This window comes from Arachis hypogaea, chromosome 5 (genome assembly GCF_003086295.3).
Source record: "Arachis hypogaea cultivar Tifrunner chromosome 5, arahy.Tifrunner.gnm2.J5K5, whole genome shotgun sequence".
NCBI classification, from domain to species: Eukaryota; Viridiplantae; Streptophyta; class Magnoliopsida; order Fabales; family Fabaceae; genus Arachis; species Arachis hypogaea.
In genome coordinates, this window is record NC_092040.1 from 95428196 (window position 1) to 95563221 (window position 135026).

At 33.9% G+C, this 135026-nt stretch overlaps 3 protein-coding genes, 2 long non-coding RNA genes, 1 other non-coding gene and 1 pseudogene across 6 annotated transcripts; 3 read left to right on the forward strand and 4 right to left on the reverse strand.

The window, feature by feature from the left end:
- Nucleotides 1-13266: 13266 nt before the first annotated feature.
- Nucleotides 13267-15042, reverse strand: LOC112802071 (protein DETOXIFICATION 51-like). Its single transcript, XM_025845079.3, has one exon. The coding sequence runs from the start codon at nucleotides 14860-14862 to the stop codon at nucleotides 13405-13407; it is 1458 nt and encodes a 485-aa protein (XP_025700864.1). The 5' UTR covers nucleotides 14863-15042; the 3' UTR covers nucleotides 13267-13404.
- A 21748-nt stretch (nucleotides 15043-36790) lies between these two features.
- LOC112799778 (uncharacterized) lies at nucleotides 36791-38000 on the forward strand. The gene is made up of 3 exons (XR_003201212.3): nucleotides 36791-37088; nucleotides 37196-37284; nucleotides 37878-38000. It is a non-coding gene; the product is annotated as an uncharacterized lncRNA (long non-coding RNA).
- A 1364-nt stretch (nucleotides 38001-39364) lies between these two features.
- Nucleotides 39365-61817, reverse strand: LOC112802072 (uncharacterized). Its single transcript, XR_011882276.1, has 10 exons — nucleotides 61336-61817; nucleotides 59977-60481; nucleotides 59402-59608; nucleotides 58728-58799; nucleotides 53997-54856; nucleotides 53361-53890; nucleotides 52863-52955; nucleotides 52658-52765; nucleotides 52184-52573; nucleotides 39365-39552 (listed from the first exon to the last, which is right to left on the reverse strand). It is a non-coding gene; the product is annotated as an uncharacterized lncRNA (long non-coding RNA).
- Nucleotides 61818-72438: 10621 nt separating this feature from the next.
- Nucleotides 72439-72546, reverse strand: LOC112804174 (small nucleolar RNA R71). Its single transcript, XR_003202794.1, has one exon. It is a non-coding gene; the product is annotated as a small nucleolar RNA R71 (small nucleolar RNA).
- A 22774-nt stretch (nucleotides 72547-95320) lies between these two features.
- Nucleotides 95321-95897, forward strand: LOC112803795 (uncharacterized mitochondrial protein AtMg00810-like). Its single transcript, XM_025847256.1, has 2 exons — nucleotides 95321-95581; nucleotides 95733-95897. Exons 1-2 carry the CDS (start codon nucleotides 95321-95323, stop codon nucleotides 95895-95897), a joined length of 426 nt encoding a protein of 141 aa, XP_025703041.1.
- An 11323-nt stretch (nucleotides 95898-107220) lies between these two features.
- LOC112804658 (small nucleolar RNA U3) lies at nucleotides 107221-107430 on the forward strand (annotated as a pseudogene).
- A 4935-nt stretch (nucleotides 107431-112365) lies between these two features.
- LOC140173247 (secreted RxLR effector protein 161-like) lies at nucleotides 112366-112920 on the reverse strand. Its single transcript, XM_072196042.1, has one exon. The coding sequence runs from the start codon at nucleotides 112918-112920 to the stop codon at nucleotides 112366-112368; it is 555 nt and encodes a 184-aa protein (XP_072052143.1).
- Nucleotides 112921-135026: the final 22106 nt, after the last annotated feature.

Genomic DNA, 135026 nt, shown 5'->3' on the forward strand with positions numbered 1-135026 from the left:
ATTACCAATATACAACCGTTTCAAATCACACTTTGTTTAGTTTAGGTTTAAATAAGAAGCGGCGTGGTTCAGTGATTCATGGCAAACTATTCACCGCCTAAGATATATATTTAAAAAAGTTTTGAGATATGTCAGTTATATAGCAATTATTTTCAACCAACATTATAGTAAACTATTAAATGAATCCAATAATATTAAATTTGTTAAAGACGAGTTTTTATTGAATTTGAATTTTGCATATTTTTTTAATTGAGTGTTAAATATTTATTTTCTTATATTGAATATTAGTTACAATATTAGATATGTAGTGTTAGTTTCAAAAACTTTTTTATATATATAAATTTTTTCTTAAACACAATAAAGTACGTGGAGTATTAGTATGTGTGCATTATGAGAAAATTTTATTCTCTATTCAATAAAATTATTGTTTTAAAATTATAATGTTCAAAATATATCAATTAAATAAAATTTTAATTTTTAATAGACTTAAAAAATATCAGGCTCAAACAAAAAAGAATAAAAAGAAGAAGAATTGAACGATGAGAGTGTAAAGGGAGAGAAAAGAAAGAATTGATTCTGAGATCTGTTTTGTGTGAAATGGGAGTTAGTTACAGAAACAGTTAATCTCAAATTATTTATAGCAAGAGTGAGTCAACTGTCACATTATGAACCACACATACTAAACTAATTAAGTAACTCATGCGAAGTGTAAGCTAACTAATAAAAAGGTAAACTAACTAACAGCAACACCTTGAGCACTAACTAGCTCTATTTAGCATGACCCGCGTGCTAATTAACCTTTCTTCTAATGCTTCAATTTTGTTGACTTTATTTGTGAACACTCTATCGTGACTCCTTGCTATTCCATTCTACTGCTGCTATCATATTTATTTGAAACTTTGTTATTAGTGTTCTATCATAACCATTGTTACTGCTATTCTTCCTTTCAACTTCTTTACATTACTTTATGATCACTTTTCCTTTTGACTCTTTTTCGATGAGCTTGATAAGAATGTTGGTAGTTTTGTACCTCTTCAAGTCTTCTACCATTAATTTTATCCTAAACTCTATAAAAGCAGCATTTAACAATAGTTTTGTCAACACATCAACCAATTGCACAGTTCTAAAGACATGGCTAACTTGAACAACCTTCTTAGTGACATAATCTCGAACAAAATGTAGATCAATTTTAACGTGCTTTGACTTTGAATGTATAATTGGATTTGTTGCCAATAACACTTCACTTAGATTGTCACAATATACTGATTAAGGTGTTAAGTATTTGGCTCTTAGTTCAACCAAGAGATTTTTTATCCAAATCAGTTCAGCAACTAAGTCAACCATAGCTCTATATTCACCTTCAATGTTGGACTTTACAACAACACCTTGCTTCTTTGAACTCCATGACACAAGATTGCTTCCAAAAAAAACATAGAATCTCTCCCCTATCAGAATCACTATAGGTTGCAATACTTTATACACTTGTTCTGTGTAAGTGCAAACCAAAGTTTGATGTGCCGCTGACATACCTCAACAACCCTTTTGACCAGCTTCCAATGTTCATATAAAAGTGTATGCATAAACTGTGATAACTTGCCTACACAATATGCTAGTTCTGGACTAGTGGTAATGAGATGCTGCAAGCTTCCTACAACAGATCTGTAAAGCTTTATATTTTTGAAAATTGAACCACCAAAAACAGAGAATTTTACCGAAGATGGTAGGGGGTGTGTGGCAAGGTTTTCAGTTCTCCATTTTTGCCTTCTTAGGTAGATACTTCTCTTGGGATAGTACTAGACCACCAGCATCAGTTTTAGTGACTTGAATCCTAAGAAAGTAGTGAAGTTCACCCATATCTTTAGTGCAAACATGTCATTAAGCTGCTGAATCACTTGAGAGATTGCTTCCTCAGAATCTCCTGTGATGATTATATCATCCACATATACTAACACAAAAAGTGTGGAATCATGTTTAAATTTGACAAAGATAGAAACATCAGACTTTGTAGCATTGAAACCAAGATGCTACAGGGCTATGGAGAGCTTGTGATACTAGACCCTTAGTGCCTACTTTAAACCATAGAGTGCCTTTATAAGTTTGCATACTAAACTATAATTTTCTAGTTCATAGCCTCTTGGCTGCCCCCCCACACAGATTAACTAACAGATTAACTATTTTGTAACTAACTCTCATTTCACACGAAATAGATCTCAAAATTAATTCTTTTTCTACTCTCTTTATACTCTCATCTTTCAATTTTTTTCTTCCTATTCTTTTTTATTTGAGCCTGATACCTGATATGGTATCAAAGCTTTATGTCTGAAAGGTTTAGAGTTCGATCCTTGGTAAACCCTAAAAGTAAAAAAAACTAGCATAAGGCAAATAAAAGCGAAAAGAAGGCCTATGCAAGAAAAAATTGAAACAAACCCAAAAAAGCTTTTGTTTGAGAGGAGTGTTAAAGATATAACTATTAATGTTGCCTTCTCCTATCAGTTAAAGCTTTTGGGATGAGTAGTTTCATGACAAGACTAACGTTTAGCTTTATAAAACTATCAAATCAAATTTGACATTCTCAAATCAAATCAAATATTTGATTATAAACATAGTTATTAAATTAAAAGCACTTAAAAAGTACATCTCATTCTTATGACTTTTATCGTAATTATTCATTTTTTTAATTTTGTTAGAGTAATTGCAAATGCAGCATAAATGAAAACAGGAAAAAGTAAAGAATTAAATTGTCAATTGTATTTTCAGAATGCTCATTAGTTTAACTCTAGCTATAGTAGACCCTATTTTATATACAACAGATGATAGTCATAGGGAAAAATAGAAAAGAAAGCTCAGTCGCGTGGCAAAGAAGAAACAGAGCTTAAAAACACAAATAATAGTAAAGTAGCTATAGTTTTATTACGTTAGTTTCTTTCCTATCATTATCACTAATACCCCCTCAAACTTAGAGTCCTATGGGCAAATACTCTGATTTTGGCTCTGAATTTGACAAAAAGAGATGTAGACAGAAGCTTTGGTTAGAAAATTTGCTATTTGTGGGTTGGAGGGGATATGAACTACAAAATTATTTCTTGTTAACCCGTTCTCTCACAAAGTATAAGTCCACTTCAAAATGCTTGGAGCGACTATGAGAACGAGATTTGCTGCAAGGAGGACAACACTTAGGTTGTCACAATAAATGGTTGGAGAAATTATTAGAGGAACTCTCAATTCAAGGAGTAAATTGTGCATCCAAACTGTATCTGCAATGGCTTCAGCTAAGCATCTGAATTCAACCTCTGTGGATGAACGACTTACAGTGCTTTGTTACTTACTGGACCATAGAATTGAATTGAAACTAAGATAAAGGCAATATCCACTTGTGGATTGACGATCCTCCAGTCACTTGTCCAATTTGAATATGCAAAAACTAGAATTCTACAATCAGTGTTCTTGGAAAAATGTATACCTTGATCAAGGCATCCTGATAGATATCTTAGAATTCTTTTAAGAGCAATCCAATAAGATTGAAGAAGATTTTGAAAAAATTGACTCATTCAGTTTACAGAATATGCATTTTCAGGATGAGTGAGCACAACATATTGTAATTCTTCAACTAAGGATCTGTAAAAGCTAGGATTTTCAAACACATCTGTCCCTTGAGAGGTGAGTTTAATATTGCTTACCATAGGAGTATAGGCAGTGTTGCATTCCAGCTTTAGCTAAAAGGTCTCGAATGTACTTAGTTTGAGTAATATAGAGACCATGAGGTGAAGTTCTAGTAAATTCTAATCCAAGAAAATAATTAACACTGCCAAGATCTTTTAGCAAAAAAAGAGAATTAAAGTGAGTAATGAGATTATCAATGGCAATTGTATTATTTCCAGTAATTAAAATATCATCAACATAAGCTAAGACAAAAATAGTTGAAATTGTATCAAAACATGTAAAAAAGAGGGATTGGATTTTGTACTTACAAACCCAAAAGTAAAAAGAGTGCTAGCAAGCTTATTATACCATGCTCTAGGGGCTTATTTTAGGCCATAGATAGCTCGATTCAGCTTGCAAACTAATGAAGTATTCTCTAAAGAGAAACTAGAAAGCTGTTGCATGTACGCAATTTCATCCAAGTCTCCATTCAAAAAAGCATTATTGAAATCAAACTGTTCTATTGGCCAGCCCTTGGACAAAGCTATAAATAAAATAGTTCTAATAGTTGCAGGCTTTATCACAGGGCTAAAAATTTGGGCATAATCAACACCTTGTTGTTGATGACAACCTTTGGCTTCTAAACGAGCTTTATATTTGAAAATGGTGTTATCTGGAGCTCTTTTTATTGCAAATACCTACTTGCTACCAATAATAGTGGCATTTGGTAAGAGTTTGACTAGATTCCAAGTATTTCGTTTGTTCAAAGCATCAAATTTCTCTTTTATTGCCTAAAACCAACAAGAAAAATCGATAACTTGCTTAAGAGTTATGGGAGTATTTTGAAAAAGGTCAATTTATTTATTTTACTATTAAAAACACATGACTTTAAGTGACCAGTTTTGGATCTAGAAGCAATGGGATGTGTATTAATTGTGGTAGAATCAGAACTAGAAAAGGTGAGTGAAATTTTTACACCAAAAATGGGAAAAGAAGATGTAGGTATACCAGAAAAATAATTTCTGGTGGTTGGTTGAGTAATTGAAGGAGTTGTGGTGGGAGGATGATAAGTGGATATTTTATACCCTTTTTGGTACTATTTTCTTAGTATTTTTAGTTATATTTTGTTAAGTTTTATTATGTGTTAGTAGGTTTTAGTGTAAAATTCACAGTTTGGATGCTACTTTGAGTTTTTTTCCCTTATGATTTTAGGTGATTTTTTGATGAATTTGGCAAGTTTTCGCAAAGTCTGATTCAGAGGCAAAGAAAGGATAGCAGATGTTGTCAAATCATGACCTTCATGTATTCAAACGAGCATTTCTGGAGCTACAGAGGTCTAATAGATGCACTCTTAACGGAGTTAGAAAGCTATTTCCAGGACTTTTCGGAAATATATAATGGTTTATACTTTTCTTTGGAGACGATTGCCCAAAACGGGCGTTGAACACCTAACTTACCCCCTTTCTAGCATTCAACGCCTAAGAAGGATCAAGGCCAGCGTTGAACGCCCAAAACTGGTGTTCAATGCCACCAAGAGAGCACAAGGCAGCGCATTTACCCCCTAACGCCCACTCACCCAAGTTGGATGCCAAGCTCAACCCAAACACTCACTAAGTAGGCCCAGAAGTAGATTTTTACACCTTTAGCTTAGTTTATTTCATTTTTGTAATTTCTAATTATTATTAATATCTTTTTAGGTCTAGTTATTAGTATATATAGGAGAAGATCACCTGAGAGAGATCATCATCTTGGAACATATCACACATTTTTTTGTTTTCTCTGTAAAGTATGAGCAACTAAACCTCCTAGGTTATAGATAGGAGCTCTGCTCATTCCCATGGATTAATATTATTACTTTTCTACTTTAATACATATTTGATTCCATTCTATGATGTATTGTCGTTATTCATCTTTATGAATCTGGGGTAGAACGAGAGTATGACCCTTTATTCTACATAAGCTCTTGCGAAGCCTTAACCGGATAGTATTGAGCTACTGCTTGAGAATACATCACGGGTTCCAACAAGTTATCTAGGCTAATTGGGATACGTGACATATAATCTTGTTAGTCATGGGTAATTGAGGTCTCTGTGGCGTTAAGGCTAGAATCATAAAGCTTCATTCTCCGATCCGGAAGATCCAACCTTGTCTGTGGTGTTTTGAGTAGGATCATCAGAGATTGAATTGCGTAAGCTTCACCCTCGTCCAGATTGACTGACCAGTTTTGGTGTTTGATTTGGATCATAAGAGATTAGTGACCTCTACCCCTGGCTTAATCACTTACAGCCTTGCCATTGGATGAATCACTCATCAATAAAATAGTCAATAAGAAGTATTACTCCAAAAGAACTAGCATCTCCGAGGCCTTAACTGCTTTCTCACTATTGTGTCTACGTCATTTCTTAACTGCTTTCATTATTGTTTTGTTTATGCGCCTACAACAACAACAATCGATTTTCTATTCACCTGACTAAGATCTGCAAGATAATCACAACTTGCTCAATCGGGCAATCCTCGTGGGATCGACCCTCACTCACCTGAGGTATTACTTGGACGATCTGGTGCACTTGCCAGTTCAGTTGTACGAGTTTTAATTTTGCGCACCAGAGGAGGGACATGAGTTGTTTGTGACTCATTTGATATAGAAGCAGACCGTGAAACAGAAGAAGAAAGATTAGGATTCAAAGGTATTAAGGGAATAGAATTGGAATAAGAAGAATTAATGACAATATTTGGAGTTTTAGAAGAAGAATTTGAAAACATAGATGAGCAAGAAAAACAGGTTCATTAAACACTACATTTCTTGCAACATACACTTTACCATTTTAATTTAGACACTTGAATCTTTTGGATTGAGGGGCATAGTCTAAAAACAAGCATGTTTTATATCTATAATCTAGTTTATGAGCATTATAGCGTCTAATATGTGGAAAGCAAGCACAACCAAAGACTTTCAACATTGAGTAATCTGGTTTGAGCTTAAAAAGAGTTTCATAAAGGGATTTCATGCTCAAAACTTGTGTTGGAAGCCTAGTAATAAGGAAGGTTGCCATAAGAAAAGCATCTTCCTAAAAAATTTAAGGCACATCAGCACTAGCTAAGAGAGCTAAGGTTTTTTCAACAACATCTCTATGTTTTCTTTCAATTACACCTTGTTGTTGATATGTATAAGGACAAACAAGTCTATGAACAATGTCATGTTCATGAAGAAAATTCTTAACATCAGTTGAGATAAATTCCTTTGTATTATCCATTTGAATGACTTTTAATTTGACACCAGTTTGATTTTCCATTAAATTTTTGTATTGAACAAGAATTTGGGAAACTTGAACTTTAGAAGTTAACAAATAGAGACAAGTATATCTAGAGAAGGCATCAACAAAGCTAATGTAATACCTGTATCCAAATTTAGAATGCAAGGGAGCTGGTCTCCAAATGTCAATAAAAACCAATTACAAAAATTGTGTATAAGTAGATGTAGAAGAAGAAAAAGGAAGAGAGTGCATTTTTGCTAAACAACAAGATTCACACATATTAGAATCTGAGATTTTATTAGAATAGTCACAAGGAATATTACATATTTTCATTACATTATTAACAACAGATAAGGAAGAATGTTCTAAATGTAGATGCCAAATTTTACTATTTGCAATGAAACCAGAAAAATATGTATGATGAGAATTCACTAAAGAGGATGTTACAACCGGTACAAGGTGATCAAAAACATATAATCTATGTCTAAGGTGTAAAATTCGGTTAATTAATAAACAATTAACTAATAAATTAATTATGAGCTAAAGTAATTAGGAAATAAAACTTTTTAATTTAAAAAAGTAAAAATATTTAAGATACGAATTTGAACACTAATATTAAAGGTTTTAACCCAAAATTAGGTCAACGGACCGAATCGGGTCCATATTGGGCCCAAAGGCCAACCCATATAAGCTTAGCATCAGCCTTTCAACCCCCTTTCCATGTCCTTTCACGCTGAGAAGAGATGGGAATGGAAGAACCCTAACTTCCATTTTCCAATTCAATCTTCTTTTACCCATAACATTCAATCCGGAGCTCCGATTACCGCACCATTTGTGACTATGCATTCACCTTGCCAAGCTCTTCAATTCTATCTGAACAAAGTACTAAAGATATCTAAATTTCTTTCCCAATTCCTTCTTCTATTCTGATTTCGCATTTTGGTTATGGGTATTGAGAGATTTTCATGATTTTAACGGTTTAGGTGTAATCTAACATTGAGTAATTGTTGGGTTGTGCCCCAAACATCCATGGATAAGGTAATAAATTGCTAACCCTTGTGAATTGATTAATTAGTAGAACCCTAGTGTGATTTAGTATATTGTGTGAAATTTAGATTGAATTTATGTGGATAGAAGTTGAATTGGTATTTTGAGTGCTTGAATTGGAGCTTTAGTGGCTAGGACTAGCTGAATTGGTGAATTGGAAATTTGGAGGCTTGTGTGAAAAAGAGGTTTTCGATGGTGTTTGAGCTTGGGAGAAAATCGGCCAACGTATAATTTCGGTTTCTTGTAGTTAATATATAATGTTATGTGAACCTTAGGCTAGTTGCCTTAAGATAGGTTTGAATGATATAAATTGAATGATTTGATTAATTAGATATGGTATATGCATGTAATGTGAATTGTTGATGTTTAATGATGATAAATGTTGAAATTGGTGGAAATTATAAGTGGAATTTGCTGAATAGATTGAAGAATTTAGATGTTGATATGCTTGTAGAGTGATCAAGAAGAATGTCACAATGGTTAGGAGTAATTAGAATTAATTTGGTTGTGAATGGTTTGGTTTTGAATTGGGAGTTTTGGAAAATTAGATGTTTGTAATTTTTAGTAAAAACTTATTTTTAATTAATTTTGGTGGGCCATAACTTGGCTCCCGGACCCCCAAATCTTGTGAAACTTATCATGAATAAAAATTGGGTCCGTGAAGTTTATAACATTCAAAAAATGGACTGAAAATAATTTTTAATGGAAAAATTATGCGCGTTTGAAGTTTGGTGTAAAATATTGAATTCTGTCCACGTACGCGGCACCGTCTTTTTCAAAATCTCGTGTACGTGGATAGGGTCTCACGTATGTGGCACTGTTCTTTTTAAAAGTTCGCGCACGTGGTAGGTGCTCGCGTACAGATGACCCCTGTTTTGCTAAAATTGTAATTTTGAGCTTTCAACTTTTTCTCTAGCTTTCTAAACCTCCATAAACACTGTTTAAGATTTTCTAGCTAGTGCTTAGGCTTTGGGTCGAGCGAGAGAGTATTGAGTAAAATAAAAGGGATATTTTTTGTTGTGAATTTAGAGCCGATGACTTAGGATAGTAGAGTATTGTAGGTGGATTAGCTAGAATATTTTATGGAGTGTATTGAGTGGATTAAAGAAGACATATCAGAGTGTAATGGAGATAAGTTTGAAGAAGCATATTTTGATTATGAAACTATATTTTTATTATAAAACTGAATTGGGTATGATTGTTTCATCTTGATCACTCTTTCTCGAAAGTGTGACCCCAGTAAGATGGTATAAGTTAAGGATTCCCTATTTTGTTCCTCCTGGTATTGTAAAATCGCCTCCAGTGAGATAGTGGGAGGATAGGATCTCCTCCTTTATTCCTCCTGGATATATGAGAACGTACCTCCTGGGTAGACGTAAGGGTTGTAGTTTCGCCCCACTTGATCCAGGTTGGTTGTTGAGGCAAGGGTATGGTTCACCCCACTTGCTCTGAGTTAAGATGATTTGAGCTTCTTGGGTAAATGTAAGCGTTGTGGTTTTGTCCCACTTGCTCCAAATTGGTAATTGATATTTTTCTCAGTCATGAGTCTCCCTAGGTAAACCCAGTGGCTCGCCCTCAGTTATTTCAGGTTGAGATTTGAGATTTTGTTAACCTTCCATCGTAAGATGTGGTTGGACACTTATACCTTTCCGGATGAATCCCCCAATGAGATGATAAATGAATCATTATATATGCATAGACTCTTGGGGATGCGCGTACGCAGGGACTATTGAGGGTTGTCTACTGGACATGTCGGGTTTGGCTGTATAACCGACAGATGAGACTCATCGACCATAGGGAAGACATGCATCATGTGCATTTGTATGATTTATTTGAGTATGCATATTGTGTTTTGTCTTGCCTAATTGTTTATCTATATTTATATGCTGCGTGACTTAAATTTTGTATCTGTTTTTTTAATTGTGTATTACTTGTATGTCTTGTATATGTTTGCTTTGGGAGATCTCTCATGCTGGTGAAGGTGATGCTGAGGGTTGTTTCAAACTAGCGATTGGAAGGTTTGTAGAGAACTGGAATTGAAGAGATAAATTAGAATTCCTAGGTAGAATTACCATATTTCTGGTTAGGGAGAACTCTAGGCTTTGATCTGGGGTGTAGAAGTTTAGGATTGCCTTTGGCTTTCCGGAGTTTTATATCTTATTTATTGGGCACTGCTACCATACTGAAAACCCCCGATTTTCATCCCATACGTATTTGTTGTTTTTCAGATGGAGGACGTGAGGTACCTCGTTAAGCGTACTGGAGACTTGAGTCGGAGAATCAGGATTTGTAGTTCATCTTTTTTTTTTTGGTTGTATGGAACTCTCTCTCTCTCTCTCTCTCTCTCTCTCTCTCTCTCCTACTTTCTGTCATCTACCCGTTTTATTCTCAACCATGTGAGTGTGATGCGATTTTCTGTTTCTATTTTGTTTAACATTTTCATATCTATGATATATATCTACATACGTATTTTTGTTTTTAGAGATTGTGGCACCTCATCACTTTTGATTTACGACTTAGGCGTAAAGTTCTCTGTGATAAGGTGTTACATAAGGAGCCCTTGTAGAAGAATCTTCTAATTCTCCCGAGATTTTACAAAACAATGAAAATGGTAAACTTCAAAATACACATTGTTATCGAAACAGAACTTAAAAATCCTGATAAGATTCTTAGTAATGTGAGAAATTTGTAGTAAATTTTTAGAATAAAATATTTATTTGTAATAGAATCGATAAGAACTGAGTTACCAGCTTTAGAGATAGGAATACCTGAACCATTTGCAACATACAATTGCTCAAAACCTGTGTAATTAGAAGTAGAAAGAAGATTTGAAGAATCATGTGTCAAATGATGAGAGACACCAGAATTTGGGTACCAAGATTGATCAGGAATCATGGAAGGTGTTGCTAAGTATGTTTGCGGGGTTGATTGGTGAAAAGAAGAGGGATGAGGTAGTGGATTTGGCATCGGAACAGATGAATAATGTTGAGAGGTAGGAGCTGAGGATGCAAAGTTTTGATCAAACATGTAAAAACATTAAATTACCGTATGTCTAGGTCGATTGCAAAGTTGACACTGAGGTCTGTTTTGCAATTGCCTAGCACTTCTTCCTCCTCTACCAAAGCGACCACCTCTACCTCTGCTGCCAACAAAGCCTCAAGTGGAAGAAAAAGAATTGAAAAATGCTGATTGAGCATAATTTGATTGTGCAAGACCAAGAGTTGTTTGTTTGAATTTCTCAAGAAGATCCTCATGAGAGATTAGCACAGCTTCAACTTTTCCTATTGTGTTAATTTCTGGTTTAGCACGCACGCATAGTAGTGATGACTGAAGAATACTCTTCAAGCAGACCTTCACAAATTGCGTCAATGTGATCTTCTGAACTCAGAGTGTGACATATGACTGCGAGGAAATCTATAAGTTTCTTGACTTTGATTAAGTAATCTTTAGTAGAAAGATTAACCTTCTTCACATTCTTGAGCTGATTCTTGAAATGCCTCAATTTTGTTTTGTTCGAAGAGATGAAATATTGCTGTATTTGATCCCAAATCTGATAAGCAAAAGCACATTTTACCATTTGATTCTTGAATTCTTCATCCATTGATGACAAAAGGCAGGAGCTTATAATCTTGAAGTAGCCATTCTTGATGTTTGATGGATATTTTGTCAGCAAACTTATCTGGATCAGACTCAATTTAGATGGTTGTTTGTTGATTTGAAGGTGATCCTACAGATTCTGACTTTGAATTGTAAAAAGAGCAAATTGCTTCTAAGAAAAAAAATTATTTTCATGAAGCTTATCAGGGATGGGATAGAGAAGAGATTTTGTGTGGAGGCAATAAGATTTGAAATTGTGATGGCCATGATGAATGAAAGAAGGATCGAATAATCAAGATAAAACTCTATTGATACCATGCTAGAGTAATTACAAATGCAGCAGAAACAAAAACAGAAAACAGTGAAGAATTGAATTGTCAATTATATTTTAGAATGCTCATCAGTCTAACCATAGCTATAGCAAACCCTTTTATATATACAACAGATGTGAGTCAGAAAAAAAAATAATAAAGAAAGCTCAGTCACGTAGGAGAGAAGAAACTGAGCTAAAAAGTACAAATAACAGTTAAATTTGTTATGTTAGTTTCTTTCCAATCATTATCACTAATAAGTTTTAATTAAAAACATTGTCATAAATTATAAAAATTTATTCTCTCCTAAAAAAAATAACAATAATAATTATTATTTTGTTAGACATACACGTTTATCTCTAAAAGGTAATATTATACATAATTATTTTGATCTCCAAAGAATGATGATAGACTGTGGTTAACGGTGACAAAGTAGCGAATCAACGGTAATAGAGTGACAAATGGAGGTGATTGTTGCAGAGACAGTTGTTGCAGAGACCAGAGTGTGGTTGGTGCACTCTATATGCAAAAGGGTTGACGAGGAGGAACCACCTCCATGCTACCATGCCTATGATGGCACTGTTGGTTCTGCAATCTCCTTAACATACATATATAAAACATCTTCAAATTCTAAGATTATTGAAATTTGGTTTATGTCAATTTTTTTACATTTTATATGGGATCAAAATTAACTTTAATTTTTTTTAATTTAGCAACGTTCAAAAATATAATTTAAAAATTTTAATGGATCATATCTAGTAAGATTTGATTTTTTTTTAAACACCATAGAGTACATGGAATATATATAGTACTAATATTTATGCATTATCAGAGAATCTCATTCTCTACTCAATGAAGTTTTATGATAATATTCTAAATATATTTTTGGTGTTAGTAAATAATATAATAATACTTTATTTAAATTAATATAATTATTTATTTAATCAAATTAATATAATTAATATTCGATGAAAATTTAATTCACTCTTCTACTTAGATTATTTTATTTATTCTTAATTTTATTACTTCAATATTTTTTTATTGGTTTATAATCTATTTTTTTCATAATTACCATGTACTCTCACCTATTCTCATTCTCTGTTAGATTTATTTTATCTTATCAATAATTATTTTTCTTTTTTTTTCAAAATATTCTTTATCGAGTATAATTTATAAAAATATTGCTAACAAAAAAATTAAACCTATATTTTTTTATTTTAGCATAATATACTTGTCATCTTAATTAATTTTAAATTTTATTATTATTATTATTATTCACAATTAACTGTTAGCATAATAGTACGTATATGTAAAAAAAGATAAAATGATCATTTTATCCATCTCTAATTTGTATTCTTTCATATTTCTCTCAATAATAATAATAATAATAATAATAATAATAATAATAAAGAAGAGAGTAAACAAACTAATTATTATTCACATTTCTTTCTATTATAGAAAATAATAATAATAATAATAAAACAAAATTAAAATATTAGACAAAATTACACTATGATAAATATTAGATAGAAGAGTAACTGTCTTATTGATACGCTTTAGACCGTTGGATTCATTGCCATATTTTCAGCTGATGTCAACAACTGGGCCCGCTGGACTTGGTTCTTCCAATTGGTGGTCAAAATAACATACAACATTAGCCCTGCACAACAAACTTGAGCTGAAAGTAAGCCCAACCAAAGCCCACAAAACCCAATATCAAGCCAAAACCCAAGCCCAATCGCCACGGGCATTCCGATCAAATAAAACGCACCAAGATTCACATTCGCCGCCACGTTGGGCCGAGCCGTTCCTCTAACCACACCACATCCCACCGTCTGTGGACAATTTCCGAGCTCACAAAGCCCAATGATTGGTAGTGCAGCCGCCGTCAAACACAAAATTTTCTCATCATTTGTGAACATTTTTCCCCACGAATGCCGCATCATAGTGGCAAAGATAACCGCCATAAAACCTAAAATTTCCGCAAAAAAAATTGAAATAGCAGCCGAGAGTCGGGCCCTTGCAGGTCGGTTTGCCCCGAGCTCGTTTCCAACACGCGTTGAGACTGCAAAGCCCAACGAGGACGGAAACACGTAGATTAATGCTGTGGTCTGAATAAGCACACCCATGGATGCCACGGTGGCAGTGGGATCCACAAGGAGTCCACAAAGCACAATCATGATCTCATACCACCACCACTCTAGACAAACTGACACACAACTCGGCGCAGCAAGCCGAATGAGTGGCTTAAAGCCGGAGAAAGAGTCCCGGCTCAGCTTCATCCACGTGCCTGCGTGGACCCCACTTATCCAGACATGAACAACCAGAAACAGAAGGATGGAGAAATTGGAGACCGCGGAGGCTGCAGCAACGCCGGCGAGGCCAAAACGCAGGCGTTTAACGAAGAAGAAATTGAAGGGCAAGTGAGCGAGCATTCCGAAGAGAGATGCTAGCGTGACAGGGCGGGTGACACCCTGTGCACGAAGGTAGATTCTGATTGGGTGAAGGAATGAGTTGGTTACGAGGTCAGGGAGGAGGAACATCAAATAGGTTTGCGCCATTTGGGTGATTTCGGGTAGCTGGTGGAGGAAGATGAAAATAGTGTTGATGTTGAGCCAGAGGATTGAGATTGGAATGGAAGACACTAAGAGAAAGATGATGCAGCGGTGGAGGGTTAGAGAGAGGAGGTTGGTGTTTTTGGCGCCGAAGGCTTGGGAGCAGAGTGGTTCCATGCCGAGGGAGAGGCCAGAGAGGACAGAGTAGCCGGTGATGTTGGCGAAGGCTATGGCAAGTGAGCCGGCAGCGAGTTGGAGTTCTCCCAGGTGGCCCAAGAAGAGCATGGAGACTATGGAGCGGAGGTAGAAAATGAGCGATGTTAGTGCTATGGGAAGGGCTAACTCCATTAGAGACTTGGATTCTTTCATCACCTCCGAGATTCCGCCACATGTCCACCCTTCTGGTTCTTGCTTCTCCGTATCTGCCAACAACAGATCATGCTCTGTTTTTGTTTCCATTAGGTTAACTAGGGTGCTAAGCTTATTCTTCTCTTTCTGAGTGTGACTTATGCCTTATGATTTGTGAATGAAGAAGATGTGAGAAGAAAGATTGAGGTGTGTGTATAAATAGAGACCAGCTACAGAGGGATGCTCTTATTTCTTTTCAGTAAAATATGTATGTTTTTGCTCGAGTTAAACGATCAAAATATTATTATGAGAGGTTGACAAATAATTGCAAATTCTTTTTTATTCTTCTTCATCCACTTCTCTTTATTTCAATTTTTTTTTGGGAAAATGAAAAAGAGATAACAGGTATGCTTGCGTGGTGAAAATCGAAGGACCACGCCCAACATGCAATAAAATTATTATTTTAATTAACAAAGTTTGAATGAAAGGTTATTATTGTTTTGAATTTCTGCTTTCATTGCATGTGTGTGTTGTTTACCGTAGTGAACTAGATAGCAAGCAATACGTCAGAATGTGAGTGTATCAATAAAAGAAACAATTCCCAATGGAACGAAAATCTTGAGTACTGCCATGTACTCCTATTTCATCAGCTACCATGCTCGATTCTCAAGCCATTTCAAACCTAACTTGTGTATGGGAATGAATTATTTTTATTTTTTAAATTAATATCATAAAATATATATTTTTAATATATTCCTTCTTTACGTGTTTGGTAACTCACATTAATTTAAACTGATACAATGGTAAAGAAACTGAAATTGATTACTTTCAAGATCAAGAGTACTAAAACGCACCTTCTTACTAACTCTCGGTGGTTTCCATCCTTGATTACACTTCCACTGGCCCATATTCCAGCAATTTGCAGAACGATAGATTTTAAGAATGAAAATTAAATTAAATATGACTTTAGACCTTAGTTTTCTAAAAAATTACAAAAGTGGATATATAAGATTAATATAAGCAAAGAGTAAATTATTAAAATTATTTTAAATTTTTGAAAATACTGACAAAAATATCATTTATTTTATTAATGATAAAACTTTTTTAGACATAATAAAAATAACTAAGGTTAAATATATATTTTAAAAATATATTTTAAATATTAAATTTCGATACCATTTTTTGTAAGTATGATAAAAAGTAAAAAATTGTCTTTAAAATATTTTTTTGTATTTTTTTGTTAATAACTAAGAATATTTTTAGAAAATAAAAAATTCTAAAGATCAAATTTTTTAAATATTCTTACAAAAATTTAGACCAAATTCTTAAGTAATTTTTTAAATATAAAAATTATTTATTATTTATAAAAAAACATATTTTTTTGGTTATTTTTATCATATTTTATAACATTTGAGAATATTTTGTTGTTATTAAGAGTAAAATGTATTATTATCAAAGTTCCAAAGATTTAGAAATAGAATTTGATAAGTTATCCATAATATAATTAATTTTTGGATATAAAGATTAATTAAAGACAAAAGAATTATTGATTAAATAGCATTTGAATAATGCTAGGTTGACAATAGAACTCAACCAATAACTGATCAAGAATTAATCAAATTTCTAATATAACAATTAACTATTAAAAGCATGAAACTATTTCTCAATCACAACAATAAATACGTATATACATATATTCTATTTTAATTTCAAAATATTTCACCTACTAAATAAATTACCATAGTTTTCGAAATAAAAAAATCTCACAAGATCATCGAACACATTCTCAAATAATCACAAAAAAAACTACATTTTCAAATAATCTCTCCCTCACTTTATCAATTATTTTTACGAAAATTACATCTCAAAATATTCTCTTTTATCCAAATAAAATTATATTTATCCAATCCTAATTAAAAAAAAAATCAAATTTACCCAAAGGCATCCATTTTTAAGAGCTTTTAACAAACATTCATGGATTAATTACACGTATCTCATTATAGAATGTTATATCAGGATAAGTTTGAATTTAATACAAACAAGATTTTAAAGGTTGTGTAAAATATATTATAATACAATTGATTACTGAAAATGCATATATATATATATATATAGGTATTAATTAAGAGATGTGATAAGTTAAATAGGCATTGTTTGATGCAATGATAGGTTAAATTTGGATAGTATTAAAGCTGATGCAAATGTTTGAATACATAACGGGAAGCATTTGAAGAAGAAAATAAACAAACTCATAGTGAGAAATCATAAGATGCAAGTAAAATGTAAGAAAGTGGAGTTTTAAAATTTGCAAATAAACTACATCTATATGCGTATTCTTGAATTTTTAGAAACAAAAATGATAAAATAAAAATTGATTAGGTAATTGGATATGTGTAATAAATTAAAAATATTTAATCAATTATAATTAATTACATCAAATGAAATAGTATTGCTATCCTATGTTGTTAGAGCACAGCTTAAGAAACACTTAATTCCATCTGGTAATTTTGAATACTTGTATCATTTAATACTTAATTGGTCTATTTAATTAATGTCATTCTCTCTTATGTTTCTATGACTAAATTAATTTTAAAGTTTTAATTACACTATTAAAAATTTCTCTTCAAAATTGTCCTCTAAAATTTTTAGCCCTAAATCAGACACCTTTCATATTTTTCTTATGCAATGGAGTGCATAATTTCTATCATTTTCTATTTTCATTTTAATTTTTCAATCTATCTAACTCATTTTTTTGTTATCCGTTTTTTTTTCATTTTTTTAACTTTTTTTCCCACCACTATAACATAATATCTATATATACGAGGAGTATAATTTAAGTTTTGACTCAACTATATATATTGAAAAAATTTGAATTAATATTTTATTTTTTCAAATAAGTGGCTATGTTGTGTCCTAGAAAAGAAAAAGTAAAAAACAAAAAAACAAAAAATACATATATTTGAGTTAAAAATTAAATTATACTCATAATATATAAATATTGGGTCTCATTGAATGAGTTTTTAAGAAAATATTTTTTTTCAAATTATTTTTGAAGAAGATTTCGTAAAAAAAGTAAAAGTAATTTTATGTTTGGATAACTTATGCAAAAAAGTCTTTTTTTTTTTATCAATTATGTTTGGATATAATCATATAAAAGTACTTTTCTATTTGTTTATTATGTGAAAAATATTTTTTCTTTAAAAAAAATTAAAAAAAAAGAGGTAAATTGTAGTTTTCTAAAAAAAATTTATTTTTTAAATACTTTTATTTTTACTATTAAAAATTTATCAAACATACTAAAAATAAAAAAAATCTTTTTTTAAATATTTTTTTTATTAACTTAATGATACCCAAACAAATACATTATCTTAGAAGCAAAAAAAAAGTAAAAATATGAAAAAGAGTAGATAACATAAAAAAATGAGTTAGATAAATTGAGGAATTAAAATGAAAATAAAAAATAATAAAAATTATGTACTTTACTGTATAAGAAAATATAAAAAATTTCCGGGCACTAAGAATTTTAGAGGATAGTTTTAGAAAATTTTTTTAATAATGTAACTAAAATTTTAAAGATTAATTTAGTCATAAAAATATGTGAAAAAATGACACTAATTAAATAAATCAACTAAATTTTAATTGATACAAATATTTATAATTACCAGATATAATTAATACTTCTTAAGCTGTGCTCTAAGCACATAGAATAACAATACCCTAAATGAAATTCTCTGATATAAACAAGGATGGATCATTATATATTAAAAGCTAAAATTATCCTTGAATAAAGCTATTTAATAGAATATTGACAGAATTGACTTGTGAGTGATAATGACCAATTAACTATTGGAATCACTTAATATAAAAGAGCTAACATATTCTGTTATTAGTTATTACTATTGCTATATCATATAATCATTGCTGAATTCATATTGCATAATAATCATTTATATCACTTCATCTATCTTACTCAAACTCTGTCTCTAAAATCTCTTCTTTCTCTCTCATCAGTTTACCCTTGGCATCTCATACCTTTCATGACTAGTAAAACTATTGTTCATAAAATTTTTGGGAAATGATAATGACATTTATATATTGATAAAGTCATTATTTTTTTTATAAATTCATACAAAATATAATATAAAAATATCATGTGAGGAATAACGTCATAAAAAATAAGAGTGATATATATTATCATTTTTCAAAATTGTCCATACCATATTATTAATAATCCATCAAACCGTACCCAAGAAGGTTTTTTATTCCACCAATTAACATGTTTAATATATAGGTTAAAAAATCGTTTCATGTTGCAATATGTTGTGATTAATCAAAAGAAAAAAATATTAAAATAAATATTAAATAAAATACATTTAGACGGTTTAAACTTTTTATACTGATAAAAAAAGGGTAATGCTAGAGAAAATTTTTTTCTACAAGAGTGCAAGTCATTCTATAATTAATTTACAGGTGTTTGCGACAAGCTTTAGATCGATTTTGAGTAAAAAATTTATCCAGTTTAAACACTCATTTTTTTCAGTGCGGTTTGGATTGAATAATTTTTTTTTAAAAAAATTCAATTCGATTTGATCCAATTTCAAGTAATATGGATTGAATTGGATTTACAATTTTATAAATTAAAAAAATTAAATATACATAACAAATTTTAATATCAAATTTTAAATAATCAACCATAATACATAACAAATCTTAATAATATTTTAAAAAATAAAAAAATAATATAATAATAAAAATAAAATTATAAATTTATTAAAATAAATAAATAAATCTCATTTTGATCATAAAATTTTATTAAATAATAATACATAAATAATATAAAAATTATAATAAATTAGATCTATTATAAATAAAATTATAAATATAATAATACATTGTGTGATTTAGATTAAATTTGATCGTTTTTAAAAAATAATTTAAAATTTGATCTGATTCATATAATTTATAGAAAATAGAATTTAATTAAATTCAAATTAATATAATTTTAATCTGTTTTCAATCTGAATTAAATTAGATGGAAAATTTTATTTGGATGAATTTGGATTTAAATACCTCTGATTAATATATTATGTTGTGTTTATCGGGTGAGCATGCAATGCATTCTTTCGGCAGAAGAAAGACCCATTAATGCAATATATTTTTCTTAGAAGTACAACACACACAAACGGTTGAATATACATATTCCTCAATTTCTGTCAACATCATCGAAGCTTTTGTTGCTTCCTTATTTATACATCAAATTTCGCTTGACTTTGGAACTAGAGAAGTTCACAAAATTTTTGGTTTCCAATGCATGTATCTTCTACTAGCTAGATTCAGACATATCTTCAATCTAATACATAATTAGAAGTAAAGAGTCTTTTGGATTGTAATTCTTTTTATTTTTTTTTTGTTCTATAAAATTTTAAAATAGAAGTCGGTACAGATATAAAAATAAATAAAAATTAAAATTTTTTTTCAAAGATTAACTTTTTTCACTCGATTCAATTGATAAGAAAAATGATAGAAAAAAAAAAATATAAAAATATATAAATGATCCATCAACAATTTTTATAACTCATAGTATCTTGTGAAAAATTATTTTATATATATCTAATATTTTAAATAACAAAAAAAACTCAATCAATTACTTCTTTCATTCATTATTTTTTATTAAAATTATTATCTAATTCTCAAAATGTTTTTTTATTGTGGTCATCATCTACTAGAGTCCATCAACTAAGCACACTAAACATGTTATAAAAATAAATGTTATACATTTTTAATATATTTTTAACATTATTTTTTTTAATGTTGTAATATAATACATGTAAATTTGGTGTATACAAATATCTTTTAATTATATTCTACTTTAATAAGAACATGATAAACTACTAATTAAGTCCAACTTGGTATGTATTGTAAGATTCTGAGAAATTTTAATTCCTATATTCTTCTTTTAGTTAAGACGCTAAAATATCCATCCTAAAGTAGATGAAAATGGATTAAGCACTAATTAGTGGTAGTGATTTTATTTTATAAAGAATCTTTCTACTTTTCAATACACAATATCAAGGAATGAGATACCAGTGAAAGGTCAAAAGGAAGAAAAAAAAAAAAAAGAAAATGTATCCATATATAAAACTTAACACCTCTCTCCTATACCTCATCAGCCATATTGAAAAACAATAGGAGAAAAAAATTTTTAATTAAATATATAATTATTTATATGTTTTAGTTATATACATAATTTTATAATATATAATCAAAATTTTTATAATCAAGAATTTGATTATTATTACTTCTAAAAGTAGAATTTTAATACAATGTAAACAAAAACAAAAAAAATGCAAAAGATATCATTTTTTAAAATTCTAAAATAAAACTTTTATGTGAATAATATGTTAATAAATATATAATTATTTATATTTATTTATAAGCTTAAACTTTAAAATAAATAATTTCATAGCAGTTTTGAAAAGTAACATAATTAAAACTGAATATGTAGGGCAGTTCCATGTCATTTATCAAGGTTCTTTCTTTTGTTTAACTCACAAACACGCCAATATTATTATTGTTTCTTTGGTTTTGTCTTAATTAAATTTTCCAAACTATAATTACATGTCACTATACATCACCACCCCCCCAAAAATCGACCAAACAAATGCCCCATCGCCACAAATAATCTCGTGCCCCCATTTTCCAAAGTATCAGACGATTATAATAGTAATGATTATCTATTTCTGTATTTCATCGAAAGCCACATTATTCTAGAATAAAATTTCAGAAAAAAAAACCATAGTTATCTAATAAGAGTAAAATTTTTCTTATCAATTACTTCATTCACACTCTTCTTGATTATTAAAGCCTATCTAACAAAATGCCACCAATATATATCATCAAACCTTTAAATAATTCAAAACATGAAACAAATTGTAGGCTTTTGTTACTATATTAACTAATTCGGTATTAAAAATTAATATGACAAGAATTAATTAAAATAGTACACAAAGATATAGTATTCAAAATATATTTCTCTTATTTATTAATTTATAAAAAATATTTAATATAAAAAAAATTAACCAAAAACAATTTAAATTTATTTTATTTAATATTAATTAATTTTAATAATAATTAATAATATTAAATAAAATAATTAATTTTTTTGTCTTTTTAATATTACCGTTTATTACTATTGAGGTCAAAATTAAACACAATGGGGCTAAGATTAACGTACATTTTTTCCCCTTAGGGTAACACAGTGGTCATTGCCTGGCAAAGGGGAACAAGAAAAGTTGGATATATATAACATATCAATGTCATGCAATCATGGATATGAACATAACATCACGAGGCGGCAATATGAGTTGTGTAGTGTGTCTTCTTATTGGATAGGGTTTAAATTTCGTGAGTAAAAGTCGGTACAAATGTTTTTCAATTAATTTTTTTTTTATGTTCTCAGAGTAAATGATTATTTTTGTACTGTGTTATTTCTGTTGTCAGTCTGAGATAAATTTTTATTTTATTAATATTTTTAAAATTTAAATTTAAAATAATAATAATAATAAACTTATGATATTGTTATGATAAGGACAATTAATTCATCAGAATAAAAATATTAATTTATTTTTAAAATACCGATAATTTCGCCTCTTTCAAGTTTCAAGGCTTGAACTCATAAGGCTGTTTTTTTCCCCTCTTTTCTCGTTATCCCTTTAATTTTTGTGTATAAAAATAATAATGTGGAGAATTTAATTACAAGTAGTCTTCTAAAAACGGTGGTCTCACCCTCACATGGGATGCGTGAGCAATTAACGGAGGCTCCACACAGCTTCGAGTTTCATGACAAGTTGATGGTTGGAAGGAAACATGCATGCATAGTTGCATAGATACATACATTATAGGGTAAATTGCTTAAATAAATCAAGTAGAAACTAAAATTACTCGTTTATAATATGTTCAAAATCCTTATATTTTGATCCTAAAATTATTCTATATAAATTATTACAGGAGGTAGAGATTTCAAACTTTGTAAATAAAATCCTATACAATACAGAAATTTTTAAAAATTTGAGTAATAACGTAAAATTTTATATCCAGAATGTAGGAATTTATGGACAAACGGGTAAATATAAAAAATTTATATTCTTAATATATAAAAATTTATCTTTTATATTATAAAAAATATACATAGAAAAAATTTGAAAAAAAAAAAAAGAAGAATCCTAGAGAGCGTAATAAAATTTATTCGTTTTTATAAGTAATTAGTTAACAATTTTTATAAGTGTAAGTTAAGGTAGTGTTTGTTTTGAGGTAATGAGACATAGATTGATATTTAATATTATATTTGTTCGTCCAAGAATGATACTAAAATTTTAGTCTTTATTATCAAAATTTCAGTATTTTAGTACCTTAAAAAAATAGAGACACAGAATACTAAAATTTTTGGAGATAGAAACTGAAATCTTAATAACATTTTATACCTAAAGTACTTCTATTTCAATTAATTAATTCCAAACTTTACTCTTTGTGCAAATTAAATTAGAATTTCATTCTTATTTCAGTCTCCTTGTCTTTCACTTTATACTAAACACAATATTGAGACTTATTTTAATTTCCATCTCTCCATTCTGTCTCTCAATTTTATTCTCTTTCTTTCAAATGCTACCAAAAAATATGTTATTAGATTATTAACAGACTAAAGAAATTGAGTTAATAACTAAAAATAATAGTAAAAACAATAAATTTTGTTGATCCTTAAATTTTTTTCTAAAAAAAAGTTCAAATAATTTCTTTTATAATACTTTTTATTTTAAATAAACTTTGTGAGTTCCAATATTGAAAATAAAGTAAAAGTTTAAAAGAGAAAAATAGATTAGTAACATATTTTTTATTTTCAACAATTTAAAGCATCATAAGATTTTTTATAAAGTTAATAAGAATATGGCGGAAATTATTATACATATTTTAAAATATATATTCTGCAATTTCTTACATAATTTTATATCTTAAAACATACCTTTATATTCATTGTTATTTAACTATAACAAAAGAAAATTTTCTTTTTAAATATAATATTGGAAAGAAGAGAATTACACCTTTTGGAATTAAGATGAATTTTACTATTCATCTCCGACTATATGTCTCTGATGTCTTTGTGGAGTATGTGTGGTTAACTATTATTGTCGCTTACACGGCTCTCCGAATGTTCTCCACTCCACAAACATTATTTTTCATTATTTCTGTATGAAAAGCAAGAGTGGGAAATAATAGAGATAAGAGAATAATGATAAATAAAGAATAATTGTCAAAAAATACTTTTTACATACTTATCTAAATACGACGTTAATCATAAGTTTATAAAGAACCACCATCACCATCATCATCATCATACCTTTCATGAAAATCTTACATGCATGTCGTCATTATTTTTACTATTTCGTTAATCTTTTTTTTTTTTTCTCTAGGGCAACTATTTCAATCTAGATATTACACATGAAATAGAATTAACTGACTGAATTTAATGGAGGAGTATTATTTTAAGAGTTTAATTAGGGAGTTAATTATATTTTTGGTAAATATCAATTATTTTTTAAATTACTTTTTAATCTAAATTTTACTTTATATTTTGAATCTTTAAAAAAATAGAGTTAAAAATAATTTTACAATAAAAAGTTATTTTTTTTTATCAAAGATAAGAAAATTCGAATTCACAACCTCTTTGATGAGTATAAGAAAATTATGCTATTTGAGTTATAATTCATTAGCAATAAAAAATGATTAATATTAACTAATTGAATATTAATTTTATACATTTTTTTATTTTAAATGAAACAATATCCTTTTTTGTAAAATTAAGTAAATACATATATCTTTCAATACCCATTAATTAAACCCTAATTTAGATGATAAATAATTAAAAGTTTAATTACTTTATTGATCCTTATAGTTTCACCTAATTTTTAATTAAGTCTTTATATTTTTTTCTTTTATTTAAAATCTCTATACTCTTTTAATTTTAAAATTTAGTCATTTTTAGTATAAAAATATTAGAATTAACTGAATATTTTTAATAAAAATATTTATAATTAAAAATTTAATTAAATTTCTAACTGCATGTATTTTGATAAAAATATTATATTAATTTTAATATTTTTAATATAAAAAAATATAATTACAAAATTAAAAATAATTTAAAAATTTAATTAAAAAATATAAAAGTTTAATTAAAAATTTAATAAAATTATAAAAATCAACCGAATAATTAAATTTTAATTAAATATAGTTTTGGTTCAGAAAATCTTCTAGTACATTTACATGATATATACTAGAAAAAAAAATTAAAGAAAAAAAGAAAGGTGATAGAATCAAAAACTGTATGGAATGGCCCATCAATCCCCAAAGGGACAGGGTTGATATGACATCATGATATACACATTGGGAGGCAGCATACATTTATTTTCTCTCCATTTTGTTTTCTACCGAAATGAGGAGCTGAACCCTCTTCAGTGTACACACATAATGCAGTGTTGTTCTCTTCTTCAGTAGCCTCATCTATCTATCATCTATTTAATTATTTATTTATTTATTTATTACGTTTGCTTCACTGTCCCACTTCCCAAAAACCCTCCTCAATTCTCCGCCCTTAGAAGAAGCAAAGCCACGTCAATTCAACCCTCTCCGCTGGGTTTTGTATTTGCATGCCGATAAGTTTGTAGCTAGGCTTGGCTACATCATATTCATGCCCATCCCACAACAAAAGATTAGCCAAATTGGTGGATATACCAAATTCCCAATATTGCACGTCAAATCATACCACATGCAATTTTCTTATGATCATTTTTTATTTTGATTTTAATATTTGTTTTTAACAAAATAAATTTTTAAATATTAATTTTATTTGCCCAAAACGGTTTAATCATTAATCTATTACTCTGGACATTTTCGATTTCAACGTGACCGCCTCATTATGATAGATATATCAAATATGTTCTATCAAATAGTTTTCCACTTTATTTGGTGTGCCGCTCGTGGTTGTTATCTCAAAAATAGATGCATTGTTTTCTGTCAACGAAGAATTATTTTTTATTTTTGCTCCACCAACAATATCTAGAACAGAGTACAACTTTTTAATTTGGGGAATTAGGATTTTATTTAGAGTCAACAAAAATATTTTGATGTCCACCTAATTTACTGTGCAATTTTTATAAGGACTTAACATGCCACGTAAATAATTTTATTAATGTCTAGATAATTTACTGTTTTAACTATATGTAATTTGTTGTAAATTCTAGCACAATTTATATTTTGTTTTATTTTATGCGTAAATCATGCTAAAATCTCAGTTTATTTATATATTTTAAATTTGTTGGAGATTCTAAAAATTACATAGAACTAAACAGGAACGAAATGTAAACTTTTTAGAAGAATAATAAATGGATCGGATAAATTTTTGGAATAAGTGATTTTGTAATATGATATAAAAAAAACTTATACAAAAATTAAGTTTTTAGTACGAATGATTTACACTTGTTTAATCTATGGCCAAAATGCATAAACTTTCTTTTTAAAATAATGAATTAACCATTAAACCATTTTGTCAATGAAAATAATATTTAAAAAATTATTTTATAAAAAATAAATATTAAAATTTATTTCATCGAAATCAGAATCTTTGAAAATATCAAATAACTATTTACTTTCAAAACTATTAAACATGAATATCAATGAGAGATGTCATGGGCAAGAGTCCAGCTTAATTAGCTTGATTAGCAAAAAGGTTACTACAAATTAATACGATCTTTATGAGCTGCAAGCATGCAAAAGGCTTATTTTTTTGGCATAAATATAATTATAATTATTAGTATCTAAAATAAATAATTATGCAAGTGTATATTAAAATTAATTATTAAAATAAAATATATATTAAAATATAAAATATACAATAAAAATAAGTTAAATTATATATGTATTTATATATAAATACGTAGTGACTAATTTTAGTATGTAAATAATATTTTTGTAAATAATTAGACTCTAGCTAATAATAACCAATATGATTATGAGTAAGTCAGTTCATTATAGAATTTAAAAGCATTTACATTAACTTTAATTTTCATTATTCATTAAAGTTTCTTATTTGCATTTTAATTAGAAGTGAACAAAGCTAATAACGCAAAGCTAGTCTATGTATATATGAAATAATAATGATAGTTGAATCCTAAAAAATTTGGGTCACACGAGAAAGAAAGAAAAAAAAGAAAGTTGAAAAATAAAATGGATTAACAATGCTATATACACAAGAAACATTTCTTATGTATTAAATAATGCATGAAGATTCTGAACCTATCAAATTAGTGAAGGGATAGTAACATTGAGGGTTTGTGTTTGGGGAACAGGTTGATTCCAATAGAGCAGTGGGTGGGTGGGACCTTGCCCTAGAAGTCATATATGGCGGGCCATGTTCAATTTCTTGGAGGATGAGCAATTTATTATTTAGGGTATGGCAATGCCTAGCCACTGGGTCATCGGAGCACATGTATGTTATCACTTCCAAAAATCTCACGGTATGGGGAGGTCCAATATTCTATCATAGATATTATTATTTGTATCTTAATTAATCTCATTTTAAAATTACAGTTTTCTATTATGCATGACGAAGATAATATGTACTAATTTTTTTTTATAAAAATTAGACATCAATATATATTTATTTATATTTTAAAATTTGTTGTATTATTATCATAAAGCAAGATTGATGAGACTAGACAACTATTGGATTTTACCCTAATCTAGCTTTGGGTACACTTAAACCTATACAATGGGCTATGGCGGCATCTTTGCTTGCCAGTTTATATATTATACACCCAGAAAAATAAAATGAAGCCTGATATAAATTACTAGAATGATATAGTAGTATGTAGTTCATTCATTGATTTCATGTCACTCAATGTTATATAATAGTCCATGATATACAATTTTTGTCAATAATTCTGAATAATATATATATCGAAAAAAAAAAGAAAATTAAATTTGAAATAGCTGTTATGCACGCCCTTATTATAAAATTGTTGCTAGCATATATGTGGCCCTTATAAAATTGTGCTAGCATACATAACATACATACATATATATATATATATATATATATATATATATATATATATATATATATATATATATATATATATATATATATATATATAAGAGAAAATTAAATATGAAATATATAGCTGTTATGCATGCCCTTATAAAATTGTTGCTAGCATACATAACTTTCATGAAATGAGGCTATTCTTGAAGAATTTCGGTCATTAACTGAATAGTCAAACCATCATAACCATAATTTCCATTTTTTGTAGTACTTGGTATATATGCATTTCCTTTTGCAGCAGCAAATGAAAAACACTAAAATCCTGAAAATGGCAAATTATTCTATTAAATAATTATAAAATCAAAATAATTAGTTAATAATATGTCCATATTGTGAGAGAATATAATTATTTATTATCTATTTCTATTCATTTAAATTTTTGGGTGAAATAATATCATCACATAATATCAGATTTTTATGACCAAATGGTCTAAAATTAAATATTTGTTGAATCTCAAAAAGAAAAAAAATTAACATAAGACAAATAAAAAGTAAGATTTATCCAAAGTTTACACAAATCTAAAAGATTTTTGTATAAAGTAACGTATTAGAGAATATAATTATTTATGTATCTCTTTCGATGAGATTAAATTTTTAGAAAAAATGATATCGTGCTACATATAATGGTTAGATTATAAATTAAATAACATTAGTTTCCATTGAAAGGATATATTAAAAGATATAATTATTTGTGTATATTTTTCTATCATAATTTTTTTGATAAATTATTTCATAATATGATATCAGAATTTAATTCTGTGGGTAGGGCTGGAAGTGAGTCGAGCTAGACCAAGCTCAAGCTCAAGCTCGACTCACAAAAATTGACTCACGACTTGACTCATTAATAATCGAGCTTATTTCTTAGGCTCAAGCTCAACTCACCGAAAATTCACGAGTTGGCTCAAATAACAGGAACATAATCTCTAGTTCTATATCAATAAATTATAACTTATATATACTAAAAAATATTAAAAAGATCAATTTTATATATTAAAAACCTAAATGAGTAAAAGCATCAATTAATTATATTTTCTATTGACTAGAAAATAGGAATTAGGATTGAAACTTGACAAGGATTCACGTTAAAAATGTACAATTTTTTTCTATTGACTAATGCACCAATCAAAATATATATGTAAAATTATATATTACTATTTTATATGTGTATATATAATATTAAAAATATAGATTAAATATATATAAGATATGTGTATTAATAATTTAATATATATATATATATATATATATATATATATATATATATATATATATATATATATATATATATATATAAAATCGAGCTAGCTCACGAGCTAATGAGCTGAGTTTATCAAAGCTTTTCTAATTTAATTTATGATCTCAATTTTAAGTTTAAGCTCAGCTCACGAACTCATGAGCTCAGCTTATTGAGCTATTAACGAGTCAAGCTCGAATTGACTTATGAGTTGGCTTGACTCACCCCCAGCCCTATCTGTGGGCCAAAAATTGAGAGTTTAATTCTTTGTATTTTGAGTGAAACCTCACCCGGCCCCTGACAATTTCACGAAACCCCTTTTCCGGTCCTTAAGAAAAGTATAATCTCATTACGACCCATATCCATCACTTCCGTTAGACATCAAAGCCCTTCCGTCAAAGTCTCCGTTCCTAGGAGGTAGAGACAAACCTACATGGACAACAACATTTCTACGTGTAAGAGACCGTACCTACGTGTCATTGGATACACTGTGTGGGACAAATTGACCCCTAAGCAAAACACTAACATTTTAAAGAGGCCAAAAATGTTGTGTTTGACATCAGAAGCATTATATAGCCAAACTCTTTCATTCATCTCCCTTCTTCATGCTACAAATTACAGAAAACCCTAAGGCATCACCCTCTTTCATGCTAAAAATTATCCAGTGAGAGACACCGTGACGAAGGACGAACGACGATGTGATAGTGCAGTGATGGTGAAGAGCTGATGTTATCGTGACACTATGGTGACGTGCTGTTTGAGGAACACGAGGTAGGCTCTTTGATCTATTTTCTAGCATATTCTATGTTTAATTATGGTCCTGTGAGTGTGGTCCTGCTAGGTGCTCCTCCCTTTGTAACTTCATTGCATGCAATTTGGAGTTAGTGACTTGCTTGTTCTTAGGGTGACAAATATGTTCCATTTAATGGTTTAGGGTAGAAATCAAGTAATGAAATAAATTAGCAATTTCTGATTAATATTGAGTCAGGTATCATGCGTTAGTTAAAAATTGATTTTGTTAAGAGTTTAGTTTAATTTAATGTTACTTTGCTGCAGATGGCTTATGAAATTGTGCTTGTATTTCACCATGGAGGATGGTTTGAAAGAGATGAGCATGGTATGCTCAACTACATGGATGGTAAATTTCACAAGTTTCCTAAGTTAGATATAGACTTGGTGAATTTTAGAGACTTTGTGGAAATGCTTAAGGGCTTGGGTTACCAAACTTACTAGGAGATCTACTGGTTAGACCCCATTGTAAAGGATATTGAGTTTGAGATTCACATTTTGAAAAGAGACAAAGAGATTAATGAGATGTGTGACAACAAAATGGCTAACATAGAAACTGATGAACTGTACATCTATTGTGATCATACTGTAAATAATCCAAAGTTGTTAGAGGCTGCTGCTGATGTGGGAATAGATACTGACTCATCTAGTGATGATGGTTATGAGAGTGCAGAGGATGAAGCTTACAAGCTTCCTCCACCTGAGTTCGAAGCAAGCCTATGTTGACTAAGTGTGAAGATCTAAGGTGTTATCTTATGAGAAAGATGGCCTTCCATAAGAAAAAGTTAATGAGCTATACTGAAAAGTTGGCTCCAATTCAATAGCAGAGGCTAGATGAGATTATTAAACCAGAAAGTAAAAAATGGAATGTTAAATGGACAGGTGATAATGATAGAGTTATATTTGAGGTTCAAAGGAGGAATCATAAAATTGGTGTTAATCTTAGGGAGAAAACATGCACCTGTAATGCATGGCAGTTAATAAGTATGCAATTAAGATTTTGTAACTAAGATTCATTATGCATGGATTGAAACTGTAATTTAAACTGTTGATGTTTTTTAATGCACACACTATGATTTCTTAGGTTTGCCATGCAAGCATGCTGTAGCTGCTATTTCTAGACTCTGCAAGCTAAATCTTAAACCGAAAGATTTTGTTCATGAGTGGCTTACCATGGATGCAATTAGAAAGACTTATGAGATCACCATCAAGCCTGTGAATAGTGAGAAATACTGGCAAGAGACATCACTAGCTGACTATAAGCCACAAGCACCATTGATCAAGAGACCTCCTAGACGTCTAGTATTAAAAGAAAAGTGGATAAAGTCTCTGAGAGTTAGTTGGCTGAGAACAATGGCACAAAGATAAAAAGGTCATTTTCCAAGTTACATGCAATAAGTGTGGAGAAAAATGTCACTATTACAAAATATGCAAAGGAGCTCCAAGAGATCCCAACTGGCAACAAAAGAGAAGAAAGCAAAAAACTCCTGAGACTACTACCAATCTAATAGGACAACACTAACCAGTCCAACAGGTACCATGTAGACCTAAGTTTATAGTGTTTGTGGTTTTAATTGTCCTTCTTATAAAATTCACAGGGGTTTAAGAGTCCCATATTAAAATTTTAAAGGGTTTAGTCGTCTGAAAAATGTAGATTAGGGCTTAATTGTCTTTGTTTTATTTGTTTGCAACATCAGGATGTGCTTCTAGCTAGCAATGTTCTAGGTCCAAGTGTAGTTAATCCAGATGTGACAAATGGTGCACCACTAGCGAGTTAAGCAATTGACCCTATTGTAAGCGCTTCTTGTATATAATTTTGATTTTGGAACTTCGCAAACATATTGAGCCTAAAGTTAAAATTAGTTGTGCATATAGGCTAAAGCTAAGAAGCAAAAGAAGAAACAATAAAAAAAGGAAATTTATAAAGCCACTACAACAAAGAGAATATGAGATTTCACTCTCTCAATCTGCACCACCAATTGAGATATTGGAATATAATATATTAATCTTATAGTGTTTGTGAATTTAATAATTGAAATTTGTCATTGATTTAAATTATTTGCCAGGTTCAAGAGGCCACTGTTAATCCTCAACCCAATTCCACAACTTACAATGACATACCACTAGGGATCACACAAATAGCAATACTATGGAGAGCAAAACATCCTATTGTGAGGCCATGCTTGCCCAATTTGAGTCACACCAGCATCTAAACTAGCACCTTCTAAACCAAGTAACAACAATAGAATTTCTTCAGAGACATTGACAGCCACAAGCTCTGGCATAGCAGCAAGGCTTTTCCACTTTATCACAACTTCAGGCCTCAATGAGCCCTCAGGCTTAAAGGCACCAATTAACTCTAGTACACCAGTTGCTTTCAATCCTCTAAGAAATAAGTGAAGCCTAGAACTTGCTTAATATAAGTTTTTATTTTACTATTACAAAGATGATGTAGTTGTTTGTATTTATTTTGGACTGTTAGTTATGACTTTTATTGCCATGTTCACTTATGATCATGCTTATTAGGCATGACATAACACTATAAATGGTTATTTTGGTATGTTTTAGGGTTTGTGACAATGCACTAAAATTGCCAAAAACTAATGGCTAATAATGTATTGTGCTTTTGGATTATATAACAATGTTAACAGTTTGAAATATTAGTCTATTGAGCAAGTTGAAGTAAAATTCAATGACTTTATACATAATTCAACTAAAATTACATAACATTTCTGTTGCTTCAAAAAGTCTCCATTAAAGCTACAAAATCTTAAATTAATTGCTTAAACAATAACAGTAAATGCTATGGATCAAAATAGTTCCACATAACTCATACAATTAACACAACATAAACTTCACAGTAGTAGTATAGAAGATTATAAATTCTAACACACTCCAAAATTATAACAATGAAACTCTTGTTTTGGTCTGCACTCCATTTTGTAGTAGCAGCTCTAATTTCATCAGTCTCTCTTCTATCTCTGACAATTTGCTTTGCACCTCAGTTTCTTGCTCTCCCGTGTTAACACCCTCCAATTTGAAATCAATATTTTTTGCAATCATCTCATCAAGCCATTTGAAGTATTTACAGTGCTGTTGTGGAGTCTACAAATAACAAAAAAATCATCTTCTAATATAATACAAGTACCAAAATTAGATTCAAATGAATGATTATTTACCTTAAAGTAGCAGCAGCCCAAAAACAACCTACTAGGATTTAATCTAGTTCCAGATTCGAACAGAATTGCATAACACCCATAATTGCAATGTGGGTGTTCAAACTTCTTCTTCCTCTCCATTTCGATGGTGTCCATTTTAAATTCTCCATAACGCATCAACCTCTTGACTGTCCTCCATAAATGCCGATTCGAAGGTGATGATTACTCCGTGAAGCTCATCTTCCTTGTTAGGGTTTCCAATCTTTTCATTAACAAAGAGAATGAAGAGAGTAGGTGACTTTAGTCCATTTTCATCACAATAAAATGCCAACACTTTGCTGAGTGTATAGGAGGCAAGCTGTCCCATAGAAACTGCAATTGACACATAGAAACATTATGTGACACGTACGAACGTCGTCGCTTTTTGTTGCCGGAGAGTTTCGCAAAAGAGGCAGCTTGTTCGACGGAAGTGATGGATAGTAGTCACGGTGGCATTATACTTATTCTTAAGGGACGGATAGGGGTTTAGCGCATTTGTCAAGGGTTAAGGTGAAGTTTTACTCTTGTTTTTTTAAGGCAAAAAAAAAAACTTTTTACAATCAAACATTAAGTTTCAAAAAGAAGTTCAAAAACCGAGTTCAGATTTTATTATTTCGGCATCACTAATAAGCTTATATATATCAACTTTATCTGAAATTATTATATGCAGGGGCGGAGCTTAGTTGAGATAAGGGGAGACCATGGCCCCCCAAACTTTTGTTAAAAAAATTAGTAATACTTCTTCAAAAAATAAAAATAGACTGAACTGAGTGTATTCGCATTTCGCAGCTTTCTATTCAATAAGCAACACTCCCTCTACCTTTGAGTTCAAATATAAAAAATTAGGTATTTTTTTATTTATGTAATTTAATATTATTTTATATTTTACTATTTGTTTAATTAATTTTTTACATGATAAAAAATATTAGAATATTCAACAAGTATTGATATTATTGTATTTGTATAAATTGATTAGAAAAATTCAATAAATACTATAAATTTTAATATTTGTCCTTCTAACTTCTTTTTTCATATTTTACAGGATATATATTCAAATTTTTATATAAAATAATCATGAAAAATCAAAGAATTGATGCATTTTTTAAGAGGAAGGCTAATATTCAAGAAGGAGAACATATAACTTTTACAATATCAACACCTGTAGATAATTCTTCTACTTTAATGAATCACAAAGAAAGTGAGATACAACATTCTAAAGTTCAAAGAGTTGCATCTGATGAGTATGACCTTAATTCTTTGAAACAAGACCCTAGAAAACGGCTTCAAATTTGGCAATATCACTCAAATCAGAGAGATGAGGTTAGACGAGCTTATCTTAAATGGGTCCATATCAAAAGCATCTTGACAATTATCTTCTATCTGCCTCCCCCCCCCCCCAAAAATTTTGTTTCAAGCTCCGTCACTGGTTATATGTATGGATATAAGTAGATATATACAACATTTACAGTTTATATTCTTGTTATACATATTCTTTGATAAGCGTAAAGTAGTTATAACAGAATTAGTTGAGGAAGAAAATAGTTAATGAGGTTAGTTTATTAGTTAGAGCATCATTAGTCTCTAGTATATAACCTTCTCTTCCCTTCTTTCTACAGAGATTAGAATTATACATTCGTTATATTGGTTTACTTCTTTTCTAAGAAACTTAGAATTCTCTCTAATTCCTTTTTTATTTCCAAATTTTGTCTCTACACATTTATACTCTCAATTCTGCAATCTTGACATGGTATCAAGAGTTTAATTCGATCTATTACAGAAATAATTTCCATCCCCACTACGATTTCATCCAACAAAAGTTTTCATTCCATATCAATTTTTGATAAGTTGGACATAAATTCTTATTGCACATACATGGCAATACTTGGCACTTCACATATATTATTGGTGCAAACTCTCTAGAAAATCACCTAATTCAAGAAAATGTCCCTCCAAAATTTAGTATTAAAGTTGAAAGATAATCAAATACAGAATCATCAATATATAAAGGGTAGAAAATCAAGAATCATTTTTTGATGACATAGCTGTTGTCATCAATGGAAACCTCAATTAAGAACCAGATGCTAAATTGCAAATTCACATATCAAATATGGCAAAAAGTTCAAAAAGTTTTTGCTCAAACTTCCAAGATTCACATCAAGCAACTCAAATCTAAGTTGAAATCCATCAAGAAAGCAGGCCAATCAACTACAGATTATCTCAAACAAATCTAGAATGTGGTGGATTCTTTATCTCAAGGATTATTAACTGAAGAATCACTATAAGAAAAATACCCATTCAACTACACTTTTTTTAGGCTACATTTGAAAAGCGTAGCCTATTCCTAGAATAGGCTACGCTTTTTTCCGTGTTTCCTTTTTGTAGGAGAATAAGAAACACATTTGTGGCATCACTTGAAAAGTGTCTTCTTAGATATTATAAATATCACTTATAAAGCGTAACCTTATCTTAGGAGCTATGGGTTCACTTTTTACTCCTAAGGGTGCGCTTTTAAAGTGTAACCTATTTATCAGGTTTCAAGTGCGCTTTAAAAGTGTTACCTAATGTATCTCAGGTCAAATGTCCAACACTTAGTAAATTTTTTTTCACTTAGCCAAATCAAATGAAACGTAACACTCACCCTTGTTATCTCTTCTCTTTTTCTTCGTGCCACTCATAACCCCAAATCAGAGAAAGGGTCCACCATCACTACTCACCACTCACGGCGTCACCACTCACTCATCTTTACCTCCAGGAAGACTCTGCACTCACTCATCTTCACCACTCACCACGCCGTCACTCATTTTCACCGTACCGTCACTTCTCTTTGTTGTACGCTCACATAAGGAAGACGCTGCGCTCAACTGAAAGCCTCTCTTCATTCGCTCACCATTGTCGAGAAGGTATGCATCCACCTTCATTTGGTTTTTGAAATTTGAGAGGTTAGGGTTCCGATTTTAGGGTTTCAATATGGGAGTTTGATACAATAATCTGTGAACTCATGAATTAATGAACATGCATGCTATTGTTCCGGGTAGGAGAACTCATTCTTCTAGGTTCGTTCACCACAAACCCTAGGTCCGTTCTTCTATTGTCTTAGCTTGCGATTATTCCAGCTACTTTTTTATTTTTTTTGTTTTTATTTTTTTCATTTTTTTTGTGGCAAAACGATTTTCTAGTTGCAGTATATAAATTAATTGACCTGTTCATGTATCTGCTCTTGTTCTGGGGACAATTTTTTAGGCTCACCCAGCAAACATTTTTAATTTTGAATTAATTCCAATAAGATTTTTATTTTATCATTTTAATTTTCTTGCAATGCGCATTGCATTATTCCTTTGATGGAATATATGATTGAGGAAGCTACGCGCTGCAACTATAGATTTTTATTTATCATTTTAATTTTCTTGCCCCCTTTATATGATTAAAGTTGGGAATCTGACTGGTTGGTGTGTCGGTGTGCAAATTTGAATGTCTGATTTCGATAAATGATACCGTTTATATATAGGTTTTGTGGGTTGTGTATACTGTGGATCTGAGACTTTGATTCTGTGTGTAAAGATTTATTTCTGGTTGCTTAAAAGTTAAAAATCCTTTTGATGATTATTATAAATTTGGACGAATCAGACAATTAATTAGTAGATGGAACCAAAGTTTGTTTTTTAGGTTGATAGGTGTTGTGAAATTTATGAATTTGATTTGTCAAAATACACTTGTACAGTTATCTAATCTTATTATTAAGCCATATATGGGACATTGTTTGTTGCTCTTTGATTTAGTTCAATTGGTCCAGTCCCTTTCTATGCACCTTCTGATCTTTCATATTTGTTGATCTTTTCAATGACTTTTATTAATACTATTTACTGACGTCTTATACCGCCTCCTGCCTTTTAGATTCCTGTTTGCAGGGCAACCCTTGGATGTATTATCAATGTCATTGGAGAGCATATTGATGAGAAGGGTGATCTAAGTAAGAACATAATAAAGCCTTTTCACACCTTAGTGGTAGAGAAAATCTTTTATCCATTGTTTCCTTGGGATGTTTACAACTGATGGTTCTTTTGTGAACAATTGTAGAAACTGAGCATTACTTGCCCATTCACAATGAAGCTCCTACTCTTGTTGAGCAAGCCACCGAGCAACAGATTCTTGTCACAGGAATCAAGGTATTCTTTTCATGAATTTCTTTCTTACCTTAGAGGAAGGACGACATCATTGCATTTTTCTCTTTATTTGTGATTATGTGTAGTATCATTTCCATCACATCCTAGTATTCTCTACCAGCTACTAATTTTGCATGAAAGATTATATTAGATTACAAAATCCCCAAACTCTGGTTCACGCATGTTTCATGATGCGAAGCTAAGCGCCCATTTTATCTTGTGTTGGTCATCACAGTTCATGAGAATTCTATTTTACTATAACAAAAGAAACTTGCTACTCACAAAATTCACCCATCTAGTCTCTCTCTTTCAGTTACTGAAATTCAGCAAATAACATTTATTTTATGCTTATCTCATGTGCTTTGAACCCTTTGTCTTAGGCACAATACTGTATATGAATAACAAAATGTTGATAATATCCATTTAATTATAGTCACAAAAATATCTATCTAATTAATTATAATTTATTTATTCTATGTAGGATTTTTTACTTTTTTTCTTACATTTTAATTATATTAGTTTAGAATTTATGAAAATAAATCAAGACTAAATATGATTATAGTCTAATTTCTTAGAATTTTACTTGGTGACAACAGATTGAAGTTTTTGGTTAAAGCTCCCAAGTGGATTTTGTCAAAATGCTGATTGTGTCATGGCAAGGTACGATGCATACTTTTTCTTTTCACTTTATTATTATGCTATTAATTCATGTGTAGCTCCACCTTGGTTGTTTTATTAGTTTTAAGGTTGTAATTTAACTTATTATTTATGTACTATAAATTCTTTGTTTTGCTTCAGCGAGTTTCTAGTAAAATGTTTAGAGAATTACTTTTAAGACTAGGAACTATTTCCCAACCTAACTACAAGGCTATGAAAGTCCATTTCATAGCCCATGCCCCTCATATTTCATAGCACCCTTCCTCCTCTACTCTTGTTATCTTCACTTTGCGACCCCTTATAAATTTTCCTCCTAAAAAATTTAATAATTATCGATTAGGTTTTATGATATGTCGAAGGATTGGATGGATCTACCAAGGTATCGCAAAGAGTATATTGATGGTGTTATTAGTTTCTTAGAGTTTGCATACTATGAGGGAGAACTGGACCGAAACAAATTCAATGTACTTGTAAGGTGTTATAACATGGAGTGGTATAGAAGACATGTGGTATTTGACTATTTAGTAGCCGACAAATTTGTTAAGGGATATAAAACATGGATTAATTACGGGGAATGGACAATCCCGATAGTGGTTGATGATGACAGGGATGATGAAGAAGGTGCACCGATGACATCGAAGGACTGCTTAATGATGCATTTGGAGATGTACCTCACGCTGAAGGTGTTACTGTAGGTCAAAATGAAGAGGCTAAAAAGTTTTACAATTTAATAGATGGGGCAAGTCAAGAGTTATACCCGCATTACAAGAAAAACACTCATTCAGGTACACTTGAAAAGTGTAGCCAAAAGTGAAAAAAATGATGCCTTAGGCTATGGCTACGCCTTTTTGGGTGATTCCTATTCGGCCGTTGCCTATTCTCAAAGGCTACGCTTTTCTGCATCAAGGGCTACGCTTTTGGCGTTTGGGAATAGGGTGCGCTTTTCAAGTGATGCTGTCCAGGACCAAAGGCTACGCTTTTCAACTTCCATTTTTGCCAGAATAGGCTACGCTTTTCAATGCTACTGCATCACCTATAAAGCGTAGCCACATTATATACCATGGCCACTTTTTATAAGTGTAGCCTTAGGTCCCTCGTTTTTTTTGTATACTATAGCTACTGTATATAAGTGTAGCCTTAGGTCTATTTTTTTTCTGTATATTATATATATAATTTTCTAATAATTATTAATACAACATAATAATTAATAATATGATTACATGTATAATAATTCTACATTTTTATTTAAATGAGTTGAAAATTATAAAATAAAAATAAATACATAATTATACTAAATAATTTTTTTAAATAATAAAAATTATCTCTAACCAAAATATATTTATAATAATAATCCAAAAGTACTAGAATGAAGTTAATTGTAAAAATCCATACATCTCACACTAAAGTAAGCATAGCCATATCAAAATAACCATAATATCACTTAGAATTTATTACTAATACTCTACAAAAAAACATATCCTACATACATAAGTATCTTCTAATAAAAGTCATTAGTCAACCATACATGTAAAGATTCTAAACAGTACTTTATCTTAGCCAATAAACCACAATAATAATCAGCTTAATCTTTATTGCTTAATCTTCATTGTTACCCTGCATAATTATATAGAAAAGCAGTTAGAAAAATATTCATAATGACATTCGTAATTATAAAAATTAAATAGAATTTTCGTTATATCAAGATTTTAGTATACAAAAATTATAGAAGTTTTTTTGGATTTTACAGGTATAAGCCTATTGCACATTTCATCAAACAGCTCAAGTGCAAAATCACTCGAAGGAGCACACAATCAATAAGCTCATAAATCAAACCAGCAACATTATTGTAACACCCTACCATACAGAGTCTTATGCTTAAGTCATAATTCAGAGATGGCAAGGTATTACGACCTCTAAAATAAAAATTTAGTACGTATAGTAGTATGAATGATTGATTATAACTAGGAGCCTTTGTAAAAAAAAAAAGGGTAAACAAAAATCGCAACTCGAAGGCGCAACACTCCGATCGATAACGTAACGAACAAGGATAACCAACGCGTGATTATATATATACAAAGGAGTGTCAAAAACAGGAATATCAAGACTCAAAATCCGGCTGCGAAGATAACCGGTCCGAGCATAGCAATATATACATATGATAAAAATAAGGAAAACCCCAAAGGAAACCCAAAGGGACACAAATACATAAAACCTATTCTCCAAAATCTCCCATAAGAGGAGTCATCACAGTTGTATTATTTAATGGAGATAAAAGTATATAAGTAAAACATATAAACCAAAACATAGTCTCCAAGAACAAGGAATCTTCGCAAATCTAGAAGTCTCCAGCATGCCTCAGCGGGAAACCGTACGTCCTGCATCTGAAAACCACAAAATCCGCATGGGTGAGAACCAGAGGTCCCCAGCATGGTAACAGCTTCCACGTATATAATACATAATAATAGAGGAAAGCCGAAGGCAATCCTAGAACTTCTTCCAGATAATATCAAAGCTTATAAACAAGCTAAACCATGTAAGGGCATCTAACTAAAGATTCTTCAGTTTAGCTAATACTTCCCTTTCCAGTTCCTTCAAACCTCCCAACCACCAGCAGGAGTATAATGTAGCAAACACAATTATATCAAACAAGGAATATACAAATAGGAGCAGTTAAGGCATTTAGACAATTAGCAAGTAATATGCAGTCAAATAGGCAATCTCAAACAATTCACATAGTATGCATATGATGAATGCCTGTCCCTAATGGCTGATGATATCATCTTGTCGGTTATAGAGCCAACCCGACAAGTCCTGGTCGCTAACCATTGGACTGTCCCTCTGTAACGCATCCCCAACTCGAGTTATACTCGTTATAAACTTGATCATAATCATGATCTATATCCATCACCCTCACTGGTGAATATTTACGGGGGCGAGCTCATCCGGGTCTTTCACAGTGCCCGACCACACTTACGACATAGGGTCAACAGAGTATCAAGTCTCAACCTGGAGCACGTGGTGGCTAGCCACTGCTACTACCCAGGGAAACTCGTATCTCAGATAGTGGAAGTGCAAATCACAATTATCAATAATTTAGCATAAACATGCATGAATTCTCATCCATGGATCAACATCCATATCAGCCATCCGGCTCACGGTTCAGTCCAGAACCAGCCAATATTCGTATCATACACAGCCATTCCGGCTCACGGTTAAATCCATAACCAGCCACCCGGCTCACGGTTAAATCCATAACCAGCCGCTTCATTAACAATTACAGCCTTTCGGCCCATGGCATAGCAAGCACTTCCACCACCATCCTCCGCATCTCACATAATCATCTTTGATCCTCATTGATCATTCATTTTTCCCTTGCTTCACTCGCAAGTTATCACATTCACTAGCCCTTTTCTAATAGCTAAGCATATCATAATGATTTAAGACATAAATGGTGAGATTGGAGGCTTAGAAGTATGATATTTGGCTTTTAAAACTCAAAAATCAACTTTGGGATGAAAACAGGGCCACGCGTACGCGCACTCCACGCGCACGCGTGGATGGCCTCAAAAACTCATCGACGCGCAAGCGTCATGCACGCTAACGCGTGGATTAAAAATTTGCCAATCGACGCGCACGCGTCAACCACGCGTACGCGTGGGTGTTCCCGTGCCCCAAGCACAACACTGGCACAGTTCTGGCACAACTCTCTGGAAAATGGCTGGGCATTGGGTGCAGCACAATCGGCGCGCCCGCGCACATCACGCGCATGCGTGGATGGCGCTTTCTGGAAGAACGACGCGTACGCGCCAAGTGCGCCCACGCGCAAGGGGTCATTCTGCTAAAAATTTTCTAAGTTAAAAGCTGCAGAATTCATCAATTTAAACCCCAATCTTTCAACGGACATAACTTCCTCATTTTAAATCATTTTTCACCCGTTCTTCGAACGGCATGGACTTCCCAGATCCAATTTCATTTCTAAACAGATTTGGCACAAAACGGAGATCCGTAGTCCAAGTTATGTCCCACCAAAGTATGTCCAAAAACCATATTTTCATACAAAACCACAATATGCCATTTTCAAAACAAGCCATTTTCAACTCTTTTCAAAATCAATCAAAACATGCCAATTTCATCCATTTTCTTTGAAATCAATCAAAATATATCAAATTCAACATCAAGCCTCCTCAACTCACACATTGACACATTACCATAATTTACAACATCACTATCTCATCATTTTAACCTACTTCACCCAAGTGGCTCAAACTCCAACATATTGACATATCATATACCCTTCCTCATGCCAATTCTCAACAACACCAATTCCAATAAATCATCATCGTACACAATCAATATCATACTCACCATCAACAGGATTCAACCCACAATTCAACCATAACCAATCATCAAGCATATATCACAACATGCATATTTCTCATACATCATACCACTAAGGCATCAATAATCATCATCACATATATGACCACATCATATATCTCAATCATTCAACATCAACAACCATTCAATGCCTATCTTAGGGCCTCTAGCCTAAGTATTTCCTACCACATTACATATTAGATACGGGAAACCGAGACCATACCTTAGCCGATTTCCCAAGCTCAATCGGAGCACTTCCAAACCACTTATCCACAAGCTCTCAAGGCCTCAAAACCTCCAAGAACAGATTTTTCACCACCAAATCCCTTTTTCAAGCTTTTCAAAATCACCAATCAAGCTCCAATATTCACATATACACAACCTAAGCCACAATCATCATACCCATACACAACATCTCAATACCCAAACATCATAGAACAACAAAATCATACTAGGGTTGAGAATCTTACCACACCCAAGGTTCAAGAAGACAAGATTAACCTTCTCCTTCAAGAGAGTTGGGTCCTATAACATCAAAGAGCCCAAAATCTCAACATTTCACCCATGAAACTCGAAAATAAGGGCTGGAATTTCGAACAGCAACACGTGGCTTACCTCAAGATTAATTGTATGGGTTTTGTAGAGCTCTCCGCGGTGAACGCGTGGCCGCAAACGGAGCGGCAATCGGAGCTCTAGATCAAAAGTTATGGTGGTTTGAAGATCAAGTGAGAGAAAGAACTTGAGAGAGAATTCTCCCCTCCATGGCCTCCATTTTCAGCATGTGAGTGTGTTTAGTGAGGAGAAAGAATGCTGAAAACTAGGGTTTTGTTCTAGTTATGTTGGGCCAAGGGCCCATTTTGGGTCCGGTTGGCCCGGTTTGGCCCGTTTGGTCCAATCTTGGTCCGAATTCTATAAAATTGGTACCGAAATTCTCGTCTCAATCTCCTCTATCATATTTAGCCACAAAAATCACATTTTGGGCTTTCTATAATAAATTCTCATTTATAGGCAAATTAGCCGTTAATTAACCGGGTTTTACATTCTACCCACCTAATTGGGAATTTTGCCCACAAAATTCAAATGCAAATACCTGAGAATAAATGCGGATAATCCGTTCGCATCTCCGACTCAGGTTCCCAAGTGTGTTCCTCAACACCGCCTCGACTCCAAGCCACTTTGACTAATGAAACCTCTTTTCCACGCAACCGTTTGATACTAGTATCATCAATTCTGACTTGAGCCACTGGAAGCGTCAAATCTTCCCTTAACTGAACCGACTCAGGTTCTAACACATGGCTAGCATCAGGAGTGTACTTCCGAAGCTGCGACACGTGAAACATGTCATGCAGATTCGAAACATGAGGTGGTAGAGCCATCTGATACGCCACCGGTCCAATCCTCTCCAAGATCTGAAATGGACCAACGTATCGAGGATTCAACTTCTTTGCCTTAATCGCCCTACCTACTCCTGTAGTCGGAGTAACCTTAAGGAAAACATGATCTCCTTCCTCAAATTCTAAGGGCTTTCGCCTCTGATCGGCGTAACTCTTTTGACGACTCTGTGCCGTAAGCATCCTATCACGGATTTTCTTGACTTTTTCAGTAGTCTCAGCTATCATTTCCGGCCCTAACAAGCTTTTCTCTCCAGCTTCATACCAACATAGCGAAGATTGACATTTCCTCCCATACAAGGCCTCATACGGAGCCATTCCGATGCTCGCATGATAACTATTATTGTATGCAAATTCCATTAATGGCATATACCGATCCCAACTCACCGGTTGGTCCAAAACACAAGCTCTCAACATATCCTCTAGTGTTTGGATCGTCCTCTCGGATTGACCATCTGTTTGAGGATGGTAAGCCATGCTCAAGCTTAATCGGGTTCCAAAAGCTTTCTGAAATGCACCCCAAAACCTTGAAGTGAAACGAGAGTCTCTATCAGAGATTATAGTAGCAGGTACACCATGAAGTCTCACAATCTCCTTTATGTATAACCGTGCTAGCTCCTCAAGGGTGTAAGTCGTACGAATGGGTAAAAAGTGAGCTGACTTCGTCAGTCGGTCCACAATCACCCAAATAGCATCAAAACCAGCCCTAGTCCTTGGCAATCCCGACACAAAGTCCATTGCAATACTTTCCCACTTCCATTGTGGAATCTCTAAAGGTTGCAACGTCCCGGAAGGTCTTTGATGTTCAATCTTTACCTTTTGACAAGTTAAGCACTTTGAAACATATTCCGCCACATCATTCTTCATACCCGGCCACCAGAACATTGCCTTTAAATCATGGTACATCTTAGTACTTCCCGGGTGAATGGAGAATCCACTTTTGTGTGCCTCCTTTAAAATATCTTGCCTCAAAGTGCCAACATCCGGCACAATGATCCTACCCTTGAAACTCCATAACCCATCTTTTTCTTCCGACACTCTCCATTGTTTTCCTTGCTCAATAGCCGGTAACACCTTCCATAACGCTTCGTCATTTTGATGAGCCTTTAGGAGTTCGGACTTAAAATCACTTGAGATCTCTAATCGGCTCAAACACAAAGTTCAGGATACTTCTCGAGCACCAATTTTAGACTCTCGAATCCCTTGAGCAACGTCTCCTCTTGAAGCATCATCCAAGCCGCATATAATGACTTTCGACTTAACGCATCCGCCACTACGTTCGCCTTTCCCGGATGGTAATGCAACTCAAAGTTGTAGTCCTTCAACAATTCCATCCACCTTCTCTGCCTCATATTAAGCTCTTTCTGATCAAAGAGGTACTTCAAGCTCTTATGATTAGAGAAAACTTGGAACTTAACCCCATAGAGGTAATGCCTCCACACCTTCAAGGCAAACACAACCGCAGCGAGTTCCAAATCGTGTGTAGGATAATTCACTTCATGCGGTCTCAACTGTCGTGAGGCATACGCCACCACATTATGATGCTGCATCAGCACGCACCCTAGACCCTTTAATGAGGCATCACAATACACCTCAAATGGCTCATTCGGCTTGGGTAACACTAACACAGGTGCAACGGTCAACTTTTTCTTCAATGTCTGAAAGCTCTCCTCACACTCAGGAGTCCAAACAAACGGAGTGTCTTTGCGGGTTAACTTTGTCATTGGCAAAGCTATCTGTGAAAAGCCCTTGATAAACCTTCGGTAATAGCCAGCTAAACCCAGAAAACTCCTTATCTCTGTTACGGTGGTTGGTTGTTTCCAATCCATCACTGCCTCCACCTTAGTTGGATCTACGGCTATTCCCTTCTTACTCACCACATGGCCCAAAAACTTCACCTCACTCTTCCAAAACTCGCACTTAGACAGTTTTGCATAAAGTTTCTTCTCCTTTAGAATCTGCAACACGGTCCTCAAGTGTTCCGCATGCTCTCCTTCAGTCTTGGAATAAATCAGTATGTCATCAATGAAGACAACAACAAATTTATCCAAAAACGGACGGAAAACTCTATTCATGTAGTCCATGAACACTGCAGGAGCGTTCGTCAACCCGAAAGACATTACAGTGTACTCGTAATGACCATAACGAGTCTTGAAAGCGGTCTTAGGGATATCCTCACCCCTCACCCTTATCTGGTGATAACCGGATCGCAAATCGATCTTGGAGAAAACTCCAGCTCCTTGTAACTGATCCATGAGATCATCAATTCTTGGCAATGGGTACTTATTCTTTATTGTAACCTTGTTCAGCTGCCTGTAATCTACACAGAGCCGCATACTCCCATCCTTCTTCTTCACCAGTAACACTGGAGCACCCCACGGAGAGACACTTGGTCGTATAAAATTCTTTCCCAATAAATCTTCTAACTAAGACTTTAGCTCGTTCATCTCTAACGGTGATATCCTATAAGGAGCACTTGAGATTGGTCCCGCCCCGAGCACCAATTCAATAGCAAACTCAACCTCTCGTTTAGGTGGAAACTCATCAATATCCTCGGGAAACACTTCCGGAAACTCACACACAACCGGAATCTGTTCCAACCTTTGATCATCACCCGAAACGCCCGCGGTTAACAACATGATACCCTGACACTCGATTCCAGAACAGTTCACCATCATCGAGTTCAAGTAATAATTATTCACCACGACCGGCCCTTCAGTATCTTCCGGCATAAAGTACACCGACTTTGTAGAACAATCTAGCAGAACATGGTTCTTAGATAACCAGTCCAATCCCAAGATAAGATCAAGACCAATCATCGGTAAGCAGACTAAATTATGAATAAAATCACGCTGCTTGAACCTAAAGGAAACTTCCGGGCATCCTAGCCTAGTTACCATGGCTTCATGGGTAGCATTGTACACTCTTAGATCATAACCTAAAGTTACAATCTTCAGTCCTAACTCATGGGCTTTCTCAAATGCAATGAATGAATGCAATGCTCCCGAATCAAATAAAGCATTTAAAGTTTGACCTGCCATTTCACAGTTACCTCGAATAAGTGTCTCAGATCCCTCAGCTCCTACAGCTGAAGTGGTGAACACCCGACCAGTCTGTTGTACTTTCCCAGCACCTTGTTTCTGCTTCTCAGGATAATTTGCGGCTTTATGCCCCGCCTTTCCACAATTGTAGCACAAACCCCATCCGGCCTTGCATGGTGCTCCCGGATGGTGACTTCCACACCTAGTACAAGCTTGATCATTCTGAGGCTGCTTCCCATACCTTTTTCCTTGGGAGTTGTTGTTGTTGGGCCTCTTGAAAGAGCTTCCCCTCTTGAAAGACGGACCTCTAGGTGCAAAGCTCTTCCCTCGGTTCTGTAGGAATGATCCTTTGTGACTCCCTTTCTCAGCAGTTGCCCTTTTCACACACTCTTCAGCAACCCTACACTTGTTCACTAATTCGGAGAAAGTCCTAATCTCCATTGGTCCCACTGAACTGAAAATATCACTCCGGAGTCCTCCTTCATACTTAACACACTTCCATTCCTCATATTCCACCGGAGTCCCTTGGCACATACGAGAGAACCTGAACAGCTCCTCAAACTTGTCAGTATACTCTGATATGGACATAGTACCCTGCTTCAGCTGCAGTAACTCAAGTTCCTTGGCCGTCCTAGCAGAAGTCAGAAAGTACTTCTTATAGAACTCTTCTTGAAAAACATTCCAGGTGATATAGTCATCACCCTGCTGTAGAAGACGTCGGATACCTTGCCACCAATGTGACGCTTCACCTGTGAGCATATAGGTAGCAAACTCGACACGCTGTCCTTCAGGTACCACTTGTGCTTGCAGTGCTCGTTCTATAGCCTGAAACCATGTATCAGCCTCAGTCGGACTAGTAGTTCCCTTGAACTTAGGTGGATTAACCTTCAAAAAGTTTGCTAATGTCATCGGGCCCTGAACTCCACCTCCATCATTACCATGGTTGTTCATCTGTTGACCAAGAGCCTCAGCAGTGGCTTGCATAGCAGCAGCCATGTTCTCCAACGCAGTCATAAAGTTCACCGGGTCATTAGGGTTATTCTCCGGTGCACGAGTGTTTGTACGACCTCTCGCACTACCTCTACCGCGTCCACGAGGCGCCATCTGGTTCCTATACACACCAAACAATCGATACTAAGTTGATCAGTCTCAATATCGAAAGTCTAGTGCTTCAAAGTCCCAAATGCATGCTCATGAACGTTTATGCCAATTATATCAAGTAGATATACTAATAGCACATAACACACACACACAGAGAATGCACAGAAGCATAGTCAGTCCATCCCTCAGGCTCTACAGGAATGAACTGCTCTGATACCATAATGTAATACCCTACCATACAGAGTCTTATGCTTAAGTCATAATTTAGAGATGGCAAGGTATTACGACCTCTAAAATAAAAATTTAGTACGTATAGTAGTATGAATGATTGATTATAACTAGGAGCCTTTGTAAAAAAAAAGGGGTAAACAAAAATCGCAACTCGAAGGCGCAACACTCCGATCGATAACGTAACGAACAAGGATAACCAACGCGTGATTATATATATACAAAGGAGTGTCAAAAACAGGAATATGAAGACTCAAAATCCGGCTGCGAAGATAACCGGTCCGAGCATAGCAATATATACATATGATAAAAATAAGGAAAACCCTAAAGGAAACCCAAAGGGACACAAATACATAAAACCTATTCTCCAAAATCTCCCATAAGAGGAGTCATCACAGTTGTATTATTTAATGGAGATAAAAGTATCTAAGTAAAACATATAAACCAAAACATAGTCCCCAAGAACAAGGAATCTTCGCAAATCTAGAAGTCTCCAGCATGCCTCAGCGGGAAACCGTACGTCCTGCATCTGAAAACCACAAAATCCGCATGGGTGAGAACCAGAGGTCCCCAGCATGGTAACATCTTCCACATATATAATACATAATAATAGAGGAAAGCCAAAGGCAATCCTAGAACTTCTTCCAGATAATATCAAAGCTTATAAACAAGCTAAACCATGTAAGGACATCTAACTAAAGATTCTTCAGTCTAGCTAATACTTCCCTTTCCAGTTCCTTCAAACCTTCCAACCACCAGCAGGAGTATAATGTAGCAAACACAGTTATATCAAACAAGGAATATACAAATAGGAGCAGTTAAGGCATTTAGACAATTAGCAAGTAATATGCAGTCAAATAGGCAATCTCAAACAATTCACATAGTATGGATATGATGAATGCCTGTCCCTAGTGGCTGATGATATCATCTTGTCGGTTATAGAGCCAACCCGACAAGTCCTGGTCGCTAACCATTGGACTGTCCCTCTGTCACGCATCCCCAACTCGAGTTATACTCGTTATAAACTTGATCATAATCATGATCTATATCCATCACCCTCACTGGTGAATATTTACGGGGGCGAGCTCATCCGGGTCTTTCACAGTGCCCGGCCACACTTACGACATAGGGTCAACAGAGTATCAAGTCTCAACCTGGAGCACGTGGTGGCTAGCCACTGCTACTACCCAGGGAAACTCGTATCTCAGATAGTGGAAGTGTAAATCACAATTATCAATAATTCAGCATAAACATGCATGAATTCTCATCCATGGATCAACATCCATATCAGCCATCCGGCTCACGGTTCAGTCCAGAACCAGCCAATATTCATATCATACACAGCCATTCCGGCTCACGGTTAAATCCATAACCAGCCACCCGGCTCACGGTTAAATCCATAACCAGCCGCTTCATTAACAATTACAGCCTTTCGGCCCATGGCATAGCAAGCACCTCCACCACCATCCTCCGCATCTCACATAATCATCTTTGATCCTCATTGATCATTCATTTTTCCCTTGCTTCACTCGCAAGTTATCACATTCACTAGCCCTTTTCTAATAGCTAGGCATATCATAATGATTTAAGACATAAATGGTGAGATCGGAGGCTTAGAAGTATGAGATTTGGCTTTTAAAACTCAAAAATCAACTTTGGGATGAAAACAGGGCCACGCGCCCGCGCACATCACGCACATGCGTGGATGGCGCTTTCTGGAAGAACGACGCGTACGCGCCAAGTGCGCCCACGCGCAAGGGGTCATTCTGCTAAAAATTTTCTAAGTTAAAAGCTGCAGAATTCATCAATTTAAACCCCAATCTTTCAACGGACATAACTTCCTCATTTTAAATCATTTTTCACCCGTTCTTCGAACGGCATGGACTTCCCGGATCCAATTTCATTTCTAAATAGATTTGGCACAAAACGGAGATCCGTAGTCCAAGTTATGTCCCACCAAAGTATGCCCAAAAACCATATTTTCATACAAAACCACAATATGCCATTTTCAAAACAAGCCATTTTCAACTCTTTTTAAAATCAATCAAAACATGCCAATTTCATCCCTTTTCTTTGAAATCAATCAAAATATATCAAATTCAACATCAAGCCTCCTCAACTCACACATTGACACATTACCACAATTTACAACATCACTATCTCATCATTTTAACCCACTTCACCCAAGTGGCTCAAACTTCAACATATTGACATATCATATACCCTTCCTCATGCCAATTATCAACAACACCAATTCCAATAAATCATCATCGTACACAATCAATATCATACTCACCATCAACAGGGTTCAACCCACAATTCAACCATAACCAATCATCAAGCATATATCACAACATGCATATTTCTCATACATCATACCACTAAGGCATCAATAATCATCATCACATATATGACCACATCATATATCTCAATTATTCAACATCAACAACCATTCAATGCCTATCTTAGGGCCTCTAGCCTAAGTATTTCCTACCACATTACATATTAGATACAGGAAACCGAGACCATACCTTAGCCGATTTCCCAAGCTCAACCGGAGCACTTCCAAACCACTTATCCACAAGCTCTCAAGGCCTCAAAACCTCCAAGAACAGATTTTTCACCACCAAATCCCTTTTTCAAGCTTTTCAAAATCACCAATCAAGCTCTAATATTCACATATACACAACCTAAGCCACAATCATCATACCCATACACAACATCTCAATACCCAAACATCATAGAACAACAAAATCACACTAGGGTTGAGAATCTTACCACACCCAAGGTCTAAGAAGACAATATTAACCTTCTCCTTCAAGAGAGTTGGGTCCTATAACATCAAAGAGCCCAAAATCTCAACATTTCACCCATGAAACTCGAAAATAAGGGCTGGAATTTCGAACAGCAACACGTGGCTTACCTCAGGATTAATTGTATGGGTTTTGTAGAGCTCTCCACGGTGAACGCGTGGCCGCAAACGGAGCGGCAATCGGAGCTCTAGATCAAAAGTTATGGTGGTTTGAAGATCAAGTGAGAGAAAGAACTTGAGAGAGAATTCTCCCCTCCATGGCCTCCATTTTCAGCATGTGAGTGTGTTTAGTGAGGAGAGAGAATGCTGAAAACTAGGGTTTTGTTCTAGTTATGTTGGGCCAAGGGCCCACTTTGGGTCCGGTTGGCCCGGTTTGGCCCGTTTGGTCCAATCTTGGTCCGAATTCTATAAAATTGGTACCGAAATTCTCATCTCAATCTCCTCTATCATATTTAGCCACAAAAATCACATTTTGGGCTTTCTATAATAAATTCTTATTTATAGGCTAATTAGCCATTAATTAACCGGGTTTTACAATTATTAACAAAATACGCAGGCTTCCTATTGCTATCTCAGCATGCATATTTCTTACTATAACAAAACATATCATCCAACATTCAAAAACAAAAACAAGCATCCAGTAGTGGAAATTCCAAAAGCAAATTCACACAATAAAATAAAACAAATAAAAAAGCTACTAGAAAGCAAGCTGACTCTGACACTGACATTGTATCAAACACCTTAAAGGTGAGCAAAACTTGAAACGCCCCAAATCCTCAATTACTAAGTTCTTTATATATATACATCTACTACTAAAAATTAGATTCTACATCTACTACTTAAAATTAGATATAGTATACAAAATTATATTCTACATCTACTACTAAACCACAACCAGCAGAGTAGTCATGGAATTTTTGTTACCTCTGCAACCAACTACAACAGCACCTAAAACAGTTCTCAAACTTTGAAACCTCTCTCTCGTTCTCTTTCAAATACCCTTTAATATAGGGACAAATTCATATGTACCAAGTGCACAAAATCAAAAATACAATAACCAGAATTGCACAAACAAATTTTAGCCATAGGCCCATAGCAATATAAATTTCTCTCCTATTTTATATCTCTCTACCCTTATTATTTTATTTATAACTTATAATTTATTATTAATTTAACAACTAAAATATGTTATATAAAACTCTTTATTACAATTAAATATTTTTTTACTCTATTTTTTCCAAATCTATGTGTCATTGCTACTTATAGTATGGAACAAGGAACAGATAAGGATATACCACATCTAAGTTCAGAAAATGAGTTGATCCATAGCTGCTATTCACATCAATCGGAGACTGTTGGGCGTCTTGTAATAAAACTTCTAGTTCTTCTGGCCTCATTCCAGGTTCCAATCGCTGCAGTATTAACTTGACCATATTTCATAACCCATGAATCTCTTCCTCTTGTTTTTGCTGTTTAGCCTCCATGTGTCCAAGTTTATCCTTCAAACTGAACACTTCCTCTTTGTGCTGATTCTTGATTACATTAATTTCAGCATGTTTTTTTAAATCAGTTTTTGTCATAGATCTTCCATACCACCTTACCCGACCTGGTTGTTCTTTCCCGAATAAGGCCTCACATGCTTCCTCTTATGTTTAACCAGCAGCTTGGCGGTGTTGGAAGTCTTCCTGGATAGAAGAAACATTTAAAATTGAATTAGTTACTATATCCTAAATTTGAAATGTAATATGAATGATTCAATGAACTCTTACAATAGTAGTATGTGTTTCCTCATCAACTTCTTTCCTTTCCCAACTTGTTTGGGTAGCAATGAACATCTCAAACCTTTTTGGTTTCTCATTTGTTTCCTTTGTTGCTCGCTGCAAAACAAGATCTTACTTCGATTTCTTCCTTCAAATTATTCAAATATAAGTCCTTATAAATATAAATTTGCTCTTCCATATTAAATAATTTTACCAGAGCCACTTGCACTCTTCCGAAATTGATTGGCCCCATGCGATGTGAAAACTTCTGTTTTTTCTTATGTTGCTTGTTTCTTTGACTTATTGACTGGAAGTGAATAAAAAGTTAGCATGCAATTACTAACACGTGCAGCATAATGAGTTAGGCAAATCTTCTAGCATGGCTGCATTATTAAGCTAAAGCACTGAAAAATATGTCACATTTACTCGTTAAATAATCATGGATTTTGGTCCAAATGCAGGTTCAAATCAAGTATCACAAATGCAAGTTCATTGCACCTGAAGTCAAGCCCAAATGAAGACTGCTGTATGCAACTAAAGAGATTTTTATTTTCCAACAACCCCTAAATTATTATTAAGCAATTATTATCACTAGGTCTATTCAATATAATTATTTTGTTGTTGCACTAAAGCACTATTTAAATTTCATTTCTACGATCACATCTTAGAAATAAAGCGTACACATGAAAATTCAACATATATAGTCTTTTACCTGGATTAGAGGATGACTCCAATAATAGATCAATTTTATGAATTGACTTTCTGGTACTTGTGGGGGTCGATTCTTCACCATATCTTCAATAGTATCATAGAGAATTAAGTGCTTCTGCTTAATCTTTCCTTTGAACCGCTTCCAAGCATCTCGAGTCGCTTGCATTACCCACTTTTCTCTACTGTCTAGGAGGATAAACTTGGTCTGCATGATTATAAGTAATTGTTGTATGCTCTTGTGCTGAATAAAAAAATTGAAGTCAATAATTACCGAGTGTCTTATGTTAACATAGTCCCACATGAACTTCTTAGCTTTAGGAGAAACAGTATGCTAACTAGTGTACAAAAGACTAACAAATCTTTTATTTCTACCAATAGTGCCAACAAAACCAGTTAAGTTAGAAACACTTTGGTTGGTTGGTCCTACGGGCTGTCCATTATCAAAAGTGACTTCTTCCTGCTGTTCCATAGTCCTTGCATAAATTTCCTTGCAAGTTGTTTTTCCACGGGTTTTCTTCTTCTTTGACTCTCCTAGTTTCATTCATTAGGAAAAATATTAAGGACTAATTAGTGATGCCAATAGAAAAAAGAAGCATTACAATTTACAAGAGAAGAAAGAAAAATAGCAAAATAGTACCTTCTTTATCATCAATGTCCTCCATCACATGTTGATAATAGTCTTCATCAAGTGCCATGCTTTCTTCCCTGTCCTCACTTAGTTCAGTGCTTGGTTCTTCAATTTCCACGTCTATCCCATTTTCTTTTAAGAATTTGTAAATTGTTGTAGCCTTTACTCCTGGCATTCTCTTACCCTTTGTTGATATTCCTTGCTCCAACATTGCACTTTCATTTTGTGGGGTAGTTTTAGGAGTAGGCAAAGTTGTGTCATCTTGCCCTGTTTGAGTCTTTTCATCTGTGAGTTGAATATTCTGCTGCTGCCCTTGGTTGATTGTGAGTTGAGTAGAACTTAGACAACTCCGCTATTGGCTTACACTTGTTGGCACGTTGCTATTCCTTTATTTTACGAATTGCTTCGAGCTTCCTTGTAAGTTCATCTGTCTCCATGTTTGTAGACTTAGACTTCTTCAAGTCTTGTGTTGATTTTCCACCCTACACTCCATTCTTGACTTTTTCAGTAGTAGGCACTGTTAATAGCTCCTTTCTTTTTTATTTTCTGGCTGTTGCGAAGGAATGTTTGGCTGTACTTCTAAGGTGGTAGGCATGGAATTAGTCATTTTGCTAATAGAATCAAATGTGCTTTGCAAATGACTAAAATCCAGCTTCTTTGACATGGATTTCTTTTTCCCTTTGGTTGCACTTTTCTTCATTTGACTTTCTGATTCATCCACCCTTCGCTCAGACTTTTCCTTATCATTAGCAGCTGCAGCTTCCATTTCATATTTCTTGCGTTCAATTACAATCCTTTGTCTCTTAGCCTTAAATTGTGTAAGCAAATTCTTACTTGATGTAGCTTTAAGATTAATAAATTCCTTATTCCTACACAAATAAATTAGTTAGGAAGAGTCAATATACCCATCAAAATAAATATAAGAAAAATGTAAGAGATTGACAAATTAACAAAAAAAATAAGTATTACTTACAAATAAAAAGGTGAAGAAGAAAACTTAAGTATACATATGTACATATTAAGCAATAAATTGCTTAGGATGACCCATCAGAATTAGAATCTCCAATGAAGTCTGCCTCATATTCTTGGGCAGAAGTCACTTGGGGAACCGTTTCAATAACAGTGGGTCGTAAATCAGTCCTCTCCAGAATAAGTTCACCATCATCAGCTGGTATGTCAGGGCTCGTTATACGCTCGTGTTATTCACTATAGTGTGTTTGACAGGCCTCAGGCTCAGATTCATCGCTTGTTTTGAATAAGTCTCTTGGGACAGTTTCTATAACATAATGTTTGTTATGTTCATATGAATCTTGCACATAAAAACGCTAATGTGCTTGAGATGCTTGTATGAAAGGTTCATTCTGGAAGCATTTCTTATGAAAGTGAACAAATGTAAGACCATACTTATCTTTCCCAGCATCATACCACTCACACCGAAATAAGACAACCTTAAAACGTCCAAAATAGTCTAACTCTACTATCTTAAACAACCTGCCATAATAAGCTACAGTGTCTTGGATTAGACTTTTATCTTTAGCACTTGCAAAGCTTGAAGTTAAAGCAGTTAATGTGACACCACTATTTTGTGTTTTTCTCCTTGTCTCATGCTCCAAAGTGTGAAACCTGTATCCATTAATTACATATCCAGAAAATCTTCTTACAACAGAGCTTGGACCTCGAGATAATTCTTTTAGCCAAGAAGCCACATTTGGATCCCTCGCACGAGTTTCAAACCACTGCTCGAACATTTTGTTGTGAACTTTTACTTTTCTCCATTTTGTTCCCTGCTGATTGTTAACCTCTTCCTCATGCTCTCTATAATTAATAATATTTAAGTTTGATCTAAAAAATATGAGTGAACTTGATTAGAATAAAAATATGTTTGATTAAGTTACCTAACATAATCTGCGACTTCTTTACAATTGTGTAATACATACACATGGACTTGAGCACTTGATATGTCATCTAGATTAATTGGTTCTCAATTTCCCACGCCTAACGAACGACCTTTGTTAGAAAACAACTTTGATGGCACAACTTCATCTTCGTTAGGATCATCATCATTTCGAGGCCGCTTATTAAGTCTTGTTTGCACACCTCCATGCAAGTATCTTGAGCAGAAAGTTAAGTACTCTTTAGCCAGATATGCCTCTGCAATAGAACCTTTGGGGTGACTTTTGTTGCGAACATATGACTTTAATGTACACATGTACCTTTCTGGAGGATACAACCAACGAAACTACACCGGACCACCCAATCTTACCTCATTTGCTAAATGAATGGGAAGATGAACCATTATGTCAAAAAAACAAGGGGGAAAGATCCTCTCAAGGTGGCATAATGTTTCCACAATGTCTAACTCTAGTAGATCTATCTCTTCCAGTGTGATGAACTTTTTGCATAAGCAATGAAAAAAGGAACTTAGTCGAATCAACATAATGGCCACATGATCAGGAAGGATGCTTTTAATTGGTATTGGTAGTAAATAGTGAAGCATAAAGTGAGCATCGTAGGTCTTATACCCAGAAACTTTTTTTCTCCTAGATGTACACAGCGTGATATATTTGAAGCACTACCATCAGGTAACTTTGTTGTCTTCAAAACACCACAAAAATTGACTTCTCTGTAGCAGTCATAGAAAAGCATGCCTTTGCCAACTTTGTTCTCTTGCCATTATTCACCTCCTTTGGTTGAAGATTTTTCCAGATACCCAAATCTTTTAAGTCATATCGAGCATTCAAATGGTCCTTTGTCTTGCCTGGGATATCCAAGAGAGTTCCAATTACACTGTCAAGTATGTTCTTCTCTATGTGCATGACATCTAAGTTGTGACGCAGTGGGTTCTTGTGCCAATAACGCAATACATAGAAGATTGATCTTTTTTTTCCAATTCCATGGGAAACTATTTAATGTACTTTGCTTCTTCCCAAAAACATTCTCAACATTTTGTAGCATCTCAAAAATTTCAGTTCCTTCTATAACAGGTGGAGGGGGTCTTAATTCCTACTTCTCATTAAAAGACCTTATATTGGTTCTCCATGGATGATCCATGGGGAAAAAGACACGATGGTCCATATAAAGTGTCTTCCGACTATGTTTTAGTTGTAAGCTACAGGTATTTTTATTGCAAGAAGGGTAAGCCAATTTTCCCTTTGTACTCCACCCAGACAACATAGCATAAGCAGGGAAATCATTGATTGTCCACAAAAGAGCTGCCCGCATTTGGAAGGTCTAATTCTTTGACACGTCATAAGTTTTGACCCCTATTTCCCACAACAACTTCAAGTCTTCTATCAATGGTTGTAGATACACATCAATGTCTTTACCAGGTGATTGTGGCCTAGGAATAAACAAAGAAAGCATATAATATTCGGGTTTCATGCACATCCACGGAGGCAAGTTGTATACCATGAACATCACGGCCACGTGCTCCATGAAATATTCATGCTACGAAATGAGTTGAACCCATCACTTGACAAGTCTAGTATAATATTGCGTGATTCTTTTGCAAATTCTTCATCCATTTCATCAAGGTTCTTCCATGCCAAGCCATCAGCAGGATGCTTTAACGTCCCATCTTTTACACGCTTCTCATCATGCCACCTCAGACTAGCTGTCGTCTTTGAGCACATAAATAATCTCTGAAGTCTTGGAATTATAGGAAAGTATCTCAGAGTCTTTACAGAAATAGGATGACCTTTCTTGTCAGGTTGGTTCTCGCTATTATCACTAGAATTTTTAGTATATCGAAAGTTCCACACATACGTCATTATTTTTCATCCTTTAGTTCTTTTCTATATAGGAGGCAATCATTAGGACAAGCATCAATTTTTTTATAACCCAGACCTAAATCTCTTATCATAGCCTTCGTCTTATGGAAAGATGAAGGTATGTTAATGTCAGGCATTGCCTCTTTCAATAGCTCAAGAAGTGAAGTGAATGAGGCATTGCTCCAACCGTGCAAACACTTTAACAAGTACAGACGGATGGTAAAAGATAATGTAGAAAATTTCTTACAACCCGGATATAACTATTGACTTTCCCCATCTATTAAATTGTAAAACTTTTTAGCCTCTTCATTTTGACCTACAGTAACACCCTCAGCACGAGGTACATCTCCAAATGCATCATTAAGCGGTCCTTCGATGTCATCGCGTGCACCTTCTTCATCATTCGTGTCATCGTCAACCACCATCGGGATTGTCCATTCCCCATGATTAATCCATGTTCTATATCCCTTAACAAATCTTTCGGCTACTAAATGGTCAAATACCACATCTATTCTATACCAGTTAATGTTACAACACGTCTTACAAGGACATTGAATTTATCGTCCCTCTAGTTCTCCCTTGGAGTATGCAAAGTATAAAAAACTAATAACACCATTGATATACTCTTCGCTATACCTCGGTAGATCTATCTAATCCTTTGGCATATCACAAAACCTAATTGATAATTATTAAAATTTTTAGGAAAAAAATTTATAAGTGGTCGCAAAGTGAAGATAACAAGAATAGAGGAGGAAGGGTGTTATTCACTATAAAGGGAATGGGCAATGAAAAGGACTTTCAAAGCCCTGTAATTAGGTTGGAAAATAGTTCTTAGCCTTGGAAGTAATTCTCTAGAAACCCATTAAGGTAAAACAAATAAAGAGAAACATAGAATTTATAGTACAAATTTAATAAGTTAAATTGCAACTTCAAAACCAACAAAACAAAAGAATTAAAGTATGCATTGTACCTTGCCATAACACGATCAACATTTTGACAAAATCTGTTTGGAAGACCTTAACCAAAAACTTCTGCCTTCAATCTTGGTCAATGCAAACAATAAACAAAGTCAACTTTCTAATAATATTTTTGCAACCATTCATAAGAAACTCAAACGCAAATTATAATAACATTTTTGCAATCTTGCAGTTGCTATATAAAATTTTAGGAGGGAGTTTTCTAAAATAAAAAAGATAAATATCTAATCAACAAATTTTATTATCATATTTAAGTAAAAGCTTTTTGCAGATGAATATATAGTAAGTTAAAAATTAAAATTATTTCTAGAAATGTGAAAGTAAAAGCATTTTAGGTTTGTTTATAGGTTTGTTTATCGAGATTCCATAATTAATCCATGTAATAAATGATTCTTAACTGTTAGCACAACACTGCTACCAGCTCAAACAACTAAACAAAAATAACTGTAAAAATTACAGACAAAAAAATTGTAATTGCCATATACAACCATTCAACCACAAATTCTGCACAATCTTCATTTAGCAAGAATTAAATTGATATAATCAAACAGATTTGGGACCCAGCAGCAGTAGTAGCAATTAAATCATCCAAGAGATAACGACAAAACAAAAAAATAAGGAAGGAAAAAAAAGACAACTTAGAAGAAGGTGAAAATTAGGGCAGAACCGGATAGCACAGGGCAGAAGAGCAGCAGGCAGAATCAAAGAAGGTAAAAGGCGAGTCATGGTCCTCATTGTGTAAGTTAAGGGTGTTCAACGGCCAGGTGAAGATGGAACCAGTGATGGAGTTTGCGGCTCAGAGGCTGCAAAACAGAGGAGCGGCGGCAAAGACAGCAGACGCTGGTGGTGCTGGGTGAGCCACCAAATTTTGCTCCTGAAAAGGAAAAACAATTATGTCCACTGGCAAGTCTCCATAGGAACAGCTTGCTAAGTTTTCAAAAATCATAGGGACGCATCAAAGAACTTATTATTGCTTCATCAAAGGACATATGCTCAGGATCTTAGATTTAACATTTTTTTCTATCTTATATTTACTTAATTTGAATTAATAACTTCAAACTTAACTACTTAAAGCATGCATTGCTCAATCATTTTTTCCGTGAAATGGAATTTTGTAACTCATCAATATGTTCATATATTTCTCTGTAAATAAGCCCTCATATTAGGCATTCACTTTGGCTTCATTCAAAATTTTAGTTGAACCTTAGATAGAAAAGAGAAATAAAGCTGGCAAAAACATACCAAGATAAAGTCTTATTGGATGTTGAAAAGATAGTTCATGAGCATACCCAAATTTCTCTTGAGGATGCCACGAACTACACTTGAAGTCTGAAAGGGGAGGGGGAAAATGAAAAAATCATCCTCGACAAAACATTAAGGTGTATTGACAGGTATTAGTCATCTTAAATTTTTCCCTTAAACCATACTCACAACTAGCAAAGCATACAAAATTAAAGATGGTTTTTCAAATGCAGAGGTTTCATAGTTGTTTCATGCAAGCTACCTTTATCACCACATCTTTTATAGAAAGACTCATGAAAGTTTACAGCATCATCTGAGAAAAATTACTTAAAGAAGTCTTCAACCTTTATCTACAGTTTATAAATTTAAAATTTTAAAATTTCTACAAGACGAATATTACTAAAGTCAACAAGGGAAAACTTGAAAATGAAAAAAATGGTATTTTTTCTAACAAGAAATATCGAAAAATCAGCTTCTTCTGCAACACATGTGTATTCTTCTGGGACTGCACATTAGAAAATAAGCTTAGATCAGCAGAGTTTTTGAAAAAATATGATGGATTAATAAAACATATTATAAGTTAAATACAATAGATATTTTTTTATCTTTTTTATAAAAGAATAATTTCATTAAGATTTAAGGAGAAGGATAATATGATAAAAAAGCAAAACAAAGGATTCATCTATAAAGTATAGCTTTTCAAACCCTAAACATAATGGGCTTGAAAAATTGATCAATTTTGCTCAGGCAAAGTTTCCTAGGGTTATATATTTAATATTTTTTAACTTCTCAGACCATAAATAAACAGAGGGGCTGGAGAATTTCAAAGACGGGATCAATCAAGTCAATTTACCAACTTCTATTTGTAAGAAATAGTAGTTAAGCAAAGATGCCGTTAACTATTTAAGTGTAACAGAGCTGCAATACAATATAGCATACAAACTCCAAACTCATCTGTACATCAAAACTTCCCGATTGTTACAAACTTCAGGCAGGTTATTTTGTGACAATGCATGATAAAGTATACACCTGAATCAATATAAAAGTAAAAATTTCATTTTATTTATATTTCAACAAATTTCTCGACATGCCATTTGGATTCAATCTCACAAACTACACTTGAACTACAGTTGAATTCTGAAAGGGGAAAGGGGAAAAATGAAAAAATCATCCTCGACATGCCATTTAGATTCAATCTCAAACAAAAATACCACGCATCTTCATCAACAACAGCATGCATGTTATCAAATCACAGTTCACAAACCCATATTTCACAGATTAAAACCCCCAAATTAAAACCCCTAAAATCGGAACCCTAAACCTCTGAAATTTCAGGACCAAATAGAAATCAATACATACCTATTCAATGATGTGCGCACAGAGAAGACGATGATGAGAAGCACGGAGATGATGATGGCGAGAGCGGCACAACGACGATTAGTGCAAAACGGCAAAGAAGAGCTATGGTCAGTGCAGTGGTGACAATGAGTGTCGATGGCAAACGGTGAGCGGTAACTAGCGGTCAGTGGTGAGTGGTGACTGGTCAGCTGGTGAGTGGTGAGCTGGTCTGCGTAGCGATGTGGTGAGTGTTGACTGGGTGGCGACGGTCAATGGCGACGGTGAGAAGGAGAAGGTGATGATGGGTGTCGTAGGTGATGAGTGTTGCAGGTGAGAATGGCGAAGGTAAGGGTTATTGAGCACGAAAGGGTTGGCGAAGGTGAGGTTGTGCGCATATTCAAGGTGAGAGGGTTACGATGTGCGTGTGTGCTTTTGGAGGGAATTGAAAGGAGAATAAAAATTTCACTAAATGTTAGGATTTGGCTCTACATACATTAGGCATCACTTTTGAAGCGCACCCAAAACATAATAAATAAGTTACTCTTTAAAAGCATTCCCTTTGATACGAAAAGTGAACCCATAGATATCAACCTATGGCTACGCTTTATAAGTGATTTCTATAATACCTAAGGCTACACTTTTTAAATGATGCCACAATTGTGTATTCTTTTTTCTCTTATAAAAAGGCAACACAGAGAAAAGCGTAGCCTATTTATACCTATTCTATGAATAGGCTATGCTTTTCAAATGTAGCTTAAAAAAAGTGTGGCTGAATGGGTATTTTTCTTGTAATGCCGGGTTGCAAGAAATTTTCTATGTTATCTTTTACCATCCGTCTGTACTTGTTAAAGTGTTTACACAGTTGGAGCAATGCCTCCTTCACTTCCCTTCTTGAGCTATTGAAAGAGGCAATGCCTAACATTAACATACCTTCATCTTTCCATAAGACAAAGTCTATGATAAGAGATTTAAGTCTGGATTATAAAAAAAAATCGATGCTTGTCTTAATGATTGCCTCCTATATAGGAAAGAACTAAAGGATGAAACACAATGTCGTGTGTGTAGAACATCTCGATATACTAAAAATTCTAGTGATAATAGCGAGAACCAACCTCACAAGAAAGGTCGTCCTATTCCTGCAAAGACTCTGAGATACTTTCCTATAATTCCAATACTTTAGAGATTATTTATGTGCTAAAAAACGGCAGCTAGTCTGAGGAGGCATGATGAGGAGCGCATTAAAGATGAGACGTTAAAGCATCCTGCTGATGGCCTGGCATGGAAGAACTTTGATGAAATGGATGAAGATTTTGTAAAAGAATCACGCAATATTAGACTAGGCTTGTCAAGTGATGGGATCAACCCATTTCGTAGCATGAATATTTCATGGAGCACGTGGCCCGTGATGTTGATGGTATACAACTTGCCTCTGTGGATGAGCATGAAACCTAAATATTGTATACTTTCTTTGCTTTTTCCTGGGCCACAATTACCTGGAAAAGATATTGATGTGTATCTACAATTGTTGATAGAAGACTTGAAGTTGTCGTGGGAAATAGGGATGGAATCTTATGATGCATCAAAGAATGAGACATTTCAAATGTGGGCAGCTCTTTTGTGGACAATCAACGATTTTCCTGCGTATGCCATGTTGTCTGGGTGGAGTACAAAGGAAAAATTGGCTCGCCCTTGTTGCAACAAGAATACCTCTTCTCTACAACTAAAACATAGTCGGAAGACAGTTTATATAGACCATCATGTCTTTTTACCCATGGATCATTCATGGAGAACCAATACAAGGTCTTTTAATGGGAAGCATGAATTAAGACCCCCTCCACCTATTTTAGAAGGAATGGAAATTTTTGAGATGTTACAAAATGTTGAGAATATTTTTGGGAAGAAGCAAAGTACATCAAATAGTTTTCCACAGAATTGGAAAAAAAGATCAATTTTCTTTAAATTGCCTTACTGGCATAAGAATCCACTGCATCACAACTTAGATGTCATGCACATAGAGAAGAACATACTTGACAGTGTAATTGACACTCTTTCGGATATCCTAGGAAAGACAAAAGACCATTTGAATGCTCGATATCACTTAAAAGATTTGGGGATCTGGAAAAATCTTCAACCAAAGGAGGTGAATAATGGCAAGAGAACAAAGTTGGCAAAGGCATGCTTTTCTATGACTGCTGCAGAGAAGTAAATTTTTTGTGGTGTTTTAAAGACAACGAAGCTACCTGATGGTAGTGCTTTGAATATATCACGCTGTGTACATCTATGAGAAAGAAAAGTTTCTGGGTATAAGACCCACGTGGGACTCACTTTATGCTTCACTATTTACTACCAATACCAATTAAAAGCATCCTTCCTGATCATGTGGCGATTTTGTTGATTCGACTAAGTTCTTTTTTTTGTCGCTTATGCCAAAAGTTCATCACACAAGAAGAGATAGATCTACTGGAGTTAAAGATTGTAGAAATATTATGCCACCTTGAGAGGATCTTTTCCCCTATTTTTTTGACATAATGGTTCATCTTCCCATTCATTTAGCAAATGAGGTGAGATTGGGTGGTCCGGTACAATTTTATTTGATGTATCCACCAGAAAGGTACATGTATAAATTAAAGTCATATGTTCGCAACAAAATTCGCCCTGAAGGTTCTATTGTAGAGGCATATCTGGTTGAAGAGTGCTTAACTTTCTGCTCTAGATAGTTGCATGGAAGTGTGCGAACAAGACTTAATAAGCGACCTTGGAATGATGATGATCCTAACGAAGATGAAGTTGTACCGTCAAAGTTGTTTTCTGACAAAGGTCATTCATTAGGCGTGGGAAATGAAGAACCAATTAATCTCGATGACATATCAAATGCTCAAGCCCATGTGTATGTATTACACAATTGTGAAGAAGTTGCAGATTATGTTAGGTAACTTAATAAAACTTATGTTTATTCACTAAATCAAGTGCATTTTATATTTTTTCCGATCAAACATAACTATTATTAACTACAAAGAGCCTGAACTAAAGTGGGGAACGAAATGGAGAAAAGCAAAAGTTCACAGTAAAACCTTCTCGCAGTGGTTTGAAACTCAGACAAGGGATCTAGATGTGCCTATTTGGCTAAAAGAATTATCTCGAGGTCCAAGCTCTATTGCAAGAAGATTTTCTAGATATATAATTAATGAAAATAGGTTTCACACTATGGAGCGTGAGGCAAGGAGAAAAACACAAAATAGTGGTGTCACATTAACTGCTTTAACTTCAAGCTTCACAAGTACTAAAGATAAAAGTCCAATTCAAGACACTGTAGCTTATTATGGCAGGTTGTTTGAGATAGTAGAGTTAGACTATTTTGGGCGTTTTAAGGTTGTATTATTTCGATGTGAGTGGTATGATTTTGGGAGAGAAGAGTATGGTCTTACATTTGTTTACTTCAATAAGAAATGCTACCAGAATGAACCTTTCATACTAGCATCTCAAGCACATCAATGTTTTTATGTGCAAGATCCATATGAACATAACAAACATTATGTTATGGAAACTATCCCAAGAGACTTATTCAAAACAAGTGATGAATCTGAGTCTGAGGCCTGTCAAACCTTCTATAGTGAACAACACGAGCATATAACGAGCCCTGCCATACTAGCTGATGATGGTGAACTTATTCTGGAGAGGAATGATCTACGACCTACAGTTATTGAAACGGTTCCCCAAGTGACTTCTGCCGAAGAATATGAGGCATATTTCTTTGAAGATTCTGATTCTGATGGGTCAGCCTAAGCAATTTATTGCTTAATATGTAGATATATATACCTAAGTTTTCTTCACCTTTTTATTTGTAAGTCATATTTTTGTTTTAATTTCTCATTTTGTTAGTGTTTCTTATAGGATATGTCACTTTATTGCTTATATTAACTCGAGTTAACTAATTTATTTCTGTAGGAATAAAGAATTTATTGATCTTAAAGCAACATCAAGTAAGAATTTGCTTCGACAATTTGAAGCCAAGAGACAAAAAATTGTAAATGAACGCAAGCAATATGAGATGCAAGGCGCATCACCTAATGACAAAGAGGAAACTATGCCAAGGTTGGATGTAATCGACAGTTAAAAAGAGTTGAGTGCAACCAAAGGAGTAAAGAAATCTATGTCAAAGAAGTTGGATTTTACTCATTTACAAAGCACAGTCAACACAATCAACAAAAGAAGGAATTTCACACCTAAACCCTTGGAACAACAGCCGAGCATTCCTGTGCAATAGCCAAAAAAAAAAGAAAGAATCACTTGACTGAAACTATGGCTGAGAAAAAGAAGCATAAAGTGCAACGTGAACCGTCAACACAAGGCTTGAACAATTCTAAGCTTACAAAGTTCGGTGCAGAGGAACTTAAAAGGAAGCTCGATGCAATTCGTAATATGAATAATAGCGTGCCAACAAGTGTAAGCCAATAGCGAAGTTGTGCAAATTCTACTCAGTCCACAATCAACGAAGGGCAGCAGCAAATCATTCAAGTCACACATGGTAGGATTAAAAAAAGGCAACATGACACTACTTTTCCAAGTTCAAACACTACCTCAGAAGCTGAAGATTTAATGTCGGAGCAAGACGGATCAAGAAAGGAAAAGAGTAAGCCAAGGGTAAGGGCTACAACTTTTGATGAATTCTTAAAAGAAAATGGGATAGATATAGAAATTGACGGACTAAGCTCTGAACTAAGTGATGATGTGGGAGATAGCTTGCCAGTAGATGAAAATTATTATTCACATGTGATGGAGGACATTGATGATGACGAAGGTAATATGTTTCTATCATTTTTTATATTCTTTTGTAAATCATAATGCTTAATTTTTGTACTTGGCATCACTAATTACTCCTTAATTTTTTCCTAATGCATGAAACTAGGAGAGCCAAAGAAGAAGAAAACTTGGGAAAAAACAACTTGCAAAGAGATTTATGCAAGAACTATGGAACAATGGGAAGAAGTTATTTTTTATATTGGACAGCCAGTAGGACCCACCGATCAAAGTGTGTACTCTAATTTAACTAGTTTTGTAGGCACAATTGGTAGAAATAAATGATTTGTTAATCTTTTATACACTAGTTGGCATGCTGTAACTCCTAAAACTAAGAAATTCACGTGGAACTATGTTAATGTAAGACTCTTCTGTTATTATTGAATGTCGATTTTTTTAAATATAGTAAGGTGCATATAACATTGTTGATATCATGCAGACCAAGTTTATCTTCCCAGATAGTTGAGAAAAGTGGGTGATCTAGGAAATTCGGGATGCTTAGAAGCGGTTCAAGGGAAAGATTAAGCAGAAGCACTTTGTTCCCTTTGATATTATCAAAGATATGGTGAAAAATCGACCGACATAAATACTAGAAAGTCAATTCATAAAATTGATCTACAATTGGAGTCATCCTATAATCCAGGTAAAATAGTTAGTACTTTAATTGTAAATATATTTGTATTTGTTAAGACATAAGAAAAATATTGAAAATTGAATTGATAATGTGGGAAACTGTCCTCTCTCATGCTGTACAAACACATATTCTGTCTTGATATTCAATATATATGCTGAAGATTTAAACATAAATTTAAAGAAAAAGGGATCAGAGGTAGGTTCTTGAGCTGAATTGAATTTTCTTTGGATATATTGCTGCTTTTTCTTATAGTGTATTCCAAATTTCCAATAATTGGCATTATTCTAACCCGGCAAGCCGTTTGAAATTGATGATAGTTTTTGGACTCCATTCGAGTTTCATTCTGTGACAATAATTTGGAGAGTTTTAAACTAATATGGCAGGAGTAGGTGGAATGAAAGTGCCAGTTCCATTCTGAACTTCTGAATTTCTGTTTGTACAATTCTATTTATGGCTACTTTGTTTGCTGTAATTTTGATTTGCTGCAATTCTATTTTCTGTAGTTCTATTTTGTGTAATTTTATTTTTTGTAATTTTATTTTGTGTAATTATATCTACTGCTATTTTGTTTGCTGTAATTCTACTTGCTAAAGCAAAATTTAATTATATTGTTCTCTGTAAATATGTGCTAACTTTTTATTCAATTATAGTCAATAAGTGAAAAGAACAAGAAACATAAAGAACAGCAAAAGTTTCTACATCGCATGGGGCCAATCAATTTCGAAAGAGTACGAGCGGCTCTGGTATACTTATTTAATATTCATGCTGCAATTTATTTAGTTAATTTTACTTATGTGGTTATAGTCTTACTTATTTAACACTTTATTTTGTAGCGCGCGACAGAGGAAACAAATGAGGAACCAAAAAGGTTTGAAATGTTCATTGCTACTCGAACAAGTCGGAAAAGGAAGGAAGTTGATCAGGAAACACAAGATGCAATTGTATGAGAGTTCATTGAATTATTAATTATTATAAATCAAATTTAGGATATGGTAACTAATTCCATTTTAAATGTTTCTTCTAATTAGGAAGACTTCCAAAACCGGCAAGCTGCTGGTGAAACAGATTAGGAAGCTTTTGAGTCTTTATTTGGAAAAGAATAACCAGGCCAGGTTAGGTGCTATGGAAGATCTGTTACATGAAGTGACTTAAAAAAGCATGCAGAAATTTCTGAACTCAAGCAACAACACCAAGAGGAAGTCACATCTTTGAAGGCTGAAATTGGAAACCTGAAGGGCAAACAGCAGCACCAAGAGGCCAGACAGCAGCACCAAGAGGCTGAGCTTATAGATTGCGAAACATGATTAAGTTACTAGTTCCGCAATCTGAACCTGGAATGAGGCCGGAAGAAATTGAAGCTTTGTTACAAAATTCCCAACATTCTCCAATTGATGCGAATAGCGCTCATGGATCAACTCATATTCCAAACATAAATATGGTATGACCAGTTTTTTCTTATTCCATAATATTTGTTTATATATTGTTAATTAGGATTCTGAATATCTACTGTTGAGTTTAAAATTTTTATTGTTAGAACTTAGAAGGCAGCCAAATCTTTTTAATTTGAACTGAAATTGAAGGAGATGGAAGCTGTGATTTGTGTTATTGAATGTACTACTTGAATACTCTGTTTTGGTGCCTCCTTACCCATACTGGGCAAAGTTTGAGCTTTTTATAATGTTAAAGGAAAAAGGAAGGAAAATGTTATTGCTTGTCACTTGCATAATGCACTTGAGTTTTTTATTTTACTTCTCATTTAGTGTGAAGTTGTGTTGGTTTTTTAATTATGTAATTTATGATGACTTATAGTATCCCCTTGAATGTGATTGTCTTTTGAAGGCAAAAGGGTATACAGTACTTTGGTTTATTTTTTATTCAAGCATAGTATTGTTTTGTTTTTTATTTTATGTTTTTGGTGATATGTAAAGAAGAGTAGCTTGAATTATCCTATGCTGCTCTGATATTGTATGTGTTATTAATATGTTAATTATACTTTTCTTGTTGTACGTTTTCAAATTATAATTATTTTTCTATATTATTATGCAGGATAATTCTTGATGAGCGGATAATTTATACGCTTTTTTTGCATTGTTTTTAGTATGTTTTTAGTATGTTTTAGTTAGTTTTTATTATATTTTTATTAGTTTTTAGTTAAAATTCACTTTTCTAGACTTTACTATGAGTTTGTGTGTTTTTCTGTGATTTTAGGTATTTTCTGGCTGAAATTGAGGGACCTGAGCAAAAATCTGATTCAGAGGCTGAAAAGGACTGCAGATGTTGTTGGATTCTGACCTCCCTTCACTTGAAGTAAATTTTCTGGAGCTACAGAAGCCCAATTGGTGCACTCTTAACTGTGTTGGAAAGTAGACATCCTGGGCTTTCCAGCAATGTATAATAGTCCATACTTTGCCCGAGATTTGATGGCCCAAACAGGCGTTCCAAGTCAGCTCAAGAATTCTGGCGTAAAACGCCGGAACTGGCACAAGAATGGGAGTTAAACGCCCAAACTGGCACAAAAGCTGGCGTTTAACTCCAAGAAGAGTCTCTACACGAAAATGCTTCAATGATCAGCCCAAGCACACACCAAGTGGGCCCGGAAGTGGATTTTTATGTCATTTACTCATCTTTGTAAATCCTAAGCTACTAGTTCTCTACAAATAGGACCTTTTGCTATTGTATTAGACATCTTGGTAGCTATCTTTGAGTAGTCTTATGCTATCTTAGATCATGGGGGCTGGCCTCTCGGCCATGCCTAGACCTTGTTCTTATGTATTTTCAACGGTGGAGTTTCTACACACCATAGATTAAGGTGTGGAGCTCTGCTGTACCTCGAGTATTAATGCAATTACTATTGTTCTTCTATTCAATTCAGCTTATTCTTGTTCTAGATATCACTTGTTCCTCAACTTGATGAATGTGATGATCTGTGACACTCATCATCATTCTCACCTATGAACGTGTGCCTGACAACCACCTCCGTTCTACCTTAGATTAAGTGGATATATCTTGGGTTCCTTAATCAGAATCTTCGTGGTATAAGCTAGAATTAATGGCGGCATTCAAGAGAATCCAGAAGGTCTAAACCTTGTCTGTGGTATTCTGAGTAGGATTCAAGGATTGAATGACTGTGACGAGCTTCAAACTCGCGATTGTGGGGCGTTAGTGACAGACGCAAAAGAATCACTGGATTCTATTTCGACATGATCGAGAACCGACAGCTGAATAGTCGTGCTGTGACAGAGCGCGTTGAAAATTTTCACTGAGAGGACGGGACTGTAGCCATTGATAACGATGATGCCCAACATACAGCTTGCCGTGGAAAGGAGTAAGAAGGATTGGATGAAGACAGTAGGAAAGCAGAGAGGCGGAAGGGACAAAGCATCTCCATACGCTTATCTGAAATTCTCACCAATGAATTGCATAAGTATCTCTATCTTTATTTTATGCTTTATTCATAAATCATTCATAACCATTTGAATCTGCCTGACTGAGATTTACAAGATGACCATAGCTTGCTTCATACCAACAATCTCCGTGGGATAGACCCTTACTCGCGTAAGGTTTATTACTTGGACGACCCAGTGCACTTGCTGGTTAGTTGTGCGAAGTTGTGATAAAGAGTTGAGATTGCAATTGAGCGTACCATGTTGATGGCGCCATTGATGATCACAATTTCATGCACCAAGTTTTTGGCGCCGTTGCCGGGGATTGTTTGAGTTTGGACAACTGACGGTTCATCTTGTTGCTTAAATTAGGTATTTTTCAGAATTTTTAAGAATGAATTCTAGTGTTTCAAGGTGATGATCTTATCATCACCAAAGCTGATTGATCTTCATCAATTTAGCTCTTGAATGTAATGTCCTGTTGAAGCTTGGCTAGCCATGTCTAATTCCTTTAGACTAAAGCTTTAGACTAACATTGCATGATTCCTGGAATTCTTATTAAAAATTTTGAATCTCTTTATTTTCTTCTCCATATAATTTTCGAAAAAAAAACCAAAAAAATTACAAAATCATAAAAACCAAAAATATTTCTTGTTTGAGTCTAGTGTCTCATTTTAAGTTTGGTGTCAATTGCATGTTTCTGTTCTTCTTGCATTTATCATGTGTCTTCATTGATCTTCAAGTTGTTCTTGATGATTTACTTGCTCTGATCTTTAAATTCTCTTGTCCTGAGTGTTTTGTTGTTTCTCATATGCATTTTCAATTTGTTAGTGTCAATAGTATACAAACTTCTAAGTTTGGTGTCTTGCATGCATTGCTTATTTGATTTTAGTTGCATTTTGATTATTCCTCATCATTAAAAATCCAAAAAATTCTTAATTTGTGTCTTTTCAAGTCAATAATACAGAGAATTGAAGATTCAGAACATACAGTAGAGGAATTACACAGAAAAAGCTGGGCATTCAAAACGCCCAGTGAGGAAGGAAAACTGGCGTTTAAATGCCAGCCAGGGTACCTGGCTGGGCGTTTAACGCCCAAAAGGGTAGCATAATTTTTTCAATTCAAATTTTTTTCAAGTTTTCATAATTTTTTAAAATCAAATCTTTTTCAAATCATATCTTTTCAATCATATATTTTCAAAATCAATTTCTTTCCAATTTCAAAAATACTTGCTAACAATTAATGATTTGATTCAACATTTCAAGTATGTTGCCTTTTCTGTTGAGAAAGGTTTAATGTTTGAATCATATCTTTTCTTGTTAGCCAAGTCATTGATTTTAAAAATCAAATCTTTTTAAATTGTTTTTCCAAATCATATCTTCTCAATCATATCTTTTTAAAACTATATCTTTTCAATCATATCTTTTTAATCACATCTTTTTCAAAATAAGTTTTCAATCATTTCTTTTTTATTTCTAATTTCAAAATCTTTTTCAAAAATCACTTTACTTCTTTCTCAATCTTAGTTTTCGAAAATCATCAATCAATTTTCAAAATATTTTTAAAATCTTTTTAATTTATTTTCGAAAATTTCTTCCCCTCTTCTCATATCCTTCTATTTATGGACTAACATGTACAATTCGAACTCTATCTTTCTAAGTACGAATTTTTCTACCTCTTCCTTCTATTTTTCTTTTCCTTTGACACCTCAAGGAATCTCTATACTGTGACATAGAGGATTCCATATTTTCTTGTTCTCTCCTCTTTCATATGAGCAGGAGCAAAGAAAAAAGCATTCTTGTTGAGGCTGACACTGAACCTGAAATGACCTTGAAGCGAAAACTAAGAGAAGTTAAAGCACAACTCTTTGTAGAGGACCTAACAGAAATCTTCAAAGAAGAAGACATGGCAGAAGAAAACAACAACAATGCCAACAATGCAAGGAAGGTGCTGGGTGACTTTACTACACCTACTCCCAACTTTTATGGGAGAAGCATCTCTATCCCTGCCATTGGAGCAAACAACTTTGAGCTTAAGCCTCAATTAGTTTCTCTAATGCAACAGAATTGCAAGTTCCATGGACTTTCATTGGAAGATCCTCATCAGTTTTTAGCTGAATTCTTGCAAATCTATGACACTGTCAAGACCAATGGGGTTGACCCTGAGGTCTACAGACTTATGCTATTCCCTTTTGCTGTAAGAGACAGAGCTAGGATATGGTTGGACTCACAACCTAAAGAAAGCATGAACTCTTGGGAAAAGCTAGTCAATGCCTTCTTGGCAAAGTTCTTTCCACCTCAAAAATTGAGTAAGCTTAGAGTGGAAGTCCAAACCTTCAGACAGAAGGAAGGTGAATCCCTCTATGAAGCTTGGGAAAGATACAAACAATTGATCAGAAAGTGTCCTTCTGACATGCTTTCCGAATGGAGCATCATAGGTATCTTCTATGATGGTCTGTCTGAACTGTCCAAGATGTCATTGGACAGCTCTGCTGGAGGATCTCTTCATCTGAAGAAGACGCCTACAGAAGCTCAAGAACTCATTGAAATGGTTGCAAATAACCAATTCATGTACACTTCTGAAAGGAATCCTGTGAACAATGGAACGAATCAGAAGAAAGGAGTTCTTGAGATTGATACTCTGAATGCCATATTGGCTCAGAACAAAATATTGACTCAGCAAGTCATTATGATTTCTCAAAGTCTGTCTGGAATGCAAGCTGCACCAGGCAGTACTAAGGACGCTTCATCTGAAGAAGAAGCTTATGACCCTGGAAACCAATCAATGGAAGAGGTGAATTACATGGGAGAACCCTATGGAAACACCTATAATCCTTCATGGAGAAATCATCCAAATCTCTCATGGAAGGATCAACAGAGACCTCAACAAGGTTTCAACAATAATAATGGTGGAAGAAACAGGTTTAGCAATGGCAAGCCTTTTCCATCATCTTCTCAGCAACAGACAGAGAATTCTAAGCAGAGCCACTCTGACTTAGCAACCATGGTCTCTGATCTAATCAAAACCACTCAAAGTTTCATGACTGAAACAAGGTCCTCCATTAGAAACTTGGAGGCACAAGTGGGTCAGCTGAGTAAGAAAGTTACTGAACTCCCTCCTAGTACTCTTCCAAGCAATACAGAAGAGAATCCAAAAGGAGAGTGTAAGACCATCAACATGGCCGAATTTGGAGAGGAGGAAGGGGCAGTGATCGCCACTGAGGAAGACCTCAATGGACGTCCACTGGCCTCCAATGAGTTCCCTAATGAGGAACCATGGGAATCTGAGGCTCACACTGAGACCATCGAGATTCCATTGGATTTACTTCTGCCATTCATGAGCTCTGATGAGTATTCTTCCTCTGAAGAGGACGAAGATGTCACTAAAGAGCAAGTTGCTAAGTACCTTGGAGCAATCATGAAGCTAAATGACAAGTTATTTGGTAATGAGACTTAGGAGGACGAACTCCCTTTGCTCACCAAAGAACTGGATGACTTGACTAGGCAGAAATTACCTCAAAAGAGACAGGACCCTGGGAAGTTCTCAATACCTTGTACATTAGGCACCATAACCTTCGAGAAGGCTCTGTGTGACCTAGGGTCAAGCATAAACCTCATGCCTCTCTCTGTAATGGAGAAGCTTGGGATCTTTGAGGTACAAGCTGCAAGAATCTCACTAGAGATGGTAGACAATTCAAGAAAACAAGCTTATGGACTTGTAGAGGATGTTCTGGTAAAAGTTGAAGACCATTACATCCCTGCTGATTTCATAGTCCTAGAGACTGGGAAGTGCATGGATGAATCCATCATCCTTGGCAGACCCTTTCTAGCCACAGCAAAGGCTGTGATTGATGTTGACAGAGGAGAATTGATCATTCAAGTGAATGAAGAATCCCTTGTGTTTAAGGCTCAAGGATATCCCTCTGTAACCATGGAGAGGAAGCATGAAGAGCTTCTCTCAAAACAGAGTCAAACAAAGCCCCCACAGTCAAACTCTAAGTTTGGTGTTGGGAGGCCACAACCAACTTATAAATTTGGTGTTGAACCCCCACATTCAAACTCTAAGTTTGGTGTTGGGAGGTTCCAACATTGCTCTGAGTATCTGTGAGGCTCCATGAGAGCCCACTGTCAAGCTACTGACATTAAAGAAGCGCTTGTTGGGAGGCAACCCAATGTTATATTTATCTATTTTCCTTTGTTATTTTACTTTTTTATAGGTTGATGATCATGGAAAGTCACAAAATCAATTGAAAAAAGTAAAAACAGAGTGAAAAACAGAAAGAAAAATAGCACACCCTGGAAGAAAACTTGCTGGCGTTTAAACGCCAGTAAGGGCAGCAAATGGGCGTTTAATGCCCAGTCTGGCACCATTCTGGGCGTTTAACGCCAGAAAGGGGCACCAGATTGGCGTTAAACGCCAGGAAGAGGCAAGAAGCTGGCGTTAAACACCAGAAATGGGCACCAGGCCGGCGTTTAACACTAGAATTGGCAGAAGGAGCATTTTTGCTCGCCACTTGGTGCAGGGATGAATTTTCTTTGACACCTCAGGATCTGTGGACCCCACAGGATCCCCACCTACCCCACCACACTATCTCTTCTTCACCCATTCACCAATCACCTCAACACCTCTTCCCCCAAAACCCCTCACCTATCATATCCCATTATTCTCTTCACCACTCACATCCACCCTTCATAAAACCCCACCTACCTCAGCATTCAAATTCAAACCACTTTTCCTCCCAAACCCACCCATCCATGACCGAACCTTACCCCTCTTCCCACCCCTATATAAACCCTTCTTCACTCCTTCATTTTCACACAACCTAAACACTACTTCTCCCCCTTGGCCGAACCACAAAGCCACCTCCATCTCCTCTATTTCTTCTTCTTCTACTATCTTCTTTCTTCTTTTGCTCGAGGACGAGCAAAACTTCTAAGTTTGGTGTGGTAAAAGCATTGCTTTTTGTTTTTCCATAACCATTTATGGCATCTAAGGCCGGAGAAACCTCTAGAAAGAGGAAAGGGAAGGCAAAAGCTTCCACCTCCGAGTCATGGGAGATGGAGAGATTCATCTCAAGGGTGCATCAAGACCACTTCTATGAAGTTGTGGCCATGAAGAAAGTGATCCCCGAGGTCCCTTTTAAACTCAAAAAGAGTGAATATCCGGAGATCCGACATGAGATCCGAAGAAGAGGTTGGGAAGTTCTTACCAACCCCATTCAACAAGTTGGAATCTTAATGGTTCAAGAGTTCTATGCCAATGCATGGATCACCAAGAACCATGATCAAAGTGTGAACCCAGACCCAAAGAATTGGCTTACAATAGTTCGGGGAAAATGCTTAGATTTCAGTCCAGAAAATGTAAGGTTGGCATTCAACTTGCCCATGATGCAAGGAGATGAACACCCTTACACTAGAAGGGTCAACTTTGATCAAAGGTTGGACTAAGTCCTCATAGACATTTGTGAAGAGGGCGCTCAATGGAAGAGAGATTCAAGAGGGAAGCCGGTTCAACTGAGAAGGCATGACCTCAAGCCCGTGGCTAGGGGATGGTTGGAGTTTATCCAACGCTCAATCATTCCCACTAGCAACCGGTCCGAAGTTACTATAAACCGGGCTATCATGATTCATAGCATCATGATTGGAGAGGAAGTAGAAGTTCATAAGGTTATATCCCAAGAACTTTATAAGGTGGCAGACAAGTCCTCTACCTTGGCAAGGTTAGCCTTCCCTCATCTCATTTGTCACCTCTGTTATTCAGTCGGAATTGACATAGAGGGAGACATTCTCATTGATGAGAACAAGCCCATCACTAAGAAAAGGATGGAGCAAACAAGAGATCCCACTCATCATGAAATCCCTGAGATGCCTCAAGGGATGCACTTTCCTCCACAAAACTATTGGGAGCAAATCAACACCTCCCTAGGAGAATTGAGTTCCAACATGGGACAACTAAGGGTGGAGCACCAAGAACATTCCATTCTCCTCCATGAAATTAGAGAAGATCAAGGAGTCATGAGAGAGGAGCAACAAAGGCAAGGAAGAGACATTGAGGAGCTCAAGCACTCCATAAGATCTTCAAGAGGAAGAACAAGCCTCCATCACTAAGGTGGACCCGTTCTTTAATCTCCTTGTTCTTTATTTTCCTGTTTTTCAAATTTTTATGCTTATGTTCATCATCTATGTTTGTGTCTTATGATCATTAGTGTCTTAGTGTCTATGCCTTAAAGTTATGAATGTCCAATGAATCCATCACCTTTCTTAAATGAAAAATGTTCTTAATTGGAAAAGAGAAGAATTGCATGAATTTTGAATTTTATAACAGATTAATTATTTTGATGTGGTGGCAATACTTTAACTTCTGAATGTATGCTTGAACAGTGCATATGTCTTTTGAATTTGTTGTTCATGAATGTGGGCTCTTGAAAGAATGATGAAAAAGGAGACATGTTACTGAGGATATGAAAAATCATAAAAATGATTCTTGAAGCAAGAAAAAGCAATGGATACAAAAAAAAACGAAAAAAGGGGAAAAGAAAAAGAAAAAAAATAAAGTTGTGATCCAAGGAAAAAAGAGTGTGCTTAAGAACCCTGGACACCTCTAATTGAGGACTCTAGCAAAGCTGGGTCACAATCTGAAAAGGTTCACCCAGTTATGTGTCTGTGGCATGTATGTATCCGGTGGTAATACTGGAAGACAGAGTGCTTTGGGCCACAGCCAAGACTCATAAAGTAGCTATGTTCAAGAATCCTCATACTTAACTAGGAGAATCAATAACACTATCTGGATTCTGAGTTCCTATAGAAGCCCATCATTCTGAATTTCAAAGGATAAAGTGAGATACCAAAACTGTTCAGAGGCAAAAAGCTAAAAGCCCCGTTCATCTAATTAATACTGATCTTCATAGATGTTTTTGGAATTCATTGCATATTCTCTTCTTTTTATCTTATTTGATCTTCAGTTGCTTGGGGACAAGCAACAATTTAGGTTTGGTGTTGTGATGAGCGGATAATTTATACGCTTTTTGGCATTGTTTTTAGTATGTTTTTAGTATGTTTTAGTTAGTTTTTATTATATTTTTATTAGTTTTTAGTTAAAATTCACTTTTCTGGACTTTACTATGAGTTTGTGTGTTTTTCTATGATTTCAGGTATTTTCTGGCTGAAATTGAGGGACCTAAGCAAAAATCTGATTCAGAGGCTGAAAAGGACTGCAGATGCTGTTGGATTCTGACCTCCCTGCACTCGAAGTAGATTTTTTGGAGCTACAGAAGCCCAATTGGCGCGCTCTCAACTGCGTTGGAAAGTAGACATCTGAGCTTTCCAGCAATGTATAATAGTTCATACTTTGCCTGAGATTTGATGGCCCAAACAGGCGTTCCAAGTCAGCTCAAGAATTCTAGCGTAAAACGCCGGAACTGGCACAAGAATGGGAGTTAAATGCCCAAACTGGCACAAAAGCTGGCATTTAACTCCAAGAAGAGTCTCTACATGAAAATGCTTCAATGCTCAGCCCAAGCACATACCAAGTGGGCCCGGAAGTGGATTTTTATGTCATTTACTCATCTTTGTAAACCCTAAGCTACTAGTTCTCTACAAATATGACCTTTTGCTATTGTATTAGACATCTTGGTAGCTATCTTTGAGTAGTCTTATGCTATCTTAGATCATGGGGGCTGGCCTCTCGGCCATGCCTAGACCTTGTTCTTATGTATTTTCAACGGTGGAGTTTCTACACACCATAGATTAAGGTGTGGAGCTCTGCTGTACCTCGAGTATTAATGCAATTACTATTGTTTTTCTATTCAATTCAGCTTATTCTTGTTCTAAGATATCACTTGTTCCTCAACTTGATGAATGTGATGATCTGTGACACTCATCATCATTCTCACCTATGAATGTGTGCCTGACAACCACCTCCGTTCTACCTTAGATTGAGTGGATATCTCTTGGGTTCCTTAATCAGAATCTTCGTGGTATAAGCTAGAATTGATGGCGGCATTCAAGAGAATCCGGAAGGTCTAAACCTTGTCTGTGGTATTCTGAGTAGGATTCAAGGATTGAATGACTGTGACGAGCTTCAAACTCGCGATTGTGGGGCGTTAGTGACAGACGCAAAAGAATCACTGGATTCTATTCCGACATGATCGAGAACCGACAGCTGAATAGCCGTGCTGTGACAGAGCACGTTGAACATTTTCACTGAGAGGACGGGACTGTAGCCATTGACAACGGTGATTCCCAACATACAGCTTGCCATGGAAAGGAGTAAGAAGGATTGGATGAAGACAGTAGGAAAGCAGAGAGACGGAAGGGACAAAGCATCTCCATACGCTTATCTGAAATTCTCACCAATGAATTGCATAAGTATCTCTATCTTTATTTTATGCTTTATTCATAAATCATTCATAACCATTTGAATCTTCCTGACTGAGATTTACAAGATGACCATAGCTTGCTTCATACCAACAATCTCCGTGGGATCGACCCATACTCGCGTAAGGTTTATTACTTGGATGACCCAGTGCACTTGCTGGTTAGTTGTGCGAAGTTGTGATAAAGAGTTGAGATTGCAATTGAGCGTACCATGTTGATGGCGCCATTGTGATCCAAAGCAAAAAAAGTGTGCTTAAGAACCCTGGACACCTCTAATTGGGGACTCTAGCAAAGCTGAGTCACAATCTGAAAAGGTTCACCCAGTTATGTGTCTGTGGCATGGACGTATCCGGTGGTAATAGTAGAAAACAGAGTGCTTTGGGCCACGGCCAAGACTCATGAAGTAGCTGTGTTCAAGAATCATCATACTTAACTAGGAGAATCAATAACACTATCCGGATTCTGAGTTCCTATAGAAGCCAATCATTCTGAACTTCAAAGGATAAAGTGAGATGCCAAAACTGTTCAAAGGCAAAAAGCTAAAAGCCCCGCTAAAAGCCAATTATTCTTGTTCTAAGATATCACTTGTTCCTCAACTTGATGAATGTGATGATCTGTGACATTCATCATCATTCTCACCTATGAACGTGTGCCTGACAACCACCTCCGTTCTACCTTTGATTGAGTGGATATCTCTTGGATTCCTTAATCAGAATCTTCGTGGTATAAGCTAGAATCCATTGGCGGCCATTCTTGAGAATCCGGAAGGTCTAAACTTTGTCTGTGGTATTCTAAGTAGGATTCAGGGATTGAATGACTGTGACGAGCTTCAAACTCGCGATTGTGGGGCGTTAGTGACAGATGCAAAAGAATCACTGGATTCTATTTCGACATGATCGAGAACCGACAGATGAATAGCCATGCTGGGACAGAGCGTGTTGAACATTTTCACTGAGAGGACGGGACTGTAGCCACTGACAACGGTGATGCCCAACATACAGCTTGCCATGGAAAGGAGTAAGAAGGTTTGGATGAAGACAGTAGGAAAGCAGAGAGACAGAAGGGACAAAGCATCTCCATACGCTTATCTGAAATTCTCACCAATGAATTACATAAGTATCTCTATCTTTTTTATGTTTTATTCATCTTTTAATTATCAATCCTCCATAACCATTTGAATCCGCCTGACTGAGATTTACAAGATGACCATAGCTTGCTTCATACCAACAATCTCCGTGGGATCGACCCTTACTCGCGTAAGGTTTATTACTTGGACGACCCAGTGCACTTGCTGGTTAGTTGTGCGAAGTTGTGATAAAGAGTTGAGATTGCAATTGAGCGTACCATGTTGATGGCGCCATTGATGATCACAATTTCGTGCACCACCTTCGTCTTCTGGTATCTTGGTGCCGTCACAATCTTCTTTATCAAGTTCTCAAGCAGGTACTCTTCTCTAATCCAGATTCCAATTAATTTCATCTATTTTGTTAGGGCTTTTTCACCTATTATGATCAATTTCATCTATTCTAAACAAATTGAACAATTGGAGGTGTAATAGCGGTAATATTATTCTACTCTCTTGCTCCTTGCGGCCGTCACTTCTTTGCTCTGCTCTCTCTTGTTTGTGATTTTGCTTTCTCAGTCGTCATTGTGTCTCTTCTCTCTCTTTCTCTCTCCCCCTGCCATCACTGTTCTAGGTAGGTACATTCTAAAAATCTTCTTAAATTTTATATTTGTTAAAGGTTAATTGTTAGTGAAAATAAATGATACTTTAATATATCTATTAAAACTATTCAGAAAATTTGTCATTGAAGGTGCATGCATTTTACCCCAACCAAATAACCTTATTATGTGCATATCAATATAGGCATTTAGAATTATTTTTATAGTTAGAGCTAACAAAATGTCCTTGGTTCTTTTTATTTTGAATCAAAAAAAAGATGTGTAATTTTGGTTGCATCAGTTAATCAGTTAGTTATTCTTCGATTATGCATTTCCATGCATCTTGGAGTTGTAACTTCTTTCCTTATGTTGGGGGATGAGCTGGTGTTATTCAAATCTTGACTCAGAGAGCATGCACTTTTACTAAACATGGTAATGAGATTGATGAACCCTTCAAGGTTGAAGAAGCTGAAACGGTAAACATACCTCCGCTCCTAATAGACAAGGTATTCATTTTGTTCTACTACTGGAATTTATTTTTACTCTATTTTACTTAATTTTTTGTGTATACGTGTAACCTAATATGTACTCAATGCAATTCAAGTTACTTGTGTTGGGAGGCAATGGATTTGTTGGCTCGCATATTTGTAGAGAAGCCTTGGATAGCGGTTTGTCCGTTGCCAGTCTTAACAGGTTCCAAATCCCACTTTTATTCCCATTATTATTGTTTGTTTGGTGTAATTTCATGCCACTCACTTTGTGTTTTACTTGTTGCAGGTCTGGCAAGTCATCCTTGCAAGGACGGCAGCGAGTTGCATCCAGAGATTACATAATTAGGCGTGAAAAAGACAAAAATTCAGCTACCTTGCTACTTTTGTTATCTTCTTCAAGTATTCATACTTTGTTGTATTTTTGAGCACTCCAATCACCCTGTTCATTTAGAAAACTTAGGTTTATTGATGGTATACTTAAGTGCTCCCACAATTTATCAGAGAGAAAGATATTTTCATATAATATATGATTTAAGCACAGACTGGGAAAATGGAAATGGGTACTTTAAAATGCATAATATTTATTATTCAGAAATTCCACTAAACTATCTTCATGACTGATGGGTAGAATTATCATTGGTAAATAATTTCACAAAAATATTCACGTTGGTAGTATAGTTCCAAACCAACTATAAATACTTATTTAAAGCTACTGGTTACAAAATTGGTCACTATTTTTATTTGGTGACCGATTTTGTAACCAATAGAATAAAGAGGGTGGAAAAATGTGGTCCCTAATTCAGTCACTAAGTCGTGGTCACTATATTGGTTGAAAATTTAATCCTTATTGACCGAATTAAAGACTAGTAAAAAATAATGATAAAACTAATATGTCGCTAATTTAAATTAAATAAAATAATTACTAAATTATTCTGCCCTCATTGGCCCTAATTCACCCACAACACTCTCATCCTCTCACACAGTTACTGATGTAACCACCACTGGAAGCACCTCTCCTCGCAGGGTCTTCGTCGTTGACTAAGTTCGCTGCGCCGCTGCCTTCATCTTTGAGATCTCGGTGCCGTTATTGTTGTTGTCTTCTGCGCCATCATCGCCGTTGTCGTCTTTAGCTCGCGGCGCCATCGCCTTCGTCTTCTGGTATCTTGGTGCCGTCACAATCTTCTTTATCAAGTTCTCAAGCAGGTACTCTTCCCTAATCCAGATTCCGATTAGTTTCATCTATTTTGTTAGGGCTTTTTCACCTATTATGATCAATTTCATCTATTCTAAACAAATTGAACAATTAGAGGTGTAATAGCGGTAATATTATTCTACTCTCTTGCTCCTTGCGCCCGTCACTTCTTTGCTCTGCTCTCTCTTGTTTGTGGTTTTGCTTTCTCAGTCGTCATTGTGTCTCTTCTCTCTCTCTCTCTCTCTCCCTGCCATCACTGTTCTAGGTAGGTACATTCTAAAAATCTTCTTAAATTTTATATTTGTTAAAGGTTAATTGTTAGTGAAAATAAATGATACTTTAATATATCTATTAAAACTATTCAGAAAATTTGTCATTGAAGGTGCATGCATTTTACCCCAACCAAATAACCTTATTATGTGCATATCAACATAGGCATTTAGAATTATTTTTATAGTTAGAGCTAGCAAAATGTCCTTGGTTCTTTTTATTTTGAATAAAAAAAAAGATGTGTAATTTTGGTTGCATCAGTTAATCAGTTAGTTATTCTTCGATTATGCATTTCCATGCATCTTGGAGTTGTAACTTCTTTCCTTATGTTGGGGGATGAGCTGGTGTTATTCAAATCTTGACTCAGAGAGCATGCACTTTTACTAAACATGGTAATGAGATTGATGAACCCTTCAAGGTTGAAGAAGCTGAAATGGTAAACATACCTCCGCTCCTAATAGACAAGGTATTCATTTTGTTCTACTACTGGAATTTATTTTTACTCTATTTTACTTAATTTTTTGTGTATAAGTGTAACCTAATATGTACTCAATGCAATTCAAGTTACTTGTGTTGGGAGGCAATGGATTTGTTGGCTCGCATATTTGTAGAGAAGCCTTGGATAGCGGTTTGTCCGTTGCCAGTCTTAACAGGTTCCAAATCCCACTTTCATTCCCATTATTATTATTTGTTTGGTGTAATTTCATGCCACTCACTTTGTGTTTTACTTGTTGCAGGTCTGGCAAGCCATCCTTGCAAGGATGGCAGCGAGTTGCATCCAGAGATTACATAATTAGGCGTGAAAAAGACAAAAATTCAGCTACCTTGCTACTTTTGTTATCTTCTTCAAGTATTCATACTTTGTTGTATTTCTGAGCACTCCAATCACCCTGTTCATTTAGAAAACTTAGGTTTATTGATGGTATACTTAAGGGCTCCCACAATTTATCAGAGAGAAAGACTTTTTCATATAATATATGATTTAAGCACAGACTGGAAAAATGGAAATGGGTACTTTAAAATGCATAATATTTATTATTCAGAAATTCCACTAAACTATCTTCATGACTGATGGGTAGAATTATCGTTGGTAAATAATTTCACAAAAATATTCACGTTGGTAGTATAGTTCCAAACCAACTAATAACGCTCAATCAAATTTTAATAAATGGTTGTCACAAAGTTCAACCTCAACAAAAGTAAACCGAAGTATTCAAACTTCGGGTCATCTCACAAGGAATAGGCAAACATGTGCATCAACATTGGTTAGAATTCCGGGGTTGGGAGTCATGATAAAAAATTTAAACTACTAGACTTAACATGTAAGGAATCTTAAAGTGCAAGAAACTAAATCAAGTAACTAAAGTAAGGTATGAGCAATTTCAATCTAACAAGAGAACATATAATCTATTTCTACTCTAAAACTAAGCAATTTACTATAACAAGAATCAAGCAATTGATATTTTTGGTTTTCAAATATGAATAATAAAAGAAACTCTTGGCTAGGCATAGGAATTGGGGTCACCATCCTTGTCTAATAACCATATCTTGACAATTGTGAGGAACCAAGCTCATTAAGTTTACTTCTATACTTGAAGTATATCAAATGGCTTGATCAACATCAATCAATAAGTCCCAACCTAGCTACTAATTGACTTAGTTGTAGGTTAGTGTCAATGGTTATCAAATTGACCACTAAGGGTTCTCAAATCACCAAATCAATTAGACCCAATGACTCAAGTTTACCCAATTCCCTTAACCTAGGCCAAGAGTAAAGAAGACTACTCCATAATCAAAGGAAACATTTCATCAAACACATGATATTCATAAACAAAAGACATATTTAAATTGCAAATAAATTGAAAATCACAAATACCCACTAACAATTATCAATGGAAAACAACTCAAACAACACTATTAATCATAGAAAACATCAATGCACTAATAGAAATTCAAGATCTACAAAGTTCATAAAATGAGAAGAAAATGGAAAATAACAAGGAAACATAAATTCAAACACAAGATATAAACAAAATTATACTAGAGAATTCAAATTAAGTAATTAAAACTAGAAATTAACAAAATTCAATTCAGAATTTCAACAAGGGAAGATCAAATCAAACTAGATCTAGAGAGGAATAAAGCTTTCTCTCTCTAGAAGAACAAGAACAAAAAACTAGCTACAAAAAATTGTATGTAAAGTGTAATGAATGATCCCCCCTTTCTCCCTATAATTCCTGGTGGTCTTTTCCATGCAGAATCAAGTTGGATTTGTGCCTGGAGCTCCTCAAAAATTGCCAGCCACGAGTTCATTAATGAGGTCATGTGCGGAGCGTCACGCGTGCGCGTCAGTGGAATTTTTGCCAATGTACGCGAATGCGTCAATTCATTTTTGCCAAGCCTATCTATGCGCTTCGGTGCTAGCTCCTCCAAAGCTCCATTTTCATGTTCCTTCCACTTGTGCATGCTTTCCTTCCATCTTCTAGGCCATTCTTGCCTTGTGAACTCTGAAATCACTTAACAAACACATCACGGCATCGAATGGTAATAGAAGAGTATTAAAATATAGCATTTTTAAGGTCAAACAGGCATGTTTTCAACCATGAGGCAAAATTAGGAAGGAAACACAAAATCATGCAATTTATATGAATAAGTGTGAAAAATATTGATAAAACCACCCAAATTCTACACAAGATAAACCACGAAATTAGAGTTTATCAATGACATCATATTATGTCTATATATATGTGCTCATGACATCCTTGATGGAACATTACTCCCTTCTTTTTTGAGTATATATAGTGATGATTATTTATGTCTACGTATGTCTATTTTTTGAGTAGCAAGTGTTAAAAATTGTGCTCGCATTTTGATTATCCATTCCATTTACAAGCTTGCAAATTTTTTATTTAAGACAGAAAGATTATTATCTATATACATACGGTAATTAACATCTGAAGATATTATAATCATGGCTTATGTACTTAATAAAGTTAAAAAGGACAGAAACCAATTAGCTTCTATCTCATTTTTTTCATGTATTTTCCATTTGAAATTATTATAGCTCCTGTGGAGAAATTGGCTTGTAATGGTATCACGAACATAAAAAATTTTATTTCAAGCTTCAGTGCATTTACCGAATACAAAACCTTGGCGGCGATCTTTGCGGCATGTTGTAGTGGCTTCTCTATCTTCATTCTTATATAGCTACCATATTGGGTATGCTCTTCTATATTTAAGCTTGAATAAGCTTTTTTTCTCTGATGTCTGTGAAATTATTTAATTACCTTGTTGCTATACTGGTTATGCAGAGTAGTCAATGAAACCTTAGAGAGCATTTCTGAAGATCTTGACTTTATTGGGAATACAATAGCTGAAGGTACTTCCTTGTATTTGTCTGATTAAGATTAATGCTAACTCTCATGTTCTGAAACTAAATATTTCTCTATTTTCTTTGCTTTTTATATTGATGAAGGTCTTGTAATAAGTACCTATTTAGGAGGTGCTTTTGTTAGGTCTCTGTTTAGTGGTTGGATCGCAGATGGGTTTAGGCGTAAAAGAAGTTTTTAATTGTATGCATTGCCTATGATAATTGGAGCAGGAATAAGGTATCTACAACATAAGTGCAAATTAGTTTTATCTTTCACTATTTCCATCACTTTATAATCTTATGCAATTAAGATTTAAATTTTTTATAGCAATGTGGCTCAGGTATCCAATACGAAACACTCTAGTTTCTAAACAAAGAAATTTGTGCAGTTCTTTTTTTATATTCAAGTGTTTATTTGAGTCCTGGAGAAACAGTCGGGTCGTCTATGTGTGACGTTAAGATCACGGGTTCAAGTCCTGAAAATTAGTCACACTGATGTAATTATTAGTGAAGATACCTGTATTACAATTATGAAAACAAAAAATGAGAGTTTCAGATGAGGGAGTGTTAATTTCCCATGTATCTAGGATCTCATTGGAGTCTCCATTCCTTCTCCTTAAGGTACTCCAGCAGAATATGTGGCTCATTTCTCAGTTGTTCTATCACAACACCACCACAACTATAAGGGATTGGTCTTTGAAAATTGTTGAAAAGATTGATAGTACCATGTTCTGCTGCACCAAAAGTATGCAATGGTGGGAAACCTGCTGCTGGCTCCATGTATGTATAATGGAAAGCAATAGGATTAGCCCATTGATCATGATGGAAACTATTTTCATGGTTTGTTATTTCTATTTCAGTCTTAATTATAATCTATCTTCAATATGTGATTTGCTCTTATTCATTGTTTGCTTTTATTATTTCAGAGGGTTTATGGTGAGGAACAGAAGAAGTGCAGCAATAAAACAGACCTGACATTGAAGCTGTTACGTTATGATGATGAAAAAGAAGAATAGAGAAGGAGGAAGTTGAAGAGGTCATTATCATTGATCAAAGATGGCAATATCACATACATGTAGTATACATAAATATAAATTTGTTGCATTTGTATTTATTTGTTTCTGCCTTCATTTTTTTCAATACATATATATAGTATACATAAATATAAATTTATTTGTATTAGAATCCATCTTCCATTTCATCTTTATACAATTTCGCTTTTGCCTTCATTTTGATTTTCAATAATTGTTGGCATTTGATCCTAATAAATAGTTTTCTATCTTTGATTATTTATATATTTTGTGGGATTAGAATTATATTTAAAAATTAAGTTTTAATAGTGATATATGCGAAATTTAGTTAAAATTTATAATTAGGAAGTAGCAGTAGTGACTGATTTAGCGACCGATTTTGAAATTTTGAAGCTAGCTAATGAGTGGATATTTTATACGCTTTTTGGCATCATTTTCATATTGTTTTAGTTATGTTTTTTAAGTTTTATTATGTTTTCATAGGTTTTAGTGCAAAATTCATATTTTTGGATTCTACTTTGGGTTGTTGTGTTTTATGGTGATTTCAGGTAATTTCTGGCTGAAATTGAGGAGCTTTGGCGAAATCTGATTCAGAGGCAAGGAAAGCGTAGCAGATGCTGTTAGATTCTGATCTCCGTGCACTCAAACGAGCATTTCCGGAGCTACAAAGGTCCAAATGATGCATTCTCAATGGTGTTGGAAAGATAACTTTCAGAGCTTTCCAAAAATATATAATGGTTTACACTTTTTTTCGAAGGAGTCTGCCTATATTGGGCGTTGAACGCCAAGAAGCTATCCCCTGGCTGGCGTTGAACGCCCCAAGGAGACAAGCTAGCATGGAACGCCCAATAACCACCCCCTTTGGGGCGTTCAATGCCCACTAAGAAGCAAGGCAGCACCAATCACCTCCTAATGGGCGTTCAACACCTATTCCTCAAAGTTGGACCTAAGCTCAACCCAAGTACTAAACCAAAGTGGGCCCAAAGATGGATTTTTGCACCTCTAGTCTAGTCTGTCATTCTTTTTGTACTTCTTAGTTATCAGATTAGTATATAAAGGAAAAGATTATCCATGTTTAGGATCTTTTGCCTCATTTTTACCTTTACATGTTTCACATTACTCTCTGAAAAGCATGAGCAACTAAACCTCCTAAGTTAGGGTTAGGGGCTCTGCGGATTCTCATGGATTAATAATATCACTGTTCTATTTTAATACACGTCTGATTCCATTCTCTTGTGCATTTCGTTCTTCATCTAATGAATTGGGAATGACCAGTGACAATCATCCTTGTTCTACATGGGTTCCATGTGAGTCCTGATAGCATTGAACCACTGCTAGAGAATGCACTGCGGATTCTAAGAGCGTGCCTGGGTGACTTTGGATAAGTGACATATAATCCTGTTGACCGTGGGTTACTAAGGTTTTTGTGGCATTAAGGCTAGAGTATGAGAAGCAACGTTCCCTGATCCAGAAGATCCGACCTTATCTGTGGTGTTTTGAGTAGGATCGCGAAGGAGAGTGGATTGCTTAGGTCTTTACCTTCGGCTATGGTGGGAAGCCATGAGTTAACTTGATGAGGATGATACATGAGTTGCTCGGATATGATGGACTGTTATAGCTTAGAAGAGACTAACTTGATGAGGATGCTACATGAGTTAGTAAGTTGTAACAGCTCAGACCACCCGCTAGCACGATATTGTCTGCTTTGGCACACAAGGCCTCACAGTTTTGCCTTTGACGATAGGGATGCTAGCCAAAGGCCCCCACACTCACTCGTCAAAACGCATCATACTAGGGAGAGGTATCCACACCCTTATAAGGCATGCTTCGTTCCCCTCCCCAACCGATGTGGGACCTTACAATCCACCCCCTCAAGGGAGCCCAGCGCCCTCGCTGGCACATCGATCCGGGTTCTGGCTCTGATATCATCTGTAACAACTCAGACCACCTACTAGAATGATATTGTCCGCTTTGGCACACAACGCCTTACGATTTTACCTTTGACGATAGGGATGATGGCCAAAGCCCCCCACACTCACTCGTCAAAACGCGTCATGCTAGGGAGAGGTATCTACACCCTTATAAGGCATGCTTCGTTCCCCTCCCCAACCGATGTGGGCCTTACATCAGTTATGGCTACCATTGAATGAATCATTCATTATTGAAGTAGACAGTAAAAAAAGTTAATCCGGAAAGAATACGCAACTTCGAAGCCTTAACTAAATATTCATCATTGCTTTTACACTAATATGGTATTTCGTTCTTTACTATTTCGTTTATGCTTTCAACCAAATAACCATCTTTTCTAATTGCCTGACTAAGATTTACAAGATAGCCATTGTTTTCTCAATCCGACAATCTCCGTGGGATTCAACACTCGCTCACCTGAGGTATTACTTGGATGACCTGATGCACTTGCCTATTTAGTTGTGCGGATTTCAATTTCGTGCACCAAGTTTCTGGCGCCATTGCCGGGGATTGTTCGAATTTGACAAACTACCGGACTACCTTGTTGCTTAGATTAGGTATTCTTTAAGGTTTAGTTACTCTTTTAATTGTGTCTTTTGTTTTCTTTTGCAAAAATTTTTCAAAACCTTTTTCTTTTCTTTAGTGATCTTTGTCTTTTGTTTGACTCTTGCGTCAGTTTTTAAGTTTGGTGTCCCCCTTGTTTTCATACAAATTTCGAAAATTGTTCTTGGTTGTTCTTCATTGTGTTCGAATTGTTCTTGGTCATTTTCTTGTTTGATTTCAAAAATTTTAAGTTTGGTGTCTTTTGGTGTTTTTCTTTCAAATTTTCGAAACTTGGTGTCCTTGGATCTTAATTTTTTAAGTTTGTTGTCTCTTAGTTATTTTTCTTTTTCCTTAAAATTCGAAAAAAAATTTCTTTTATCTTTCCTTAATTTTTTGAAAATCTTGACTAACTTTTCCTATCTTGATTTAAAAATTTTAAGTTTGGTGTTTTCTTGTTAGTGAAGTTTAAATTTTGAATTTCAAATCTTATCATTTCAAATCTTTTTATCTTTCTTTAAATTTCAAAAATCCTATCTTATCTTACTTTAATTTCAAATTTCAAAATCAAATCTTTTTCAAAAAATCAAATTTCAAATCTTATCTTTGCAAATCTTTTTCAAATCTTTATCATATCTTCTTGCTTTAAGGCCTTCCTATCTTATCTTCTTTTTAATTTTAAAACTTTTAAATTTAAACTTTTAAATTTCAAGTCTTTAATTTCTTTTAAAATTAAATTTCAAAATCAAATCTTTTAATTTGTTTTCAAATCTTGTTAGTTGGTTAGTTACTTGTTTTATCTTATTTTAATTTTGAAAGTTTGGTATCTCTCTAATTCTTCTTTTTTCTCTCTTCTATTTTCGAAAACTTTCTACTTCTTTCTCTCTCTCCTTTTTCAAAAATTCTTACATCTTTCTCTCTCTTCTATTTTCAAAAATCTTCTTTTTTTCTTTTTCTATTTATTTTTTGAAAACTCTTTTAATTTAAAAGATATCTTCCTTTCTTTTCTTCTCTTCTAACTCTCTCAAAGGACCTCTATACTCTGACATAGAGAATCATTTTCTTCTTTTCTTCTTGCATTCTTTCTTCTTATTTATGAGCAGGAACAGAGATAAAGAACCTCTCTTTGATCCTGATCCTGAACTTGAGAGGACTCTAAGGAGGCGTTTACAACGCTAGAGAACAACACTCCGGAGGAAACCTCACAGAGCTTTTCGAACAAGAAGCTAAAAATACAAACATGGCAGCCAATCCTAATGGTGGAGGAGACGCAAGGAAGGTCTTAGGTGACCTTACTACATCCACTTCTGACTTCTATGAAAGAAGCATCTCTATACCTGACATTGTTGCAAATAACTTTGAGCTGAAGCTTCAACTGGTCACTTTAGTTCAACAGAACTGCCAGTTTCATGGACTTCCATAGGAAGATCCCAATAGATTTATCTCTGATTTCTTGCATATATGTGATACTGTCAAGACTAATAGAGTGGATCCAAAAATTTACAAGCTTATGCTTTTCCCTTTTGCTGTAAAGGACAAAGCTAGGTCATGGCTAGATTTTCAGTCTAAGAAAAGCCTAGACTCTTGGAAAAGGTGGTCAATGTATTCTTGACCAAGTTCTTTCAACCTCAGAAGCTGAGCAAGCTCAGGGTGGAAGTTCATACCTTCAGGCAGAAAGAGGGAGAATCCTTCTATGAAGCCTGAGAGAACTACAAGCAACTGATCAGAAGGTACCCTCCAAATATGATATCGGACTGGACCATGCTAGATATCTTCTATGATGGTCTTTCTGAGATGTCCAAGATGGCATTGGACCACTCTGCTGGTGGTTCACTCCACTTGAAAAAAAACACCTGAAGAGGCATAGGAACTTATTGACATGCTTGCTAACAACCAATTCATGTACACTTCTGAGAGGAACCCTGTAAGCAATGGGGTAGCTTAGAAAAGAAAAGTCCTGGAAGTTGACACCCTGAATGCCATATTCGCTCAGAACAAAATCCTGATCCAACAGGTTAACATGATCTCTCAGCATCTAACTGGCTTGCAAGCTGCAGCTGACAGCACTCAAGAAGCCTCCTATGAAGGAGATGCAAATGATTCAGATCAACCAATGATAGATGAGGTTAACTATTTGGGAAATCCCAATAAGAAACCTTATGAAAATGCCTACAACTCATCAAGGAGGAATTATCCCAACTTTTGATGGAGGGATCAACAGAAGCATCAACAAGGCTTCAATAACAACCAAGGTGGAAGAACCAAAAATAGGTTTAATAACAGACCACTCCCACCTTCTCAGCAACAGATGGAAACTTCTAAGTAGATCCTCTCTAACTTAGCCACTATAGTTTCCAATCTCTCTCAGACCACTCATAGTTTCATTACTGAAACAAGATCTTCCATCAGGAATCTGGAGGTAAAGATTGGTCAGCTGAGTAAGAGAATCTCTGAGACTCCTCCTAACACTCTTTCTAGTAACACTGAAGTAAAGCCAAGAGAAGAGTGCAATGCCATCACTGCAGAAGTTGAGGCCAAAACTGAAGAGGAGAAGTTGTTGTTGAATGCCAGCAAGGGAGTAGCTGGGCATTCAACGCCCAAGGAGGAGCAGTTTTTGGCGTTGAACGCTAGCAATAGGGTAGAGGCTGGGCGTTCAATGTCCAAAGAGGGACAACACCTAGTGTTGAATGCCACAATAGGAGTAGCTGGGTGTTTAACGCCCACTAAGGATCCCCTTGTTGAAGAACTAAAAGAAACCAGAGCTCACGAGGAGACCATAGAGGTTCCCTTGAATGCCTGGTTGCAGATTATAGACTTTGAAGAATACTTCTCCTCTGATGAGGAAGAGGAAACTAGGGAAGAGCAAGTTGCTCGGTACCTAGGAATATTGATGAAGCTGAATGCCAAATTATTTAGAATGGAGACATTGGAGGAAGAACCTCCAGTGCTCACCAAGGAGTTCAATGCGTTGGTTCAGAAGAAACTATCTCAGAAGCTGCCGAATCTTGGACGCTTCCTAATTCCCTGCACCATAGGGACAATTACCTTTGAGAAGGCTTTATGTGACCCAGGGTCAGGCATAAACCTCATGCCTCTCTCTGTAATGGAGAGGCTGAGAATCTTTGAGGTATAATCTGTCAAGATCTCATTGGAGATGGCAGACAAGTCACTCAAAAAGGCATATGGTCTGGTAGAGGATGTCTTAGTAAAGGTTGAAAACTTTTACATCATTCTTAGAAGACCTTTCCTAGCTACAGCCAATGCCATAATTGATGTGGCAAAGGGAGAGCTAGTTCTGCAATTATGGGAGGACCACATCTTATTTAAGATGCCCAAACCTAACTCCTTCCCTAAGGGAGAGACAATTGTGCAACACTTAGTGTTTCAACCCTCTCTCTCAGTGCAGAGCTATACAGAGCCCCCCAAACACCAAATCTAAAGGCTGTGAAACCATCCACAAGCACTGAGGATAAGGGTACTAAGAAGAAGGTACCTAAAGGCTGGAGGGATAAGAAAATTTCCACTGAAGGCCTCTCACCTGGCATGAGAGTTGTCTTCACAAACAGTCTAGTGATTCCATACACTGTGAACAAGATCCTATCTCTAGAACACATGGAGCTCACCCATGAGAGTACAGAGAAGAAGTTCACTATAAAGGGCAAAGTTCTCAGCCCCTATCTATCCCCATAAAAGGGCTAACCGTCAATCTAGTAACGTTAAACAAGCGCTTGTTGGGAGGCAACCCAACCATAATTATATTATTCCAATTTTTAGTTATTCCTATTTGAGTTGTATTAAGTTATTTTCAGAATTAATTCCTTTTTAGAGTTTGTGATCCTGTGCAGTAGCCAGAACAGAGACAGAGATGTTAAGAGATGGAAGCAGAACACCCTGGGGTACACCCCTAGCTGGCATTGAACGCCAGACAAGGAGGTAAGAGGGTCGTTCAATGCCCAAGAAGGAGCAACAGTACTAGCATTGAACGCCAAGGGAGGAGTCCCTAGAGGACATTCAACACCCACAATGGAGTAAGAAGCTGGCGTTGAACGCCAGCCTGGGAGCGTAGGCTGGGCGTTCAACGCCCTATATGGAGCAAGAACGCCAGCCAGGGAGTAGAGGCTCGACGTTCAACACCCTATATGGAGCAGAGGTTGGGCGTTCAATGCCTACAAGGGGGCAGAAAATTCAAATTTCCTAGCCTCTCAAGATCAGTGTGTCCCAAAGAATCTCCACCTACCCCACATTCTTCTCTCTCTTACTTTCCCTCTTCTCCATATACACTCTTCCCCAAACACCCTCAACCAATCACATCCACATCACCTTTTTCTCTTTCCAACACCCTTCATCACTACCATCCAACCATTCCCACCAACCCTACCCACTTCAAATTCAAAACGTTCCCCTCCTAATTCCCCCACCCTATAACCAAACCCTAACACAAACCCCTTTATAAATACCCCCTCCATCACCCCTTTATATCCACACATACACAACCCTCATACACCATAAGCCCCCTACTTGGCCGAATTCCTCTCTCCCTCTATCTCCACTATTTTCTTCTTCTTCTACTCTATTCTTAGCTTTTGTTCATATTTTCTCGAGGATGAGAAAAGCTTTTAAATTTGGTGTTGAAAAAGCCTTGATTTTCGCTTTCCATTCACACTTATGGCACCCAAAGTCGGAGAATCCTCTAGAAAGAGGAAAGGAAAAGCCATATCTTCTGCCTCCGAACCTTGGAAAAGGGAGAAATTTCTTACTAAGGCTCATCAAGACCACTTCTATAAAGTAGTGGCAAAGAAGAGGGTGATTTCTGAAGTCCCCTTTAGGCTAAAAAAGAATGAGTACCTGGAGATCCAACAAGAAATCCGTAGAAGAGGTTGGAAAGTTCTGACCAACTCCATCCCGGAAGTTGAAATCTTAATGGTGAAAGAGTTTTATGCCAATACGTGGGTCACCAAAAATCATGACACTAGTGTGAACCCACATCCCAAAAATTGGCACACTGTGGTACGAGGGCGTCTCTTGGATTTTAGCCCGAAAAGTGTAAGGTTGGCACTCTAACTATCATTAATGCATGGAGATCCACACCCTTACACTAGAAGAGTCAATTTCGCTCATAGGCTAGAATAAATCCTTTCAGACATTTGTGTGGAAGGAGCACAATGAAGAAGGGATGCTCAAGGCAAGTCTATCTAACTAAGAAGGCTTGACCTTAATCCCGTAGCTAGAGAATGGTTGGAATTCATCCAAAGTTTTATCATCCCTACTAGCAATCGGTTCGAAGATACCATTGACCAAGCTATCATGATTCACTGCATCATGCTTGGGGATGAGGTGGAGGTACATGAAGTGATACCTCATGAGCTATACAAGGTGGCAGAAAAGCCCTCCACCCAAGCAAGGTTGGCATTCCCTCACCTCATATGTCACTTATGCAATTCAACTGGAATTGTCATAGAAGGAGACATCCTCATTAAGGAGGACAAGCCCATCACTAAAAGAAAGATGGAGCATGTTAGAGAGCCGGCACATGAACTACAGCAAGTGCATGTAGAGTTGACTCAACAATGATAACTCGAAGCAAGGCATGCATAGTAAGGCCAAGAGCTTTTCAAGCAAGCTTAGAACCAAGAAGTGTGAAACAAGCCCTCAACAAGCCAAAATGAAAAGTAGCAATGGATGTGGAGTATGATGCTTTGATGAAAAATAACACACAGAAGTTAGTACAGTTGCCACCAAACAAAGATGTTGTAGGTAGCAAATGGATTTTTAGAGCAAAGTACAACTCAGATGGGTTTTTCTAAAAATACAAGGCAAGGTTAGTTGCTCACGGCTATGCACAAAGATTAAGCTTTGACTTTACAGAAACTTACATCCTTATAGTAAAACCCACCTCTATAAGGATAAGGATAACTTTGTCCATTGCCTTGGCAATCTCATGGCCAATAAGGCAACTTGATGTTAATAATGCCTTCCTACATGGTGACTTGATGGAGGAAGTGTACATGAAGCAGCCTTAAGGATATGAAAAGGGAGATTTATCACAAGTTTGCAAATTAACAAAGGCTCTCTATGGCCTGAAATAAGCACCAAGGGAATAGTATTGCAAGCTAGGTTTGAGTGACATTGGCTTTAAATCTGTCAAGTTTGATGTGTTAGTATTCCAAAGTAAATTCAATAGAGTGAAAACCTTTGTGCTAATCTATGTAGATGACATAATAGCCATAGGTGAGTCTAAAGACACAATCAAACAGTTCATCAAGTAGCTGAATGTTAAGTTTGCTTTAAAGGACATGGGAAGCCTGCATTATTTCCTTGGAATTCAAGTGACAAATACAAGCAGTGGTGGCTTATGTCTCACTCAGCATAAGTATATAAAGGAACTAATGAAAAAGGCTAACATAGTGTGGTGCATCTTTTGTCACACTCCCTTACCATCTACAGCCAAATTGTCAGACTTTGGTGGTGCTAAGTTTCATGACCCTGCACTTTATAGATCCATAATTGGCAATCACCAATACCTAACTGTGACAAAGCTTGAGATATCTTATATTGTACTCAAGCTAGCACAATTCGTTTAATCTCCATTAGAATGTCAATAGAAAATTATAAAAAGGGTGCTCGGATACTTGAATGGAACTTCAAGTCATAATCTGCATATGAAGAAAGAAAGCTCTATGACAATCACTGTTTATTGTGACTCAGATTGGGCTGGCTCCTGATGATAAGAAGTCAACCAGTGGCTACTGTGTCTTTCTAGGGTCAAACCTAGTATCTTGTGCTTCAAGGAAGCAAACTACAGTTGCAAAGTCTAGCATTGAGACAAAATATAGAAGCATGGCAGATTTAGTTGCTGAGCTGATGATTTAGATGAAGAAATTGTTGTGGGAGCTTTAATTTCCACCAAAGGAGTTTTCCTTGCTAAATTGTGATAACCAAAGTGCAGTATTGTTGACTGCAAATCCTATTTTGCATTCCAAATCTAGGTACATTGAAATTGATCTCCATTTTATAAAAGATCATGTTAACAGCAAAAATATAAGAGTGAGTTACATTTCAAGATCAGTTCAAGTAGCTGACACCCTAACAAAGGCAATCCCTTCAAAGGCCTTTCTGCATTTTAGAGATTGATTGAATGTTGCAGAAGCTACAGTAGTGTTCCAAAAGCAAGATACATGTGCAGAAAATAAGAAAAAAGAAAACTAGAGATAATGATAGGTGTATTAGCATTGTGATTAGAATCAAAGTCTAGTTAGTTGTTGAACTTTCCAGAAGCATTAGTTAGTTAAGTTAGCTTAGACTCTTTGTTAGTTAGTCCTTTGCTATAAGTAGCTACATACTGTTTGTAATTACTTACTTTTTTATATCACTCACTTCTCTAATTTAATAACAGTATTCATTCTCTTTTTATTCTTTCTTCTTTCTTCTCTCTTTCTCTCTTCTCTTCATTCTCATATGCTTTCTTATTGAATTTCATATCAATCCTCTTCTTTTCTTCTTACCTAAATCATTAATACCTTCAAACATTATAGATCTATTGTTAGTGCATTACAATATTGCATTTTCATTAATCCTAAAATCTGTTTTACTATAAATAAATGTAGTCAATTTATGCATTTCAGTCAATTTATACATTTCTCTTTTTTTCTCTCTTTTAATTTTGTTTTGGAGGGATTGTGGTAGATTTTAGATTTCACATATTTTAAAAAAAAATGTTAAAAACAATATTTTTTATTAATATTAGTGAATATTTTAAACTAATATTTTATTTTTATATAATTAAAATTTAATATTAGCTAAACGTTGCAAAAATAATAAAAATTTTGTTATTCATATAACATTACTCTTAAATTTTGGCATAATATTTATTTAGTACCTTAATTAATTCTAAATAATATTATTTATAATATATGCAAATATGTTGATTAAAATTTTAAATCAACTTGCATGGACTAGAAGCTTCATGAAACATGATTAAAGAATTGAAGAAGCAAAGTTTGAATTGAAAACAATAATCATTAATTTACTAGAAGATGTTGGAAATTTGGAGAATAACCAAGAACATTCAAGAGAGTAGTATAACTACAACATTCTACAACATTGAAGAATTCAAAATCAAATTGAATTGAAATTAGAAGATTATAGAAGCTACAATACAAGTTGAAAGAAGATTCATGAAGCCAAGTCATAAAATGATAGTCATTACAAAATTGATTTGTGATTCATAAATTATTATTTTAGTAGGAAGCATTGCCTATATAAAGGCACATATGCCTTGTGTATTATATGTGTGTTCCATAATGAAATGTGTATATTTTGAAATGTGAAAATTCTCTCCCTTGTTTTATGAGTGTTAGTGAGTTTGAGAGATGAAAAATATGATAGTGTCATTTATATGAGTGAGTGATCCTAGGGCCAATTAGTTGTGGGTATTATACTTACATTTGGTATCAGAGCTGGTTAATCCAGCGCCTGGTGTTTGAGAGTTTGTGAGGTGTGTGAGAGTTCTCACATAGTTGTTTATTCATAGAGTCAGTATGGCAAACACTTTCAATATTGTGTGGTCCGGTCCTAAGTTAGATGGGAAACTTGATTATAGTTATTGGGAGACTTTGATGTCCACCCATTTGAAGGCCCAGAACCTGTGGAATTTCATTGAACCAGGTTTGCAAGAAGGAGCAGATGCTGCCCAACAAAGGAGAGATCAATTGGCGCTATCTCAAATTCATCAAGGAGTAGATTATACGGTGTTTGGCAAAATAGCAAATGCCAAAAGTGCAAAGGAAGCATGGAACACGTTGAAGCTGTCATACAAAGGCGTAGATAAAGCTCAGAAAGCAAAGCTACAGTCTTTAAGAAGAGAATATGAAAGGTACGAGATGTCTAGCTCAGAAACCGTTGAGCAATATTTTACTCGTGTTACAGATCTTGTCAATAAGATGAGAGTCTATGGAGAAGATATCCCCGATAGCAAAGTGGTGGAGAAAATTCTTCGCACCATGCCGATGAAGTATGACCATGTGGTGACTACGATACTAGAGTCCCACGATATGGATACTATGACGATTGCAGAGTTGCAAGGAACCATGGAAAGCCACATCAGTAGAATACTAGAGAAGTCAGAAAAATCAACCGAGGAAGCCCTGAAAAGTCGAGTAAATTTCAACAACGTTACAGAATCAAACCGTACACAAGAAGGACGAGGTCGTGGTTTTAATTTTCAAAGTAGAGGCAGAGGAAGTTTTAGAGGTAGAGGTCGTGGCAATTACAACCAAGGAAGTTACAATAACTTTACACCACCTAATCAAGGAAGAGGTGGAACAAATTTCAGGCCTGTCAACCGAAGAAGAGGTCGAGGAAATTTTCATCAAGAAAGAACCAATTTCAACTGTTTTCATTGTGGAAAGTATGGACACAAAGTAGCAGATTGCAGATTCAAAATGATGAATAATAATCAAGCACACGTTGCAGAAAATCAGCATCAAAACACTGATGATAATCCGGGTACTCAGACTTTATTTTTTACAAGTAATTCATGTGCTGAAGATGAAAATATATGGTACTTGGATAATGCTTGCAGTAATCATATGTCTGGTAGAAAGGAGTTATTTTCTTCAATAGATGATTCACTTAAACTATTATTGAAGTTTGGTAATAGTACAAAGATCCCTATTGAAGGAAAAGGGCACATACCAATTAGATTGAAAGATGGTTCTCTGAGTTATATTTCTGATGTTTTCTATGCTCCTGAACTTGATTACAATTTACTGAGTATGGGGCAATTATCTGAGAAGGGATATAAGATGATAACTTATCATGGATATTGTACTGTATTTGACAACAACGGAAGGTTCATAGATAAAGCAAAGATGACCTCAAACAGAATGTTTCCGTTAAAAATTCAACATGTTAATCCCTCTTGCATGAGTTCTGTGATACTTGATGATAACTGGTTGTGGCATATGCGGTTTGGGCACTTTCATTTTTCTGGCCTAAACTACCTGTCAAGAAAAAGACTTGTTTCTGGTCTACCACGGATTCATATTCCCAATTGTATTTGTGAGATTTGTCAACTGGGAAAGAAGCACAGAGATCCATTCCCTACAGGAAAGTCACGGAGAGCTAGAAGATTACTTGAAATTGTGCATTCAGATCTCTGTTCTGTAGAAGTTCCAAGTAATGGTGGTAGCAGGTACTTTATCACTTTTATTGATGATTTTAGTAGATATACATGGGTATACTTTCTGAAGCAGAAATCAAAAGCATGTGATGTCTTTAAGACATTCAAGGCGTTTGTCGAAAAACAAAGTGGCTGTAAAATCAAAATTCTCAGAACAGACAGAGGAACAGAATATCTTACATGTTCAGAATACTTTAAGAAACACGGAATTCAACACCAACTAACAACTAGATACACTCCTCAACAAAATGGAGTGGCTGAAAGAAAGAATAGAACCATCATGGATATGGTCAGATGCATGCTCAAGTCAAAACAAATGCCTAAAGAGTTTTGGGCAGAAGCAGTCGCAACAGCAGTTCATATTTTAAACAGCTGTCCAACAAAAAGTGTTCGTGATAAAACTCCAGAGGAAGCTTGGAGTGGAAAGCGGCCTTCCATTCATCATTTCAGAGTCTTTGGGTGTATTGCTTATGCCCACGTACCAGATCAATTAAGGAAGAAGTTAGATGACAAAGGCGAGAAGTGTATCTTTATTGGCTATAGCACAGACTCAAAAGCATACAAGTTGTACAATCCAGAAACAAAGAAAGTAATCATCAGCAGAGACGTGACGTTCGACGAGAAAGACATGTGGAACTGGGACACAAAGACAGAAAAACATCCGATTGTAATTTCAAATACATGTGATGATGAAGAAGAAAGACAACCAGATGCAACCGAACAACCTGAATCATCTAGAAGACCTCAAAGAGAGTGGAGACTACCTGCTAGATTAGCAGATTATGAAGTTGGCAATGACAACGATCCGTCTGATGAAGAAATCATAAATTTTGCTCTATTTTCAGATTGTGAGCCATTGAACTTTGAAGAAGCCTTTAAAGATAACAATCGGAAGAAAGCAATGGATGAGGAGATTCATGCCATTGAGAAGAATGACACATGGGAGCTGACAGATTTACCAACAGATAAGAAGCCGATTGGAGTAAAGTGGATTTACAAGACTAAGTACAAACCCAGTGGTGAAGTTGATTGTTTCAAAGCAATATTAGTTGCAAAAGGATACAAACAAAAATCAGTGATCGAGTATTGTCCAACTGAAGAACAAGTTGCTGATATATTTACAAAGCCATTAAAGATCGAGTTATTTTACAAATTGAAGAAGATGCTTAATTCTGCAAGTTTGATTTAAGGGAGGCAATGTTGATTAAAATTTTAAATCAAGTTGCATGGACTAGAAGCTTCATGAAACATGGTTAAAGAATTGAAGAAGCAAAGTTTGAATTGAAAACAATAATCATTAATTTACTAGAAGATGTTGGAAATTTGGAGAATAACCAAGAACATTCAAGAGAGTAGTATAACTACAACATTCTACAACATTGAAGAATTCAAAATCAAATTGAATTGAAATTAGAAGATTATAGAAGCTACAATACAAGTTGAAAGAAGATTCATGAAGCCAAGTCATAAAATGGTAGTCATTACAAAATTGATTTGTGATTCATAAATTATTATTTTAGTAGGAAGCATTGCCTATATAAAGGCACATATGCCTTGTGTATTATATGTGTGTTCCATAATGAAATGTGTATATTTTGAAATGTGAAAATTCTCTCCCTTGTTTTATGAGTGTTAGTGAGTTTGAGAGATGAAAAATATGATAGTGTCATTTATATGAGTGAGTGATCCTAGGACCAATTAGTTGTGGGTATTATACTTACAAAATATCATTATCTTTTTAAAAACACCACAAAATTCGATTCAGTTCTACATATAACATGTGGCACACAAGTCCAAAAAACAGAAAAAAAATTGTGGTGGTATGTACACTTGGCATCACCCTCACACATAGTAAATAGCTAAAAGCAGAAACTTTGATATAATCAGAAAAACCTTTTCTCCCTTGTGTCAGAAAAACCTTTTAAGGACTCAAAAATGTAATCACAAAAAACATGCACACAAAAAAAGTTAGCTTAAAAGGTATTTAATTTGAACATAAGACAATGGATGCCAACCTCTATAACATGTAGGCTAGAGTCATAGCTAGAATAATAACGAAATTAAAACAAACATTATCATATGATTCATGAAAAATTAAAAAATTGAAATTTCTCTTAGCAGGTATTAGGGCAAGGACATGCATAGTTTATAACCATCTTGTTGTTCAACTGTGAGGGCCATCATCAAAAGCAAAAGATGTGTAGAATAATTCAAAAAGTGACAAGACTTAAGGAATATTATTTTGCATTGTAGGAAGGAGTCATTGAAAAATCAAATCGATCTTAGATTATTGATTCTCAACTTTTCTATGGGCCAATCGACCAATGGCTGGGCATAGAAAAGTCTAGCTACTTTAGTTTTATCAAGAAAAATGGAAAAAAATCAATGTCCCCATTTATATTATTTACACTTCTTATAAAGTTTACAAACTCGTATATTTTTCTCTCATAAAAAATTAAAAAAGAAACTGATAACTTTACAACTAGTAGTAAGAAAAATTTAGTTGATAATTTGTATAAATAATTTATTTGATAAAAGCTATCTGAAAACGTTAATTAAATTATTTAAGTATAAAAAATTAATTTTCATATACTAATAATATATTTTATACAGACATTTAAATACATATTGATATATCAACAAAAATAATTAATTTTAAATATATACACTAGTTACAAAAGTTATTTAAATATATAAATCTAATAATTAAGTAATATCTTTATATATATATTTTCAATGTATTAAAATTAAATTCTAATTGTATTACTATTTTTTTTATAATATATATATATATATATATATATTATCACTTAGGGTATACAGAGTAAATTATTAGCTAGCTCTTCTTTTGAAAAATAAAATTAATAAACTTTTATATCCCATCTAGTATATTTATATAAAAATAAGAGAGAAAAAATTGTTTGTTCATATTATACTTATAATAATAAGTCCCAAGTGTATAATGTATGTATGTAAGTATTATTATTTAATAGATAGAAGGATCATGAAAAGAAAAATGGGCACGTGATGTATGATAGGATGTTTCACAAGAGCCAGCTGCTATATTTATTTGCCTAACACACACCAGCTCATTCATCACCACACTCCAAAACAGATAGAATCTCGTAATAATTCTCAAACGACGTGGACATGTCAACCATGTATACCTCAAAAAGAAAAATGTACAGTCTCATACTGCTCACGATTCCTCACCTTAACTTGATCCACTACTTAATTAATAGAAATATAGAAGGGTAATCGCTTATTTGAATATGGAATAAGACAAGGAATTAATAATTTTCAATCATCAATTAACCAGCAACTAGGAGAGAGGATTATTGAAGAGAAAACAATATTGTTTGTGGTGTTATTATAGGAGAGAATAAATAAAATTAAAAATTAAAAATATTGGTTAATTATTGTTGAAAAAGTTTGATTCTCTAACGGCGGTGAAAAGGCAATCGTCGGACTATATATAAACTTTTACATTTAATTCTTAAAAAATTTTATTTTTTTTAATTTATATTTATATTGTATAAGTCATCAAGATTATTTATCGGTTTAGACATTTGATAAGTGTTTATTAGTGAGAACTAAATAATTAAATATAAATAAGGTTTCAGAATTTTAATCTCTACATATATCAAAATCATCTTATAATCTTTTTCACAAGAGAATTTCTATTCGGTTCTAACAAGAACAAAGAGTCACACATTATATTAAGATCATGAATTAAGATATATAGTGGTCAAGAATTGTGTTGGAAATCAAAACTCAAGGGTTTTCGTTTATGTTCATAGATTCAAATATCTTTTTATTCTCAAATATCTTTCTTAATGATTTGACGTAGATGAATTGAAAGGAGAAATAAACCAACTTCTTAACATAGAAAAGCTAACATTGAGAAACGTTGGTAGGTCACTTTTTGATAGAGAAATGTTGAAATGCATGTATGATGTGTAGAATTTAGGTAGCTAAGCTTTTATTAATCTTAAAGCATGATACTCCTCTTAACATTATTATTGGTATCAAGCTATCTAATTCATTGGTTTTCTTTGTGTATAAGCCACAAGGCTGAATTTTCCATTCCTAACTTGGAAGCTATTTTGTTGCGAAAAGTGTTCCAAAGAAAGAAAAACACAAATAAGTTGGGTGTAAAGAGAGACCCACACGCATGTCATATACCATGTGGAACGAATTGTTGCACATGCATGGCCATGTGACACTCATGTCTAAATCAAAATGCATTCATATATCAATGAATAACAAACTTTCTTAGTTTTTTTGCTTTGCTTTAATTTGGTTTAGTTTCTATCGGCTCATTCACAATTAAGAGGCTCACTCGCTCTTAGTATTAATTAAGCCATCTTCCACAAACTTAAAGCCATGTCTTTTCTAGGACACTAATTCTGTTATTGATATCATCAAATTAAAATGCCGATTAAATTGATTTAATCTGCAGAGGTGATTTTTTTATTATTATTTTCTATATTCATACTATTTTGACCGATTTCATATTAATCTCTTTGAGTGTGGTGTTAATTCTATTAGAAGAATATGAAATTTTTTAAATGTATATAATTCTAAGGCTGGGTTTATTTTGAGAATAAAATAAGATAGGATATTGAAAATATAAAACAAAGAATAAAAGTACAAAAATTAATATTTTTATATTTTATTTTATAATAAATTAAATATAAGATAGAATAAATAATAAAAAGTTTAATTTAATTTTTTTTACATAAAATAAAAAAAAACAAAATGACAAAAATTTAATTATAAAAAGTTAATAGTAATAATAAAAAAATTATATTTTTGTCTAATATTTCTAATTTTTTATATTTTTTTAATAAAAAGACACAAAATATATTAATTTAGTATCTTAAGATATAATAATATATTTATTTATATTTTATTTATTAAATACAATTTTATATTTTTTATATTTATATTTTAATATTCTATATTTATAAACAAATACAGCCTAATTGACTAGCTAATTGTATATATATGAGGTTGTCTCCCATATGAATAAACCATGCATAAGTATCTAGTATTCTCTTGTTGGATACAATTTAATTAGTATGAATACTAGAGAATATTCTAGAAGAATGAATTATGAATGTTTTACCACTTCTAATTGCTTGATATGTACCCAAAGTTGAGATATGATGAGATAATAGGTCAGAGAAAAACAAACCTATTTCAACAAACTATGAGTTAGTATTTGAAGAATTGTTAATTTGGCTTGTCATCCTATATATGAACATGAGGTTGCTTTTCTACGTGTTACCACTTACCACAAATTAAATCAACTAAGAAACTACATGTGTTGTCTCATCACTTATCATCACTATTCTATCCTTTTTCTTTTTTCAAAAAACTTTTCTACTTCAGCCAATAAGAATTTCCCAGTTTGACCACTCATTTTTCAGTAACATTTTATCAACTATGTCATAATTAAGAGTTAACAATAGTGAGTTAGTTCATGTTGTTGTGACAAAGCCATAATGAAACCCTACCCAAAGAAAAGATAGAAAATGGTAACAATTGGATTCCATGTGGCATTGTTGGTAGCTGCCATGTGGGGTAGATTTTTTCTTAGCTTTTTACTTAATTTTTTCCCTGAATGGGATTTTGCTTTTTGTTTGTGTTAGTTGTTTTAATTAATATTCATTCCCATATGCTAATCAAGTGGCTAAAGAAAGTTCAAGATTAAAAAGATTTGAATTAATAAATTAAGCAAAAAAAAAAAGAGTTTACAATGAATCATTATATAATTAAATCTTAATTTAAAAGCTTATGGAAAGAAAAGTTTGAGTCTTCCCAAATACAATTTATAATTAAAATTCAACACTATATCCTGCTTCACTAGAAGAGGTAAACACAGGGCTTTGATTCCTTAAACTTAGTAGAGAATTTATTCTAACTAAAAATTTCGTCCTTGTTCCTACCCCACACATATAATAATAATAATTAGTGGTCCTGAAAACTGCAAAAAAAAAGTGTTTTTTTTTTTAAGATAAAGTATATGTATATAGTCCATGAATAAAAAGCATGGAATATATTATTAATAACCTTAATTTTAGAGCTCACAAGATCCCTCTTTTCTTGATTAAATTTCTTGAGGCCTTTAGTTCTTTTAAATTGGTCAATAACTACTAAAAAGAATTAATAATAATCAAGCTAATTAAGTCACCACCTTCCATTGCAACAATGGAGCATTACAAGCTACAACAAAAGATTACATAATATATGTTAACTAATTAGCATAGTGATGAAGGAATAATCAGGGAATTTATTTAATTAAACATGGGGGACAGAAATTCAATTTATAATAAAATGTGGGAAATGATTGTGGTTAGATACGGTTGGATTTTGGGTGGTCATTTTTTTTTTCTTTTCCTATGTTCTAGACACATTATAACTGGCCCTTTAATTTGGGAATTAGGGTTTATAATTAGCTCATACGGCGGAAAGAGTCATTATAAAAGTAAATTAGTTACATATAATAAGTCAACAACCATAACTTTTATTTTCTTTAAAAAAAAAAAAGAGAAATTCATCATTCCAGTTTGTTTGTCTGTGATTTTACTTATTATTTGTAATTTGAAACAATCTCTTGTATATCTTGTTGAACAACCACTTCCTTTGATGCTGGAACTGAACATCAAGTCAATCACTACCAAAAAAAAAAAAAAGTTAATTTGTGGGTTTTTTCTCACTTGCGGCGATTTTTAACTCAAAAAATATATTATGACGGTTTAATTAAGTGACACGGTAAAGTATTCTATAATTTAATTATAGATATTTTTGTTAAACTGACGCTATTTAAAAAAATATTGTGGCAATTTTTTGCTCTCTGTTATTTACAGCGATTGTTTCAAATATTACTTCAATTTTTTACTGCACTGATTTACAGCGATTTATATTGAATTGTAGGAGTTTTAAACCCTTGCGAATTACATATTCTAAAATCAAACCTTAGAATGTTAATAAAATATAATGGGTAAGTCACAAACCTTCCTTGAAGTTATTATATCTAATACAAAATCATTGAGTGTAACTCATTTAAATCTTAGTGGATTATTTAAAGTAAACACCCAATTTGATTTTTGTCTTGAAAAGATAAGGCAATTTTTATCCCAAAAAAAACACCGCCAATCCTAATAAAATTATTTTAGGATAATATAATTTTTCTGTTAAAAAATTCGTTAAATAATAAATAAGACCGTTTTGTAGTAGTTTATTTATAATTTGTAAGATTTTAAATTCCATAAACTATTAATAAGATTATTTTTAAAAAAAAATTTTCATAAATGATGGTTAATTAAGTGGAGAAGGATCATTATTAAAAGTGATGTTACAAGAAAAAAAAAAAGTAATTATAATATAAAAATTTTTTAAAAAAAAAATCGTGTCGCACAAAAAATGAGAATAGAGAATAATATTGTTAATAGTGCTATTGTCAATGTAACGCAGTAGAAGAAATAACCACAATGATAAGATATAATTGCATAATTAAAATAGTAGGGGTAGAAATTATAGTGATAATAATGAAAAAGATGATGATAGTGATAGTGATAATGATAATTAATTTTAGGTAAATTTTAGCCTACTCTTTCTATAATAACATGTAATTTACCTTCTGTGACATGTCATCTTTTAATTGGTTGCTATGTTAACTATGGTTAAATTATTAGTAATTAAATTATAGTCCAAAGTGGGTGATTATGTAATTAAATACCTTCAAATTTAATTTCAATGCCATCCAGAAATCCCATATCATCATCACCATCACTATCATTATCATCATCATCATCATTATTTTCATATTCTTTTTCGTCTTCCCCTTCTACACTATCATCATAAAAAGCCATCATAATCGATTTCACGTTCTTAAATTTTAAGATTTTCTGAATTTCGCAAACGTAGACTTAGTCTCACCTGAGCTAGGTTCACAAAACAAAAGCAGTTTTTATAACTAAACACAAAGAACACAAAACACAGAACACGACCTTACTTGAACAGGATTTGTTCTATAGGCTCGTACATCTGTATCCTTGAGTTTTAAGAAGACAGGAACCAAAGTCTGGCAGATGAACTATGACCGTGAGGTCAGAGTGTGATTAATTGTTCCAAAGCGCATGCCATCTGAACGGTGGAGAATCATTCGCGCTACAACCTTGTGGTCGAGATGGTCTCACGGTGTTCTGACAGACTCAAATATTTTTTCCCTACCCATTTAATTAGTTATTTTCTCTAAATACTTATTTCCTGGTTCATCAAAATATGGAACACCCAATGAGTTGATTTTTTCTTTCAATTTCAGAGAGAAATGAGACTGGGGTAAATTGAATTTCTACACAATAATAAAAATATAACTTTATTTTTTAATGTTTATAAAAATTATATATTTATCCCTCTTATAAAAATATTTAATTACAAAATTACCCTACTTTAGTTAATATATTAACTCTTATTGAGTTAAATTAACTCAAACTAAAACTAAGCATCCAATTAAAGCATGTCACGTTACGAAGGGTAATTTACATGTTGAAATAGAGGGGTTGGGTAGAACTTACCTTAATTTTATCGTAAAAAAAAACTTTGTAGAAATTTAAAATTCTCCACAAATTATAAATAAAACCCCCATAATTCTAATTTCAGTTATTATTTAAGATTATTTTGATAAAGAAATCATATTATTCTAAAATAATTTTGTTAGAGTCAAAATGTCTTTTTTAAAACAGAAATTATCTTATTCTTAAAAAAAAAAGATAAAGAGCAAATTTAATGTTTACTCAATTATAAGAAACATTTTTTTAATACTATATAGAAGTTATTGTTAACTTTTTTTTTCCCGATGCTATTACCATCGGATTTTTTATAAGATAATTTTACAGCAAAAGAAAAACAAGAGTTTTGTTGTTTCGACTGTTGAATCACATAATCAAATGATAAATCTGAAATCAAAATTAAATCAAATTATTTCACTTGAAAATTGCCAAAATATTAGTATATTTTGATTGCTTCATACAATCCAATTGCATGAAAACTACTTGGATATCTTCATATTAATAACTAGGGTTGAAACTATAGATTGAAAAAGAAGTGTCAAATTGCACAGTAGTCATGAGTTGAGGCATTAATTGGACACCTTTGGTCCTGCAACAAGCAACAGCTGCTTAGTGGCTAAACCTGTTCCTCTCACTCAATTCTTTAATTTCTACTATCAACATTTCCCCAACTAACTAATATTCTATAGCAACCAATTTGGGTTGGTGGAGTAGTCAACTCATTTATCCGCTCAAATAAATGTTGGAGTTTTGAATTCCTTATATGCAGTAATTTATTGACCAACAGCAAATTTTTAAATGAAACTTTGAATCTCAACGAATTAATCTTTAGCCCGTCGAGTTGAAAAATACTATGAACAATCCAAAAAAATTAATATTCTATCCCTCATTTATGAGTATGATTAGGGAGTCGATATTTTTTCAACTAATACTAATTTTTTTTTAAATTATCAATGTTATCTTAAATTTAAATGCTAGCTTTTAACCACCATCAACTATAAGATCTAAATTTTTTAAATAAAAGACAGAAAATTTTTATAATTAAAAATAAAAAATAAACTAATATTAATTAAGTAATTAAAAATTAATTCTTTATACTTATTCTTAAGTTGTTAATTAATAGGTTAAAGTGTGGCACACACCCTCTTGGCCTTGGAACCAATATATAAGCAAATGTTTATGGTTTATCCATTTTACTCAATGATTATTTGGTTTCTGTCTAATCAGTTTCAATATAGGGAAGACATTCAAAGATGATATCAATGGTGGGGTGAGGGAGAATGATTGCCAAATCCCTAAAAGCTATAACACTAATTAAATAAAATATCTTCAACATCGTGTGGTTCAACAGTATATATAGTTTCTTTTTTCTTTCCTCCTTATTCTTCTTCTTAGATAGCAGCCAGCTGCCAAAAATTTTATATGAAGACTTTATAAACATATCAGAAATTTAAATCTTTTTTTAGTTTCCCCTTAAAATCATGCATATATATATATATATATATATATATATATATATATATATATATATATATATATATAGCAACTTTTTTAGTTAATATTCATTTTTTTAATTATAGATTAAATTTTAAATTCTGATACTAAATCCTAAACTTTCAAAACAATGAAGGTTGAAAAATAATTTTTTATAAAAAAAAATTAACTAACATTAACTAATTAAAAATTAGTTTTTTATACTTATTCATAATGATAATAAAACTGTCTCTATTCTAAAATACATATCATATAACTTCTTTTTTTTTGGTGACTATAGAACTTCTTTAATAATGAAAAGTTAACGTATTTAAAGTTTTAAACGCAAATTGTGTCAAATATAAAAATTAAAAAGACATTGATTTAGAAACACATGAAATAATAATGTCATGTGTATGAATACTACATAGGTTGCATGGCATATTTTCTTGTCTTTGAAATTTTTATTTTATTCGACTCTTATATATGAAGAGAAAAACATATGCTTGCAACAAATGCATGAATGTATCAGAAAAAATTACATAAAATAAATAAAAATTATAAAAGGAAAACCTCTCAAATTTTCATTCGACAATATAATCAAAATCTTGCATTCGGAGGAATCGCGGTTAAACTTCACCAATTATTAAACTCTTGAAACTCCCAATAAAACTTATTGCCTATGTATCACAGTCATCATAAAAGAATAGATGGAGGTTAAGGTATTAATTAATAGAGTTCAACTAAAAAATCAATTATTTTTTGGATAATGTTAATAATTTTTTAAAATTATTTTTTATTTTAAAATCTAAATTTTATATTTTAAATTCTAAATTCTAAATTCTAACTTATAAATTTTATATCTAAATTCTAATTCTAAACCTTAAATTTCTAAAAAAAAAAGTTAAAAAGATAATTTTACAATAAAAATTAATAAATAATATCAACTAATTAAAAGTTAATTTTCTATATTTATTCTAATTAATAGCATATTAAATATACAGAATTATGATATATATATATATCTTTTTTCTTCTTTCTTTCTATAGAGACATAGTATATAGTGGATAATAATAATCTAACCCTTATTGTTTTTTCACTTTTTGAGATGCAATCAACCATGAGATGGGCCATAGAAAATTCAATTGAATTTTTTCTCTTTTTCCGTCATAAAATATATTGATTGATAATTGAAGGTAATAACATGCTTATAGTTATAATATATAATAATACGTATTTCAAATGTTCGTGATATAAAAAAATCAAATATTATTTGAAGTACCTATAATACAACTTTTTAGTTTGTACTAAATAACTTTCGTAAGTAAAAATACGGTGAAAGCTCATGTAGTTATATTTATGTATAATTGATAATTATATTTATGTAAAATTGATAATTAAAATTTATTAAATTATAATTTAACTATCAACTTCACATAAAACGTGAGTATTTACCAAAAACTATACAACTTTATTTCACAAAATAGAATAGATATTCAAGCTTCATTTTTTTTGTATTGGAACAGGACTAAAAAATACTAAAAAACAAACACAAACTAAATACAAATAATATGAAATAAAAAAATTTCTCTATGATTTTCATTGAGGATGGTTACTAAATTTAGGAGAGATAAGTCCTAAAGTAAAAAATCTTTTAATTTTAAGCTTCTTTTAACTAAAAAAATTTGTACATCTATTAGCTTCTCTGTTCAAGCTTCACTTAACCAACCTTTTTTATCACAATTATAGCTATTTAATTTTTTTTCTGGCATTTTTTTTGGCAAGAATTTTGTTTTCCTCGTCATAGAAACTAGCGCTATTTGGGATACTGCTGATATTTTTTCATTCTGTGGGCTGAATCCCAATACTATCTGTATAAGAATTATGAGACCATATGAGCTTGTGGGCTTTGCAATTAACCCTTTTTGGGTATACAACATATAGCTTACGTTATTCTTCTTAAATATGGGCTTCAAGCTTTCTAATTTTGTCAAAACAAAAGCAAACCTGAAAAACAAGAGCCTTCATATTTTGAAGAACATTCATATTTTCTCTCCGATTCATATTTCACTACAACTCAGATGAGGCGTGGTACAAAAGATTTGTTGGCCTCTTTCAAACTGCACTGGGGTTCTAAATATGAGTTTGATCCATTTAATAGAATATAAAGATCCATATAATTGTATTGTGGGAATGGTGTGTGAAATTGTGATGTAATACTTAAGATTAAAAATGGTTCAATTCATCTGTATAAAAAAAAGTCCACTATAATAAAAACATTTTTGTGACGATTTTATATTACTTAGCAATAATTTTAGACAAATTCTAGTAAAACCATCTCTATTTTTTAGTGATAATTTGAATCTGTCACTAAATTATTGATTTCTGTTGTAGTTATTTTTTGTTATTGTTGAGTCTGCAGCAAAATTTTGACTTTTAATAGATAGAATATGAAATTGAACATTACTCACAATAATACACTTGCTATATAATTATTAAACAGAAAAAAAAGAAAATGAATAATTTCTATGGATGTGAATTCCTTTAATTTTAATTGAATTGAATACATTTTGATTTCACTCATTTATATAGTCTTCTAACTTCCATAAATAACAACAGAGCATACTATAAAATAGTTTCCTATAAAAACTCCTTAACTATCCACCATTTTATCTCTTCCATCCTTTGTCTGCCTCCTTTTGTTTTCTCTCTGCCTTTCTTTTATTCTCACAATTCTCCACCTCGTTCACAATTTGAAATCTACTCAAATTTTGGACGATTAAAGTGTGGTATTCATATCCGTTTGCACCATTTTTACAATGACTGCCTACGCAACCTTGTTTAGAATCAAATCAATCGTAGTTCCTCTATTTCTCCATGTAATGCCTAACATGAAGCAATATTGAGCAATTCCAAATAGCGTTGGAACTTGTTTTCTGACACTACTTTAGTCAACATATCAGCAGGGTTTTCATCTGTGTGTACTTTTATAAGAGAAATGTTACCTTTCTCTATAACATCGTGTACGAAGTGATATCTTACATCAATATGCTAGGTACGAGCATGATGAACCTGATTTTTAGCCAAATGAATTGCACTTTGACTATCACAACTCAAAATTCACGCAATCTTGCTTCAATCCCAAATCATCTAGAAGATTCCTTAGCCACAATGCTTCTTTCACCCCTTCTGCTACTGCCATATACTCAGCATCTGTAGTAGATAGTGCCACTGTAGCTTGTAACATCGATCGCCAACTAATTAGAGCACCTTGTATTTTATATACATAATCAGTCGTAGAACGTCTTCTATCTAGATCACCAGCATAATCAGAATCAACAAAGCCGCTGATTTGACATGATTTTCCACTAAAGCATAAACCTGTGTCAATGGTACCCTTCAAGTATCTTAATATCCACTTGACTGCTTCCCAGTGTGTCTTACCCGGGTTTGCCATGAACCTGCTAACAACACTGACTGCCTGTGAAATATCTGGGCGTGTACACACCATAGCATACATTAGGCTACTGACTGCACTAGCATAAGGTACATTTTCCATGTAAGCTTTATCCTCTGCTCTTATGGGAGATTGTTTACTAGAGAGCCTAAAATGTGGAGCCAGCGGCGTTACCACCGATTTAGCATTTTTCATTTCAAACATTTCAATGACGCACTCAATGTATCCTCTTTGGCTCAAGAACAATTTTTGGCTTGATCTCTCTCTTTTAATTTTCATGCCTAATATTTTTCGTGCAGCACCCAAGTCTTCTGTTTCAAATTATTTACCAAGTTGAACTTTTAACATATCTATCTCTACCTTGCTCTTAGAGACAATAAGCATGTCATTCACATATAATAGAAGATGGATATAATCACCTCGAGGAAGCTTACGAATGTATACACAACAATCATAATTACTTCTGAAAAAAATCTTGTTTTAACATAAAGGAGTCAAATCGCTTATACCATGGCCGAGGAGATTGTTTCAATCCATATAGCGATTTCCTCAAGCGACATACCTGACTTTCTTTACCCTCAACCTTGAAACCCTCAGGTTGATACATGTAGATTTCTTCCTCTAAGTCACCGTGCAAGAATGCAGTCTTCACGTCAAGTTGTTCCAACTCAAGATCACCATGAGTGACAAGACTTAAAAGCACCCGTATGGAAGTGTATTTCACCACAGGAGAAAATATCTCATTGTAATCAATACCTTCTTTCTGTGCGAATCCCTTTGCTACTAACCTAGCTTTGAATCTTGTACCATCTGACTTAGTAGGATCTTCTTTTCTTTTATACACCCACTTACAACCAATTGCAGTCTTTCCCACGGGCAATGGGACCACATCCCATGTCTTGTTCTTATAAAGAGATTGCATCTCTTCCTCCATAGCAACCAACCAACTCTCTCTATCTTTGTCTTTGATAGCATGTTTGAAGGTGATCGGCTCATCATCCTCCACTGAGAGTGCATAATCTACCAAGTTTACCTTCCCATAATGTCTCAAAGGCTTGTCTGACCCGAACTTCTGAACAAATTTATAATTCTTTTTTGGCCTAGTAGATGCCAAATAATCCTGCTACTGCTGTTGTAATGCATGGGCATTTTCTCACTGAATTTCCTTATGATCAAGTTCATCCTCTGCGTCATCTCGAGTAGCATTAGGATGCTCCACCTGAACATTACTAGAGTCTATTTGTTGGTATTTAGACTCTATCTCCACCACTTGAGTATTTGAAGTTTTTCCAACATCACCATCATCTGGCACCATATCTTTAAACAAAGCTACCATAGATCGTTCATCAAAGGTAACATCCCTGCTAATTACAAACTTAGAATTATTTACACTCCAAAGGAGATAGAATTGAACCCCTCTTGGATACCTCAAAAAGATTGCCTTCTTAGCTCTATCATTAAGCTTATTATCTTTGACATGATAATAAGCTGTGCATCTAAAGACTTTGAGTTTCTCGTAATCTGCATGTTTTCCTGACCACACCTTATAAGGTGTGTCTCCATCTAAAGAAGAATGTGGGGATCGATTCACTATGTAGCAAGTTGTAGCAACTGATTCTGCCCACCATTCTCTGCCTAACCCGGAATTAGAGCGCATACACCTTGCCATCTCAAGTAGCATACGATTCAGTCGTTCGGCGACTCCATTCTGTTGTGGTGTTTCTCTAACTGTCCAGTGTCTTGCAATGCCTTCTCAGTCACAGAACTCCTTGAAAGCTCCATCCGTGTACTCTGTGTCATTATCAGATCGTAGAGTTTTCAGCTTCCTACCTGTTCGATTTTCAACCATTGCTTTCCACCGCTTAAAAGTATCGAATACCTCATTCTTATGTTTGAGGAAATAAATCCAAACATACCTGGAATAATCATCAACAAAAGTAACAAAATACCTAGAACCACCCTTGGAAGTAACTTTAGTCGGGCCCCAAACATCAGTATGCACATAGTCTAACAACCCTCTGCTTTTATGCTTGCTTGTAGAAAACTTCACCCTATGTGCCTTTCCATACACACAATGCTCACAAAATTTCATTTGTGGTTTCTTCATATTCTTCAGCAAACCTTGTCCACAAAGCAATGATAGACCTTTCTCTGACATATGTCCAAGCCGCATGTGCCATATTCTTGTGCAATTTGTTTGATCTCTACTTCCACCGATTCCAACTGCTAACTCACCTGTGACTGTTGTCCCCAAAAGAGAATAAAGATTACTGTGACGAACTCCCTTCATCACTACCAAAGAACCACGAACAACTCTTAGTACCCCATTTTTCGCAACTATTTTGCAGCCATTTTTCTCCAACAAACCTATGGAGATAAGATTTTTCCGCAAGTCTGGAATATGCCTCACATTCTTTAAGGTTCTTACTCCTCCATCATGCATCTTGATTCTTATAGTACCCAACCCCATAACAAGCATGATCATTGCCCATTAAAACTGTGCCACCATTTATGCTTTTATAGGTAGTAAACTACTTCCTATTTGGACACATATGGTGAGAGGCTCCTAAATCAAGAATTCACTTACCGGAGATTTCATAAGATTGTTTTGTTACAGAGTAACAATCCTCCTCATCATTTGAGACGTAGCTTGCTTCTTGCTTTTCTTTTGGGTTGTCGTTGTTCTGTTTCTTGAAAGTTATCTTTTTATTTGGACAATTTGCTTTGAAATGTCCAGCCTCACCACATTTTAAGCATGTTCTCTTCGCGTGAGATATAGATTTTGGCCTAGACTTTCCATGCTTATTACCTTTTTCTCTTTCATTAGTCCTTCCTCTAGCCGCGAACAATCCTTGTGCTTGATCATTATACTCTCTTCCATTTGAAGATGACATTACACTTGTAGCAACCTTACGTAGATCATCCGCTAAAAGTGATGCCCTCGTCTCATCCATGGTCAGAGTGTCACCCACCAGCATCAATGTCTGCACCAGATTTTCATAAGACTTCGGTAATGAAAGTAACAATATGAGTGTCTGGTCTTCATCATCAACCTTCACATCTATATTCTTTAAGTTTGATATGATCCTATCAAACTTATTGATATATTCTCGAATTGAGGTGCCTTCCTCCATCTTGCATATATACAATTTGGATTTTAAGTAGATCTTGTTAGTTAGAGTCTTCATCATGAAATTACTCTCTAACTTTGTCCAGACGCCTGCTGCAGTTGTTTCTTCATTCACCAAGAAAGCAACATCATTCTCAAGGCATAAGATTATTGCAGCTCGTGCCTCGAGATCTAATTCTTCCCAATCTTCATCTTTCATTCCTTCCGGCTTTTTCTCTTTTTCCCGCTAGTGCCTTGTGTAACTTTTGTAATATAAGTAGATTTTTCATCTGCATCCTCCAATAGAAAAAATTATTTTTTTCCATTGAACTTATCGATTTCATATTTGCCTACTTTGACATTACTACTAGTAGAAGCTATTATATTCAAAATTGAATTTTACCACTCAAATAATGAATAATATAACGTTGGCTCTGATACCAATTGTTGAGTCTGCAGTGAAATTTTGACTTCTAATATATAGAAAGTAATATGAAATTGAACATTACTCACAATAATACACTCGCTATATAATTATTAAAGAGGAAAAAAAAAGAAAATGAATAATTGCTATGGATATGGATGTGAATTCCTTTAATTTTAATTGAATTGAATACATTTTGATTTCACTCATTTATATAGTTTCCTATAAAAACTCTTTAACTATCCATCATTTTCTCTCTTCCAGCCTTTGTCTACTTCCTTTTGTTTTCTCTTTGTCTTTCTTTTATTCTCACAATTATATTTAGTGACAATTTTAAATTGTCACAATTTTTTTAAGTGCAATTTTAAATATTTCAAACCATTGTTAATATTATTATTTTTTTAATTTCGACCTAAATATACTCATTTCTCAATAAATTTTGTACATTAAAATATTTATATGATCAAATATCTAATTCAGTGTTCATCAAATTCATAATAAATATATCTATAAAAAGTAAATACTATCATACGCGGCATAAATCTTGCATCTAACTAACTACTGCAAATATAACACAAATCTTTATCAGAGTCAATAGTTGAATTAGAATTAGATACATCATATTAGATATTAGACACATCATATTTTGCAAGATTAGAATGAAGGGTGCATGGAAATCAGGAAGGAGACCACTTTCCAACTTTCTCAATCTCACAGCAAGCAAGTGAATGTATGTTTGATTTACTTCATGTGGTTCAAGCCAACGAAAGCCCAAGAAATCCAACACCTCCATTCATAGCCTATAAAAAGATTATTGTTTGCACACAACCTTTTTCATCTCTGTACTATAGCTGATTTTATATTTTTATATTATTAGAGATATAAATATTTGTATTATCTCTTTTTATTAATTTAAATTTTTTGGAGAATTGATATCATTTAATTTTTTTATACTTGAAAAGTCTAAAATTTAATATTTAATGAACCTCAAAAATAAAAAAATAATATAAAATAAATAAAAGAAAAAAGTATTTAAGATACAATCATCCATATTATCTCTTATTAGTTTAAATTTTTTAGAAGATTGATATCATACATGACGTATATTATATAAATTATATATAGCTATATCTAAAAATATGATCCATGGCACTAGTACAAAGAATAACTCTTAATCATTGATATTGGTCAAATAAGGGACTACAATTGCAAATAAAATAACGAGAAAGTTCAGGTCATTAGTTAATTAAAAATAAAGAATTTAGCGAATGGATAACAAAGATTAACATGTTTATACACATTTAAACCAAATTAGAATTGAGTGTGAAAGCTTACCAAACCTATAGTTTCTGGTGCCTGCATTATATTTTCAAATAATCCACCACTATGGACTATTTTTCTGATATCATCATATTGTATATATATATATATATACAATATATAATATACCTGTGTCGTTTTTATGGAGTTATATTATAAGTTCTTTTTTTCAGGAATCTTTTGTATTATGTTATACTTATATATTTGAAATTAGAAGCAGCAATAATTCAATTAGAAAACTATCAGGAATAAAATATTTTTTTATTAATATTATCTAATACTTTAAATTAATGTTTTATTTTTATATTATTAAAATTTATGATTATGATTTAGGATTTAAAATTTAATATAAAAATAATTTTATTAACCAAATATTAACCAAAATGTAAAAACTAATAAATTGTCGGTTTTATATTTATAGCATTGCTCTTTTCTTTCATGTATTATTAATATGAATGAAATCAATTAGTTGGTTGGAAAAAAATAGCCAAAATTAAATATGGAGTAAAGTATTGTTTTTGTCTTTAACATTTGGGATAAATCTTATTTGTGTCTCTAACGTTTAAATCGGTCTATTTGTATTTTTAACGTTTGTAAAAGTAATTCAATGTTATCCTGTCGTCAATTACACATCATGAATGCTTTAGTATGAGTTTTAAAAATCTCTTCTTGAAGTTAGAATATTTTTCTGAGATAGAATCAATGATCCACTCCGAAAAATAACTCATCAAAAGTTGAAACTAATTTCTACAACATTTATATAATTCACTTTTCTAGGGACAAAATTGAATCTAAACACAAATAGTGTGTATAACATTAAAATCGAACACATCCAAGCAGTGGCGGAGCTTGAAACAAACTTTTGGGGGGCCAGATAGAGGATAATTGTCAAGATACTTTTGATATGAACCCATTTAAAATAAGCTTGTCTAACCTCATCTCTCTAGTTTGGGTGATATTGCCAAATTTAAAGCCGTTTTCCAGGGTCTCTAGAAGCTTGGGTCACCAATCTTGACGATGTTAGCAACCCCACTATGATGAAAATAACCGTAAACCCACATTGATTTGCTAAGACAAGGATGCACCTCTTACTCTCAAAGAGCCTATAGAAAAATAAGCACACAACTTATTTCATATTCAAATCAACTTCAACTCTATTTCAAAAATAAAAGGTACATTGAGTTATTTATATTAGTGGGAGAAGAAAAAAGCCTTTATAACTTGGATGATGTGGGACTAATATATAATATAAAATTCAGTATCCTAAATAATATGGGACTTGTATTTCCTTATTATAATTAACTAATATAATTAATTAACATACTAACACTATTTGCTCCCATGTTAGTCTCGTTACAAAGAATTAAGGTCAAACTCATCAGATGCAACTCTTTGAACTTTTGAATATTGTATCTCACTTTCTTCGTGATTCATTAAAGTAGAATAACTATCTTAAGGTATTGATATTGTAAAAGCTATTTGTTCTCCTTTTTGAATATTAGCCTTCCTCTAAAAAAATGCATTAATTCTTTGATTTTTCATTATTATTTTATATAAAAAATTTGAATATATATCTTGTAAAATATATAAAAAAGAAGTTAGAAAGACAAATATTAAAATTTATAATATTTATTGAATTTTTTTATCAATTTATATAAATACAATAATATCAATACTTATTGAATATTCTAATATTTTTTATCATATAAAAAATTAAATTAAATAAACAGTAAAATATAAAATAATATTAAATTAAATAAAAAATACCTAATTTTTTATATTTGAACTCAAAGATAGAGGGAGTGTTACTTATTGAATAGAGAGCTGTGAAATGCAAATACAATCAGTTCAGTCCAAATCTAACATATTTTAAATATTTTAAACTAAAAATTATTGTGCAATAAAAGTAAGAGATAAAGATTGAACTTGAATACTTTAAGTTATAGTAAGTATTTGAACTAACTTAACTATTTTTTATTTTTTGAAGAAGAACTACTATTTTTTTTATAAAAAGTTTGGGGCATGGCCCCCTTATCTCAACTAAGCTCCGCCCCTGCATCCAAGTGAGACCTAATTGAGAATGAATATATCTAAATGAGAATAATTGAAAAATATAATCAGATTTGTTAGTATAATTGATAGTAGGATAACATTGAATCACTTTTATAAACGTTAGATATACAAATAGGATGATTTAAACGTTAGAGACACCAATAAGACTTACCCTAAACGTTGAAGACAAAAACAATACTTTATTCTTAAATATAATCACATCACAGTATTGAATAATAAATAAATTAAAAATATTAACAATGATACCCGTACTCAAAAAGTATTTTCCTTTAAAATTTAAGATTAATATATTATTTCATGCACACAATAATACGGGTGTAATAAGTTTTCAAAATATAGAGTAAACACCTAATACGGTCCTTTTCTATTTTTATGAAAGATAAAGTGATTTCTGTCTTAAAAAATGGATACTTCGATCTTCAACTTTTTTATTTTGGGACAATACGATTTCTTTATTAAAAAATTCGTTAAATAATAATAAAAATTAGTTTTGTGGGTGTTTTATTTATATAACAACTCATTGATTAGCGACGGACCCTTAATAAATGGAACTTCAATCCATAGTGGATTAGTTCTCGACTTGTTGAGTTGGAAAATACCGTGAAAAATAATATTTGTCTTAAAAGTAGAATAATTCTCCTTGATAGCAATATTTGTGGAGATTTGTCTTTGTTAAAATTTAAATGTGACAACTTTATTTGTTAGTATTATATTCATTCATGAAGTCAAAACAATATAATCAACGTTGTTACCAGTTAATATTTCATATTTTATGACATGGTTTTCAAGTTTCCATACTTATAAACTTATGTCGCTAAAAGAGCTATTAGATTGATTAATAATTCCTTAATAATATTACCAAAACACTATCAATGAGTATTAATTATATTTACGTGAAAAAAATTCTAATAACTTTTATTATTCAATATATAATTTATTTTATTGAAAAACAAAAAAAAATCATAGATTGATAATAAATGCATTTTCTCTTATTTTTACACTAGTTTATTTGGCAATAATTACCATTAAAGAAAAATAAATGACTGTACTGTTTTATAATATGATGAACAAAATAATTTTTTATTTTAAAATTAATTATAGTTAATAAGATAAAATTAAAAATATTTTTTTACACAAATTTAAATTGGACTTTAGAATTGATTAACAACTCACTTTTTTTTAATTTTAATAACAAAAACAAAATTAGTTAGCTGCAAAAAATCAATATTTAATAATTTTAACCATTTAAATTTTAATTTGCAAAAATTGAGTTAGAAATTCATTATAAATTAATAATCAATTATATATATATAAAAGTACGCAAATAATAATATCTAATGTATAATTTATTTATTTTTTGACAGAATTAAGGTATAATTTATTAAGGATTGATTTATTATCTAATTTTTTTTATAAAGATTGTAGTATGTGTGAAAATAGTGATTTTTTTATTATTATTTAAAAAATTATTTATAATTTTTTATTATGTAATTAACTTAATTAATAACTTAGTGAGCTCTATTTTGATTATAGTGGTAATTATGATAATAGATTGAAATTGAGTGTTAGATGGAGCCAATTTGAGGATTTGGAAGCTTGAGGTCAAGCTTCGAAGGCCGGGTTTCGTTGGTGAGGTTTTGGAATATTGAAAACTTGTGGTGCGGAAACGCTTGAGTTGTTCCTCATTTATCAGGAAATCGGCAAAGGTATAGTTTTGGTTTCTCGTATTTAATATATAATGTTTCATGAAAACTTAGGTTAGATGATTACTATAGGATAAGTTGAATATGTGCTTGGAGCATGTTTATTAATTTTAGTTGTCTATATATGTTAAAATGATGAGGTATTGCTAGATTGATGATTTATTGATGTGAATGTGATTGGTGTTGGTAAAATTGATTGATGAATGATGATTTTGATGCTAATGAATGAGGATTATAAATGTGAATATATGGATATTGATAAATTGATAATTGTGGTTGTACATGTGAGGATTTGTGGAGTAAAGTGGTTCAAATTGAGGCAAGGTTGGTTGTAATTGAATATGGAGTTGTGTTGGGTAAGTTTGGAGTCATTTTGAAATGTAAAATTTTGGTTTTGGTAAAGGAAATTGGTGAAATAGAGGTTTAGAAGTCTTTGGTGAAAACTTGGTTTTTAATTGAATTTCGGCAAGTCATAACTTAGCTTCCGAACTCCCAAATTATTTCAAACTTATTTTATATAAAAATTGGGTTCGTGAAGTTTATGCCGTTTGAAGAACGGATGAAAAATGTTTTAAAACAAAAAAGTTATGCATGTCGAAAGTTTGGAGCTCAAAACTGAAGTTCTGCAGACTTAGCCAAATTTTGATAAAACATGGTTGCATGCATACGCATACCCTTCATACGCGAAGGATCGTTTCTGTTTGGTAGGTATGCATACGCATACATTGACATGCATACGCATCTTGGGCCAGAAGAGACCTATGCGCACGCATACACATGAATACGTACGCGTAGCCCTATTTTTCAGCAAATGAACCTTTTGTGTTTTAAACCCAATTTTGAACCTCTAAACATCGGTTTCCGTTCTTTTATCCCTTGATCTTGTTAGTAAGCCTAGTAATAGGATGAAGTTAGGAAATTATGACAACTTGTAGGTAGGGGTGTAAGTTACCGAACTGGACTAAAAATTATTGCAGAACCGAACCGAATTTTACAATAACCGAATGAAAAACCAAAAAAATAGGTTTTTTGTTGTTTTCGAACTAAACCGATTGGTTCGGTTGAATTTTCGGTTGCCTTTGCTGAAACTGAACCGAACCGAAGAGTGAGGGTTCAGTAGTGTATGTTTTTACTAAGTTGCCCTTTAACCTATGTATAAAAGGGCCAATCAGCCACAACCCTAGCTTTCTTCTTTTTCTTTTATGCGAACCCTAAACCCAGTCACCCACAAAACACTTCTATCTCCTATTCTTCCATGGTTCCACCTCTGACGTCCATGCTTGAGAGAAGGAGAGCCTGAGGGAGCTAGAAAATGCTGTCCGCCGTCAAGGAAGTCGCCAATCGTCGCTCGAAGTCGTTCATGCATCGCCGTCGCAGGGTCACCGTTGCAACAAAGCCAAAGCCGAACAGCACTCCAATCCAGTCTGTCACCGAGCAGCAATCCATTCGTCGAGCAGCAGTTCGTCGCCGAGCACCAATCCAGTCGCCGAGCAAGACTCTAGTGGCCGAGCAGTCCAACTCGAGCAACACTCCTATCAGTTCACCGAGCCCTCTCATGCAAAAGGAAACTGAACAATGTCTTCTTTGAAGGTTAGAATTTGTCCTTGGTTATAACTTTTTTTTACAGTAATTAATGTATATATATTGTCAACAAAATCCTAGTCTGCAATATTTTTTCAACACTATATATAACTTTAGTGGGTTTTTAGTGATATTTGTACTTGATTTAACCTGAATAATTGTTTTTAGTGTCTTTTTGAATATATATATATATATATATATATATATATATATATATATATATATATATATATAGCTGTCTCTGATTGTTTATGGTCATTTAAATTATGTTGATTGGTTTTAAAAATGAATTACTTATAGTTTTGTTTATGAGCTACTTATGAGCTGCTTTGGTTTTGTTTATGAGCTATTTAAAAATGAATTATAAACCTAAATGTAGTAATGTGATTTTTGGCACCTGTTTCTATGTTCTCTGGGCATCTGAGATCATTACTTATTAATCTATCATTAAGTATTTTTTTAAGAAGCTTTCTAATTTAGTAATGGTTGTTGGGGGTATAGTACTCGTGTTTTTTTGGATTATAGCTCTTATTCTTTTTATTATTATGACTAGTTAGTCCTTTCATTACCACCTTCCTTTCATCATCATATGGGTTTGAACTTTGAAGATTCTTATTTTTTTGTATCTTGCTATTTGTCATGGTTAATAAGTATTTACTTCTAATTAATCTTGGTGTCTTTTTGAATATATATGTGTAGCTGTCTCTGATTGTTTATGATCATTTAAATTCTGTTGATTGGCTTTAAAAATAAATTATTTATGGTTTGATTTATGAGCTGCTTATGAGCTGATGTGGTTTTGATTATGAGCTGTTTAATAATGAATTGTAAACCTAAATTTAGTAATATGATTTTTGGCACCTGTTTCTATGTTCTCTGGGCATCCGAGACCATTGGTTATTAATCTATCATTAAGTATTCTTTTAAGAAGCTTTCTAATTTAGTAATGATTGGTGGGGGTATAGTACTCGTGTTTTTTTGGATTATAGCTTTTGTTCTTTTCATTATTATGACTAGTTAGTCCTTTCATTACCACCTTCCTTTCATCATCATATGGGAGAGCATTTGCATTTGCATGTTAGGTGTTGTGTACATATTCTTAATCTTGTTGTTAATGATGGATTGAAAGAGATACATGAATCTATTAGCAAGATAAGAAATGCTATTAGATATGTGCATGTTTCCCCTAGTCGCATGAATAGGTTCAAAATTTTCATTAAGGAAGTTAGGATACAAGACAAGTGTATTGTTCAACTCGATGTCTCACTAGATGAAACTCTACATACACCATGCTTGAAAGTGGTTTGAAGTTTCAAAAGGCATTCAAGATGCTAGGGGAGAGAGATACAGAATATGCTCTAATGCAAGGTGGTATTCCGAGGAATATTGATTGGGACAATGCAAAATACTTTATTGAATTCTTCAAAAATTTTTATGATGTTACAAATAGTGTATCTGGTAATTTGCTTGTGACTTCTTCTCAATATTTCATGAGTTTTGTAAGATCTTGTGAGTGTTAAAGGCTTTTTGTGGTAGTCGAGATCCATTACTTGGGAGTATGGATGAGAGGATGAAGCTTAAGTATGACAAGTACTGGGGTAACATAAAAAATATCAATATGATGATTTTTGTTGCTGTGGTTCTTGATCCTAGATACAAGTTGAAGTTTGTGAACTTTAGCTTTGAAAAGCTATATGATAAGGATGATGCTGATTTTTTGGGTGCAAAAGTGAAAGAGACATTTTTCAAGATGTTTTAAATGCTATGTGAATGCAAATAATGGGGTAGATCTTTTACTTCAACAACAATGGATGGTGCATCAGATGTGGGAGTACCTGATGGCGACATGGCTGGTGATTTTTTCAAGGAGATGCATTTTCATGAGATTATCAACAAGAATGAGGTGGATTTGTATTTGATGGATGGTTTACAGAAGCCTCGTAATCAAAATACTTTTGACATATTGAATTGGTGGAAGGTAAATTCTAGCAAGTATTCTATCTTATCCCAAATAGTTAGAGATGTCTTAGCTATGCCGGTCTTGACTGTTGCTTCAGAATCAGCTTTTAGCAATGGTGGAAGAGTGCTTAACAACTATAGGAGTTCTTTAACTCCAAAGACAGTTGAGACATTAATATGCACACAAAATTGGCTTCGTGCTTCTCCAATGACATTTGAGGAGCTTATTGAAGAGTTTGAGAAACTTGAATTAGGTATGCAACAAAAATTGTAGTTCCTTTCATGGTTTATGTTTATAATTTATAATCTATATTATGTTTATAATCTATATTGATATTTTGTTTTATTTTTGTAAAAATTGCACCAACCGGAGATGAGGATGAGTCTGGTGTGTATTCAGATTAAGTATGGTGGCTGTTTGATTTTTATTTGTTTTAAAGTGACTGTTTCGGTTTAAAGTGTGTTTATTTTTGTTATTTTGCTAGACATTTTTAATTGTCTTTGTTTTATGTTTAATTAAGTTGAATTTGTATTGGATTTGGATGTGATATACTCTTGTTATTCTAGTTTAGTGAAGGTTTTAAACTTCATTTTATGGTATTTTAAATTCTGATTATTAGGCATAAAAAACCTAAAAAAATTGACCAAACCAAACCGCTATTGGTTCGGTTCGGTTCGGTTCGGTTGGTTGTTCAAACAGTAGCCAACCGAATGGTTGGTATCATTGTAGAACCGATCAGGTCGGTTCGGTTGGTTTTTGGTCCAAAATCGAACCGATTACACCCTACTTGTAGGTGAAGAAAGATTTTTAAAAGGTAATATGTGGTTAGAGAAGATGGTATGTGATTTGATAAAGATGATGAAAGTGGTATATGAGACAAGTGAGAGAGTAATGTATTATTAAGAATAATGTATGAGATAATTGATGATGTTAATTAATTGAGAACGATGAGATGAGCTATGAATTAATTTTGAGAATGAAAATGATATTTATGAGAATTAATTAATTATTATTGAGACATTATTGACCCCCTGTACGTAAGATGTGACTGGACACTTTAACTCCTCAGGTTCTCCCATAGACATGCATGTATGAATACTATTGATTTTGGGGTGTTGTCTCCCCCATGTCAGCTTGAAATTTTTTCATGGAATATTAGTGAGCTTGTGGTGTTGTCTCCCCCATGTTAGTTTGGGATTTTTTCCATAGAATATTATTGAGCTTGGGGTGTTGTCTCCCCTATGTCAGCTTGGATTCCGTCCCATGATTTATTTTTGAGCTTGGGGATGCATGTACAGAGGGACTGTCCACAGTTAGCTACCAGGACATGTCGGACTAGCTATGTAACTGACAGTTGATATCAACAGCCATAAGACCGGCATACATCATGTGTATTTGTTTTCTTGCTTTGGTTTGCATTATTGGGTTTGCCTAATTGATATTCATGTTTAACTGCTATGTATTCTATTTGCTATATCTGTAAACTACCTGAGTTGGACTTGTCTATTTTGTTTGTCTGTGTAATTCTGCTAGTGTTTAGGAGGATTGTGGAGAAAGGGAGAATAGTCAAGAGTTTTAGTTAGAGTTTAGTTAGAATTAAAGACCTTAGAGGACCACCCTGGGTATGGCTTTCGTCTTTAAATCTTTTAAGTTTTATAATCGGTAGCATCGGAGTTTTAGGACTGCTTTTAACTTTTCCGGGACCTTATTTATTATATATGTGGGCACCTTAACTCAACATACTGAGAACCCCTGGTTCTCATCCCATACGATATTATTTTTTTCAGATGCAGGTCGAGATGCGCCTCGCTAGGCGTCTGAAGTTCTATTGCAGTGAAGATGAGAGTTTAGGCTTTTATATTTCGTTAAGTATATATATATATGCTTAGACTTCTCCTTTTATGTATTATACTTTGGTGCCTTTTATGGCACTTATGTGTGGACACAACTCCGTTCAACTAACCAGCAAGTGTACTGGGTCGTCCAAGTAATACCTTACGTGAGTAAGGGTCGATCCCACAGAGATTGTTGGTATGAAGCAAGCTATGGTCATCTTGTAAATCCCAGTCAGGAGGATAAAATTATGGAATTTAGAAAATCAAATATGATTAATAAAAATAAACAGAAAATAAAATGGATAGAGATACTTATGTAAATCAATAGTGGAAATTTCAGATAGGCGTATGGAGATGTTGTGCTCCTCTTGAATCTCTACTTTCTTATTACATTCATCCTATCCTTCTTACTCCTTTCCATGGCAAGCTGTATGTAGGGCATCACCGTTGTCAATGGCTACATCCCATCCTCTCAGTGAAAACGTTCCTATGCTCTGTCACAGCACGGCTAATCATCTGTCGGTTCTCAATCAGGTTGGAATAGAATCCCTTGATTCTTTTGCGCTTGTCATCACGCCCAGCCTTCAGGAGTTTGAAGCTCGTCACAGTCATTCAATCCCAGAATCCTACTCGGAATACCACAGACAAGGTTTAGACTTTCCGGATCCTCATGAATGCCGCCATCTATCTAGCTTATACCACGAAGATTCTGTTGGGGAATCTAAGAGATATGCGCCCGGCCTAAGGTAGAACGGAAGTGGTTGTCAGTCACGCGCGTTCATGGGTGAGAATGATGATGAGTGTCACGGATCATCACATTCATCAAGTTGAAGTGCAACGTATATCTTGGAATAAGAATAAAAGAGAATTGAATAGAAAGTAATAGTAATTGTATTGAAACTTGAGGTACAGCAGAGCTCCACACCCTTAATCTATGGTGTGCAGAAACTCCACCGTTGAAAATACATAAGTGAAAGGTTCAGGCATGGCCGAATGGCCAGCCCCCAAAACGTGATCACAGGATTCAAAATACAATCCAGGATGATAATATGATAGTAAAAAGTTCTATTTATAATAAACTAGCTCCTAGGGTTTACATGAGTAAGTAATTGATGCATAAATCCACTTCCGGAGCCCACTTGGTGTATGTTTGGGCTGAGCTTGATCTATCCACGAGCTGAGGCTTCTCTTGGAGTTGAACTCCAAGTTATAACGTGTTTTGGGCGTTCAACTCCGGATCATGACGTTTTTCTGGCGTTTAACTCCAGACAGCAACATGTACTTGGCGTTCAACGCCAAGTTACGTCGTCAATTTCCGAATAAAGTATGGACTATTATATATTGCTGGAAAGCTCTGGATGTCTACTTTCCAACGTCGTTGAGAGCGCGCCAATTGGAGTTCTGTAGCTCCAGAAAATCCATTTCGAGTGCAGGGAGGTCAGATTCCAACAGCATCAGCAGTCCTTTTGTCAGCCTTTTTCAGAGTTTTGCTCAAGTCCCTCAATTTCAGCCAGAAATTACCTGAAATCATAGAAAAACACACAAACTCATAGTAAAGTCCAGAAATGTGAATTTAATATAAAAACTAATGAAAACATCCCTAAAAGTAGCTTGAACTTACTAAAAACTACCTAAAAACAATGCCAAAAAGCGTATAAATTATCCGCTCATCACAACACCAAACTTAAATTGTTGCTTGTCCCCAAGCAACTGAAAATCAATTAGGATAAAAAGAAGAGAATATACTATAAATTCCAGAATATCAATGAATATTAATTATAATTAGATGAGCGGGACTTGTAGCTTTTTGCTTCTGAACAGTTTTGGCATCTCACTTTTTCCTTTGAAGTTCAGAATGATTGGCTTCTCTAGGAACTTAGAATTTCGGATAGTGTTATTGACTTTCCTAGTTAAGCATGTTGATTCTTGAACACAGCTACTTATGAGTCTTGGCCGTGGCCCTAAGCACTTTGTTTTCCAGTATTACCACCGGATACATAAATGCCACAGACACATAACTGGGTGAACCTTTTCAGATTGTGACTCAGCTTTGCTAGAGTCCCCAGTTAGTGGTGTCCAGAGCTCTTAAGCACACTCTTTTTGCTTTGGATCACGACTTTAACCACTCAGTCTCAAGCTTTTCACTTGGACCTTCATGACACAAGCACATGGTTAGGGATAGCTTGATTTAGCCGCTTAGGCCTGGATTTTATTTCCTTGGGCCCTCCTATCCATTGATGCTCAAAGCCTTGGATCCTTTTTACCCTTGCCTTTTGGTTTTAAGGGCTATTGGCTTTTTCTGCTTGCTTTTTCTTTTTTTTTCTATTTTTTTTGCCAATTTTTTTTCGCAAGCTTTCTTTTTCACTGCTTTTTCTTGCTTCAAGAATCAATTTCATGATTTTTCAGATCATCAATAACATTTCTCTTTGTTCATCATTCTTTCAAGAGCCAACAATTTTAACATTCATAAACAACAAGATCAAAAATATGCACTGTTCAAGCATTCATTCATAAAACAAAAAGTATTGTCACCACATCAATATAATTAAATTAAATTCAAGGATAAATTCGAAATTCATGTACTTCTTGTTCTTTTGAATTAAAACATTTTTCATTTAAGAGAGGTGAAGGATTAATGGATTTATTCATAACTTTAAGACATGGTTACATACTAATGATCATGAAGTAGAGACACAAAACATAGATAAACACAATATTAAAAACCGAAAACAGGAAGAAATAAAGAACAAGGAATGGATCCACCTGAGTGAGGGTGGCGCCTTCTTGAAGGTCCAATGGTGCTTTTTGAGCTCCTCTATGTCTCTTCCTTGCTTCTGTTGAATGATTCCTAGTAATTTTGGTGTTTCTTCCCTTAGTTGCTTCCAATATTTGTGTGGAGGATAACTTATTCCCTGAGGTATCTCAGGAATCTCTTGATTTGCAGCCATATGTTCTACCACTGAGCTATGACGGCTTATATTTTTTTCCATCTCCCAAGACTCAGAGGTGGAAGCTTTTGTCTTTCCTTTGAGGTTTCTCTGGCCTTAGGTGCCATTAATGGTAATGGAAAAGCAAAAAAAAAAAAGCTATGCTTTTACCACACCAAACTTAAAATATTGCTCGCCCTCGAGCAAGAAAGAAAAGAAGAGAAGAAGAAGAAGAAGAAGAGAATGGAGGTGAGTGAGGGGAGATGGATTCGGCTATATGGGTGGGATTGGGTGGGAAAGAGAAGTTGAATTGTAAAGGTAGGTGGGGTGTATGGGGAAGAGTGGATAGATGTAGGTGGTGAATGAAAAATAGAAGGGATGACCATGAATGGAAAGAGAGAGGGCGAGGTAGGTGGGGATCCTGTGGGGTCCACAGATCCTGAGGTGAAAATAAATACCATTCCTTCACCATATAGGCATGTAAAATGCCTTCGTGCATCATTCTGGCATTTAAACGCCCATTGGTGCACGTTCTGGGCGTTCAACGCCCATGTAATGCATGTTTCTGGCGTTGAACGCCAGTTTCATGCTTGTTACTGGCGTTCAGCGCCAGTTTGTCCTCTCTGGGCACATTCCTGGCGTTCAGCGCCAGGATGTTGCTTGTTTCTGGCGTTCAGCGCCAGAATGGTGCTCTGTTCTGGCGTTGAACGCCGGCCAGATGCACCTTACTGGCGTTGAACGCCAGCCCGTGCGTCCTCCAGGGTGAAAAATTTTTTTCTTCTGTTTTTGACTCTGTTTTTAATTTTTTTGATTTTTTTCGTGACTCCTCATGATCATGTACCTAATAAAACACAAAATAACAATAAAATAAAAATTAGATAATTAAAATTGGGTTGCCTCTCAACAAGCGCTTCTTTAATGTCAATAGCTTGACAGTGGCTCTCATGGAGCCACAAGGTGATCAGGTCAATGTTAGTGTGTAGTCCCAACACCAAACTTAGAGTTTGGATATGGGATCTTAACACCAAACTTAGAGTTTGGTTGTGGCTTCACAACACCAAACTTAGAGTTTGACTGTGTGGGCTCTTCTTGACTCTGAACTGAGAGAAGCTCTTCATGCTTACTCTCTTTTGTCACAGAGGGATGGCCATGTGCTTTAAACACAAGGTAGTCCCCATTCAATTGAAGGACTAATTCTCCTCTGTTGACATCTATCACAGCTTCTGCTGTGGCTAGGAAAGGTCTTCCTAGGATGATGCATTCATCATCTTCCTTCCTAGTGTCTAGGATTATGAAATCAGCAGGGATGTAAAGGCCTTCAACCTTTACTAGCACATCCTCTACTATTCCATAAGCTTGTCTTAATGACTTGTCTGCCAATTGTAATGAGAACAAGGCAGGTTGTACCTCAATGATCCCCAGCTTCTCCATTACAGAGAGTGGCATAAGATTTATCCCTGACCCCAAATCACACAGAGCTTTTTCAAAGCTCATGGTGCCAATGGTACAAGGTAGTAAGAACTTGCTAGGATCTTGTTTCTTTTGAGGTAGAGTTCTCTGAATCCAAGTATCCAGTTCACTAATGAGCAAGGGATGTTCACTTTCCCAAGTCTCATTACCAAACAGCTTGGCATTCAGCTTCATGATAGCTCCTAAATATTGAGCAACTTGCTCTCCAATCACATCTTCATCCTCTTCAGAGGAAGAATAGTCTTCAGAGCTCATGAATGGCAGAAGGAGATTTAATGGAATCTCTATGGTCTCTGTATGAGTCTCAGATTTCTTTGGATCCTTAATAGGAAACTCCTTCTTGCTTGAGGGACGTCCCAAGAGGTCTTCCTCACTAGGATTTTCGTCCTCCTCCTCCTTAGTGCATTCGGCCACTTTGATTAAATCAATGGCCTTGCACTCTCCTTTTGGATTCTCTTCTGTATTACTTGGGAGAATACTGGGAGGAGTTTCAATGACTTTCTTACTCAGCTGGCCCACTTGTGCCTCCAAATTTCTAATGGAGGATCTTGTTTCATTCATGAAACGGAAAGTGGCTTTTGACAGATCAGAGACAATATTGGCTAAATTAGAAGTGTTTTGTTCTGAATTCTCTGTCTGTTGCTGAGAAGATGATGGATATGGCTTACTATTGCTCAGCCTATTGCGTCCACCATTGTTAAAGCCTTGTTGAGGCTTTTGTTGATCCTTCCAGGAGAAATTTGGATGATTTCTCCATGATGGGTTATAGGTGTTTCCATAAGGTTCACCCATGTAATTAACCTCTGCCATGGCAGGGTTCTCAGGATCATAAGCTTCTTCAGAAGCTACCTCTCTAGTATTGTTGGATGCATGTTGCAATCCATTCAGATTTTGAGAGATTATGTTGACCTGTGGAGTCAACATTTTGTTCTGAGCCAATATGGCATTCAGAGCATCAATTTCAAGAACTCCTTTCTTCTGAGGTATCCCATTATTCACGGAATTCCTCTCAGAGGTGTACATGAACTGGTTGTTTGCAACCATGTCAATGAGTTCTTGAGCCTCTTCAGGCGTTTTCTTCAGGTGAATAGATCCACCTGCAGAATGGTCCAATGACATTTTCGAAAATTCAGATAGACCATAATAGAATATATCTAATAAGGTCCATTCTGAAAACATGTCAGATGGACATCTCTTGGTCAGCTGCTTGTATCTTTCCCAAGCTTCATAGAGGGATTCACCATCTTTTTGTTTGAAGGTTTGAACATCCACTCTTAGCTTGCTCAGCTTTTGAGGAGGAAAGAATTTATCCAAGAAGGCAGTGACCAGCTTATCCCAGGAGTCCAGGCTATCCTTAGGTTGTGAATCCAACCATATTCTAGCTCTGTCTCTTACAGCAAAAGGGAAAAGCATGAGTCTGTAGACTTCAGAATTAACTCCATTCGTCTTTACAGTCTTACAGATCTGCAAGAACTCAGTTAAAAACTGATAAGGATCTTCAGATGGAAGTCCATAAAACTTGCAGTTTTGTTGCATCAAGGCAACTAGCTGAGGTTTCAGCTCAAAGTTATTGGCTCCAATGGCAGGAATGGAGATGCTTCTTCCATCAAACTTGGATGTTGGCTTTGTGAAGTCACCAAGCATTCTCCTTGCATTATTATTATTATTATTTTCGGCTGCCATCTCCTTCTCTTGTTCGAAAATTTCTGAAAGGTTGTTTCTGGATTGTTGTAATTTAGCTTCTCTTAATTTTCTCTTCAGAGTCCTTTCAGGTTCTGGATCAACTTCAACAAGAGTGCCTTTTTCCCTGTTCCTGCTCATATGAAAGAGAAGAAAACAAGAAAAGAAAGAGGAATCCTCTATGTCACAGTATAGAGATTCCTTTATGTTAGTAGAAGAAGAAAGGGGATAGAAGAATGGAGATGGAGATTCGGATTTTTGGATGAGGAGAGGTGAAGAGAAGTGTTAGTAATTAATTAATTAAATAGAAGGAGAAAAGAGAAGAGAAATTTCGAAATTAATTTTTGAAAAAGAGGTTAGTAATTTTCGAAAATCAAAGACAAAATATAATTAAAATTAAAATTTTAAAACAAAAAGAATTTTTGAAAAAAGAGATGAGATATTTTCGAAAATTAGAGAGGGAAAGGTAGATAGGTGGTTTTGAAAAAGATAAGAAACAAACAAAAAGTTAGTTAGTTGATTGAAAAAGATTTGAAATCAAATTTGAAAAAGATAAGAAGATAAGAAGTTAGATAAGATATTTTGAAATCAAATTTTGAAAAAGATAAAATTTTTGAAAAAGATAAGATAAAAGATAAAATAAAAGTTTTAAGAAAAAGATATTTTGAAAAAGATTTAATTTTTAAAAGGACTTAACTAACAAGAAACTACAAGATAAGATTCTAGAATTTAAAGATTGAACCTTTCTTAACAAGAAAGTAACAAACTTCAAATTTTTGAACCAATCACATTAATTGTTAGCATATTTTCGAAAATTTGATATAAAGATAAGAAAAAGATTTTTGAAAATATTTTGAAAAATAATTTTGAAATTTTCGAAAATTATATAAAAAATGAAAAAGATATGATTTTTTGAAAAAGATTTTGAAAAGATAAGATTTTTAAAATTGAAATTTTGACTTGACTTGTAAGAAACAACTAATTTTGAAAATTTTTGACCAAGTCAACCCAAAATTTCGAAAATTTGGAGGAAAATAAGGAAAAGATATTTTTTTGATATTTGAATTTTTAATTATGAGAGAGAAAAACAACAAAAATATTCAATGCATGAAATTTTTAGATCAAAACAATGAATGCATGCAAGAATGCTATGAATGTCAAGATGAACACCAAGAACACTTTGAAGATCATGATGAACATCAAGAACATAATTTGAAAAATTTTTGATGCAAAGAAAACATGCAAGACACCAAACTTAGAAATCTTTAATGCATGGAAAATATGAATGCAAAGATGCACATGAAAAACGACAAACAACACAAAACAAGAAATCATCAAGATCAAACAAGAAGACTTATCAAAAACAACTTGAAGATCATGAAGAACACTATGAATGCATGAGATTTTCGAAAAAATGCAAGAAAAATTTTAAAAGCATGCAATTGACACCACACTTAAAAATTAACACAAGACTCAAACAAGAAATACAAAATATTTTTTATTTTTATGATTTTCTAATTTTTTTATTTTTATTTTAATTTTTTTTCGAAAATATTTTTGGAAAAACGAAAAATAAAAGAAAAATTTTGAAAAAGATTTTTGAAAAGAAAATTACCTAATCTGAGCAACAAGATGAACCGTCAGTTGTCCATACTCGAACAATCCCCGGCAACGGCGCCAAAAACTTGGTAGACGAAATTGTGATCACATCAATGTAGTATTCTTTGTTGTTGTATGGAATCCTTATTATGGCACTTATGTGTGGACACAACTCCGTTCAACTAACCAGCAAGTGTACTGGGTCGTCCAAGTAATACCTTACGTGAGTAAGGGTCGATCCCACAGAGATTGTTGGTATGAAGCAAGCTATGGTCATCTTGTAAATCCCAGTCAGGAGGATAAAATTATGGAATTTAGAAAATCAAATATGATTAATAAAAATAAACAGAAAATAAAATGGATAGAGATACTTATGTAAATCAATAGTGGAAATTTCAGATAGGCGTATGGAGATGTTGTGCTCCTCTTGAATCTCTACTTTCTTATTACATTCATCCTATCCTTCTTACTCCTTTCCATGGCAAGCTGTATGTAGGGCATCACCGTTGTCAATGGCTACATCCCATCCTCTCAGTGAAAACGTTCCTATGCTCTGTCACAGCACGGCTAATCATCTGTCGGTTCTCAATCAGGTTGGAATAGAATCCCTTGATTCTTTTGCGCTTGTC

Bases quoted from the DNA above. Each gene is read 5' to 3' on its own strand.
- LOC112803795 (XM_025847256.1), top strand. From the start codon at position 95,321: ATGGGAAGCCTGCATTATTTCCTTGGAATTCAAGTGACAAATACAAGC. The intron at 95,582-95,732 runs GTACTCAAGCTA...ATTGTGACTCAG, and splicing joins AGCTTGAGATATCTTATATT to ATTGGGCTGGCTCCTGATGA.
- LOC140173247 (XM_072196042.1), bottom strand. From the start codon at position 112,920: ATGTTTGAAATGAAAAATGCTAAATCGGTGGTAACGCCGCTGGCTCCA.
- LOC112802071 (XM_025845079.3), bottom strand. From the start codon at position 14,862: ATGGAAACAAAAACAGAGCATGATCTGTTGTTGGCAGATACGGAGAAG.